The 144,179-nt window shown below is 35.7% G+C and overlaps 1 protein-coding gene across 4 annotated transcripts; it reads left to right on the plus strand.

Moving 5' to 3' along the window:
• Positions 1-34,981: 34,981 nt before the first annotated feature.
• Positions 34,982-99,543, plus strand: Map3k7 (mitogen-activated protein kinase kinase kinase 7). Of its 4 annotated transcripts, XM_026410894.2 has the most exons (17): positions 34,982-35,457; positions 50,123-50,233; positions 53,197-53,262; positions 53,736-53,781; positions 54,532-54,670; positions 58,265-58,389; positions 62,056-62,184; positions 63,905-64,035; positions 65,828-65,909; positions 68,421-68,551; positions 69,534-69,663; positions 72,226-72,306; positions 78,589-78,653; positions 89,424-89,529; positions 93,627-93,688; positions 94,515-94,630; positions 96,278-99,543. In XM_026410894.2, the coding sequence occupies exons 1-17, from the start codon at positions 35,338-35,340 to the stop codon at positions 96,456-96,458; spliced, it is 1,821 nt and encodes a 606-aa protein (XP_026266679.1). In that variant the 5' UTR covers positions 34,982-35,337; the 3' UTR covers positions 96,459-99,543. The 4 variants fall into 4 exon arrangements, with proteins under 4 accessions (XP_026266679.1, XP_026266658.1, XP_026266671.1 ...); XM_026410873.2 differs by lacking the exon at positions 72,226-72,306; XM_026410886.2 differs by lacking the exons at positions 34,982-35,457; positions 72,226-72,306 and adding an exon at positions 50,661-50,694 and having other exon boundaries at positions 50,202-50,233.
• Positions 99,544-144,179: the final 44,636 nt, after the last annotated feature.

The raw sequence follows: 144,179 nt of genomic DNA on the forward strand, positions 1-144,179 counted from the left end.
TATGTGAAATATTTTTGTAATAGATTTGAGAAATCTCTTTCCTATTCTCCCACTAATGTATAAAGTTATTGTGTACTACTGTTATTTGCTGATTTATTACCCTATAAGTCATAGGGCAATAAAAAAATGTATTCTCCAGCCAGAGACAATATATTATCTGTCTTTATTCCCTAGCACCCAGCTCAGAACTTGAAACTTAGTAGGTACTCAATAATTTCATTAAATAAATTAACAATTTAATCATTTCAAGGATTCCTTTAACTTGACATCATAAGAGTATTATTGTTGAATGTTAGCTATTATCCATTTCAGCATTTACAGATTAACAACCTGCAGCCTTTAGAGCAAAAGGCTGAACATTAGAAATAATAATAGTTTGCCATAGATTGAAAACAAATGAACTCATTCTGAGACTAGGCAGTCATTCATAAGCCACTTGAGCTGCCTGCCCTCTTACAGTTTATGACCTCAGTCAAGTCTTTCTAGTGAAATAAAGCCTGTGTTCACTCTGGGGCCATCCATTGTTCTCTCTGTAATTTGTACCAAATTTTAAAGGTTATAAATAATTGTGGTAAAGCCTGGCTGTTGAGCCACATTCATTCATGTATAGGTGCCTTTTCTTATTAACTACAAAACTGGGAACTGGCACTTACTTACTTCATAATAACCTAATCATACATACCTTTGAACTCAGGATGTTCTTCAAATGCCGTGATTTATTATGTCCTCCTTGGTCACAGAACAGTCAACCTTGTCAAATTCAACCAGGCCAGCCTCTTTCTCCTAGGGGTAGTAGCTAGCAATAAAAAGTGAAGAGTTATTTCTCACATGTAACTGTATATACTTGGAATTATTTTTCAAATTCAAAAAAATTCTAATAAGTTATATTGCAAATGACAGTGAAATGAGTGCAAATAAGCACAGTTATATACATAAATTTTTTCTACCATGTCTAAGCCTATTTCCAGCTTATTGCCGTGCTTTTTTTTAATTTCTCTTGAACTAATGTGCCCTCTAATGGCTAAAATAAAAATATAATCAGAACCATAAAATAAGTGCCAACATATTAATTGCAAAGAATATTTCCATTCCCTTGACTTGAACCTATGCCTTTCAGATTAAAATAGATGTCTTTTAATAAATAACAAGAAAGTTATTGTATTTTTGTAACAATTTCTAACAAAAAATTTGGTCATAGTATAAAAACATATGCACAGAAAATACATTTAATTCTGTGTAGAAGAGGAGAATTGAAATCAAAGACAAAGACTTTCTGCCTTGTTTAACCAATTAACTGCCTTGTCAGTAATTTAAATAATTTGCTTTTTATCAAAATAAGATAGTACATCCATAGCATGGAATTTTCAAGTCCTTTCTAATTGTTGATGGGAAGTGGGGAAAAATCACAGCCTTTTCGCTGCCTCAGAAAGTAAAGACATCGTTTCTCTATATACTTGGGATGATTTTCACTGAAGTGAACTTAACTATCAAAACCACACAGTCTCTGATGAAAACAAGATTAGAATTTGGAAGTATTATACAGTTTGCTGATTTGGGCTGGTGCTTTGTATGTACCACAGAGATTGTTATTTTATTAGGAAAAATATCCCCACATTTTCCTGAATTCCATTTCATGTCTTTATCCTTCAGCACTAGTTTTAAAGATGCACAAACTATCTTATAGGTATATGATAGTAATTTTTAAGTGAACACAGAAATATTGAAAAGGCTTCAGGCTTAGAGACAGAAGACCTGGATTCCAGTTCTGTTTGTGCTACCAAGTGACCTTGAACAAAGGCATAAAAAATTCCGATTCTGTTTTCCTCTCCCTACAAAAAAGGCAATTGAATTAGATAACTTCTGAGCTCTCTTATAATTTAAAATTTAAGATTTAAAAACAACGATACACATGGAAAAATATATAATTATTTTGTCTTTATAATCTAAATTATAAGGCATTAATTAGCTTTTTAAGTTATTTATTTTTTATTTTGCATTATTTCATTGTACTTGATCATTTTGCATAATTACATGATAATGTTCAAATAGACTATGATAAAATTAAAATCTCTGGTGAAAGTACTTATAAAATATAATCACTCAGAATTAAGTAATTTCTATTGTCATTTACCATTGTTTATATTGTTTTTATTAGTCTGTTGTTTGGTGTGTATTCCTACCTCTATACTTTAAAGACAGAATTATTTCCTCTATTATTACTTCCCCATGGTACCACTATTCAGTTAAAGGAATCCTCAATGAGACTTACCAACATACTCAAGATTGAATTTGCCAGTTTAATGAATAAATTACAGCTGGGACCCTGGTGAATGAATTATCAATAAAAGAAGTGAATGTGTATGTTCTCATATTGTTAAAGGAAAACATAGATACAATATGCCAAGGAATTTTAAAGTATATTTAGTAAATGTATGTTTGCACCAAAATCTATATTATGATAAACAACTGGAACCAGAGATATCTTGATGATACAGAATATAACCACTTAAAAAAAATCTACAACTCACATTATGTAGAATTAGAACTGGTATTATATTGCTCCCAGATCTCCAATTTCATAACTTCCAACTATGAAGAGACCTGGAAATCAAAGAACAATCAGTCCAATAGTTCCTCTGTGATTTCTCAGTACAGCATTAACCCAGTAGAATCTCTATCGAAGTCTCCAGCAAGTTTAGTAGTAGCCAGGATTGGAGGCTCTACACAAGAAGCCTCTGTGTGCACTGATTAGGAAACCTCCCTGTGTTCCTGTTACCACTGACTTCCTTGCATCCTTTTATTTTCTGGAAGCAAGAGGAATTCTTTTCCTTCTACTGACAAAAACTGAAGTCTAGGTTGTGTATATAGCTCATGTGTAAACTTAATCAATGGTCAGCAACCTCTATTCCTTACCTTTACTCCTCACTCAGAGGTTACTTTTACCTATCTTCTCATCTAGGCTTACCATGTAGTCTTTACTGCTGCTTCCTTAACACCATATGTAAGACCCACACTCAGGAAGCACACTGATGGGCATCCATAACTATAGCATTATTCTTTAATTTCTGATCTCCAATATCAGATGATTTATCCTGGTCCTTATCATGTACTTCACAACCACCTACTCTGGACTTCTAATTATTTATGGTTCCTTCCTAGGATTGCAACTCTTTGAGATCTGCTCAGCCTTCCAAATATTATTGCTTTTTTTTTTTTTTTTTGTACTGGGGTTTGGACCAAGGGCACTATACCTCTGAGCTATATTCCCAGTTTCATTTTGTTTTTGTTTTTTAATTAAGACAGGGTTTTGCTAAACTGCCAAAGTTCTTGTTAAGTTGCTGAGGCTGGCCTCAAATTTGCATTCCTCCTTCCTGAGCCTCCTGAGTCCTGGAATTACAGATGCCATAATGCTCAGCTAAAACATTATTGCTATTTGAAACCTGCCCTTGCAGCCATCGGTGCTAGAGGAATGAGAGGCAAAATTAGGTGCTTGTATAGACATAGACCCTAGCACCAAAATACCTGGGTTTGGATCCCAGATCTTTTACTTTCTAGTTTCATGACTGTGGACAAATAACAATCTCTCAATGTCTCTATTCTTTCTTTATAATATACAGACAAGTGAGCAGCCTCACAAGGTTATTTTGAGGAGTAATCATGGTTCCACAATAAAATGCTCAGAATAATATCTGGTATATAATAAGTAATCAAAATGTGTTGATAAGTAATCAAAAATATTATAAATTATTAAAATGACAAGTTTAACTCTTTCTCTTAGTCATAAAGGCAGAACTCTAAAAAGGCAAAGGAATTATTTTTAATGACTCAACCATCTGGCAATCTTAATTTCTATTTTTTATAGTTAATGTGCTCATAAATCCTAGTTTCCTAGTTTACACCTGTTGTCCTGGGGTGATTATTAATATAGCAATTCCTTTCATTCTCAAACGTGTCCAGGTTTGAACAATAAAGTATGTAATAATTCTAATTATAATATAAAGTGTTTGGTTACTCTCCCATACAATTAGGAGAATGAATTTGGCAGCCTCTAAGTTCATGTAAAGCACAAGAGTTTTATGAAAATACACAGTTATACATAAAAATAAATATTTGAGTGCTTTGTAAATAAAGTCTAAAATCTTATATAAAGTGTTATTAGTTTTGGTGAAGGTGAAATAATTTGATATCTTTATTTAAAAATGGAAATAAATGGAACATGAACTAATGAGCATGTGTAGAACTACATATATTTCACTTGTTTGAAATGTGTGCGTCTCTCTGGAGCCCCTTCCTCACTCCCCATGGCTTGCTCTTCTTCCTTACTTGCTTTCATGCTCCCCTCTTCAAGACTAGAGGTGGGAAAAGGATGAGCAAGACCAGACAGAGGGCTTCTCCCTGCTCCCTAAACTCCACCCACTTTATATCAGCGTTCCCCAAAAAGATGGCCCTTCTCTAAACTAAGCCTAGGGAAAAATCACTCCTAGACAAGTATTAATGGAAGCTCATAAATATAGGAAAGAAAAATATAGATTTATGAGTCCTCTGTCACTGCATGAAATCTACAGAATGACAATATTGAATCTGAGAAGTAATAACATCTTCAATTAGTTTGTTCCTAAATATTTTAAATATGTGAAACAAGAAAGAACTTCTGGATAACAACAAAAATTTTAAAAGATTAAATATATCACATAAGAATTGCTTTCTTTTTCTTTTCTTTTCTTTTTCTTTTTTCTTTTTCTTTTTTTTTTTTTTTTTGTATCAGGGTTTGAACCCAGGGGCCTTAATCACTGAGCCACATCACCAGTCCTCTTATTTTTATTTTGAAACAGGGCCTGGCTAACTTGCTGAGGCTGGCTTTGAGCTGATCCTCCTGCCTCAGCCTCCTAAGCCACAGGGATTACAGATTTCATTTCTTATCTCTTTCCATCATACAGTTTTTCCAATTGGAACATTGTCTTGCCATATTTATGTTCATCTTTAAATTAAATGCATTGCTATAAGTCATTGATTGATAAAATTTGTAAAATTTGAACCAAATACACATCACTTACAAAGCATATATTGCAATCAATGCTACTTACTTTAAAAGTTGATTGATTACATAAACATGATTCACAATTATAGAGATTTTTATGTACCTCAATGGATGTGCAAAAATTTAATCTTAAATATGAATCACACTATAATTGCTTGATTGTTGCAATGAGCTGAAGGAAACAAAAAACAAGGATTCTGTGGGGAACAAGAAGTTGTGAAAGCAATCATAAAGGGAAACAATTGTTACATTTATGATTCTTTCAATTATAGATTATGGAGACAACTGCACCACAACCTCTTCAGTTTCAAGACAGCATGGTGTTTCATATAATAAGCCTCTGAATAAAGGAAGTATTATCAATAGCATTTTCAACTTAATTGGCTACCTTTGAAGCTAAGGATGTCTTTATGCCTTCCAGCTTTGATTCCCACCTGTATTTTAGAACATTGGCATTCTGTCCAGCTGTTTAACCTCCGTTTATGTTCATAGATTCTCCAAAGGATACTGCATATACGTTTGACTTTTCCTGAGCAACATTTTCACAGGGAGGAATAAACAAGCCCAGAATCTTTAAGCGTTCGTAAATTTATGTGTTTATGCAACAACATGCTTACACTGCACCTCTATCCTGTTATAATTACACTTAACATTAAAGGAACCATCATCTCAAACCACAATGTTTATTAAGTCTTCAAACAAAGCTTTCCTCTAAGGCCTGGCCCATTTGCCAGAAACAGTACTAAGAGGCAATTTCTGTTTAATGGTTTTTCTAGAAGAACCTTTGGCCTAGTAAAGGCTGATGTTCTCTAAGGTATCTGCCCCCACAGAAATGCAAGGCAGTAAGAATGGCAGCTTAAGAAATGATAGTTTTACTGCACTGGTTTGGTGTGACCAGGAAGGAGAATGTTTACTAATATACTACTATAAAGAGTGAAGAATGAAAAAAATGTACACATCATGGTTAAAGAATTCTAATAACCTAAATATCCTGGCAGGTAAAATTGGGGGGAAGGAAACACCCATGTCAAACTAATGTCAGTGATCCATCCCTTTGATTTTCCTAAAGTGAATTCTCAGGTATAATAGGAAAGCATTCTCTTTAAACCATGCCATTGAAAAGAAGTCTTTATTTGATGTTTGTTAAGTGTCATTCAATTAGTAATGCCAACATAGAAAGTGTCAAAAGAGAGTGGATTATTAGAGACAACAATATTTAAAGAGCAATACCCTGATTCACAGAGTGAAGTTCCCCACGATGATATTAGCTCAAGTAACTAGCACTATTCATTTTTTTCTGGAGGATCAATGCTTATCTGAAAACACTTGGAAGGAAGCAAAAGCAGTTCAGGGAAGTGAGGTCCCAGTCATGGTTGCCAGTCCTTACAGAGGAAGTCCCTCTATTCTTTATACAGTTCCTTGAGCTGCTGTTCCTACTCCCTGATGGCTTGGAACAAAGGTATATTATGATTTCAGAGATATTGCAAGGTTCCCCAACACCACCCCATGAAATCCAACATTGATAAATTCCTACTTTTATGGCTTTTCCTGTACTTCAAAGAACTGATTCTAGAAAGTTTTTAAAAATACTGCTGGGCATGGTACAGTTCCAACCACTCAGAAGGCTGAAGTAGGAAGTTCACAAGTTTCAGATCAACATGGGCAACTAAGTGACCCTGTATCAAAATAAAAATAAAAGACTAGGGATGTAGCTCAGTAGTATAGTGTTTGCCTAGCATGTGCCAGCCCCTGGGTTCAATCCCCAGAACTATATATAAAAAAAAGTTACTAGAAGAAGAAGACCTAACACTTCATCATCTGCTATGATAGCAACACCAACTTTGTAATTCATAACATCTGATTAAAAAAAGGAATCATGGGCTGGGGTTGTAGCTCAGAGGTAGAGTGCTCAATTAGCATGTGTGAGGTGCTGGGTTCGATCCTCAGCACCACATAAAAATAAAATATTGCATCCACCTATAACTAAGAAATATTTTTTTAAAAATGAATTTAAAAATGTGGTTAGCCTTCATCCATCCAACCAACCAATCAACTATTTAGCTAGGCTAATTGCTGGGAATCTCAAAATACATTTTTTAAATGTCCCACCCTGAAGGGGGTTACTACCTAGTGGGGAAAGTGAACATACATATAAATAATTTATTGCATAAAATAAATGAGCCTTAAGAAGGAATCATTTGATAAGAAGGAACAGAAATTTGTTTGAGCCAGCTAAATAAAAAAGATATTAGCATAATGGGTTAATAATATTTAACAAGCAATCTCAAGAGGGACTCAAACGGGAATTAATAAACCAACAGAAACCAAGACAGTGCCCACTCCTCCTTTTATGCCTTCAAGGACATTTCATATATGCCTTTTCCTGTAATTTTCTCCATTTTCTACCTTTCCTCCAGATGGACTCTTTTGGCTTGCACATATGGCAATATCAGCCCTTAGGACCATAAAACCTTACTTCTCCCACACCCATAGCCAACTAATTTACTCTCAGTATCACCATATCTGTTCTTTGAAATTGAGTCTGACTTAATCACACCTAGTCCAAGGACAGATTTTCTTAAAAGAAAGTGTAATAATGAGGAGGAAATCATTGCCCTCTCCAGTACAGTAATTCCAAGGGAAGTCTTGAAGAGAAGGTAGGCATCTTCCAGAGAAACAAAGGAAAAAGGCAGATCAAGCTCACAGATGTCATGTTCAAAGGTATAGTTGGAGCAAAGCATCCCATATAAAGAAAGACCCACACATATATATTCATTTATCAATTGATAAAGCTAGGAAGATAGCTAGGGTCCAGATGGTGAAATATTTTTTTATGCTCTGCTAAGACACATGGTTGGTTTTTATCCTAGAGTTTATGGGGTGAGGGGGTGGTCAGAATTTGACAAAAGCATACCTGTGTTTTTAAAAGAAAATTCTAACAGCAGAGTGAAGGATGGACAATAAGGAGACTAAACTGAAGGCACTATTATAGAAGGTACTATAGTAACTCAAGTAAGAGATGGTACAGACTCAAAATAAGACCACAGCAAATATGATACACAGGAAAGGGGGGATTCAAGAATATTAATAAAATAAAAAAGCAAAAATTCACAAATTTTATTTGGGAAAAAGAAGGAAAGTTCAAACCAAACTGAAAACAGTGGCAAGGAATGAAACAGATGTGGGGCTAAGAACACACTAGAAATCATGAGTACACAAGATATATTTTTGCCTTCTTTCCAGTCTTTTCAATAGGCTATTCTATGTATGGTCTCTGAATATTTTAACCCACGTAAATAATGGCAGACCCCAGCTCTTTGGGGTATGAGCACAAAGGGCAACAAAATAATTGGTAATTAAGCCTTAATCAAAAGCATACTCCAATTATTCTGTCATTTTATTAAAATATCTGTCAATTCAGCCTGTTACACAAAAGGACAAGAATTCATTCATAGTGAAGACTTAACTTTGTGGATGCTGGGCCCTGTTTCATTATGCCTTTAATTAGAAGTTTTCACAGTGTTGTTTTACTTTCAATTCCAAGAATAAAATGTAAGAAATGAGGAATTCAAACTTCTCAGATGATCCTATGACTTTGAAGCCACATATCTGAATATATGATCTCTTGCTTTTGCATTTAGAAGCCCTGGGGAGCAACATTATCTGACTGATTATGAATGCGTATATTTTCATAAGAATATGCAATCTTAGCCAGCTCAGCACAGGACACTGAAGTGACTAAGTATCAAATTAAAGATTATTCTTTTTTGTATGTGGAATTCACTCCAGCAAGAAATTGAACAAGGGGATTTGAAATCCAAAAACAGTGGACCACCTCCTGAGACGTTATTAATTATTAGTGGGCCATAGTCTTCTAGTTTCTTATCTCCCAATACACCCAATGCTCCCATTGCTTTAAATTATTATCATTATTGGCTAAATGCTTTCAGTATGCTTGGTACCCTAGCAAGCACAGGTACCATATCTGCCCAGGGGGTTTCTACCTAAATTCTACAGAAATAATTTAAATTTGAAAGAGAGTTGTAGTTGTCACTTACAGTCTTTTCAATGGACTTAGAAGCAATAGGAAAAAGCTAAAAGTTTATAGGTTCCTATACTTCTTTCATTTTCCCCCTTGAGTCTTCTTTCTATTCCACAGCATGGTCCACTTACACAAAAAAGAATATCCTGGAAATATGCCACAGGTCAGTAATGAAAGGACATGGATAGTTCAGAGAAAAATTATTAGCACTTAGAAGCAATCATGAGTGTGTGGGCCACCTCTCCCCTGCCCCTGCTTTCTGGTGTGGGGCCTGTGTTCAGAAGTTTAGCAAAGGAATGTTGAGCGGAAAAAATAAATAAATAAAGCCTCGGAATGCCATCCTCTTCTCTAACCTATTCCACCCAGGTCAAGCCTCATCTGGCCAGCAGTGCCCACATCTCTGTCCAAATCTTCACCATTGTCTCAGAGGCCTTGTTCATCCCAGATTTCTCCTACAGTTCCTGTAACAATTGTCTAAGAAGTGAGGTCTGAAACTTCAGAATCTTTGGTTTCAGTCTTTTGCATATGTTGTGAAGCACATCTCATCTAAATATGATTTTGTTTCCATAAAAGGCTAAGCATATAAAGCAAGAAAAACAGGGGTGCCCTCTTACCTATATTTCTTCACCCTACTCCCATCATTGTGAATAAACACAATCCTTTTTAAAAATCAAAAATACCATGTTTGCCTCAAGGTCAGACAAATGATAGGATAAATGAAGTGAGTCAGGGTACTATTCCACAGGACATAGAAAACTACAGACAAAAACCACAAGACACAGGTATGGCCCACTCAACCCAGGGCCAATGAAGAAAACAATCATAAGGGATTGGTTCAAGGGATGGGACACAAGTGACGTCAGGCTCCAGGGAATGACTATGGGTCTGCTTTACCAAAGAGTCTGAATACCTTTGCAACTATCACCAAATCAACCACACCCAAGCCCTGCCCCAGCCTCTGCCAGTGCTTAGTCTGCCAGGGTGTCTCTACCACCAGTGGTTTGTCCTTGGGGCACTCTATTTTCTTGGCCCAACAAGAAGGAGAAGAGGAAGAGTCATTCCTCACTGCATGAAGGGAAAAAATATAGGACACTTAGGAGTTCCACTGCTGAAAGTCACCTCCTGACACAACATTGTTACACCTAGTGATGTAGGTTCAGCTCCTCTTGAGGACCTCTACATATATATACCTTTCTGTGGGCAGATGTTTGAATTACCTAAATTTGAACACAGTTTTTTCTTTGAAATACAGATGTTTCTTAAAGACAAAGATCTTGTCTGACATGAATACAATGAACAGTGCATACGAATACTTTTCCTTTTTTAAATACCTTCATTTTGTTTATTTATTTTTATGTGGTATTGAGGATCAAACCCAGTGCCTCACACGTTCAAGGCAAGCGCTCTACCACTGAGCCACAACCCCATCCCCACGAATACATTTCTGAAAGGCATTTATAATATATTGTATTATTGCCTACTGGCCTTATCTTCTACATTGTTTCACAGGGAGATGGCTCCTCAGTTACTTCACCCCAGCAACATGCCACCAAACATGCCCACTTCTACAATTAACAATGTTCAACTATCCTCTGCCATTTCTATTATTTCCTATCTATATTCAGTTCACCATGAATTCCCTCTCCATTTATGCTTTACTCACATACTAATTATTGATTTCAAGGCTATTTACTAAGTGCGTACTATATACAAGACACTGACTACAAGATATCATTACGTTTGGAGTCCCTGGAATTTCAGTATTCCATTCATGTCTGCTCTAACCCACTAGTTTCTAAAATGTCAACTGGGTCCACTGATGCAATATGAACCTAAGTCCTTATCTTCATATTCCTGACATTTATCTGGAGAGTCTGAATGCATGCATAGTTCTTTTCTTACTTATCCTTTATAGTTTTATTGTTTGACCACAAAAAACCTCACCCATTTCCTCTGAATAAAATTCAGGTTTTCCATCATTAAAATAAATGAAATAGACTTCCATAGCTCAATGAAAGTGTGCTTTGTTGATTGTATAAAATAACCTCAAAGGTTGTTATGTCTGGAATGGGTTTGGGACTTGTCACCAGAAAATATGGAACTGTTGCATGTTTTAAGCTGACGGCATATTTTATGCTGAAAGAATTTGAAAAAACAGCAGAAGCAGGAAGGTTTCCCTGACCTCCCACAACCCTTCTCCCCTGAAGCAAATCATGAAATCTAGGAAGGGTGTTCTGACTTTTCCCTGAAGCAAGTCATAAGACCTTTTGTGATAGAAGCCCTGAAGAAAGAAGTATCCTTATCTTCGAAGATGAAGAAACACAGAAAAGAATCTGAACAAACAAACGTTACTAAGATTCCCACATTTAGCTTGTATATCTCCTTTGTTCTATCATTTTTCTACCCATTGGAACAATCTTCACCAAACTTATTATAAAAAACACTCAAATTTAACTTTTTACTCAGGTCTTAGTTTTCTTATGAAGGCTCCATATCATGTAAAACTTAAATAAACGTTGAGTGCATTTCTCTTGTTAATCTGTTTTTTGTTAAAGGGTTCTCAGCTATGAACCTAGACTGTGTAGAAATAAATATACCTCCTCACACACAAAGTCCAGAAATGACTCTCAAGAGATAAAAGGAGATGAAACTGTTAAAAATTTTAAAATTAAAATAGCTAAAATCCTGAGCATAAGAGGTACAACTGTACCATGCTTTCTTAAAAATACAGATTTTCGGGGAGAAAACTTGGGCAAAGGTGAGTTTTCATTTACTAAAAGATTTACAGTATCATTTTGCAATATGAAAAAGCATGCTTCAATTAGTAAAATAGATTATATATCTTCTCTCTATATATCTATCTAGATGTATATAGAAGATATATAGGTATCTAAAGATAAATATTGATATATAAATATATATTTTGTGGTATACATAGGTATAGCCAATCTCTAGTATCCTTATGCTACTCAATATAAGCTTGTTGAATAATGGATGGTCATTTCTCGAGTTTTAGCTACCAATTTGTGTTCTAAACTTTGCCAAGTATACATGAAAATAAGAATAACCAGGTGGAAAGAATATTTTAAGAACAAGTTAAATGATTTAAAATTGAATCAATCCTTGGCTTTCTCTTAGCTGTCCAGATAAGGCCAATATATGATTGTCAGATCTGGAATCCATAAATATCATAAGCACAAAGCTGGATAATCCATATCAGTATGCAGGGGTGGGTGTGAGGGGTGGAAGAGAGGAGAGACCAGGAGATTTCATTTAAAGAAAACATTTTATAATCATAGTTTATAAATATTGGTTGAAATGTTTAATCTTATTATAATATATTTTTTTCCTAGTTTCTGTACTCCCTAAAGCTTTTCTATCTAAATTACTGCATGGATTTGTCAGAAATTCCCTTTTCTCTATACCTTCTATGGGTCTTTTACTTATGTTTTCCCAGATTTTCTCATCCTTGTCTCTTTCTTTCTTTCATTTTCTATATAATCTGCTCTCCTCTTAATCACGTTAAGATTTTTTTCTTCTTATCTTAAATCTAGTTTGTACCCAATCAGATCTATTGACAACAGTAGTAGCTAACATAGGATGCTAAAAAGTACATAAACAATAGCAACATAATCTTATTTTTTAATTTTTTAAATTAACTTTTTCCCCCTCTCAAGGAGGAGACTACCTTCCTTCCTTTCTTTCTTCTTCTTCTTCTTTTTTTTTTTTTTTTTTTTTTAAGGTGCAAGTATGAATCAACATTTCCAACTAGAGCTCCAACCATAGAGCTAGAAGCCCAGAGAATTCAGGGTCTGTAAAACTTGTCAGTGCCTCTGCTTTGGGAAGGAAATATATTTGGGTCTGGATGAAGTCACCGATGTGCCTCTAAAGAAACAAATGTCAGCGCGACCTATTAAAGTCAACCCTCAGCTAGGTAGCAACAATGAACTGGGGATTAGCATTGACAGCTCCCTTAATGTGATTCTTTTGGACAGGGATTAATTTAATGTGTTGCTGTCAAATGAAACAAAAAACGAGATGGATTTACTAATGACTCTATTCTATACCACACACTTTTCCACTCCTGATCTATGTCAGAATGAATCTGACAGCAAGAGAAAATAATTTTTAAAATGGAAAGGAGAAAGACATTCCCTTCTTGACAAACTTTCAAGAAGGGAGTTTTTGCTGGGCTCCCAAGAGGCAGGATGAGCGTGGGGCACGGGACCCGCATGAAGGAAGATATTGGGACCTGCTGCTCCAAGTACTCACAACGCAGTAGGACGAACCTAGTATCAGGTCCCACGTTGGCACCAAACTTGCAAGAGGGCCTCAACTTTTTCAGGCCTCGGTTACCTCCGATGCTAATGTGAAAGGTTGTATTTTGAGACTTCTAAATTTCTTAACTCTAAATTGCTAATATCTGGAAGAGGGGGCCCCCAAACCCACCAGGGGCACCAGCCTTGTTCCAAAGACAACTCTGCTGAGAGTGTGACAGAGTGGGGGCGAGTCAAAGAGCGAAGGCTGATCTTTAGCAAAACGGTTTGCCAAATCAAATGCTACAGCCTCCTTAAAATAGTTTGGATTCTTCTTTGTTCTCCCTAACAAAGAAACTTTAATTCGCAGTTCTCTGCGAAGAAAGACAATGCAGACAAGCCATTTTCAGGTGAAAGGTGTCTCGTCAATTAATAATCATTGAATAATCACTGAGGATTGGCAGGAGCTATTCATCGAACAGGGTGCTCATAATATGAAAACTGCATCAATTTACCATATAGACTGGGCATTATTTTTCCTTGTGATTGCTTTCTTTTTACCTCCTGTGAGGTACACGCGTTCTTATTCTTGTGTATCTGTGTAATATTCGTGCAAGTTACCAAAAGGTTTGTAAACACCTCCGGCCCGGTCTGGGTCGGCCTCCTTTACAGAGATGCTCCACTGCAGCGCCCCGACTCCGGCTCTGGGAAACGTGGTCCCTGCCCGGCGCCAGAGCCCCGGGGACACGTGCTTGACTCGGCACGGACCGGGTGCAGTCCCTGCCCGCAGGCCTCGGAGTGCGTTCGTGGGTCGGGGAAGAACTGGGAGACTGGACAGGAAAGGGAGCGGCCCGCGATGGCGTGGCTGGAGGACAGGAGTGAGGAGCTGCGAGAAGAGGCTGGGGAAACCAAGGGATAGGGCGCTTCTCCCCTCTCCCAAGCAGACACCTCTTCGCTCTCTCCCCGACCAGACTTGGGGTATGTAGAAGACGCCCCGCTGCCCAACACACACACACACACACACACACACACACACACACACAAAGGATCCCTGAAAAGTGCTCTTGGGGAGGAAAGGGTTCCCCGCCCGGCGGCTTACTCTGCCCTCGGGGGCGTCCTCTCCCGCAGCGGCCGGCGCGCTTTGGGCAGAGCCAGATCCCGGTCGAGGAGAGGTGAGAATCCTGGCTCTGACACTTAGCTTGGTGACCTTGAGCAACTACCTAGCGGCTTAAGGTCGAGGTTTCCCCACCCGTTAAGCGAAACTGAAGATTACGCCTTCTCGAGCTCTGCAAGAGGCTAAAACAGAAGGATGGCTGCCCAGGCTTAAGCTCCTGTTGCCTACTCCGTGTTCGTTGGACTCGGCTTCTTCCCCTACTCCGTCCCGCCCCCCACCCGGCACTTCTATTTTCTGCCTTCTCTGGCTTTTGCTGTCGTTTTTGAATCTTGTTTTCCCTTGGTTTTGTCTCTCCAATCTCTCGCAGATTTTTTTTCCTTCTTCCTTTACTTCTTATCCTCCCATGTTCGGTTACTGTGATCAACAAATTCATCAGATTTGTTTCCAGTCCCCAGACCCTGCTTACTACGAAAACATCTGAAAACACACTTCCCCTCGGCCCCATTCCAACCATTAAATTTCTGCTGTGCAGGACCCGCCTAAGACCACCTCTGCCCAGAAAGCAGGATCCAATAGGACCTCTTTGTCGCTGTGTCTCCAACGCCAAGTCCAGAAACCTATGCAGGGTGTGCCAAATGTAGGCCTGTGACAAGCTGACAGAGTGGGGAAGTTAAGGCTGGTATCCAGTCTTCCGGTTATTTCTCTTGGTTCTTGGTGCAGAGAAAAACAGATTTACATATGATGTTCCATATTCAAATATGATTTTTTTTTACATCTTAAAAAAAACTGAAGGATACAGTGCAAAACAAATAATAGCACAATGTGTACTTAATTGCTTTTTAAAAAACATGTTCTATAATTTTTACCTAAAGAATTGAGGCTTGGATAAAATTCTGAATTATGAAAAAATTGGTTAGAAGGAAGAAAATTAAAACATCACGAAATGTAATTGCCTAAAGATGATGGGTTGCATTTACACTTATTTAGTAAAACATTTTAAAGATGCTTAATAACATATATTTCTTTATATCAACAAAAAAACTTACAATAGTAATGGTTTTTATAATTTTATTTATACTCTTTGTACTATAGTAAGTATAGTACAAAGAGTATAAATAAAATGCCATAAATTATAACCAGAGTTGGTACATGAACTTTAAAAAACAAAAAGCCAAGGCAGGCAGGGTGGGACTCTTAAAGAAAGCTAAGTAGAGAAATTTAGTTGCTTGTAGGTTACCTCAAAACTTTAAGTATCAAGTTTTCCTTTGAAGTTATTTCTCATTTTTATTAGAATCTAATTGAAGATCACCTGTAAAAGGTGGGGGAAGGAAGGCGAGAAAGGGGGAGAAATACCAGTTATGTGCACAGGTTTTTGAAAGAGTAAAAGAACCACAGTACCACCTTGTGGGGAACAGAAATTTATTTCTTCTTTATTATTATGTTTTTAAATTTCTCTTTACTATAGTCACACACACAAACATTAAAAATAAAAATAAATCCATTTAAGACATAGGCAGAAATTTATGTGAACAAACTGTGATACTATGTATTCTTTATTATTTTAAAAAAACTAGCATGTTTATATCAAAACTTTAAAGATTATACTGAGTAAGCAAAACGATATATGGTATTGAGAAATGTTCTTCACAAAGTAATCCCAGAAATCAAATGTTAAGTATGAAACAATAAATATAAAATTATGTGCAAATGCTAAAAGAAAAATCATTCTTAGATCAGATTTCACTACCAAATACAACTTGTGCTTTTAAAAAATGTATTTCTTTCTTCCATTGTTTAAATCTGGAAAAGGCATATTCTTAGATGTTAAAAAAAGCATTTTGTGTTGTTAAAAACTTCTTGTCTCATTACATCTAATAGTACAACAATCATTTATAGGACCTATAAACATTACCTTAACAAAACTGTTACAGTCACTTTCAGGATGTTTAGAGGGCATAGATCATAAAGCTTGGATTTTAAGTCTTCTAATTTTAAAATTAGAAGACTCCAAAGCCACGAAATGCAAAATAAAAATTATTCCTTTTCTATTGTACATCTGGAAATATCTTATATGACACAAATGTTTCCTGTTCTAAATGTGTTTTCTGTAAAGCAAGAGGGAATTCAGGGGTTACCTGTAGGCATTCTTTATTCTTTGTGCTTTAGAATCACAGGGCTGATATATCCCTCTGACCTTCAGGAAGGACTAAATCAAAAGCATCCCGGGAAGAGACCAGTATATTTCAAACTGTGTTCAGCAGAGCCCTAGGGGCTGTCAAAAGATTACGAGGCGAGGGAAACACAGAGAAAGGCCCCTCACTTCCAGCTTCCACCAAGCAACTCTGCTTTCATCATTTTCATATATAGGAATTCTGCCTAAGACTGAATGTAAACAACAGGCTCCATGGCTTTGAAAATGTTAGAAAAGCAGTCTAACAGAAACTATTTTATAAGTCTAGGAAAGAATTGCTATAAGAAATGTCCTGACACGTCCTGCAAGTTTATTAACAAATGCACTTCAAGAGCTATCCAACATGCTTTTACGTACTGCATTTTTTGTTAAAATTTAAAAAATCAGTAATTACAAGATTTATACAGGTTGACTTTTTAAAAAATCAAAATGTATTAAATTAAAAATCTCTATATTACAACCCATCCACTCCCCAGAAATAACACAGCTAACATTTTGGTTTATATCCTTTTAAACTATTTTTCCTGTGTGCACAAGTGCATGCATGCTTGGTGTCCATACATACCCACACCCACAATGTTTGTTTGTTTATTCATTTTGAGAAAACAGGATCATGACTGTGGTTTTCCTCCTCAGTCACACAAGAACATCTTTCAGTTTCAGTAGCTACAGAACCACTTCATTCATTGCAAAGATTCCATGGTATTCAAGATACAGAATATAGTAATTCATTTAATCTCTATTGTTGTTTGGATTTTTGCTGTTAGATCACATACATATTTGCACTTGTTCCTAAAATATATATCCTACACTTTTCATCTGGCCAAACTGCACATGCAAGTTTCATTTTTTAATGTTATTTCTTCAGAGTAACCACACACCAACTTCTAAGACACAACAATTTCAAAATCCAAAACATAATTTCTCAATACAATATTTCTCAATACAATTTTCCTGAAGGAGTCAACTTGTTCTCTTTCTGAGAAAAATACAACAGAACAGATTTTTTAATAGTTACATTATTAATTTCTTCACAAGAAAGTAAATACACCTATGTTTTTTAGATATTTCCAATATCACAAGAATTAGATTTGTACTTTTTTGAAGAGCTATTTGGCTCTATCAGTATTTAAAATATGCATATCTTTAAATCCAACATCAAGTAACTTTTCTATAGAAATATTAACAGGTTATTAATTTATTCAAAATATTTATTGGACGTATCTAAATACTAGTCATTTGGTTAATTTCTCACGGAAACATAGTTAAAAGATAGAAAGAAAACCCACCAGAGACATTATAATATGGTAGGAGAAATCTATAGAGGATAAATAGACAATATATACATCATTTTAAATTGTGATAAGCAGTAATACAAAAATTATAATAAATTATTTTCCCAGTATATCTTCTCAAAGAGCTACAAAAATGACATAATAATCTCTCATTATATTTGAACTGTTAAACCCTTTTTTTTTTGATACTAGGGATTAAACCCAGAGTTGCTAAACCACTGAGCTACTTACCCAAGTCCCCTTTTTAAAAATTAATTTATTTTAATTAGGTATATATGACAGCATTTTGATTCATTGTACACAATTGCAGCACAACTTTACAATTCTATGGTTGTATAAAATGTAGCATCACACAATATGTACAGTCATAATGTACCTCCTGTAATGATGTCCATCTCATTTCACCATCTTTCCTGCACCCATGTACCCTCCATACCCTCCCTCCCCTTTGCCCAAAGTTCTTCCATTTTTCCCATGCCTCCCCACTCCATGTTATGGATCAGCATCCACTTATCAGAGAGAATATTGGCCTTTGTTTTTTTGGGATTGGATTACTTCACTTAGCATGATATTCTCCAGTTCCATCCATTTACATACAAATGTCGTAATTTTACTCTTTCGTTGCTGAATAATATTCCATTGTGTATATATACCAGTTTCTTTATCCACTCATCTATTGAAGGGCATCTAGGTTGCTTCCACAGTTCAGCTATTGTGAATTGAGCTGCTATGAACATTGATGTGGCTGCATTACTATAGTATGCTGATTTTAAGTCCTTTGGGTATAGACCAAGGAGTGGGATAGCTGGGTCAAATGGCCTGGTTCCATTCCAAGTTTTCTAAGGAATCTCCATACTGCTTTCCAGATTGGTTGCACCAATTTGCAGTCCCACCAGCAATGTATGAGTGTGCCTTTCCCCCCACATCCTTGCCAACACTTACTGTTGTCCATATTCTTGATAACTGCCATTCTGACTGATGTGAGATGAAATCTTAAAGTAGTTTTGATTTGCATTTCTCTAATTACTAGAGATGTTATGCTAGGAGCCACAGCAAAAGTATTATGATACATGGTACCTTTGGTTTAGGTGACTGCCAGCTAGCCATTGAGATGATATGATTATGTTAAGCTTTACATTCATATGGAAATTGGACTCCTGCTGTTCACCTAGGCCTGTTACGGGACTCATGTTACTCATGTAATGGGAGAGTTCCCATTGGTTGGGGAAGGATAGTAGGAGGGAATTTCCGGGGGAAGTCCGGCCCCGGTTCCGGGGGACAGACACATGTGCCAACTGGCTTGTTAGCAGGGCGCTCACGGGTACTGGCGGCCTTTTTAAAATAAAAGCTTTGTTTCCTGCTTGAGCGGCTTGTGTTTCTGTGCCCAGCCGGGTTACGACAATGTTAAACATTTTTTGTATATTTGTTGATCAAATGTATATCTTCTTTCTGAAAAGTGTCTGTTCAGCTGCTTATTTGTTGATTGGGTTGTTTGACCAATGGTACAGAATAGAAGACACAGAGACAAACCCACATAGATACAGTTATCTCATATCAGACAAAGGCACTGAAATCATGCAGTGGAGAAAAGATAGCCTCTTGAACTGGAAATCCATATGCAGCAAAATGAAAATATACCCCTATCTCTCACCATGCACAAAACTCAACTCAAAGTGGATCAAGGACCTAGGAGTTAGTCCAGAGATCATGTGACTAGTAGAGGAAAAAGTAGGCCCAAATCTTCATCATGTTGGATTAGGCCCTGACTTCCTTAACAAGACTCTTAAAGTACAAGAAATAAAATCAAGAATTAATAAATGGGATGGACTCAAACTAAAAAGCTTCTTCTCAGCAAAAGAAACAATCAGTGAGGTGAACAGAAAGCCTACATTTTGGGAGCAAATTTTTGCCACACACGCCAGAGAGCACTAATCTCTAGGATATATAAAGAACTCAAAAAACTGAACACCAAAAAAACTAAACAACCCAATCAATAAATAGGCTAAGGAGATGAACAGACACTTCTCAGAAGAAGATATACATTTGATCAACAAATATATGAAAAAATGTTCAACATCCCAGCCCTTTTTTATATTTTGAGACAGGTGTCACTAAGTCACTATGGCTTCCCTAAGTTGCTGAGATTGGCCTTGACAATATCTTGAACCCAATTTTTGATGGTATATTTCTAAAACATTCCAAATATATTCTTTCATTCTTTCTCTCTCTTTTTAATGTACTTTCAACATATGAAAAAACTGCTTGTCTAATGAACCTTTTATTGAGACTGACAAATCACCACTTTCAGCTCGTTTTAGTCTTTGTCCAAAATTTATTATTAGAAATAGTTAGGCCTTTATATCTTAAAAAGCCCTTTTACTTTTCTATTGTAAATTAATTTTAAAATAAATATAAAATATTATATTTTTCAAATATATAAATGAATACTACTGTTTGGATAAAACCAAGAACACAGGTGAAACTTTTTGACTGGCTGTCAATGAAGTCCAGCATTATTTCAAAATTATTGCTGATAAGATGGTGTTCTAGAAACCAAGTTCAGTGTTTAGAAGATTGTTTGGGTGTATCCATATTTAATGTATTAAAGTCAGCATTGAAAAGCTCTGCATGACAAAGTTTAACCTAAAATATAAAGTGCTTGCAATTATATTGTGGGAGTAAGGGCTAGATAAAAGATGTGGCTCTTATCAATGGTTTAGTCTCCAAGGATGCCAGTTATAATAATAGTAAAAGATTATCAAGACTAAGCCAAGCAGTAAAACCACAGAAAATAAACATGCCTGAGTATATCTAGAAGACAAATGAGACTTGGTCACCAAAGTTCCACTCATAAGAGATGAGAAAATAACTCATCTTTAGGTTAACAGAGACTTTCAGAGTATCAATTTGACCTATTGAAGGATAATAAGTGTCAATACAAGAGGGATAATTTTGGCTGTGTTAGCAAACTTAAGTGAGATATGTATAGAGAGCTCCTGAAAATATTGGTAAGAATTTAAGAGACTAGAATGACCTTGGAGTGGGGTAAGGGGTACAGAAGAGATGATATCCAGGAAAATACTGCTTTGATTTTTTTAATGTGACTCTATGACCCTATTTTTTTACTCTATTTCTGGCACACCTTAAAGAAATGCAAATTAGATAATGTAACACAAGGACCTAACTAGAGAAAGTCATTAAGAAGCTGACACTGGCTTTCTTGTGTCAAGTTCTTCTAAGTTCTGGTTGAGTTGGAATTTTGGAAGTGGAGTTCTATTTGAATCATGAGATGAACAGATAACTATTGAAGAAAAATTATATAAGGGCTCATTAATGGCATTAACTGGTATAAATCAGCATCTTGAAAAAATGGTAGAACTGAACAAAAACAAAATAGCCCTGGCCTTGATGGATAGAGATGTGACAAAATAAGTACAGCAAAATGTTAATGATAGATTCTAGGTGTTAGATATTTAAATGTTTATAGTAAAATTATTTCTGGCTTACTATTATGTTTGAAAACTTTCATAATAAAATGCTGGGGGGGGATTAGTTTCTTGAATCTAAGAAGGTTTGAAGTCTAAAATGGACTAGAAAAGGCTAGAGCAAGAACTATTTATACTGCATCTAAAACCGAGAACCAGAATGATGGGAATAAGGTCAGAATGTCAACTCATCTCATTTCCTCTACCTCTGACTCTCCAGGCACCACTGAGTTGGTTATATTGATTCTCCCACCTAGAGGTGTCTTTCCCTGGTATTCTAGTCATCCTATGTGTTATGTGGTTAATATGTAAACACATACTGCCATTTACTATATAACCACCCACAAAAAACACACATTTCAAACAAATAAGCTTAGAAACAAACACGTGCCTATATTCTTAGTCTTATCATTAGCTTTCATGTTGCTGCCTGAGTCTCTTCTGCCCAGTCAGGTTTGGGATTCAGTGCCCCAATGAAGACCAATGGAATTCTGGGATTATCCTGCCCCTTTTAATTCTAGCTCTGGAAAGCTCTAGTTGTAAGGGTAAAGTTTCTGTTTTGGTTCCTGTTATCTCATCAGGTTCCCACAGTCACTTTCCCACTTTGGTGCCTGAGGCACAGACAATTACATAAATAGATGATGACTACTGTATCAGCGTGACCCTTAGCATGGGCAGCTAAAAAGGGCTAGAAAGGGTCTTTGATTTGGAAGGCTTGAGACTGAAAAGTTGGGGGAGGGCTGTTCAGAGAGCTGAGACTACTTCTAAAGAGTCTCAAGTCAAGTCACATAATTATTCAACACTAGGCACTGAGTAATTTGATGGTAAACAAAACAGATATACTCTCTGACTTCACAGAACTTATAGCAGTGGGAGAGGTAGTAAATAAACACACAAAAAAGACAAATATCTATACATATGTATAATAATTCATTATAAATACTATGGAAAATAAGGTTCTTTAAGAGATTACTATTAAGGAGACCCACTTTAGATGGGATGGGTATGGGAGGTCTCTCTGAAGAACTGCCATTTAAACTATGACCATGGAAAGTGAAGTGCAGGGGAGCAGGAGATGGGTGGGAGATTGTTAAGGCAGGGGAGAAGATATAAAAGTTTCTAATATAGATTAATGCTAGGGGAAAGATAAGAATGCTGGTGTGAATGCTTTAAACTGCTATAATCCAGGGGATAGAAGTCCTTGGATAAGGTTTTAGACAAGCAAACGTGTCAGATTTATCATGTGAGCCTGGTAAGTGTGTATTAAGGCCTTTAGGTCTTATTTTAGTACAATGGGAAAACTTGAAAGGTTTCAGGCAGAGGAATGAAGTCTTCATGAGTACCACCTGACCTAGAAATTGCTAGAATTCTGGGAAAGCAGGCCTTCTAGAATAATACAAGGATGTTAGCTCCAGGAGTTCAGGAATTTTTATCTGTATTGGATCACTATTCCATCCTCATGTTAGCAGAAGTTCAGTACACATTCACTGAATGAACAGTGTATCTCTAAGGATAATGAATTCCTTTTCATGATTGGTGTTTTTGTTGTTGTTGTTTGTTTTTTTAAATGTTGAGGATTAAGCCCCAGGGCCTTGTGTACACTAGGCAAGCACTCTAACATTGAGCCACACCCCTGGTCCTTTTTATTTTATTTTTGAGTCTCATTAAATTACCCAAGTTGGCTTCAAATCCTCCTGCTAGAAATCCTTCTGCTTAGGCCTCCCAAGTTTGGGGATTATAGGTATGCACCAAGCCAGGTTGATGCAAGATTTGGATAACAACTCAGTTTGATGGCTTTGCTCTCCTTTGAGCATCTAACTAGATTCAACACCATAGGTAATTTCTTATTGCACCACAGCAAAGGCTCTTAAAATGGAAATCTATTTATTTGGTGTTTTGTCACAAAAGTCTTGAGGAAGGAGAGAGAACAATGAATCCATATAGAATATATAGAGTAACAAGTGGTGGGGAAAAGCAAATTGTGAAGGGGTACTGGGAAAGTGTTAATAGAGCTGCTGAAACTTAATGATTCAAATAAATAAGAATGAAGGAGTGGATCTCCAGGCACCACTGAACCCAGATGCTCAGGCTTTGTCATTAGGATTCTCTTTCCATCCATGCTCTAATTCCCTTTACAAGCTTTGTTCTCAAGCAAGCTCTTCCCAAATGGTCACAAAGATAGCTTCTAGTGTCTTCAAGCAGACAGACTACCAGCCTAGAAATCCTAGCAGAAAGAAAAATAGATTTTCTCCCATAATTTATCCAAAATCTATTGGCTCTGATTGGCCTCATTTGGTTTACATATCCATCCCTGAACCCAGTAACCAAAAGGATGTTGCCAAAGGGATATACCATTCTCCTTGTCCAGATGTTCCTCCTACTAAACGGGGTGCAGTCAATCTCACCTGAAACCCAAGTATTGAGAGGGTTCATTGTCCAAAGGAAAACCAAAATGATAATGCCAAAAGAAAAGTCAACTACAGAGTTAAGCATCATTTCTGTCTGCAAACAATATTAAAGGCAGAAAATGACTAGTAACAATTATTTTTTTCAAGGAATATATGTAATATAAATATATATTTATATATAAATATGTATTAAATATATACTATGAATACATATTTTAATATATGTATATATAAATATTCTGTCATGTTTCTTTAAGGTTACAAGTGAACATTCTAATCCATGAATGCACAGGAATCCAGTGATCATGAGAAAACCATAGCTTTTAATTTATAAATGTTTATGATGACATAGTGCTTTTAAAAATTTGAAAATGTTCTGCATATGTAAAATTAAATATAGCATTATTTCAAATTATATACAACATCCTACACAGAATTAAGAATAATTTGTCTTAGACCACTTATTTACTTTATCAAAATGTATTCAGTTTTGAGCATTTGTATACATAATCAAATGTGTAAAAATCTTAAGAGAACCAAGTATGAAAACTTTGAGACAAATACTAATCTCAGTGAGACATTAGTTGGGCAATGAAATAGAACTTGAAACAAAATTCTACAACAATGAAAAGTCATTCTTAAAAGAAAAGAATGTTTTAAGATAAAGAACAAAGGAGAAAGAAAGAAAAAAGAACAAACTAGTTGAGTAGATATAACATATATGGAGAGGGCAGGGGGTTAGCAACGATGGTGGAATGTGATGAACATCATTATCCAAAGTACATGTATGAAGGCATGAATTGATGTGAACATACGAACAGAGATATGAAAAATTGTGCTCTATATGTATAATAAGAATTATAATACATCCCGCTGCCAGTATTTAAAAAATAAAATCAATTTTAGAAAATAAATAAGCAAGCTACAACCAATATAGAACAGAGTATAACCGAAAAGATACCATCACCACTCTTGTCTGACAGTGCAAGTATATACAACACTGTGAATGCAACAAATAACCTCTTATTAACAACTATTAATATTTGGAAAAGATATTAAGATTTGTAAGAATAACATATATTTACAAGAACAGTAAATAGATATAGCTAAAAACAATAAAATAAGCTCAAATTCAAATTTCCATGAAGGCAGACTTAATACTGCACAGTTAGTCTTGGTCATTGCTGTATTTCTAAAGTTTACTATAGTACCTGGCACACTGTAGATGTTCAATATGTTCTGTTCCATTAAAGAATGATATGTATAATCACCCTATCAGTTATTTCCATTATTTAAAGTTAACAATTTGTAGGATCATTCAGTGACTTCAAAGAGAAACCAATTAATCAAACACAAAATTCAGGTGAATGTAAAATCATACAAACGTGAATGTATAAATACCAGAATTTATGTGATATAAATCTGTACACATTAGCAATGTACTAGTCAAAGGTATAAGTTTTTTAAGACTAAAAAGAAACAAAAAATTTACCCATTACACTATTTGGTAGACTTACACTGTCACAAACAAGATTCCACCTAGACTGTCTGGACAATACAAAGGTCTTAGTTGGGTTTCCCTTCAATATCAAACCCTTAGAAAAGGATTGAGCATACATGGTTTAGTTGGAACAGTGACTCAGAGAAATGGGAACGTGATGTAGAAAAGAAAAATCAGGCAATAAAGGGTGAATTATTAATCCAACTATGCCATTAGAAGGCATGGGGTATTTATACCCCACCTTCTAGCAAAGAGGGTAAAGAAACTGGGTATTTATATCTCTACACCACAGGTCAGCGGGTTAAGGGCCATCACCAGGGAGACATAAATTTCCATGCAATTCCAGCCTGCTCATGTTTCTAGGAAAGTGGGATTTCATAATCAAAAGGTAGCTTCCCCCAAAAGATTTGTTGCTGGCCCTAGGAAGTCAAGTTAACGAGTGAAGAGTTAAGAGAATCTGAGGGCATATGGGTAAGGCACTCACAATGGCTGCTGTATCAGACAAGTAATGGCAATTGTTACATAAGAAAAGGTACCCCAGAATAAAAAGAGAGATTGTGAATATAAAATATAACTCAGGCTAAACAGCTTTTAAGGCTACTATTATATATACTCATTAAATCACCGTAGTAGTTTGATAAAGAAATGAATAAACTGTTCACATACAGATACTCCACATCCCACTTGCTCTGAACTCTGAGTTTTAATTTATTTTCTAAAGTACACTCAGACAACCCAGCCAAGAAGGGATAGTTTTGATGCAGGGCTTTTTCCTTTGTAAGAGATAGACACATTTTTACTGTAAAGAAGCAGAAATAAAAATAATATACTAAACCCTACAATTTTCTTTAATGCAACTATATAGATAATTAAAAGTGTAAAGGAGAAAAGCATCATGAATTGAAGAAACACAGGCATCTTACTTTTTCCTCTCTACACATACTAAATCTCTCACATTCTTTCTCAAGATTTCTCAATGGCATCTCAACGTTAAAATTTTAATGTAGTAGATTTCACATCTTATTATGGCCCTATCATTAAATTTGGTTATTTTCAAAAATAGTTTTAATGCCTGCTCAATATGCTTCAATTGGAAGTGAATTATCAATTCTTATAATATCTATTTCTTTATAAATTAAGCTGAAGACCTAGGATATAATGTATTCTTTGTTTTCCAAAGGGGATCAATCCCAGGCTTATTAAAGTTGATATTGAGTTCTTTAGAAAAAGTTAGAAATCAATTTTGAGCAGGAAAGTTAAGGTAAGCAACATTATATAAAATTAAGACCAAAGATAACTCCATTTTTGCTAGTTTAACAAATACTATATATCAATTAAAATATGCTATTGTTTTTTTTAATGAAGATGGCTTATATTGATTAAGAAACTTGTGAACTGTCTGAATGTATGAAGAGGTATAGAACTTACTCTCATTTAGATTGATCTAGAATTGCTTAATTTGGTCTCAAAATGAAATTTCCCTTTAGGCTGTAAATTTCATCCCATTTGATCAAGATAATGACATACTAACCTTAAGCAACTGTCATTTATCAAGAAAACAGAAGTATTTATTACTACAGTAAGTGCAAGAAATTTAAAGATTTAAAACCCTAACAAAAGCTGAATTATAATATTTGCTATTTTTCATTCTCTCCCAATTACCTATTTCTACCTCACACCATGCAGTGTAACAACACTGATTTGATGCACTCATTACAGTATGGACCACATTCCTAAATATCTCTAAGCATTCATTCCTAGGGATTAATTAAACTCACATTCTTTTTTTAAATTTATTTATTTTGCATTACAATTCTTAATACACCATTATACAATAATTTATCATATCTCTGATTATATATAAGGTATGTTGACACCAAATTCACATCTTCACACATGTATTTTGTATAATGATGAGGGTCTAAACTCACATTCTCTAAAATGTTTTACTCTACTTAAATTTCAAATTTAAACAAAGATTTCAACCAAAGCATCTTTTCACCTTACTCCCCAAGTTTTAAATATAGTTGACCTTAAGTCAGTAGTAAATAATCAGATAAGAAAAGAAAGGGATGTACTATTAGGAAATCCACAGTGATGCAACCTTTAATCACTCAAATAAAAGAACAGAAAAGCCTCATTTTTTTTTTCTCAAAGGATGGTTAGTCAAAAAACATTCTGCCAACAAGTAAGTTTACAATTAGTCATTTGTTTAAGAAACCCGAATATGCCCTAATATGTAAGTTGATCATCTGATAACTTAATTGAAATCTACATCTAGAAATTTAGCTCTAAGCTTTCAGGCAAGTAGGTTTTGGTGAGAATCCTCTAGAGATCATTCAAGTGAAATGTCTTCCTCTGAATATAAATCCAGCTGTTGTCCTATCAAACAGTGAGAAGATCAAGTTGATAAAACAATTTTACAGGATACTAATGTGTTCTCCTATACCTGTATCAATATCTAAACATACCACAGTGTTGTTGTTGTTGTTGGAGGTTTTTGTTTTTTGTTTTTTGTAGCAGAAATTGAACTCATAGGCACTGAGCCACATCCCCTGCCCCTTTTATTTTTTGAGGCAAGTTGCTTAGGTCTTGCTAAATTGCTGAGGCTGGCTCTAAACTTTTGATCCTCCTCCCTCAGCCTCCCCAGCAGCTTATAGTATGTGCCACTGTGCCAAGCCCTATACATACCATTTCCTTCAAGCATCCTTTTGTTTATCTACCTTACTATTCTTCTCCTCAATTTAAATGGTCTCCCTTCTTCCAGTCCCTCACTTAGGACTAGTAAACAATAGGCTCTTTAGTTCATATAGTCACTAGTGGTTTTGGTAAGCAGGAATTAAAAACCTAATCATCCTTTGAAAGAACCAATAAAACCAAATTACTGAACTTACAAAACCTAAGATTATAGCCAAGATCCAAGTGTTCTCACTAAGATCCCATGACCCCATGAACACAACTGGAAATAGTCTTCAAGCTTAATCAATAAAAATGTATTACCAACCAAAAAAGAATCACTAAATGCAACTTTCTTCTTTTAAACAATAAGAAAATGGGCCCCAAATTTAAATGTAATCAAAATTTTTGGTTCTTCAAAATTATTCAAATAAAGACTTATTAAAATAAAAATTGCCACCAATACACCCCCAAGCATTCTTAACTCTGACTGGACTATGAAATAGAAACCAGTTCTGCATTGGTCACATTTGAGACTTACTGGATCAGAATCTGCAAGAGTAATTTTCACTAACTTACCTAAAGGTTATGGCTAACTTTGTTGAATCATTTAATCTATTTCTATTTCTCTATATAGTATTTCATTCTTATTAATACTTTTGAAGGCCATAATTTTCTACATAATTTAATATTTCATTTCATATACACTAAAAAGATTTATAAATGTATTGAAATTTTAACAAAACTGATGATTCAAATTCCTACTAATGATGCCAACAAAACATTTCAATACTGATAGCAATTTAACATAGCTCATTTAGCACAAATCTTAGTATAAGCATTGTTAATTAGGTTTTAAATACTAAAATTTTATCAGATTATTTTTTAATTTAACAATTCAAACTAAAGCTATCAGCATGGGTTTAATAATCTGTGCAGAGCCAGACTTCTGTACTTCAGGTAGGCAATTCCATTAAGTAATAGTTGTCATAATTCCACTTCCTGAATGTCTTCTACTACTTCTAATATTTCTTCAAACATCTGAGCACTAAGTATCAATTTCCCAAACTTATCAAGTGTGAAGAAACAAGTCAATATTGAGGGTCAAACTAAAACACTATTTAGGGATGATTTTCTCATTAGACTATTTCTTTTAACTTTTAAATGCCTTGGCGCATAATTAAAAGACCCTGTTACTTTTCCTGTACTGTGTGTTAAAGTTTAAGTGTGTTATATAATTGAATTGATTAACAATTTTTAGAAGATTAATTAGCATCCCAACAGAAATTTAACAGAACTTTTCATTAATACCTTAATCTTTTTTTTAATACCTTAATCTTGATAGTTCCAATTTCCCTCTCAGAGCATTTTGAATTCCCAGAGATGGCTTCTAAATATGGACCTCTATTTACTTAATGGAGCTTTTCACCACTGAAAGTAGCTCTGTGGGGTGCTGAGGAACTCAGAAAAAGATGTGAAATGGGCTGCTCATGAGCAGGAATGCAAAATAGGCCCTCTCAGCCTTGCAGGTTTTAAGCACAATATCCTTTACCCTGATTGCAACTTCAGCAGAGTGGTTGGTTTGTTGAAATAATGAATAGTAGATGGCATTCATTTTAGTGGAAAGTTTTAATTTGTGATTCCCTGAGGCTGTGTGAAATGAAACACCCCTATTTATTCCTGAAAATGAAGCCAAATTGCTTCTGGAATTTCTTCTGAGAAAGATCATCTAAAAACACCAATTTGATATATTAGTCTGTGAAATAAAACATTTAATGAATACACTTTTGTAGTAAAGAACACTATTTCCACTAAGGTTATTTTTATTTTGAAAGCATATTCTAAACTGAGGCTGGGGTATACCATAATATCTAAGCTTGCCTCAGAAGTTCAGTAAATAAAAATCTAATTTTCCACATTTTTAGTTAAAATACCAATTATTTCTGAAAGCAATCATTAGTGCTACAGTAAAACTTTCCTATTATTTTTCAGCAAGCAAACTATCAAATGGACTATATAGCAGTAGATATTTGGAAGAAGAAAAACTAAAGTTTCCCCTTGGAAAATCTAGGAAGAAAAAGTATCCTAAATATTAGTTATATTAAGATTGGAAAAGAGATTCAAATTGGCGACGAAAACAAAGCAATTTTAAAACACTCAAATACTTTAAAAATCTCCATTACACATAATAAGTATGCTAATTGTATATTAATTTAGCTATTTATTAAAATTTCTCCAAATAATATTACAGAAAATATTTGGTTAACCAAATCCTTATAGCTGAAATGAATTAAATAGCACTTACTTAAAACAGTAGATGCTTATTTACTGCCTAAAAAGTTAAATGTCTACTACATTACAGGTGCTTTTCTAAATCCTGAGGAAACCATAAAAAACACTTACTATTCTTAACCCAGCAGAACTAACAGCCAATTTGCAGGGTTGAGGAGGGAGTAGAAGGGCAGAAAATAAACAAGGGAAAAATAATTAAATAATATGGTATCAAGTAAAGATATAGAAATAAAATAAAAACTGAGTTATGAAGAGAAAGTAAATGGGAAAAAAAGCCAAAGGGAGTATAATATAACTATCCCAGACAGTGACTGAGCTGAGACCTATTTAGGAAATGGCAAACCCAAGTTGGGAATACCTTACCTGTAACTCAATAACACATAGAAATGAAATCAAATACAAAACAGACCTCCTAACTTTTATGGGGCCCAGGACAAGAGTACAAATAAAGGTCTATATACTAAAAGTCTAAATATTTATAAGTTCCAAATGAGATAACAAATGGGTTAAGGAAATACAGTCCCTTCACCAGAAGCAGTGAGATGAGCAAATATGGCCTCCAACTCCGGATTGATCCCCCACCCTCCTATACTGGGCTCAGTCTGTACTACAAAGGGCCTTACACACCTGCATGTGGGCACCCCAACTTACACCTTCAAACTCATTTACACACAAACACACACAAAGAGAAACAAAGGTTAGCCTTCCAGAAGACAGACTCAGAGAAGAAGCTTGCACTTAAAATCTTGAGGCTGTTTTATTAGGTACTTCAGGGTTCTACAAACCCTGGAGCATGATTTCCTTATGCTCTCATCCCATGAGGAATATCATATAGGAGAATCAGAGATGGCTATTTTAAAGTGTAAGGCTAAGAGCAAAAACCCCTCTTGCTAAAATTAGTGGGCAATATAATACATGCAAAGTCCCCAGCAAGTTTCTTCCCCCTTCATTAATTTACTTAAGCCAATCCCCTCCCCAGGATAACAGACTCCTAGTATCTGTTATAGAGAACTGTTTTCCCCATTATCACCTCTCAAAGAAGGAAAAATGGATAAGTAGCAATTATTTCACATTTAATTAATTTCTACGAGCCAGTCACTTTTAATTTGTACCAAAACCTTTGATGTAGGTATTAGGTAGATAAATTAAAGTTGAAAGTTTAAGTAATTTATTCAAGATACATAAAATAATAACTATCATTAGAGTTAAAAACTGTGCTTTAAAGATAAAGCACAGAAATTCTAACTGCAACTGGTTTACCACCCCTCTTCAAAGAAGCAAATTAGAAATGTTTCATAGAAAGGAAAATAAGATAATCAGAGAAACAGAATAGCTTTTGCATAAAGACACCATAAAAACATTAGATTTAAATACAAGGTGTTCATGTCATAATATAGAAAATTTAGAGACAAATTTCATGTCCAACAGAAGACAATTAGATGAATGACCCATTGATATCCTGACGTGTTTCCACTCTTCTCACTTCAAAGACTTACCCCTCCGTTTTTTCCCAATCTCTTAGATCTTTCCCTTGCCCCAAATGGTATCACCTCTAACATAACAAATTCAAACATCTCTCCCTCTAATTGCAACCCCAGGTTCACTCAGTTTGCTCAGAAAACTTTCAAACCTTCTTATGGAGGGGGTGCTGGTACATGCATGGCAAGAACTCTTTAACACTGAGCTACATCCCCAGCCCCTTCATCACACCTGTTCTTCAACCACATCCACCCCGCTGACTTGTCTAACTTTTTTCCAGTCCATTACACTTTTCCATTATCTCTTCAGGTTTGCTTCTATAATCTATCATTTCAACTACACTCTTGCCAAAACCCTAAATTCTCTTACTTCAATGGGGTTTAGTTCATATATCTTTTACCTCCCCTTAATTATCAAATTTCTCCAAAAGTTGTCCATATTATTATCCTCATTTTCCTCACCTTTCATTCACTTCTCAATCCAACTCACCTAGTTTCTGTTCCCATAAGCCCCAGATAAGGTTATGAATGACTTCCGAGTGTCTAAATCCAATAAATATTATTCAAATTTTCTCATACTTAAATTCTTGCAAGTACTGTATTTAACACCAAATCACCCTTTTTATCTTGGCCTCCACATCATAGTTTGGGTTTTTCACAAATTTTATAAACAGTGCCTTCACCTTAACCCACTCTTAACCATTTTATTCCTTAAGGCTGTGTCTTAAGTCCAATTTTTTCCTCACTTATAGACATTTTTCTTCAGTGATCTCATGCATTTTCATGGCTTTAATTATCATCAGGATGTCAGTATCTGCTTTTCTACCTTCATCTTTTTCCCTAGGATGAAGTGTCAATTTAATAACAACAGTTTGGAATAGAAGTATAGTTCAGTGGTATAATGCTTACCCAGCATACAGGAGGTCCTGGGTTCTAAGCCCTAGCACTTCCCAACAACAACCAACACTTAGAAGTTTCTCTGGTACCTGTAGCTCAACATGTCTAAAACTGATTTCTTCATTCATTCCTCTCGCATACTGGTTTGTTTTACTTCCTTCTGTAAAAGGCAACTTTCCTACCCTGAGTCGCACAAGTAAGAAATCTGCAAATTATACTTTCCTTTACCTCCTTCCCCATATCTGCATGTCAGATCTAGCTTTCATCCTTAATTCATGAAAGTTACAGAAATTAAAGGGAATGCAAAGTCAAAATTGAGGTGAACCAAAGGGTTCTAGCTTTTCCATTGTTTTTCTGTGTTTGAACATTATTATTTTGGATGATATTCAAAATCATGTAAACAATTCATTTTGAAATGCATTTAACAACCAAAAAATAGGTTTAAGTATGTCTAGATGGATACATGATAAAGCAAGTATAGTAAAATATTAAAGGAAGAATCTTGGTAGATATATGAGTGTTTACTATGAAATTCTTTCAACTTTTCTGTACATTTGACATTTTTAGTAACAAAAAGTTGGGAAAACTCAAGCAGAAATGCATCTTGGCTGTAGTGATTAACCCTTTTGTTGGAATTCTAGTCCTAGCCTGAAGGTATAGTAAATTCATCTTATATTCCCAAGGAAAAGGAGGATTGATAAAAACTATTCATTTGCCCAAAATATATTACAAAATTTTTATATCCTTATCTCTCACTTGGCAGCATCCACTGTACTAAGACTGAGCTGTTAAAGAGAAATCTGAATGGGCCTGCAAAGTGATAGTTTAAAGTAAGAAGTGACTATCCTAGTTTGGAAACCGAAAAGGAATGATAGGTGAAAATGATTATCCAATTGATTTAACCTAATTATATTTGGTTATTAGTACACATCATTTCATATGCCCTGTTTCTCATTTGGACAACTGACTAGGTGACAACATCCTTGAGTGAAATAGGAAACTCAGAAAGAGGAACACATTTGTGGAGTGACTTTTTAGGTGTTTATGTTATATCTGAATAGAGATATCCAACAGGTCCAGAACTGGGGACAAATCTGAGTACTGAGAAAAGACTGGGGGTCATCATCATCATAAAAATGGTGTAAGAAGCCAAGATCCTGGGTGAGATCATCCAGACAGGCTGTGTATAGTGATAAGAAATTATTCCTTCTTTTATTCTTTTACCCATCTATCAAATTGTCATTGTTACAGGACCTAAATAAAAAGCGACACTATTTTCTAACACATCATAATTTCCGGATTGCCAAATACAATGACCTATTTGCAAGCCCAAATGTGTTTAACTTACTTTCTCACAGCACTTACTTGTTTGGCTACCTTTTCATCGGCAAGCTATCTTATGGTGACATCTCGATCACTATTCCTCTCCCTCCCCCATTTTCATTCACCTCCATTTTAAGTCTCTCATTGAGACTTAGAATTTGACATTTGCAGAAATCCACCCCTGGTCCATTGGCCCTTAAACCCTCATTTCTAACTCCATTTTTCTCACTGGTTTCAGGTCAAACTCACTAAAGTATAATACCTAGCTCAAAACTAAAAAATGTGTTGGTTGTACAATATGGGCAATACTATCCACCTTGGAGAATAGTATTGTTCTAGCTTGTAAGGATCAAATGGTTTAAACTCTCTGAATCTGCCTATCATGTCCTGAAGACAAAATATTGATTTGCAAGCCTATTGATAGCGCTAGTATGGTGCTACACACGCGTAATCCATAACTTTAAATGAACACGACAAATTACGATAAGTGGTACCTTACCCACATGCTCTTGTGTAAAATTTCTAATATCAAAATACTAAATTCTATCCGTGAGCATTCAGCTTCCATAGTGTTACTCAGGTTGCGTGCGCTGACTCGCTTTTAAAGAATCTCTCAAAGGATCGGGGACTAGCTCAAAGTGACAGACAAAACTGCCTCCTTCCACGTATACCAAATTTGGGGAAATACTTGAGAGGTTTCTTTAAAAAAAAAAAAGATTCGGCTGTTTAGGACCGAAACTGAAAAATACGCCACAAAAACATCTGCAAGCGAATCAGAGAAGAGGAAGTTGAAGGATAACATAGTTCACTAAGCACAGACAAAATGGGAGGTTTCATCTTTCCCGCTGGTTCTTAAAAGACCAACCACAAAGACTTTCCGTCCTGCTCCTCTCCACTTCCGCTCGCGCACCTTAATTGCGTCACCATCTCAGATCTCGCGGGATCACCCTGTTGCGGAAGCCCTTTTTAACAAGGGTCTCGCGAAACTTGTTCTACAGGTCCAAGAGCTAGCCTCTCACCCTTGTCCACCCCATCTCTCAACCAGTTCTTCTTTTCTCTTTCCAAGCCACAAATTACTCCCCTCCCCTCATAGTCCTCCTCCTGTTTCCGATTTCGTATCGGAACCGGAAGTGTGGTGGGCGGGGCCCGGCAGCGGAAAACGCAGCGGAGCCGGAGCCGGGACACGGCAGTGGCCGCTGCCTAGTCCACCGCCACGGATCGCGGGGTGGCAGGGCTGTGCGGCCCCAGGCTGAAGGTCGGCCCGGAGGCGGCTGGGTACGGGTCTCACCCGGATTGTCCGGGCGGCACCGTCCCCGGCCCTCCCGGGCGCCGCGAGGGATCATGTCTACAGCCTCCGCCGCCTCCTCCTCCTCCTCGTCTTCGGCCAGTGAGATGATCGAAACCCCTTCCCAGGTCCTTAACTTTGAAGAGATCGACTACAAGGAAATCGAGGTGGAAGAGGTGAGCGAGGCGGGTCACCGAAGTGCAGGTCGTGGCCCGCCCCCGCTTCTGCAGGGTCCCGGCTCTGAAGGCGCCTCCCTGATCCCTTTAATTCTAGGGGTTCACCCGGGAGCCCTCACAGCCTCTCGGAGATGAGGTGTGGAGGACTGAGATTAACTGCTCGTTGGTAGTTTTTCCCCTTTCTTTGACACTCATTACTAAGTTTGAGTTTGATACTCTGGTGCCTGGATTTGGTTCACCTTAAATAGAATGAACTGGTGAGAGTATGGTCCACCACTTCTCACATCTGTAAGTATTGTAAATTCAGCGAAGACCGTGGCCATTGTGGAGTTTCATTTCGCTAGACCTGGTGTTCTTAAGGGCCAAAGATTGTGTTGTGTTGGACTTCTAGTCCAGTGCCTGCTATTTAGGGATGTTCAATAAATATTTCTTAAATTTGTGGATAATCAAGTCTAATAAAATGTTCCCCGCAGTACCAAAATGGTTCTCAGTTTATCCGATACCATAGGGCAATACTAATAATATTAATTAAGTGTTCTTTCTCCAATTAGGCCAATTTTGATGAACTTTACCGTTAGTAACAAACTAGTCTATGATGAAAAAGTGTTTCAGGTAGCATATTCTAAAAGAGATAACTAATGATTATAGTGACAAACAGAATTTTGCATCAGACCAAAAATCGCTGTTAGAAAATTGAATCCATTCTTTATTCTGCACTAATTTATTTTAGAAAAGGTAGTTCATTGTATCTGTAATGTGTTGCCACTTTTCAAATTCACAGAGGGGTATACGGTTCTGAGGATCATAAAGTTTAGAAAAGTTTTTTTAAAATGTAACTTTTTTTAGGGCTGGGATTGTGGCTCAGCGGTAGAGCGCTTTGCCTAGCACGGGTGGGACCCGGGTTAAATAATCCTCAGCACCACATAAAATAAAGGCATTGTGTTGTGTCCATCTACACCTAAAAAATAAATATTTAAAAAAAAACTGTAAAAAATGTAACTATATTTAAATACACTTTAGAATTTGTTAAAACTTTGTGAATAGTTTCATACAGTTACCATTTATTATTTTTAATTTATATTGCAAGTGTCATAGGGCTGGTCCTAGTAAAATAGTATGAACTCTGAGTTATCTTTATTTTAAAAATCTAAAGTTACTTTGCATTAGCAGCAGATTAAAATTAGTAAGCTAATTAGCATTAACAAGTAAATTATTCCCCGTGCATGTTTTGGAAGAATAATGGATTACTGGATTACATATTTTTATCACATAGAATACCTGTAGAGAACATTGTATTCCTTGAGAATATTCTCATCTTACAAGGTAGTTTGGTGAAAAGAGCAAGATTTGGGGCATTAAAGGTAGGTTCAATATATCATAAATGCTGTGCGATTTGGAAGCACGTTTCTTAACTTATTTGAGCTTCTTAATTCCTTAACTGTAGCTTCCTTAACTACAAAATAAGGGTAAAATTTATATTTTGTCTATAGCGGATCTGATTAAACAGTATATGTATCATCCTACACATTGCTTGACACATATTAGAAAACAGTTCCAGTGAGGAACAGTGACCTGCTGTAAGGTTGTGTGACTAAAAGACAACTTGTATTTTGAAGAAAAGAAAATATTTTTTGGTATCTTTTTTTCCTCTCATTGAGGCTATGTTAAATTCCTTTTTCAGAAATGGATTGCTGATCCAGCTTTCATGGCTAACATTCTTTTTTAAGAATAAAAATTCAGTGAGTCAGAATACAAGAATTGCAGTTTTTAAATAAGCATTTACGTCTACTCTGTGGTGAACTACTATGCTTGGAGACTACAAATTGTTATATAATAATAACTTGTGCTTTACCAAGTCATTTTACAAACTTACTTCATTGGCTTATTGAAACCTTAGTTTTTGCACGCTACTTTCTAAAGCTTTTTGTATTCTTGCTTTTTGAAAGTATGTGCTGAAGAGACATTTATCAATTTGATGCTTTTCCTCAAAAGCCACTTCACTTCTGGTTAGGTTTTTGTTTCCAAGACTCTTTTTTTGGTTTTGTGTTTCAACCATCACCACTGCCTCATATATTTTAAGACATTTTGGGAAGAAGAATTTTGTTTTTAGATGAACTTTTTTTTCTATTTTTAGGTAGTTATTTAGAGTTTTTTGGTTTTGTTCTCTTACTTTTTAGTACCAAGTTTACTTTCACATTGCAGATTTATTTCAGATCTTTCTGATGTTGAGACTGTGACATCATTTCTATCCTATTTTTCATTTGCACACATTAAAAGTGTTATATAATCCATGGTGCACCAGGGGTACTCTATTTTTCAACTTTAGATTCTGCTTCTAGGTTAAATCATGAGTAGGAAAACAGATGACTAAAAACAAACAAAAAAAAAAACAAGCAAAATGTTTTGCATTACTTTCAGTATTATATATGTTCAAATGTATCACCTTTAAATTAAAATCATATACTGTATTTCTCAATATATAATTGAATCAGCATTATATCAACATAATTAGAAACTAAAAAATTCCAACCACAGGTCAATTATAATAATTTAGTAGATAAAAATATTTCTAAATCAGCTGCTTTTAATCACTGCATAATATTGTGGCTCAGTAATATATTGGGCATTTTTAAAATTCCGTTCTATCAAATTTATGTAAGTTCTCAACCTCAGGAATTTACCTACTTTTTTTTAAAGTCCATTTTTATCTTCTTAGATTTGAGTGTAGAGAGTGTTAGAATTAATTGTGAACTGTGTACATTGAGGATAAGGTTGCAAGAAGTGATAAAAACAATGTAGTATGGTGAAAGGTTGCTGGACTGGGCATTTAGAAAATTTTGATGCTATAGATTCTGCCATAATATATTTCTGTAACTTTGGGCAAGTTCCCTCATTTTGGGGGCCTGTGATTTCTCTTATAAAGTAAGGGATTGGACAAGATCATTTCATATCTCTTCCAGTTCTCAAATGAAAACATGTTCGTTGTTTCCAGTGTTTATACTTTGTTTCCACAGTAAGCTTAGAAATTCTTTAAAGACAGTGATTATGATATCCCGTGAAATGTACTTGGTGACCAATTAATTTTGGATAGACAGGTCAAATGAAATCCCCATTTTATAGGTATTAACAAGTGGTTATGAAGTTTTATTTGCCAAAAGCCATGTCTGTAAGTAAATGGTAGGACTGAGGATTGAATTTGAGATTTCTTGCTCATGAGTCATATGCTCTTTCCACTGGATTTACAATGTCACTTTAGTTCTTTCTGATGTACTTGATAATGAAACCTTACTATGGGAATAGAAATACATAATACTCATTTCCTTTATAGTAGTTAGTCCCCAGCATTTAACAAGCATTCTCTGTGAACAATACTACTGAGGTTCTGTGGAGCATGAATAGAAGAATCCTAGGATTCTCTTAGAAATATCTGACTCAGTATGAGACTAGAATAAACAGAACTGTTAGTTAAATTTTCAGAACCATGAACTTAAAACTATGAATATGGTGTAAATTGAGCAGATAAACCATAATTTAAAAGTTAATTGCAGAAGCCTCCACTGAGTGGGGACAAGTTTTAAACTAGGGTTTTGAATAAAGTGACCATCATCATGGGTTGAGAAATTCACAAAGAAGTGTCTTTGCATTTGTTCCTGTGCCCAGAGTGAATGTCTTTGTCTCCTCACTATTCAAATGTCCCTTCCTTAGAGAAACACTCCTCCTGCAACTAGATCTTTTCATTTCTGTTATTTTTCATGGCACTTACAGAAACAGAAATTGTGTATCCCTCTTAGCAAAATTCACATTTGTAACCTCAATGCCTAAAATCTAGAAAGTTCTCTTTAAATATTTGTTGAATTAGTAAATAAAATTATCACAGCATAATTATGACAATTAAATGCCTATATGGATCTCTTATATCACATATAATAAAACAAGGGTTAAGATGTGTTATGTGATTTGACTAAGGTAGCATTTACACTGGAAATGAGATCTGGTTCTTATTCCAATGTTGATTCTATTATATTCCATTCTACTTAGCGAATACTTTTGTTTAACAGAGGTAAAAGATGCAGTCAAGGGCCAGGTGCTATGCATAAGCCAAGTATTGGTGGACCTTTACTGAAATACTAAAACCCTATATACAATGGTTGCTTTGTAAAAAGGAGAGATCCAGAATGTGGATCACAAGTATAGTGTATGAGCAAGCATATTGGACACATACAGTCACTAAACATGTTCTTAAGTCTTATGAGAAACACACACAAAAGTTTTGTTTCAAAAGCTAAAACTTACTGGGAAGAGGAAATGTAGAAAGAGCTTGTACAATGATGTAAATTTTATTGGTTTAAATTATAAATGTATGAGCAACTAGAAAAAACCCTCAATCGTGTGTGTGTGTGTGTGTGTGTGTGTGTGTGTGTGTGTTTATATAAATACACACACACACACACACACACATATATATAACAGTGGTCTGAATAAGCTGAGTCTGTAGATTTGTTAGTCACTATTTAATGCTGGATATATAAAATAATCAATAAACTTTACCATGTGAAACTTAGTGAACACTGATTTCAATAGAAATCTGGAATGGTTATTATGGTAAAGAAGTAGCTTACAGAGATAATTTTTGTGTTGTGCATGTGTAGCTTAAAAGGTAACCTGAGCATATTATTTGAAGGAAAGGCCTATTAAACAGGTCAGAAGTTTTATGGCAGGCTTTAAAAGAGTACATGGAAAATTCAAAAGAAAGAATAATCACCCCTTTTATGTTATCAAGTCTGTCTTGTCAGCAGATGGCAGTTCTACTCTGCCAGTTTATTAATAGATATTGAAGTTCTGAAATAGTTGGAGGCCCCAAGTCCTAACTAATAAATGTATGATCTATGCTTGTTCTGTCATGTTCCAGATTTCTAGCCAAAGTCATGACAACATAGCCAGGGGTCCATTCACATAGTCCATATAACAGAGCCAAACCAAACTGACAGCTATAGTCACTGAACTAAAAATAACACAAACTGGGGCAATTAAGATGAATTATTTAATAGCAAATTAAAAGCACAAAGGTATACATCCTTTTCCATTTAGTTTAGTTGATGTCTTTTTAAAAAATCTAATTTCATGAAGGAATGGAGTAATCTTTTATCCTGAAGAAGTCAGTTTTTTAAAAATTGCTTTCTTAAAATAATTCTGATTTTAGTTTTTGTTCCTTACAGTAGTAATTACATTAACATTCTTATACCATCTCTTATATTGCTATTATATTTTTATTAAGAAATTTAAATCTGCTTTTTAAATTTTTAATGAGACTAAAGTTATAAATCCAAAACCAAGAAGACTAAACCATGGCAGGGAGGGGGGAATGCATATCATAAAAGAATTAATCTAAAATATTTTAACTTAGAAGGAAATATTTCTTAAATTGACTTTTATAGTCAACGTCCTCTTTGCACTCCTATATTCTGTTTTTTACAAAGATGAGAGATTGTGAAGAATATCTGAAATGTTTATTTGTAGGTGTACCACTTTGAATGAATAGTGATTTGAATAAACTGAGTCTGTAGATTTATTCAGGATACTTAAAATTTAGATATTTTCTCATTTTTACACTCTTGATAAAATTAATTTTGGGGAAAACCAGTCATTCAAAATAATTGTTACTGGTAATGTTTCAGAAATACATTATATTTATTCAGATAATGAATACAATCCAGAGGTATATTTGATTTGTGAATTTGAATTAGAAATTTAGTTTTAAGTAAAATGTACTTTTTTCAGTATTTTATAATTTGAATATTATGTTTTTCATTGTTTGTCTCAGTTGGCCAATGCTTACTCAGTAGTGACCCTGCTACTCTCTTCTCTTGATCTGTTATGTCAGTAGAAACATTGGATTGCTGTCTGCAGTTTGTAACTTTGACCTATTCCTTCTCTAACAATGTATGTAATTTCCTTACATGTTTCTTGGTATGACATGTCATAGTACAGGCAAGACGATTTCTCTGAATCTGATATTCTCCACCATTTTATATTCTCAATGTAATAAGTAAATATGCTACCAAGCTATTGGTATTTAAATTTTTTTCTTAAAAGTATAGATTTTTAAAAAACAAAATCAATACACTTGTAATGTTTTCCATATCTACAGAGTGCTCTTAGCCCAAGAGGACTAGAATACAGACAATAGTAGACTTTATTCTTCAGTAAATCCTATTACAGTAGTCATTTCCATGGTTTTGGTTATTTCCCAGTAGTAAAGCAAGACACTTACTGTTTTGGGTATGTGTATGAAATATGTATAAGACATGCAAAAATAGATTCAGTATTTTTAAATAATGGGAGATGTAATAACAGCAAAACTTATACTTCCATAATATTGTCTAATTATGTCTCAAGTTACAATAAATATTTTCCAAATACAATCATGCCAGAATATGAGGATTGGCTTGATTAAAATAAGCTAATATGCTAGATGCAGTGACACAGGTTTATAGTTCCAGGCTGAGGCAGTAGGATCACAAGTTCAAGAGCTGACTGGGCCACTGTAAATAAAAAGGCTGGTAATATTGCTTAGTGGTAAAGTGTGCCTGAGTTCAATTCCCTGCAAAAAGAGTTTTTTTGTTTGTTTGTTTGTTTTATAATTTGCAAATCTACTTAATCAAAGTCAAGTGAACTTCTATATGCTAAAAGGAAGGGACAGAAAATGAAGTCAGTATTTGACATGTTAGACTTGAAATACCTATAGAACCTTGGCCTTTCACTTTTAAATATATCTCCATCTTGGGTAAAACTTTTGGATGGGAAGAATATTTAAGAGTGTGAAGTCATGAGATTAGAGAGCACATTAAGAAAAAAAAGGGCCAAAGACTGAGCCCTAGAAAGTATTAGCATGTAAGATTTGGACAGAAGAAGAGGAGTTAGTGAATAATGCTATGATGGAAATATTTCATAATTAGTCTTCTATTGATTATATTGTGGTGGATTCGGTTTTTTTTTTTTGACACTGCAAACTAACATGAACAGTCCTTTCATACCTCTCTGATTATTGCTTAGAATTAATCACAGAAGCACAATTTCTGGGTCAAAATGAATACACTTTTGGTTGTATCTTAACACATATTACTGTAATCTAGGGATTTACTAGGCTAGAGCCTCCAAGATAGTTCACTCTTTTTCTGGCTGAGTGGTGCCAGTATCTGCTGGGAGATCACTTGATTCTCAACCATACACTCAGTTGCCCTCCATGTGACCTATCCTTATCAATTGGGCTTCTTAGATCACATGGCTGGGTTCCAAGAGGAAGGAAATGGAAGCTGCTAGGCTTCCTCAACCCTGGTTTTGAAAGTAAAATATCACTTGAATCACACTACTGATTAAAGTAGTCCTTGGCTAGACTTGATTTAAGGGATTTAACTCCTCAACTGGGAAATTGCAGAGAAAGAAGAGATTGACGGTAGCCATCTTTGGAGATTACCATAAGCCGTTATTTACGCCTTCTCTTAACCCCAAATTGCTTGTTTCTTTAAAAATATGAGGTTTTTAAAAAACCCTTTTCTAAACTATTAAAAGTCTAATTTGAATATAATCTTTTGAAAAGTTGCTTGTTTTTGGTAGTAACATACTTGTGAGTAGCTTTTTCTAATGCTTCCTTTGTATAGGGCACTGGACTGAAGTTTGTGGAGCCTCCATTATTTTGGCTTCATGAGACATATCTGAAAACTGATCGTGGTTTACTGATTCTGTGATATTGAATAGATAACTTCAATTCTTGGAGCCTTGTTTTTCTCCTAAGGTGGAAGTAAAAAATCTAATATATTCATAGGGTTCTGATGAGACTTAAATTCTATCACATTTGTGAGTGCTATATGATGCAATCAAGGTTTGTTTAGCTACTTAAGAGTTCGTTCTTCAGTCATAAATATTTTCCTTTTTTTTTTTTTTGTATCAGGGATTGAACCCCAGGGATGCTTGAACCCACTGAGCCACATCCCCAGCCCTTTTTTTATATTTTATTAGAGACAGGATCTTGCTTTGTTGCTTAGGGCCTCTCTAAGTTGCCATGACTGGGTTCTAGCTTGGGACCCTCCTGCCTCATCCTCCCAAATTGCTGGGATTATAGGCATGCTGGCCCTTCTTTTCCCTTTTTACTGCCCAGCATGATGTCTCGGTGCTTAAGAAAACTTATGTAAATAATACAGCAAGAGAAGGAGGACTCTTTGGTCTATGTGAGGGCTTCCACTGGAATATTGTATTATGCTGTTGATGTTGTAGCCTAATGCATGGTTTACCAAACATCATAATTACCTGGAGGGCTTGGGAAAACACACTGTTGAGCCCTACCTTTAGACTAAGTAATTCTGAGTAGGAGCCTGATAATTTACATTTCTTACAAATTTCTAGGTGATGCTAATGCTTTTGAACCAAAAACTGCCCTTTGAGGGCTACTGGCTTAATGCTTTCATTATTCTTATAGCTACTTTATTCTGAAAACATTTTTTTTTTCCTCTTGGTTTCTGTGACAGTCTTCTGCTTTGCCATCTGGCTGACTGTTCCTTCTTAGTATTTGCTAGTTCCCAGTGTTGTATTCTCAAAGTTGAAATGCTGGCAGGTGCGGTGACACAAGCTTGTAATCAGCGGCTGGGAAGTCTGAGGCAGGAGAACAGAGAGGCGCTAAGCAACTCAGCGAGACCCCTTCTCTAAGTAAAATGCAAAATAGGGCTGGTTTGTGACTCAGTGGTTGAATGCCCCTGAGTTTAATCCCTAGTACCTACCCCCACCCCCCAAGAAGTCGAAATGCTTCAAAGTAACATAGTTCCAAAGACTACAATATCTAAATGTTGGTTTGTTTTTTGCTTTGGTTTTTTTTTTTTTTAAATCTCATCTAGTTGGCTTCATGAGAAATTGACAAGAAATACCCTCACCCTCCGTATGCTGATGACTCCCACATTTGTATTTTTCCCGTACTTCTTCACAGACGCCCTGGCTCATGTTTTTATCTTCTTACTTTAAACTTCTATTTGGATCTCTAGTTGGTATCTTAAACTTTATGTTTAAGACTAAATTGAGTTATTTTTTAAAAACTTGCTTTTCATTCTTATCCTGTAAGAAATCTGGACATTATTCTTGATTCATCTCTTTTCCTATATACCTATCCTGCCTGCATGCAGACCATCAGCAAGCCCTGTTATCTTGGTATCCTCAGGTTTCTGCACTGCCATCACTCCTTTATTATTATTATTATTATTTAGTTATAGGTGGACATAATATCTTTATTATTTTTTTTAATTTTTATATGGTGCTGAGGATGGAACCCAGTGCCTCAAGAATGCAAGGCAAACGCTCTCCCTCTGAGCCAGAATCCCAGCTCCCCATCACTCTTTTCCCTCACAGCTGCTATCTCTTATTTGGGCTGCTGTAATAGGTTCCTAACACATCTATTATATATTCTTTCTTCCCTGTAATGTATTCACGTAAGAGCTAAAATGATTTTTTTAATGGAAATCCTATCACCTCTCATCCCTTAAATTTCTCCACTCCTTCCCACTTACACCTAGACTGAAATCCAAACTCCTTTTTGTATTATATAGGCCACTTAGGATCTAGCCTCTGCCTATCCCTCCAGCCTTGTCTTAAATCACTTTTCTCTTCCCCTGCTAGGCACCAACCACACTAAACACTCTTTAAGCATTTCTCTAGGTCATTAGTAAAATGTCACCTTTCTTCAGTGAGGCCTATCTAAAATTAGTTGAGGGGGAAGTGCATACATATATGTAAACACACAATTATGTTCCTCTTTTTCCTAGCACACTTACTTTCTGAAATTTTGTATACTTTTCTTACATACCTTGCTTCCTATCTATCAGTTTCTTTTCATAAGAATATACAGCAAGAGTAAGGATTATAGTTTGGTTTGTTTGCTGCTATGTCTATAATCCAGAATAGCGCCTAGACCATAGATAGAATTCAAATATTATGAATAAGAAGGGTATTTTCTCTTAGGGACTTTATATTAGTTGTTTCTTCTCCCTCATCTTGGTTGATTCCCTTTATCATTCAAATATCAGGTTAATAACCTCCTCAGATGGGCTCCTGTTCTACCCACTTAGAAGCTGTCACCAGTCTTTGTCATAATGTCCTTGTAGTTTTTTATTGTCTGTGTGGCTTTTTAAAAACAGTCTGGCTTTCTGTTTTTATTCATCCTTTTGTGTTTTAATTGTTCTTTCTCCTCCACTGGCCCCATATATTAGGAATTATATTTCACAGTAGATCAAGGCCTTTGTCTTTACTTCTGTATTTCTGGTATACCAAATAGTAGCTGAATATAGTAGGCCCTCAAAAGGCCCAGTCCTTTTTTATTTTTTATAAAAAGTAAAGAAATGAAGTTCATTTATTCTCTTTTCATAAAGCCTCATTTTCAGGTAGCTGTCACCCATTTCTCCCTGCTTGCTAACTAGGCCTTTTCCTTGACTTTCATTGATCCTCAGGAACTCAGCCTGTTCTCTGCATTAAGCCCCCCCTTTTTTGAGCAGTCTTTCATTCAACAGCCTCTGATATAAGTCCTAACACTCTGCCCTATAATAGCTTCCTTCCCATTGTCAGAAGACTCTTTGTCAGTTACCTTTTTTGTCAGTTTTTCCTGATCACTTCCATGTTCTGGGGCCAGGGGAGCTTGGGGTATAGTCTCCCTCTGTCTTATCTTTTTTGCCACTATTCTTACTCATTTGTATCTTCTTTTGTTTGCAAGACATATTCTGTGAGGCTGCATGCTATTGGGGGTCTAAGTGAGGAGTAGGTGAGGCCAATATAAGTTTTTTCTGCATTTGAATTCCTAAGCCTGTTCTGGAACAGGTCAGATTGGGGATGAAGTCTTTAACCTCCATCATAGACTCTGAGTTTTGGTTCTCTTCAGCTGTTAAGTATTTTAAAAAGAAATACTACTGTTGTTTAGTCTTGAATTTCTTCTGTACCTTCCTTTTATCCCATGAAGATAGTGGTCTCTTGTTTACAAATACTTTTTCTTTTTACCCCAAATATATCTATATTTATACTGTTGGGGGAAAAGAAGTCATTTTTGATACATAGAAATTTAATTCTCAAGCATTGACTTTCTGCTTATAGCCTTACTCCTTTGAATTCATTGCAGTTATTTCTGTCATATCTATGTATGTGTACAGCCTTGGACATCTTGCCTTTCATTATCGTTTTAGATCCTGTTATTTCATTCCGCTTATAAAATATCTTAAAACTATAATGAGAATGGAGTTTTCTTGAAGCCATAGGCTCTCATCATGAATGTGCCTGTTTTATATTTCAGGGTGTTCTGGAAAATTGCTTTCTTGAGCAAAAGGGAAAAATTTATTATGTCCTCATTTGCCCACAGTTTGTTCCCATAATTTTAAGTTGAAAGCTCAGAGTTAGATATCATCTCATCACTAGGTGGCACTTGTGGATCACAAATGGTCATATATACCCTACACAATTTTTTTGAGAGGGGCATGCATGATCCACAGATAGAGGTGATGTTTGAAATCCCTGTGTGAACATTCCTCAGAATAGAAAAATGAAAGGGAGTCCTACTAAGTACCAGTTGCTTTGATATATTGTAATATATGGTTGAAGAATACATTAAATTACTTTATAATCATTAGTTTATAGTTAGACTGGTTTCTATGCATAGCTTCTTAGTCTGATGTGGCCATAAAGTTGAAAAACTTTTAGGCCCTGTTTACTATCCATATTAATTTACTGTGAGAGAAAATTTGAGTACTACAGCTCTGTTCACTGATTCACACCCAACCCTAAGCACTTACTGTTCTTTTGTAGTATTATACAAATGCCTAATTTTCATTTGTGGACCCTATCGTTATATACTGAGAAAATTGTAAGCATCTCTGTTTTACTGTTGAAAACAGAAGCTCAAGGACATTAACTTGCCCAGTATTAAGACCTAATAAATAGAGACTATGTGCAAATTCAAGGCTATTGGGTTCTAGAGCCTGGGCATCCTCTTTTTTTTTTTTTTTTAATATTTTTAGTTGTAGATGGACACAATACCTTTATTTTATTTATTTTTATGTGGTGCTGAGGATCAAACCCTGTGCCTCACACATGCTAGGCAAGCCCTCTACATCTGAGCCGCAACCCCAACCCCAAATATTTTATTTATTTATTATTATGTGGTTCTGAGGATCAAACCCAGTGCCTCATATGTGCTAGGCAGGCACTCTACAACTAAGCTACAACCCCAACCCCTGGGCATGCTCTTTTCATTATTTTAATGGTGCCTGGTAACCACTACCCATTCATTGTAAAGTAACTAGATGACATGCAAATGATTCATGTTAGTTTCTTTCTCTTACTAGAAGTCTGGAAGAGACCAAGTGCCTAAGCAGTTGGAGGACCCTGAGGTCCAGAGTTAGGAAACATAAAAGAGAAAGTTACCAAAGGAAGGACTGGCTACCAGAAATATTGGCCTAATTTGCAATTTTGCCTAGAGGCATCCTTGTTTCCTTAAGGCAAAGTTGCATATAGAGCATGCTGAAAAATATGTGCTCTGTGCTTCAGATCCTGACTTCTGAATACTATGTGACCATCTGATCTTGTAATCATGTGACCTGATTTTCTTACCTTTAAAATGGAGCAGAATGAAACATGTTAGTGCATGTAAAGCACATAGAAGAATATCTGGCACAAGGTAAACATTCAGCAGAGGTTGACCATGTGGGTGGCTTTATACATAAATGATTTATGGAGTATAATTTGAGCCATGACTAGAGTGTCCATACATTCCAGATTACAATTACTGTCCTTGTATAGTTGTTGTTGTTGTTATTATATTCTGTACAGGAATTAAACCCAGGGGTACTCTACCACTAAGCTACATCCCCAGTCCTTTTTTATTTTTTATTTTGTGATAGGGTCTCACTAAAGCTGAAGTGGGCTTCATACTTGCTATCCTTCTGCCTCAGCCAGTCAAGGAGTGACTGGTATTACAGACATGTTCAACTGTTCCTTGTCTGGTATAGTCATTATCAATGCCCCCTACAAAGTGTCCCTATGTAGATAATAAATCATCTGATCATCCTAGCTATAGTCAGCTTTGTTATAGAAGAGTTTTATGTAAGTTTCTCTAAAGTGAAGATTCCTCCAAGAGACGACATAACTGCTGTCTGGCATATGGAGGACATTATGTGTGTTACAAATTAGGATTGCTACCATTCTAGTATTAGACTACCTGGCATTAAACTGCACTGTACCATTTGTTTGCTGCATATCCTTGGGAAGTCAATTTACTTCTTTAAATCTATAAATCTAACTTATTATAAAATCTATAAATCTAATTTAAATCTAATTTCTGTAAAATGAGGATAGCATTAGTACTTGCCTTCAATGGCTGTGTAAATAAGGTGATGTATGAAAGCATGGAGCTCAATGTCTACATAGAAAATATATGCTATATAGAGAGTTGTTCTAACAGGTATAAAAGCTAATTTTTATTTTGTTTTATTCCATTGTTATTTTTATAGTATGGAAAATTTCAGATAAAAATAGAACAACTTGACAAAGTGATGGACCCATGTGATATCTGTTAGTTTCAGACAGTAATAGGATACACAGCTGATCATTTTTAATTTTTAAAAATGAGATATATTTTACATATTATAAAATTCACCCTCTTGAAATGTTACAGTTCAGTGACTTGCAAATTTACCCAGTTGTTCACCATTACAGTAAATCAGTTATAATATTTCATCATCTTTGCAGGATACTTGCTACCCATTTACATTAATTCCAGTTTTCACCTTCAGAACTAAGCAACTACTGATCTACTTTATAACACTATAAATTTTTCTTTCCTGGGCATTGCATACAAATGGAATCTCATATGTGGACTGGCTTTTTTCACTTAGTATAATTTTTTTTTAATACTTATTTTTTAGTTGTAGTTGGACACTTTACTTATTTATTTTTATGTGGTGCTGAGGATCGAACCCAGGGCCTTGCACATGCTAGGCGAGTGCTCTACCACTGAGCCACAACCCCAACTCTTAGTATTTTTTTTTTTTTTAGTAGTATGATATTTTTGAGGTTCATCTGTAGTGTTGTATGTATCAGTAGTTTGTTTCTTTCCTGATGAATAATATTCTGTTGTATAGGTAATACTGCATTTTGTCCATCTTTCAATATTGCATCTTTAATTATATTTTTTATCCTTTCTTTTATTCACTATCCTTACTTAATTACTCAAAGCTATTTTTTGCTTTTAAATACAATAGCTTAAAACATTTATTATAATTATTATGTTTCTGCTTTTTATTTTTCTGAACCATCTTCTGTTCATTCATCTTGCCTATTTCAATTTTTTCTGTAATTAATAGAATGCTTTACATTGTTTATGCCTTCAAATAATGTTTTGGTTTGTTGCTTTTGATTTTATTTGAGAATGAAGGGGTGTCTAGACCATTGAAACAGTACAATCTATTTTACAGATTGAAACAATACATTTTATTATCTCTTTACTTTAATTAAAATCACTTCTTACCCAGTGGCAAATCCAGATATGGATGATTTCTAAAATTTTCTTAATCAGATTTGATTGTCTCCGGTGTTTATTTGAACTGAATCTATTTGCTTCTGATTCTTTTGGGTTTTTCTTTTAATTTAGGTTGTTGGAAGAGGAGCATTTGGAGTAGTTTGCAAAGCTAAGTGGAGAGCAAAAGATGTTGCCATTAAACAAATAGAAAGTGAATCTGAGAGGAAAGCTTTTATTGTAGAGGTAAGAGATTTTATTTCTGTTGTGTAATCCTTCACCTGAGATACTCTGTGAATTTAATATTATCAAAGACATCGTTTTTCAATTGTCATTTCTCTGTGTACATGAACATCAATTTGGTACTAACAAAGATAGTTCCATAGAAATATTTTTTCATTCACACTTTTAATTCTGATTTTAAATTAGGGATAAACTTAAAATTTAAATGAATTCATCCCTGAATTAAAATAGTATGTCATCTATTTTAAGGCATGTTATTTTAATTTTTAAATAGAAAAAAAAATTTTCTCATTAATGAAAATTAAAAGAAATTTATGCATTCATTCCTAATATTTTTAGAAATTCAAATGAGATTATTTTAAGGAAAAATAACTTCAAATTTGTTTTTTTCTGATTTAGCATGAAAATTTACAGTTCTGTTCTTTAACAGATTGGATGATGAAGACAAGTTTGGTAATCATGAGGTCATTATATTATTAGATTTATTCCTTATTATATTAACTTTGTATTGTTTTGTATATAGATCACAATATTTGATTAAATCAGTTCTTTACACTTTTAATCTCATTTGCCAATGGATTAGTGACCTTTACCTTATAAAGCTTCTGAATTTATATCTGTTCTCATTTAATCAGAATTTCAAAATATACTTACTTTTTTTCCTTTTAATGTATAACATGGAAAAATAAGCTTTGTTTCATTTTGTTTGCTTAGGCTGGCCTCATATTTAGCAATTCCCCTGATTCAGGCTCCCTAGTCACTGGGATTATTGTCTTGTACCACCACATGCCTTTAATTTTAAAGAAATTAGAATTTAATTGTGATATGATGAAGTGATTTATAATTGACTGGGTGAATTGAGAAACACCAGTGATTGGTTTAATTATTAAAGGAAGGTGATCTTTAATAGTGTGCTCTAGGAATCTAGACTCAGTTTACCTTAGTCCCAATTTTTTGTTTATAGTTAGATACAGTCATCATATGCTGTTGCATTGACAGTGTCACAAAGATGGATGGGATGCATGTGTGGTTAAATGCTAGGAATCAAAAGTCCAAAAGATCATAATGGCATGGGAAAATTTTTAAATTAACTTGTACACACATGTAATTTAAAGAGTCCAGTTGTTCTCTAAGACTGTATAATAAGAAACTATAATCCCCTATAGCTTCTCCCATCTAAATTTTCTGCTTCCGAGAGACACCCACTTTGGTGTTTAGTGTCTCCTAATCCAGAAGCTATTTGTTGTACTGTTCCTAAAGAATTAGCCTCTAGTCTTCTGTTTGGATGCCCTGAGGTAGTCATTGAGCTATTGGAGGTTAGGGGAGGAAATTGGGGATCTAATTTTCCACGACTTCTTCCCTATCCCCATTTACTGACTCATTTGCATAGGTGTCTGGTACTACCACTCAATCTCTTGGAGGTTTTGTGAAAACAGTCAGTCTGGTTGATTCTTAATGTTTTTCTAATTGCAGTTTTCAGCTCTTTTAGATATATTATGTCTGTTATTGCTAGTCATTAGCTTTCTAGCTTCCAAAATGTGTGCTTCTGTTTTCTCATTTCACATTCTTTCCATCCTTTTGAGTTTATACCTTAAAAAAGACCTTTACCATATTAGGGGGGAAATGGGATAAGTGCTTAAATAATCTGCTGTCTGAATCTTACTAGAATAAAATATAAGTACATATTTATGATAAATATAGTAAAGAGTCATGTTAGTTTTTTAATTAGGACCCCAAATCTGTAAATGTTGACTGTAGAGAGACAAAGCTTTCTAGTAGCATATAGTAAAAAGATTTAGAGACTTCAGTGGACTTAATATAAGCCGTAGCATAAAGTAGATAATAGTGCAGAAGATTAAAGGCAGAATAGAGGCAAATGGAGAAGAGACCAAGAAGCAGTTTTGTGGAAAGGATACATTAACCCATTTTGTCCCATCTTCCTAGATGTGAAACACCTATAGAAACTTAAATATAGTAATAATATATATTATAATGATATTAAATATAGTAACTCTAATATTAAGAGTATATATATGTATGTATGTATATATACACACATGTATGCTCTAGGTTATGATTTTCAACCTACCTTAATGCACATGTGACAACTTCCCTGAAATATTCACAGAATTGAAAACTTGGGACTTGATGGATTTATAGAAGTTTAGATGTGGAACAAAAGAAATGAGTACAGCCAAACCCTCATAAACATCAGTGTGAATTATTGGATCGTGGAAGATTAAAACTGAAAGTAGGGAAACTGGCTAGGAGGTAGCTATAGTAATTACTGCAGCAATTTAGGTTGGAATTACTAAGAGAGTGAGAATGGATAGGAGAGGATTATTTTAAGAGATAAATGGTGGAACTGGAGACGAATGTACAGAAAGAGTACACATTATAAGTCAGATAGACCAAAGTTCAATCTGTAGGATTTCTAGGCCTTCACTTTAAGGTCTTGTCTTTAAAACAGAAATGATATTACTTTCCTTGCAGTGTTGTGATGATTATATAATATCAAATAAAACTGGGCCACATGGGAGTAGGTAGACTCTAAGATCAGCAGTGGCTGCAAAGACAGTGATGACAAAAGTAGAGTGGCCTCTGGCTTGGATAACTCGGCTCACTGCCGTCTCTGAGATGATGTCCTAACATTTCTTGGCAGAATTTGTTTCTTCTGTGTGCTCATGCATTCTTCATAACTCAATTGCACTCTGCACATTGTTTACAAGTATTTGTTTATCTGCCTGTCTTCCCAGCTAAACTACTGGAGTGCCAAACTATTCTGTGCCATTCTAGGTAGGCACTTGGTATTTTCAGTGCCTGAGGCCACAGAGCTTGCTACATGGTAAATAGTAATTGTTGGATGGTTTAAACAAATAGTTTGTATGACCATCACATTTAATAATGTTGTAAAATTAACACCTCAAAAACTATCACTTTTTAAAAATATTCTTAATTTGTTATAGCTTCGGCAGTTATCCCGTGTGAACCATCCTAATATTGTAAAGTTGTATGGAGCCTGCTTGAATCCAGTAAGTTTGTCACTTTTTCATTGTCATCTTGTCTAGAAGAAATGACATGACAGATGTATGCAAATATGTAGTACATGAAATTATTTTGATCTACTCTCTTAGGTATATTTCTGAAAAAAACAGTTGTACTTTATGCATTTGATATGTTTCTAATCTTTTAGCGAAACAGTATATTAGAGGAGTTGTTTTAGGTGGCCTTATCTATTAACCTTATCTACTTATTAGTACTAGAGAAAGTCACCAAAATATTTTGTGATTATATTTTCATATTCATCTCCACTCTTAGAGGACACATAGAAGACAAAGTGTTTAAGTCATAGATATCACCCCTTCATTTCTTAGTTTAGCACACATGATAAAGACCAAAATAATAATTTTTAATATACCTATAAAATCAAGAGGTTGAATTTAGTTTTCCAGGGCTCTAAGATGCTATATAGCTCCAGTTAATTCTTTTGGCATGTTTCCTTTAGGTGTGTCTTGTGATGGAATATGCTGAAGGAGGCTCTTTATATAATGGTGAGTGTCATTAGACCTGTCTTTATCTGGTAGATTAAAATAATTTGAAAACTTGTAATACAAACTAAGTTATTTAATGTTCTTCACAGTTTACCATCACAGTTCCAAAAGTAAGTCATTTAAAAAAACTCTTAAAGATTAAAAATGAAAAGATAAGATGCTACATTAGTATGTGAGATTTAGAATTCTAAGTATACCAATTTTCAAATTGATTGTACTTATAAAACAGTTACATTGATTTTTAAATTAACATTTTATATAAATTTGTACTTTATATTTACTGTCTATGTTTCCTTCATTGTTAATGGATTATCTAGAACTTCATTGTTTTATTTGATTGAAGTACTGGTTTTTAGTTATTATAGACAGTATAATTATAAATATCTTGATATGCCCATCTTAGTTTTGTACTATTTCTGTGCATCTATTTTATTGTAGTGTGACTAACACTGCTTGTCATTTACATTTCTGTGTGACTATTAATTTGAAAAAGTATGTAATGTATATTAATTTGGATGTACAAATAACATTAAATTGAAATCCTATTAAATGTTAGGTATTTATGGCTGTTATCCACTCAAAATTATTACATATTTCCATCTTTTTTATTTAGAAGAAAATTGAGAGCAGGACTAATAAGAACAGGTGTAGAAAAATACCTGATCATGTGTTCTCAAAGAGCTTGCATTCACATTGTGTCTTTTGTTATATGCAATAAAGTTCTTTTTAGTTTGTGCCTTTGTTTTGCAGTGCTTCATGGTGCTGAACCATTGCCATATTACACTGCTGCCCATGCAATGAGTTGGTGTTTACAGTGTTCCCAAGGAGTGGCTTATCTACACAGCATGCAACCCAAAGCTCTAATTCACAGGGACCTGAAACCTCCAAAGTAAGTTCTAATAATGTTAACACTTCCCTCCCTGTCTCTCTCCACTTTTTGCCTATTCCCTAATTCAAGGTAGTTGTTGACCATGAGTTTCTTTTTTCTCTTCCCTTTTAGCAGAGTCAAGAATATTTACTCATTTCTTCATCATTTTGTCATTTCTCTAAGGTTATATTTTAGAATGTTGTCTTTGGGGAGATTTTTGCCTTTAATAAATAACTTCTGCCTTAGATTATCAGACTTCTAGAATCTGTTAGCCTATTGATCTCATTTTGTGTATGCAGTATATAATATTACTCCTAGACATTTTTCAAGAGCAAACACAAATTTGACATATTGTTCCTCTGTATTCCTAACAGTGAGCACAGTGTTCACACACAGTAGACATTTCACAAAAATTTACAGTGGTATTACTTGTCCTTTCAGAGGAATGCAAAAGGAATTTCTGGCATCTGGGTAGAAATTAAAATTATTCCATATTTTTCCATATCAAGAATCTTGGGATTTTGAAAGAATTTGAATAAAATTCCTTAAATAACTTTAAAAGGCTAAAACTTTTGGATTTTTTCATTTGTCTAGATATTCAATTAAAGAAAATATACATGAAATGTATTATTATTTTTTTGTCTTAAGTTTTTTTCCTTCTGTACTCATCTATGAAAGACTAAGAGCATCTCCACATATCTTCTTCCCTCCACATGAAATTTCTCTTAGGAAATCAGTCACAGTGTAACAGTATACTCTTCATTTATTTCATTTTCTTGATACTGGCTTAAAACATTAAAGCATCCCTTCTGTTATAATTCATCACTCTCATGTTTACTCTGATGTACTCTACATAGTTCTAAATCTTGAAATTGTTGTTGGTGCAAGTGTGCCTTCTACTTCCACACTTAAAATGAATTCTGTTTTCCCATATCCCTGGTAAAATAATGTTTAAGCTCTAAATTCATGACATTTTTATTTTTTCATGTGTCTCCCATGTCTTAGTTATCTATCTGTCTTGATCGGTGAAGAAGAAATCACTTAGTCCTTTTTTTCCTTACTGATATTTAGTCCTCCCCCCACCCCCGCTCTATTAACACAGAGTTGAATGCTTAAAAAAGGCTTTTGAGAATCATAGCTCTCACAGTAATACATGACTAATGATTCAAAGGATTTAGGTAAGCATGAAGCACAAAATATTTTTTTTTCCTGGAGGAGCCAGAACCATCAGATGCAATACCCAACAGTGTCCTATTTCATCGCTATTAGGATGTGTTTTGGTTTTGGAATAAATGACTGGTTACTGAATAATATATATAAAGAAATATCTTACACAAGGAAGATATTTACATTTTCTAACATCTTTTTGCATTAATCAAATAGTTTAACCAGTGACCCTAATATCCTTCAACAATATATCCCATAAATTTTAGATTGAAGTAAATCTAAGCCTTATGAAGTAAATTCATAAGCCTGGCATGACTGCCCAGAAATATCCTAATAAAATCCAAAGGATTCTTCTTTTGCTAGTAAATGCCACTAATATTTACAAGAAGTTAGGTCTGGGTCCTTCATTTCCCTCAGCATGATCTTTAGTTGAATTCATCCTATAGTATTATAAATCATCTTTGGGGCACCCAGTATACTAGTCAGACCTTAGAATTAGAATTGATTTCCTATAATATACTAGGGAAAGGGAATTCTGTGGATGGCTACACTTTCATATACAATTGAATGTACACACACCTGCTAAGTCTTATTGTCAGTGGAAAACCAACAGCTTCTCTGATTAAGAACAGTTCCCAGAATAGCACATAAAGAAGGGACCCGATGATTTGGTGAGGAGTTTTACATAGTGTCACGTTGAACTGTGTCCCTCTTTTATTTTATTTATCCTTTGCAAGTTGATTCACATGTACCTCAGAAACTAAAATGTGCTTTCAGTCTTAACTTTGTGACAGTAAGCCCACAAGATTTAAATTCAGATTTCATTGAGCCTTGAATGTCATGTTCAGGATTGGTAGATTGTTGAAGACTTATGAGAAAAGGAGTACAAATTATAAATGTCATTTGTAAAAATTACTTGGATATATTGATTTTTTACCAGGATGAAATAAGGAAACCAGTTACAGAGTATTTGTATTGCCTTGAGTAAAGGGTAATAAGAATTCTAACAAGAACAATAAGTTGGGGAGGTTTTTTTGTTGTTGAATTGAGTATAGAGGTAAATTGCATTAAGCATTTTTTTTTCCATTTGAATTATCATGGGAGTATTTTTGGTGTTATAGAGATGGCTTTCTTAGTCACAATGAAATAAAAAAAAATGATTCTAAATCTCTCCAATTAGAATTTAAGTATAAAATTATATATACAAAGTTTATGAAATTTATAATTAAAATTAGTTCCCATATTCTAATGACTGTTGAATATAAATATAGTATGATTTTTATAAATTATATTACCCATCTCTATTTATTTGTCATCCAAAGCAAAACCTAAGTGCCTCTTCATAATTATAATTGGATAATAATATCACCTAGAGAATCTTAAGTTCTGAAAATTTTCTGGAAACCTTTCAGTAGGTTATTTTAACCATAGTAGATTTGTACTTTTCCCACACACACATATTCTAGACAAAAAAAAAAAAAATAGTTTGAACATTTTTAGAAATATCTTCAAAATGAAAACATTTAAAAGACTATTTTTTTCTTGTATTGGTATATTTTACTTTAATTATATGATGTCATTATTTTTCAAATAATAATACATATTTGCCGGGTTTGTGTTCTCGCGACTAAAAGGCTCAGGGGTCACTCTAGTTAAACTGGGCTAACTGGGCTGCACGAAATAACCATACAAGAGACACAAATACCTTTTTCTTTGGAGTCGCTGTGACGGCTCCTCTGACCTTAAGGGTCCGCAGAAAGAGAGAGAGCGAGAGCACGTGCTGACCCCTTTTATTGAGGAGAAGCTATTCAAATGAGGCAAGGGGTCAGGTTTCAGGGGGCTGAGTCTGTCTTCATGATGTCCACTGTCAGCAGGTTGACTGACATCTGGGTAGGCCACACCCAAGGGCACAGTAATCTTCCATGGAAGATTCTATCCTAAACAGGGCAAGGGGTTATATTACAAAGGAACAGGTGAGCATAGCTTCACCCATGGGGCTGTAGCAAGACACACCCATTTCTGTGACTGAGCACCTCAGCACCCAGCTGGGGAGTGTAACTCAGTCACCCATAAGGTTGGCTTCCCACACATATTATGATTGGACTTCTACTTCCAGACACCATAATGTTGAGCTGCTGGAAGTTTTATAAACCCCTTGCTTTATTTTGGCCAGGGAATATTGAGGTCAGGACAGATTATGGAGCTAGAAATGAGGACATCAAAATGTGAGTCTGTTAGTCTCCCTAAGATAGCATTAGATTATGGTCAGTTAATTTTTACTGATATTCCTCTGAACTCTTTGTGACCAGATAACATTTCACAGAAGTTTAATGATAACATTTATTTTGTTTAACTCCTTTTACCTTTACAAATGTCACTTCTTTTATTGTAGAATCAAATATTGGTCTTATAACTTTTTGTTTTTTGTTTTGTTTTGTTTTTAAACAGCTTGCTGCTGGTTGCAGGGGGGACAGTTCTAAAAATCTGTGATTTTGGTACAGCCTGTGACATTCAGACACACATGACCAATAACAAGGGAAGTGCTGCTTGGATGGCACCTGAAGTTTTTGAAGGTACAATGACAGAAACAAGATATGACTGATAATTTATCTTACTCCATGTGAATTGAATATGTATATATAAATTTTCCCTGTATCTATGGTTTTATTTTTTCATAGTATATAATTTAGGAACAAACAGAAGTCTGAAAAGGGTTTTAAAAATATAGCCTTAGATTCCAATTTTATGGCAAAATTTAAATTGTCTGGCATCTTTCATGCATATTCAAGCACATGTGTAGCTAATCTTCATTGTTCACAGATTTCATAATTACAAAATTGCCTAGTTACTACACTTTACTTGTAACCCCCAGATGAGCACTTGTGGTGGGTGCTGTTTCTGTTATTCATATACCATGTGTATAGCAGTGCACATTTTAAGTCACCCAACATACTTCCCAGTGTAAGTTGAAACTAGATGAAGTTCCACCTTCTTTTTTTTGTTTTCTATGCTTGCTTTATTCTCTTGTCTTAGTATATACAGATTTGCATTTTTTAAAATAATTTTTTATATATGACACCAGATTGCATTACTATTCATATTACACAAATAGAGCACAATTTTTCATATCTCTGGTTGTGTACAAAGTATATTCACACCAATTCGTGTCTTCATACATATACTTTGGATAATAATGTCCATCACATTTCACCATCATTTCTAACCCCTTGCCCTCACCCTTCCCCTCCCACCCCTCTGCCCTATCTAGACTTCCTCTATTCCTCCCATGTTCCCCTTCCCTACACCTCTATGAATCAGCCTCCTTATATCAGAGAAAACATTCGGCATTTGTTTTTGGCGGGATTGGCTAACTTCACTTAGCATTATCTTCTCCAACTCCATCTATTTACCTGCAAATGCCATGATTTTATTCTCTTTATTACTGAGTAAAATTCCATTGGGTACACATGCCACATTTTCTTTATCCATTAATCTATTGAAGGGCATCTAGGTTGGTTCCATAGTTTAGCTATTGTGAATTGTACTGCTATAAACATTGATGTGGCTATGTCACTGTAGTATGCTATTTTTAAGTCCTTTAGGTATAGACTGAGGAGAGGGATAGCTGGGTCAAATGGTGGTTCCATTTCCAATTTTCCAAGGAATCTATACTGCTTTCCCTATTGGCTGAACCAATTTACAGTCCCACCAGCAATGTATGAGTGTACCTTTTTCCCCACATCCTCGCCAACACTTATATTGTTGTTTGTTTTCATAATAGCTGCCATTCTGACAGGAGTGAGATGAAATCTTAAAGAGTTGTTTTGATTTACATTTCCCTAATTGCTAGAGATGGTGAACTTTTTTCATATATTTGTTGATTCATTGTATTATCCTTTTCTGAGAAGTGTCTATTCAAGTCTTTGTCCCATTTGTCAATTAGGTTATTTGTTTTTTTGGTGTATAGCTTTTTGAGTTCTTTATATACCCTAGAGATTCGTGCTCTATCTGATGTGTGAGGGGTAAAAATTTGCTCCCAAGATGTAGGCTCTCTGTTCACCTCACAGATTGTTTCTTTTGTTGAGAAGAAACTTTTTAGTTTGAATCCATCCCATTTATTGATTCTTGATTTTCTATCTATTAAGAGCCACATTTTCCCCACTTAGATGATTTTATTGGTGATTTTTGCTATTAAAAATGGTTTCCAATTTTAATGATGCCCAGGTATAAGAAGGCTGTGAATTTGTAAGACAATACCTGAAAATGCATGTGTTAGTTAGATAGCATTCATTTGGACATGATTCACAGTTAAAGAGTTCAATTTTAGTAAATCAGTGTTACGTGTTAATAAGGTTCTTTAAATAAGCAAACTTAGCACAGAAAGTTGTTTAAGTTGTTTATCGATTAGTTTATAAATTTTGTGATAAGACACATCAGGGAACCTTAACCCTATATTTTCTGTAAAAGTAGTGATTCAGTGTTAAGTCAGTGTTCGCAGATACTTTAGAGAATAGAAGTGCTGGGAAAAATGATAATCAACTGTACTTTGGTCTAGAGATTAAAAATTAACAGCTAAAAGTTTCAAAGAGCATGTCTTTAAAAAATGCAAATAACTGGGTAGAGAAATCTGATACTAAGAACTAAAAATAAAGGGTGTTTATGTTTACTTTCAAGTTCTAAAAGAGTAGTTCAGACTTTATATACTAATTTTCTTTTTCTTTTTCTTTTTTTTTTTTTGGTACCAGGGATTGAACCCAGGGTTGCTTAAGCACTGAGCCACATTCTCAGCCCGTTTTTGTATTTTATTTAGAGACAAATTCTTCCTGAGTTGCTTAGGGCCTAAGCCTCCTGAGTTGCTAGGTTTGCAGGCATGCGCCACTGCACCTGGCTATTACTAATTTTCTATATAAAAACATTTAAATTATCTTTTAAATGAGAGAAGTTGAACTTAAGCTATCTGGTTTATGTGTTAGAAAGTATGAATGCCCATAAAATTTGCATTAAGTAATCTCATTCTGGCTATAGTTTATTTCTTTTATTTTTGCTAAGATTTTGTTTCTTTGTTTTTTAGCCACCCCAGAGAAAGAAAAAATGCTATGTAGCTTTTACTTGAGTGGAGCTGTTTGTGGACAAACAAGTATCGAATTACATAAAATTAAATAATATCTTCTGGTTCATACACAGAATGGATATTATTTGGCATTTTTAAAAAAATACGTATTTAATAACTTTCTATAATGTTAAAAAGGAACAGTGTTACTGTAATAAGGAGAGCCAAAATATTTGTTCATATAGAAGAGTAATAGTTAACATTAATTGTTTAGGAAAACAAAACTTAGTCTATTAGACTGTAAAATTTCTATATTTCTGAAAGATGTATCATCTGGCAGCACCTGTACTCCAAATAAGATTGTGACACAATTGCAGTACTACATTGTAGCCTACTAATTAGCATGAAAATCTATCAGTATAATAATGTTTCATCCTAATAACAAGTTGTTTTTGTGGGTATTTGTTTTGGTTTGGTTTTAGGTATGTTTTTTGGCTATTTATTGTGCAGATTCATATTCCATAGTGGTTCTGTAAATTTTGGTTTATAATCTGTTCCTGTAAATAGGTTAGCCATAATTTCCATTACTTACAACTTATTTTTAAGTTTACAAATTAAGAGTTTTATCTCATCATATATTGAGAAAAGAACACTAAATTTAAAATGTCTTGCTCTGATAACATGCAGTGTAGTGTAGCCCATTAGAGAATAGGGGGAAATTTTAAGATTAAAAAATTACAGGGGTCGGGGTATAGTTGATTGGTAGAACACATGTTTTGTACTTACAAGGCCCTGGAGATTCAATCCCCAGTACCACAAAAAAAAAAAAAAAAAAAAAAAAGAAAGAAAGAAAAATTACAGAAAGGAATTTACAAATATTTCTTACTCTGCCCCAGAGAAATTATCAGTCTGTATATATAAAAAAAACTTGGCCTCTTGATAAAAAGATAGAAAATAACTTTCCAAAGTAGATTGTTTAGTGTATGGTTGATCCTTAATTTATTAAAAAATATAGTTGTTGAACAAATTTAAGGTACTTATGAAAGAATAATTGTTTGGCTGTACATGTGGCAGCCTCTTGTTTTGGTTTTGTATTGAGGTACCCAAAAAATTCTGAAAGTGGTTATTTCTATATTTCATGTGGAAAAAGTTTCAAGATTATATATATATATATTTTTTTTTTTTCTAGGTAGCAATTACAGTGAAAAATGTGATGTCTTCAGCTGGGGTATTATTCTTTGGGAAGTGATAACACGTCGGAAACCTTTTGATGAGATTGGTGGCCCAGCTTTCCGAATTATGTGGGCTGTTCATAACGGTTCGTGAAAAGAAAATTTTCTTTAATTTACTTTTTCTATTTTCTACTTAGAAGATTATTCTTGTTAAAAAGAAATAGTGTTACTGTAATAAGGAGAGCCAAAAGAGCCAAATAAAAATATTTTTCCCTAACATTAAAATGTGCAATTTTTTGTTACTAGACTGCTTTCTTATTACCAGTCTCTATTCTCAACCCCAGATTCTAGTGGGGCAGTGCAGAAATCAATCTTGTCTTCCTCATGGAGCTGAGGATGTTTGCTAGTGTACTGATTTGGGAAGGACCATCACTGCACAGCTAGAGCCTGTTGTCTCTCTCCGGGGGATGGAAAATTATCAGACTAGACTCTGAAAAGAAAAAAAATTACATAAATAAATGTTAATTTATTAAATTACAAAGATCTCATCTCACATGGTTATGATAAATGAAAAAGTATATCCTTTTTCTCCTGGGGAGGCAAGGGTTTTACCAAGAAGAAGCAAGAACATATAATAAGAGATTTTACTTAGGCACAAACAAGCAAAACACAAAGCACTTCACATACCCTTTTTTTTTATGTTCTCACCCATTCTTATTTTATAAATTAGCAAACTGAGACCTAAAGAGGTCAAATAACTTGCCTAACATCACAAGATTAGTAAGTGGTAGAGCAGGAATTCAAATCCAGATCTCTCTGACTCCAATGCTTATATTTTTGAGTCATGTTAACTTATGGACTCAGCGTTCTTGTAACCCTTTGATTCTTTTATATTTCTAATGATGTTTCTCTCCCCATATGATGTTATAATGCATCTTATTCATTAATGAAGTTACTTTGCATTTGCCTTGAGAAATAAACTAAGAAGGAAAATTATTTAACCTTCCTAACTTTAGCATCACTGTTATTTCAATCACTTGATTATAACCATTCTAATTAATTCATTTTTATTCATTGCTCCACAAGTGATAAAACCAAATGTCTGCCTGTTTAGGTCATTTATAGACTGTCACATTGTACCACCATTGCACTATTTTTAGCCGTTTAATCAGTTTCCTGGAGCATCTTTAGTGTTGTTACTTTTATTGTCATTGTAGAGAATGCTAGAACATTGACCAAGAGAGTTTATTTTCTCTTCCTCACCATTAGTTGTCAGTAAATGATTGAACATTAGTGAAATAAACTAACTTGCTAATTGGCTAAGTTACAACGATTGCATATTTGAGGCCTTCTTTAAGTGTAAACCTTAGTAATAAAATTACAGGCTTGATAATTTTAAAAATTTGGCAGTTTTCAACTTGTGAAATAATTGATTCATAGTAGTCAAAAGGTCTGCTTCCCACAAAAGGCTTATTAGGAAGCAGTGAGTATAACACCATAGGTGACCACTTTTTGAATATGGAAGATGATTTTCTAAACACATTTGAAATTTTTTAAGCCTTAGTTATTTGTTAAAAGAATGTTTATAACAAATCAAATATTGTTAATTCTCAGTCTTAGAATTGCCATAATTTGTTGTAAACAATCTATTTCACCTTTTTAAAGGCATAGTTTCCTATTATGAAAATATACATAGATAGACTAAATGCTAACCTGAAGGCCCAACAAATACTTTTCATTAATTCAAAATACAGCCCTTAAATTACAAGATCTGTAAAATAAATACTGTTTTAGAATATGTATAAAAAGCTGGCTCCATTCTGTTGATAAATATGTTCTTTTCCCACCTCTTATTTTCAATTATAGGTACTCGACCACCACTGATCAAAAATTTACCTAAGCCTATTGAAAGCCTGATGACTCGTTGTTGGTCTAAAGATCCTTCTCAGCGCCCTTCCATGGAGGAAATTGTGAAAATAATGACTCACTTGATGCGGGTATAATCCTTCTTTTGAGGGGCTTTGGGTTGGGAGAATTTAATATATACTCAGTTTTAATGGATTTTTAAAGTAAAGAGCACAATTATTTTATGTATTTTCCATGTTAGGGGAGATATTACTCATATAATCAGAAAAGGAAACATTAATTTAGAAAAAAAGTTTAGTTCTTTATAACAAAAAATGGCTACGTGAGGTTTCTGGACTTGCTTCATAGTGCTTACATTAGTGGACAGTATGTTTGTTTCTAGGCCTGTTGCCTCATCTGTAATGTGAGAGAAGCTGAATTAAATGATATTTAAAGCCTTCACAAGATTTAGGTATATTATGACTCTTAATTACATGCCTACCTACATTTTAAATTTTCGATACAGAGTTTCACAAAAATATTAATCATTTATACAGGGCACTAGAGAGGTTGTACTCTCCAGGCATATTTATTTGAGTGGTTTTTACTGTTTGTTTTTGGTTGCATATCTTCAGGTTTTCGCATGCCAGTAAAAAATTAAGCTTTTTTTCTAGAATTTATGGAATGTTTTAGTTTAGAAGAACCCTTGTAAAATGATGATCAAATTTTCATAGTCTGCAAACTGAATACTTTAGAATTATTTGATATATTTTAGGCTTTTAGATTTTGGAACACTAACAGAAACCTTCAAGTAGTACTTTAATTTTTATAAGCTAATGTACTGCTGGGCATAGAGGCACACACCTGTAATCCCAGCTTCTTACGAGGCTGAAACAGGCGGATCCAAGTCTGAGGCCAGCCTGGGAAAATTAGATTTTGTCTCAAAATAAAAAGGGCTGGAGTTATATCTCAGTTGTAGTGCACTCCTGGGTTCAATCCCAAATACTAAATAAATAAATGAAATAAATTTTCATATGCTTTATGAAAGTGTATGGATTTCAGAGCACTTTCTTTGTTCAGCAGGATGATTGTGCAGTTTCCTTAAATACAAATTAAGTGATTTTTTTCTAAGTGGTGAAAGAAAGATTGAATTAATTTCTTCTTTTGAAAATAACTTAGGCAAGGAAGCTTGAATTAATTCATCATATGAACTAATTGGTTAAAATTTGCCTGTAGAAACCTCGGCCCTCAAGATATGTGTATAAGAAAGCAACTTAGTCTTTGTGGTTACTTGAGTAACCACAACTTGAGTCAAATAAGTTTTTTAAATTGTGGTTGTGCTCATATGTGATTTGTCTAATTTGAGAATACTTTTCTCTTTTTTCCCCTAAATTCTATTTTTTTTGGTCCAGTGAATAATTTCAGTATCATATCTCAAATTCATAAAAAGATATCTAAGCCTATCTTATTGATATTTAAAATATTCTGATAATTATTCTATGTCATATCAGTCTCACTTGTCAAACTATTAGTCATTGCAACAATTTGGAAGTTTACATCATTGGTAAATATGTAAGGAACATAAATGTGTTTCATGTAATTATGAGAAATAATACTATTCTATTCCATATGTTCCTCTAGAGAAATATTTATTATTATTTCTTTCAAGACTGTCTAGACTTCATATAAACTAGAGGCTTAGGTAGGTGCATGGCATTGTCCAGAGTTGACATTTTGAAGGGAGAAGATTATACTATCATCATCTTTGTCAAATCAGAAACTTAGGCCTCTCCAAATTCAGTATGCCTTAGGGAAAGTAAAGCAGCATCTATGCTACAGTCAGATCTCACAAGATAATTCAGATATACTCTTTAACAGAATTTAATTTGTGTTAAGGAAATTTTAAATTGTGAATTTTTTTTTTTGTTTGTTTGGTATATATAGTACTTTCCAGGAGCAGATGAGCCATTACAGTATCCTTGTCAGTATTCAGATGAAGGACAGAGCAACTCTGCCACTAGTACAGGTAAATGGATAGATTGGAAGAATAATATCCTGATTTTTTTTCTATCTTTTCCCCATGAATTATAATCAAGAAAGAATGAATGATGCATTTGCATTTTAATTCCTTCATTTCATATGATCAGCTGCAATTTGAGATTCCAGGTGCATCATTCTTCATGAAGGTATCTAGATTAAACCTGCTTCCAAGTCTTGGAATTCTTACATAATTTAAAGATTGACTATTATATTGCTGTGAATATCATTCTTAATTTGAAAAAATAGTTTTTACAAAGATATTGCTAGATCAAATAGTATTAGAAATTATTGTAAATGTATACAACATGTTTCTTCTTTATGAATGCCCTACTTTTGGGTTTTTGCTAAGAGTCTCTTATTTAAGAAGCTGTGCTTTAGTTGAAAGTTCCTCATTTTCTAAAATATGAAGTAGTAATAAGAAATGGTAGTTTGTGGTAATCAAAAAATAGTAGAGGGCTGGGGTTGTGGCTCAGTGTAGAGTACTTGCCTAGCATGTGTGAGGCACTGGGTTCGATTCTCAGCACCATATATAAATAAATGAGTGAAATAAGGTCCATCAATAGCATGCATGTATATATATATATATATATATATATATGGAAATAGCATTCTAACTTAGAAATATTATACTTCTCAAAATATTTTGCATTTTTGTTACCATATTACATCTACAAGGTAAGTATATACATGTACACATGTTTACCCTACTCTTAAATTTCATTTTTACTGAAATATTTTTAATGTTTTTTTCCCATGCTCAAGAATAGTTTTATTTATTTTAAGTTTCTTTACTGATTGGCTAATTATTCTCAAAGTCTAATTTTATTGAAAATTTATTGGGTTGCTCTGAATTCTGAAGTGAACTTCTCTAGAATTCTGTCATTACCTTCTCCCTTTACTCCCAAACCCTCTCCTCCTTTCCATATTGTGACCTTGAGTCCTTTGATCCTCCCACCTTTTCACTGACCTTCAGACCTCTTAGGTTCTTTTTTTCCTTCATACCTCCACTTAATTCTAGTAAACTCTGATATTCCCTTGGAAATTTACTCTTGGGTGGTGAAATCAGCCTGATTAAATATGACACTTAGCTACTTCTTGCCTATGCCAGTGCAGCTGAAGGTGACTGGAGATAGCACATATTTATAGTCCTCAAGTGCATATGTAGCACTGCTGTACAATTGTACAATTATTAGTCCATACTTTGACCTCTTTCCTCAAACTTCAAACACTTCCTCTCCACATCTCACTCTCAGCTAACCTTGTTTGCTATTTCTTTGAGGAAACTGGAATAATCAGAAGAAAGCTTATACAGGCTCCCCCAGTATTCACCTACTTAACCTGCATCTGTACCTATATGTATTCTGTGTTTTCTCCCATTACTGTGGCTGAACTATCCAAGTTTCTAGCCAAAGGCAAACCTTTCTGCTCAAGCCCTATATCCTATCTGCCCTTCCCCAAAATTCTCTCTGTTGTATTATCAATTTTAGCCTTTCTACTAGGATCATTTCCAGAGTAAATATGGTCTATATTTGAAATTCCTAGCTTTTTTCATCCCATTTTATCTAACAGCAATGCCAATCAGATTTCAGTTATACCACTGTTTCAGAACTGTTCTTGTTAAGGTGACCAGTTATTTCTATTACTAAATTTAATGATTTAATGAGTGATTTTTCATTTGATATACTTTATTTATTATCTCCTTTTTCCTCTTTTTTTTTTTTTTTTTTTTTTTTTTGGTACTAGGGTTTGAACCCAGGTGTGCTTAACCGCTGAGCCACATCCCCAGCCCTTTTTATATTTTATTTAGAGACAGGGTCTTGCTGAGTTGCTTAGGGCCTTGCTAAATTGCTGAGGCTGGCTTTGAACTCTTGATCCTCCTGCCTCATCCTTCTGAGTTGATAGGATTACAGGCATGCACCATCTTCTTCTTACCATCACTTTCTTCATTTATTTTCTCCAAGACATTACATTAGCCTGAGTTTCATTTTAGGTCTCTCGCCATTTTGTTCTGTTTTCTTTGCTTTTTATTCCTATCTCCTCAACCTACAAATGTCATCATATTAAGGCCTCTAATCAATTTAGTTATGTACATTTCCTTGATAACCTCTTCTAATACCAGGGCTTTATATACCATCAACTTACTGATGTTTTTCTTTATTCCATACTTGAAATTCATATTCATATATTCAGTTAATATATCTAATAAGAATTCAAATTTAACATTTTCGAAACTGAGTTCCTGTTACTTCATTTAAACTTACTCACCTTCTTGTTTTTTCCATCTCGGTTAATAGCCCTTAGTTATACTAACTTAGAGTGTAAACCTTAACTTATGACTACTAGATTATTAGGCATTTTGACTCACTTTTTTGTACTATCCTTAAGTGTTATTTCTATTCATGTCTTGCCACTCGAGAAAAGTACTTTGGTTGCATGCTATTGAATGAAGCACTTGTGGTATTCTCAACCTGTGGTCATAATGTTTCTGCTTTCCTAGGCTCATTCATGGACATTGCTTCTACAAATACTAGTAATAAAAGTGACACTAATATGGAGCAAGTTCCTGCCACAAATGATACTATTAAACGCTTAGAATCAAAATTATTGAAAAATCAAGCAAAGCAACAGGTTTGTTACATTTTTAAAAGTAAACTTATAGTAACCTTGCCAGTTGTCATAACATTAAACTAACTGAAATTAATTATTTGTCATCTTCTATTATATAAATACTGATTCTTCTTTTATTGGAGGGGGTGTGGGTAGCAGGGATTGAATTCAGGACACTCAGCCACTGAGCCACATCCCAGCCCTGTTTTGTATTTTATTTAGAGACAGGGTCTCACTGAGTTGCTCAGCACCTTACTTTTGCTGAGACTGGCTTTGAATTCACAATCCTCCTGCCTCAGCCTCCCCAACTGCTGGGATTACAGATGTGTGCCACCATGCCTAGCATGACTCTTCTTCTTGAAGCAGACAAATGAGCTTAAGAAGAGAGATATAATGAGTTTCTCCTGCCATTTACTACCAAACAAGTTGTTTTTCCTTGATGACTGCTGTCTCTGCCAAGTCAACAACCCCATCTCTGTGATGACCCCCTCACTTTATTGATTGGTGCTTAAAAATGTATAGTGGACAGATTTAGGCTGCACCATCCACTTAAAGGAGTTGTCCTAAATGTGTCTTCATGCTGTTCATGTTTATTACATTGTTGACTTGAAAATATTTTTTTAGGAGCAATTTTTGTTCTTGTTTGCAGCATTTAACTAATAATGGGCATTTAACTCCTAACTCTAGTGACTGCCCTTTCATAAAGATAGTATCTCAGCTTGCTTTTCCTTCTTCTGTTGCTCCCTGTTTCTTCAAATTTCCCTCCTTCAGAAAAGTAGAGGATCCTTAAGAATTCCACTTGGCAATCTTCCTCCTTCTATGCTGCCCAAGATTTCTAAATCTAAACAACTTAAGTAATTCAAAATGACCTATAATTTTAACAGAGTGAATCTGGACGTTTAAGCCTGGGCGCTCAACTTGGCAATCTTCCTCCTTCTATGCTGCCCAAGATTTCTAAATCTAAACAACTTAAGTAATTCAAAATGACCTATAATTTTAACAGAGTGAATCTGGACGTTTAAGCCTGGGCGCCTCCCGTGGGAGCAGTGTGGAGAGTTTGCCCCCAACCTCCGAGGGCAAGAGGATGAGTGCTGACATGTCTGAAATAGAAGCCAGGATTGCTGCCACCACAGGTAAAAAGGAACCACAAGTCCAAAGAGGAGTGAAATATATATAATCCTTTTTGGCATAGTAATTGCAGTTGTTTTAGTGGGGTTGTCAGAGTTTGTTTGTTTGTTTGTTTTTTTCCCTAAGCAATAACTTATATATTTACGTCAAATTCCAAATGAGGAAAGTATGACTTATAAGTTTTTTTGGATTATAAAATCTGTCTTCCCATTACAAATTTTATTAAAGATAATTCTTTCTGTTCAAACATGAGCTGACAGTCTTAAGTGATAAATTGAAATATAGCCAACTCCAGAATGTTTATAGGGATTTTGAGTGATTTTACTAGATATTTGTGTTGAACTTAGATAATAGCAAGTATGAAGTTAGTTAAAAAATATATTCCGGATCTGGCTATGATTCAGCCTTACTATGTGCTTCTCCTTCCTTCTAGTGGGAAAAATAGCTAAGTTGGTTGTGGTTAATTCATTTAATCATAAAATAAAAAGAGAGTAATAATTGTATTGGATCTTGGAAAAACTAGCATTTAAATTCCATTTTGTCAGTTATTAAAATTATTAACCACAGAAGAACTAGTCAGCCCAAACTAATTATGTATTTTATTACCCAAGTAAACTGACAACTTTCTTTTCTAACCAGGTCTCATTTTACTACTGCTTATTTAATTTGGGATTTTTTGGTTTTGTTTTGTTTTCTCCTGATTTTTCCCATGGTAGAGGGGAGCTGATTACAAAAAGTAAACACATTTTTTTGTGGAGAATATGAAAATGTAAACAAAAACCTATATAATTATCCTATTAAGAAATAAACACTTAATATTTTTGTGTAGTTACCTCTAGTCTTTTAACTTAGAATACATATAACTGTGTGTTTTCCATGTATTTTTACATATATATTTTTTAACTTAGCTAACTAGGTTTTATTTTTTTAGGTCTTTTCATTTTTTTTTTTTCTGAATAGAATATTCTCATTTTATGTAAAGCTCTTCTCAGAAAGAAGTAGTCCAGATGAACCATCGTACTATATACTTATCTTCAATTCATCATGATAACTGATTTAATCAGTCAATACTAGACTCCATTAGATATACAACAGAGTATCCAAAATAATAGTGTCCATAATACATAAGCCTTGTTTTTCATACATAAACAAGTTTAGAGGTAGTCTCTGTGATTATCAGGAAGCTGGTCTTCCTTTCTCTCTCTGTTATAAGCCTGTTATATAGCTTCTGTTCTCAAGATTACCTTATGGTCCAAAATGGTTATTATAGTTTCAGTCATCACTTCTACATTCCAGACAGCAGGAAGGAAGAATCAGGGAAGGATGAAAGGGCAGCCAACCTTTTTAAAGGAGCTTTCTAGAACAATTTTCACAAAGATGTCATTGGCCAGAGTAACATAGTGGTCCAATGCTCACACATAGCTTCTAGTGAAGAAGGGATCTGGGGTCATTTATCTGGGAATATTGCATCTTAATTAAAGTCAGAGCTCTGTTGCCAAGAAAGAAGGAAAAAGAGAGATTGGCAGGGAACTAACAGTCTTTGTAGAAACAATCAAGCTGAGTTTAGGTCACCAACCACTGACAAGCCATAAGTCAAAAGTATTTTTGTGGAGTGGGCTTGATGAACTCTGCCCACAGAGACATACCCCCACATTTTGGGGGAACCTTTTTCAGTTCAGGGATTGTCAAGATATATTCACCCAGTATTGATTATACCTTAAAACAGAAAGTAGTGTTGTCATAATAGTTTCATGCTGGTGTTATTTTTCTAGTCAAGAATTGGAATATAATTATTCATAGAAATGATATTTCACTAGGTTAAGGGTAACCATGTACTTTAAAATTACCCTATCCTACCTGCCTAAATGTAGGACAAATACTATTGTACATCCTTTGAATTTTACATAATTTAAAATTTTTAGTGAATTGTCTTAGTTTGAAGGTTTATACTACAACTTCTTACAACCTTCATGTTTAGCAGGAATAGATTCTAAACTTTGGAAATCGTAGTTTCAGTTTATTAGATATATGTGTAAGTATTTATAATTACGAAAGCATGTACATTGCATACTTTGATTCTATATTTATTGTTTAATTACTGAATTTTACTTTATAGTGCACATCAGGAAAACACCTAATTTGAAACTATATTTCTGTGTTTGTGTAATTAAAACAAATATGGTAGCTTATTTCTTATTAACTCCTTTTTTCCTTCCTACCTTCCCTCCCCTGCCCTCATCGCATATCATTGGTTTCATATAGATAGATTATTTCTATGAACACATTTGAAATTTAGTTTCCTCATTACCCTGCAGCTTTGTCTGTGTCTCTTTTTTTTCCCTTGCTAATTAAAACCAGTGTGTGAAACTTCTTGTATTGTTAGTTGTTTGCTCTGTAATCATGCCTTTTCTAAGCATGGATGAATAGTTAGATAGTTCTGCATGCCAACATGCATGAAATGTTATTAACATAATTATATGAGAATTATTCTGTTTTTGTAGTTAATCATTTTCTGTGTTACTATTTGTGGTTGTTTGCATGTATACTGTGTATATGTGTTTTTGCAGCCTATTCCAAGCCCAAACGGGGCCACCGTAAAACCGCTTCATTTGGCAACATTCTGGATGTCCCTGAGATCGTCATATCAGGTATCATAGACCACCTGAGTTGGTCTAATAGCTATGGAACCGGAATAATGATCCTGGTACTTTTTAAATGCTTCTTGCTCCAATTTTTAGGACATGAAAATTGATACCTTGCATGCAGTAATTAGGAAGACAGATTCAAAACTACACAATTGTACTGAAACGGGCAAAGCCCCCACCTCTCATATAGCCAGGATAAAATAAAAGGGAAAGTAAATCTTTTCACAGAATGGAGAACACCAACCAAGAATTCTGCCAACTTCCTCTCATTTGGGAAATGAATATATGAACTCAACTCAGACCTTTTTTGCACCCAGCAGAAAAGGAAACAACTGTTTGAATTTTTTGTTGTCCTGGGTTCCTTTCCTCCTCAAGTTACTACTTTTGAGGCTACCTCTAGTCTTTCTGTTCCAGCCCCTTTTTGTTGGCAACAAATTAATATGAAGTTGAGAGAAGAGAGTTGCCAGAAACAAAGTAAAACAAAGGAAGATTTGCTGTTCTGCAGAGTATCTTGCCCCCCCCAAAAAAAAGTAAAACAAAGGCTAGTTCTGGTTCTTTAATCAGGAAGACCTTACAAATTACCTGTTTTTGTACCTAATTTATGTCAGATTGGTAAAATACTTTAATATCTTGTAGTCATTTCATAGAGAAATATGAATTACCATTTCTAATACAAGCTTAAATGGCATATTGACCTTCAGTATTGACTAACATATATGTTAATTTTATCAAAATTATCCTTTACCCCTCTACTATAGGCTTTTCTTTCACCTTTCTCCCTGAATTTTGATAAAGAGTTGCACAGTATTCCTTACAGTATTATGTATGTGACTGCATGAAAGCACTCTGTACTTTGCCTGTGATTGTGCTTTCAGCAAAAGTGCTTATATTGTAGTTGTAGTGATTTATTTTACCTCTGAACTGAAAACTCTGTAAGGATAGAGACTGAGTCTCTGTTGTTATCAATTATATCAGTAATAGTTGGCTCACTTCTTCAAATATTGAACATAGTGTTTAAATAAATAGGTGTTTATTAGATAAAGAAAGAAACCATTATTGATCATGTCCAGAAACTAGGAACTAGGTTACAAAAATATAAATTATACAATTAGGGGGCCATTTTGTCTATATAAAATTATTTTATATTTTCACTAGTTACAAAAGCAGTTTCTTATTTTACAACATTATCACTATTTGTTGTTCAAAGAAAAGCATTAATTCATGTCTTACATAATAATTTTTCATTGAATCAGGAATGCTTTATAATTAAAGTATTTGTGATCATTTTACTTACATGCTGAAAGATATATTTATGAAGGAATAATACTATGATGAAAGAAGGGGTGCATTTAAACATACGTACTACCGAGCTGTGATTACCTTAAATGTGTAAGAAAATAAAACATTTAGACAAACAGCAATACAATCAATTAGGTTTTATGGATAAGCATTAAGAACTGTGTGTGTGTGTGTGTGTTTGTTTAGTAATGCAACTATTACTATACAAGATTAGGGAAGATGGAAGAGAAAAGAATAATAGCTTATGTTTTAGTCAGCTTTTTCGCTACTGTGACCAAATGGCCCCACCAGCACAACTGTAGAGGAGGAAGAGTTTATTTGAGGGCTCATGGTTTCAGAGGTCTCAATTCATAGACAGCTGACTCAATTCCTCAGGGCTCCAGGTGAGACAGGAACAACATGGAAGAAGAGTATGGCAGAGGAAAGTGGTACATGGTGATCAGGAAGCACAGAGAGTCCACTCACCAGATACAAACATATACCCAAAGCCACACCCACCCCAATTCCCATCTCCTCCAGTCACACCCTACCATTTCAGTTATTCCCTGTCAGGAGATTAAATCACTGATTGGGTTGACTCTTACAATTCAATTGTTTCTCCTTTGAACCTTCTTGCATTGTCTCATAGGTGAACTTTTGGAGAATGCCTCACATCCAAACCATAACAGTTGACAACTGGCAAAAGTTACTGGCTTTTAAGTAATAGAGGCCAGGGATGCTTACTAAACATCCTATAACATACCACACAGGTCCCACAACAAAGAATTAGCCAGTTTGAAAAATTAACAGTGCTGAAACTGAGAAACCTTGGTTAGATGCTCTTTGTGATGTACAAAGTAGTTTAAAGTGCATCATATTAATTGACCTTCATTTAGCCTTATTAGCAGTGAAGTTAGCAGGTAAATTTATAGCCATTTTTCAAAGAACTTAGATCTAATGATGGTTTTCCCAGAGTTACACAGCAGCTAGGACCCCAGCCCTCATGTTCCCACCACTTGCATTTTCACTCCTACTCTAATATTAAATTTGTTACACATAGTTTATACAAGCTTGACTGCTATTACAAAATTAAATTCTAAAATATGATTCACAAAAGTAAAACTTTCCAAATACTGAAATTATAATTATAAGAATGAATATGTGAAAGTTTTTGAGTCTATGTTGGAGAATACCTCACATCCAAACCATAACAGTTGAAGTATATAAAATATTTTGCCTGGTTCCCTAAAAAGCCTGAATTTAATTGTTATTTATTGTTTACAGTATCATTCTTAGAAATGAAAAGAAATTTTAGATTATGATTTCAGTTGGATTTAGATCTCTTAACCTAAACAGATTTAATGAATGTTTACTTTCAATTTCAGGTAAGGACATTTGGCTATCCTCTTTGTTTGTTTGTTTTTAATAGACAGTGAGATAAAGTAGTAAAGTGAAGTAAGTAGAATATGAAAAGACTGAAACATATTTAACAGAAGAGTGGATGAGTAGTTAGGTTTCTGATGCTTTTATACTGTTGCTTTTCTCTGGGAGTTTCAAATATTTTAGGTATTGGCAAACCGATTGACTTACTTTGTAGAGTACCGGTTAGAGGTAGGCAGATACTCTTCAGGGGCACACCTAGACATTATTTTGCTTGCTTTACCAAGATGAGAATATAACCTTTCTAAAACTAAATTTGATTGAAGAAATAATGGATATTAGTGTTTGTAAACATTCTTTTTAACTGGATAAATTATTAAATATATCCTTCTAAATAATGTAGCACTAATATAAAGAGATAGTTGAATACAAAGAATTGAGTTTTTCTAAATCTGGCATATTCATACAAGGTATCTGCAAGCACAGATAAGTGTCATTAATTATTGTAAAGATAGTGTCATTAGCAAATATAAACCTTTGATTAGGGATGCTGGGGCCCAAGAGGAACTAAGATATCTATGCCTATTTCTGTCACTTATTCCCACCATACTTTTAAAGTATTTTTGTGTATTGTGACTAATAAAGAAGTTAATTTTACATTGAATATTTAGGAGTCCACCATATTGTAGTCTACCAAGATTATTTTTTATAATATTAAAAAAAATTAGCATAATAAATCTGGTTTATTAGAAGGCACAATTCAGCAGGAAGTAATAATTGCTCTCATTTGATAGGAGAATTTAAGAATTTAAAATTTAAAAACAAAACTGAAAAACCTACCTGAAAGGTCTAAAGGAAGAGGCAGAATTTGCTAAAAGTGGTTTAAGAATATGAAATTTGTGGTAGCCTAAATAAGAATACATTTTAAATTACATATTCAGTTTACCATGAAACAGGAATTTAATACTGCAATATAAGATGCTATATAAAATTTTTAATCATTTTACACATGAGAATAACATCCTATAATTTTTAATATTCTAATTTAAGAACCTTAAATTTCCTCAAATTTTGGTTAAGAGAAGTCTTTACGCAAGTACAGTATTGTTTTTTAAGTGAAGAGGGTCATCAGGAACTTTGAAAAAAAATGAGTATAGTTAAAGGGATGGAAATCTGTGAACATATTTAAACCAGTAAGAAAAACTACAGAAGTGGTCTGCCTAGGACTTAAGCTGGCAGTCTCCAGAAGAATTCTAGGATGACTTGCTTAGGAAAGCAATTGTATTTAAAAGAGAAACTTCTTCGAAGAGGTGGATTTTGACTTAAAAACATAACTTTGAAAACAACTGACCTATAAACTGCTTATTGTTTATAGCTGCCTCCCTTTTGATTTGAGGATGGGGAGTAGGCAAAGGTATGTAGCATGAGTTGGCCTCGTGATGTACTCCTTCTGTTGCTCTTACTTAGGAAAAGTCATTCTAAAATATGTATATAGTTTTTCTCTATCATAAGTAAAGAAAGTTTCAGAATTGATCACAGAATGAAATACTCCCATCATATGTGGATTTTAGATTCCTTAATCGAGTGTCTGTTTATATCATGTTGCTCATTTCTTCTACTTTTTTTTTGTTTGCAACATTTGTAATACAGGTGTGCACATATCAAAAAACTATAGAAAAATGTACTACGAGTGCATTTCTGAATCATTCAGTTGCAAAATATTCAGAATCCAAATGTTCTGCAAACACATGCAGTGATTTTCATTTGCAGTACTATGAGATTGATTTTTATATTCATATTTCTAAATTATGACTTAAACTTAATATTGGAGCAACAAGTATTTGTTGATTGCAATCCTTTTTTGCTTTGTCTGAACTATTTGCCAGGTGGTTTCTGCCATGCTTATGCTAATTAAAATGCATCATCTGATATTGCTTGCTTTAACTCATGCTGTAGCTTGGAGGATTTCTCATTTAATGGTATTTGTTACTGTCTGCTCTTCTTTCCCCTGCTTCCTTAAGTTTTTACTCCTTTTCCTCCTACCCCCCACATAGACTCCAGTTCATTTTTGTTGTTATTGCAGTGATGGTGATGTAATAGTTTATAGACAACATGTGCAGGATGGTTCCTCAGATTCACAAATGTTGCTGATCTGAAAAGAGAATTCCAGACACTTTTACAAGCTTGTCTCATCTATTGCTAATTTTAGAATGAGTGTGTTGAATGAAATGTGCCTAAAATTGCTTATTAGTCATCATGATGGGACTCCTTCTTGTCTTTGGGAAACAGGGATAGTTAAAAGTATTCATAAAAGTATCTTAGTATGCATGGTTCAATAAATACACAGTTCGTTGTTTTAATTTGTAGTGGAAAGTTGGGACTTCTGTGAATAAATTGAAATTTGAAGTAAATTTGAATTCATATTATGCAAAGAAGTCTAAAATGTAAGAAAGAAATGATTTAGACTTTCAGAAGTTGCTATAAATTTTTTTATAGTTTTTATATTCACTACACATATTATTGCATTAAACATTCTTATTCCATCGTAAGGTCCATTTGATTTATATGCAAAACAATAATGAGGTCACATGGCTTAAGCTGTCAAATTATGTTGATTAGTTTAAGAGGATTTTTTAAACTCAGAATCATAAAAATATGAATTTTTTTGCTAATTGGGTCACAGCTATTAGAGTGCATGTTATGAGAACTGCCCACTAGTTGAAAAATTACATAATATAGCTGTCAGAGTCAAAAGAATTTTGAGTATTGTGTCAGCTGTTATGCATGGTATTTTGGTGTTTCCTTTTAGACAGCTGATTTCTCATCTTAGAAGATACTGTATAAACAACCCTGTTCCCAAATAAAAGTGCTGAGTGACACTATTGCTCAATTCATTCCATTTTGCTAAAGACTTAAATTTGTAGCATTCTTTTTTATTTTTATTAAATAAAGCAGGATATATATATATATACACACACACACATATTGCAGCACATTTCAACAATATATATTTGAGAGTGAAATGAGAAGTAAATTTATCTCCAGGAGGAAATTGAGTTGATATTCACAAATAACAAATTACTGGATTCTGACAAACACTAATAGGATTAAGTGTGACTCGGTATAATAAATTTAAGCCTAAGCATCCATTTAGGCCCTGAAACAAGGTACCGCTGCCCATTAAAGTCAGTTGTGTTGTGTCTTACAACATGCTAGCTGTCTTGCTGTAAAAAACTGTAACGTAAGGACCTTGAAATAGATGCCGTCATCAGCTGCAGCCCCCTGGCGTTCATCTATTTAAACACATGACAAAAGATGGTGGAAGAGAGTTCAGCAGCTATTCATGTGGTCGGAATGGTTATTGTATTAGGACATATTCTGTTGTAAGCCAGCAACTTTTGAGTTAAAACACTGCAGCTGTTTCTCTTCCTTTCCTTACATATCCATCTATCTCCCTCTCTCCCTCTTTCTCTCTCTCACACACAATAAACTCACTTTTCTTTTTTCCCCATAAACATTTTGTTTAGATCCAAGGAGCAACAGATGGAAACTTCCTGCTATAGCAGTTATACCCTTATTACCTATTTGAATAGCTTCCATTATTTTACTTTTTTTATTTTTTAAAAGGCAACGGGCAACCAAGACGTAGATCCATCCAAGACTTGACTGTTACTGGAACAGAGCCTGGTCAGGTAAGACTTAACATTCAAATTCTTTGTCTTTGAAAAATAATAGGCAGAAATCAAGCATTAACTATAATATACTCTTCAAAAGTGGTTTTGTGAATTGACCCAAAATTGTGGTTCAGAAGTTCATTGACAATGAACTTAAATATTCAAAAAGCATTGATTCTGTTGTTAATTTAACTGGAAGGATAACTTTCGAAAGTAAGTTTAAACTGCATGAGAAAGTAAATTGCTCGGTATTTCTCTATGTGTATGATTTTTATATACATTTTAATAAAGAAATATTCAATTGTATAATTAATAATTTGTCATTATCATAATACTCTAAAGTGAATCACCAGTGTTACCTCCTTTTTATCAATGAGAGGAGTAAGTAGTTCCCCAGTAAGATGCCTTTCTTCTGGGGTCACACAGGACATTGGCATGTGTTTTAATGTAGCATACCCACTGCACTTATATTTTTGTGAAATATCCTTAAGACAAATATTTAGCAAGCAGTTGGATACACTCCAGAAAGGCATTTATTCCAGTTGTCAAGGTTTTTATTTATATTTCTAGATGTTTTTCTAACCACCCATAATCTTGTTATCACTGCTTCTTTGTAGATAGTCCAGAAAGTGCTATTATTAAACCATTACTGACTAATATAGTGTCTTAACCAACCAGGTATATATAAAAGTAGATCAATCATTAGTTTTTTTGTTATTCAGGTTAATGTATCTAACATATATAATTTGTATAACATTCTCTAAAATGATTGAGAACTGATGAGATGTGTTGTTGTTTTGTTTTCATTTATACTGAAATAAATTTTGTAAGTACAGCATGCATGTGAAGTAGTAAAACTATCACATCATGGTCCTTATTCATGTAAAATTTTAGCATTCTATATTATAAAGAATGTGATTTAATTTGTGATAATTTATATTAGTATTTTATATCCTGAAAAGTTACTTTATTTCATTTTTATGAAAGACTATAAATTTTAGAGATTCTGTGTATTCATTTGTAAAATTTGAAAGCCCTGTATTACCATCATCTTAACTAACTTAACAAAAAATAATTTGAGATATTTAATAAGTATCTTTGATTCTCATTTATCTGGAAATATTTTTATTATACAACTCATTGACTACATGCACATGTACACATATGTTCTTAAAGTACACAGACACTTTTACTTTATGTTTTATGATATTAGTAACTCTAGATCTTTATTCCTCTTATTCAACAGTAAATTTTTCAGTAAATTTTTTTTTTGTGAGGCCCTGGAACTTTTGACTAAAATTTTCCCTTTTTCTTGCCCTCAAATACTTAAAAGCTTTAGTAACAGAGAGTTTGACATCTGGTACTTGCTTTGATTCTGGAGAAGCTTGATGAGCTCGGCCTTTTAAGTTCTGTTTACTATTGCTATTGATATTCCAGTTATGAGAACCTCTAGCCAAGTGCTCTCCCTTTGACTAGGAATGAGAAGCCTGCTCTAAGAGACATGAGCAGTGGCTGCTAGTGTGCATGCTTTTCTGTGGACTCTGGAGAAAGGGCATTGCTTTAATTCAGGAATGTTCTCTTTACACCAAGTCTTATCATTTTCTCATAAGTCCTATATATCTTATAATCGTGATTATTAACCCTTTAATTTACAATGATGCTTTCAGGAACTAAGGCAGACTGATTGTGGGACAGTCATTTGCTTGATTTGTCATAGACTATTCTAAAAGATTTGGGTAAGGGAAAGTTTTATATGACTGTAACTTCTGTTCTAAAACAGTTGGTGTGCAACCATTATACAGCCAGTTTCTAAAACTGATCCATTCTTTCAAAATTACTTAAGCATTATAACCTTAAAATGCCTAATGTCCCTTTTGGAATAAACTGACAAAGAGTAACCCTAATATATTATGAAAACATTTTCCCCTGAAAAGTATGTGATAAATGACCACTAAATTGAACTTTAAAAAATTACTGGTAAATACTCATTATTTGAAGGACAAAAGTATTCATAATGTGGATTCCTAATACTTTGAAGGTATAGTTCTTTCCTGATAAAGCAGTGATAAGCTGGTTTTTCTGTTTTAGTTTTTGCTTGTTTTTTTCTGGTCATGGAAATTGATAAACAGCATGAAGAAAAGAATTTTGTCTAGCAAGTACATCATCAGAGAGAAAGAATTTACTGATAAAAGTTAACATTACATGTCATTAAAGAAAGTGAACCAACCAAAGTTATTTACTTTGGCTCTTGACTTGATACAATCTCAATAAAATGACTTACACTTTTCACCTGTAAACTGGAATTGGTTGTGAGACAAATAGTGAGCAAAAAAAACTTCTTAACTAAAGGTAGCAAGTAAGCATATGTGTTATATGTGTTAAAGGTTGTCTCTTCGCAGTGTACAACTTACTTTTAACCATGGTTTGCAGTTAATTCAGGACATTTATTAAACACTTACAATGGGTATGGCCCTCCTAGAGGCTTTGAGAAAGACAAAAGAAACACTAGATATCCAAGAACTGATCTGACACTGAGGTGTCAGTATTGTTAGAAGTTGTTCCGACTCTCACAGTTGTCTATATTATTACGTACGAGACATCATCTTCTAGACCCCAACATCAAACATGGCTATGCTGAGACCATGGTAAAATGAGACAAAACAAGCCCAGTTTATAATGCTGTCTAAACACAGACAAAAAAAAATTCGATACCACCCACAAAATACCAAACATTGCCCTCTTCCACCTAATATGAGTGCTACTTTACTATTTTACTTCATTCTGGTCTGCCTTCCTTATAGAATTGGCACTCCTGTTGATAGCAGCCATTCTACAGTGAACCTCAACTTCCTTAGAGCCTCCCCAAAATCACTCACCTAAAGGCTAAATTCTATAAAAGTTTCTTTGTAAAACCCTCTTACTGACTGACACACACCATTGTACCATATGATGAGTCATCTTCACAGCAACAAATATTAGACCCAACTCTTAACACAGCAGATCAGTTTCTGGTCGTCTTTGGCTGGGGTACACTGACAATACCAATAAAGCCCAGTCCTCGGGGAGCTTTTAGGGCACATCAAACTTATCTGATCAATTCTCTTATGAAAAAAACTATAGTAATAATAGCTTCCCTTTGTTATACACTAACTTTGAACCAGGCAAGCCCTTATAAAAGGCTTAAGATCAATCTCAATAAAATGACTTTTCACCTGTAAACTGGAGTTATATATTATAATAAGTATATATTATCTAAATCTTAACCCTATATAGAGTAGATATTTTTTTTATTGCTTGATTTGCAGGTAGCTAAACTAAGGATTGGAGAAACTTAGAACCTAAGTCTCAATCTTGCTGCTGTTAACTTGTTACAACCAGGTGTTAATGCAAATTTGATTCATGGCCCAAAAACTCTGCTCTTGATCATTCTATCTTTCATATAAAACTGGATGTAATTTGTGTTAGAGTAATCTTAGTAAATGTTAAAAATTTTGGTTTCTGATAGTCTGCATCATCATTATTTAAATAGTTTTCAGTGATGAGTTCTAACTATCATACATTGAGCAAGGCTAAACTGTAATATTTGTTATGATAATAAGTTTGAACAGAAGACTGCGTAAATTTATTTTTTATACATTTGTGTGAGCCTTTCTGTTCTTGAGAATGCCTACATGCCCCATTTGGAATTCTATACATTGTAGATCTATATTAGAGATTTCTCTTGGAGAGGCTTCAGTCAGTGAAAATTACAACTTCAAACTGATGCAATTATGATAAACTAGTGAACTGGACAGTCTAAATAGTAGCATTGGGCATAAGTTCTTGCCTTAATGAAAATATTTTTCCAGACTTTTAGGTAAGAAATAAAAAGCCAAGCTTTTTTTTTTTTCTTTTTTCAGTATTATAACTTTTAATTCCTTTTTATAAACATAAAATTCTGGTCAAAGGCCAATTCTGGTTCATGTCTACTGATGGTAATTTTCCCCTTCAGTTTAAATTTGGCTTAGTGTTTTTTTGCTGCCTTAAATTGCTCTGTAGCATTTCTGTATACTCATGAACACTTTGCTATCCAATCCTGTAATAAATTATGTTCATATATAATATATATATATATCTCAAACTTTTCAGGTTATATGAGAATAAAATAAAGTAATTGCATATGTCTTGAAGGGAGGAACAAAATGTGTTTTAATAGTTTGATAGTATATGTAGCCATCAGAATTTTTCTAGTGATTAAAAGAAAAAAAGCTACTACATAACCTTCACAGTAGGTTGCAAGCAATAACATAAATTTAACCAGAAATTCGTTAAAATATACATTCCTTGACATATAAAGACTTTAGATCATTTATACATATAAATTTAATTCCATATGGCTTTTCTTATAGCTTTAAAGAAAGTTTTGAAACTTAAACTAAGAATATTAGCTTTATTTCTTAGTTTTGTAGCTATAGAAATCTATACAAGTATAACAAGTGTGTCAAATACCTGAAATGCCAAGAGCTTGGGAAAAGGTGAAAAGAAACAAGTAAAAAAAAGAATTCTCTTGAGAAAGATTTAAATTTCAGGAGTCCTATTCATATTAGGTCCAGATAGCCTTATTTGTTTTAATATTACAAGTGTTCTATGGCCCTTTTTTCCATGTACTAAATCTATTCTTATATTTTGAAGACCTGATTCTTACTTGTACTGTGTCTTGTTTACTCATAACTAATATTGATTATCCTATGTTGCAGTCACATTTACTTTTCCTTTTAAAAATGTTAAAATTTTAGCATAAAATTATACTGACTGGAACCCAGTCTGCCAACACTTTAAAGAAACACTACACTCAATTTACAATAGAGGGCTGAGAGTATAGATGAGGCCATGGGTTCAATCCCCAACACTGCAAAAGATTGAAAAAGAATAAATGATTTACAATATAAATTATAATTATGAGCAAAGCAGTCTACGCTTCTGAAGTCAAGGCTTGCTTTCAGTCAAAGAAAATTAAAAGAACTCAGTGATAATTTCATAATATACTTGATTTATCAAGGCTAACAGTATCTGAAAAGTACTATTTATATACATATAATTACTTTGGTGTATGTTTATTCTTCTTGTATACCAAAGGTAAATAAGTTTAAGCATCCATTTTGTATGTGAATTCCAAAAGCTCATGTTGACATTTTATTCATTGAGTACTTATGTGGATGTTACATAGTTAACTACTTTCTAAAGCCCAGGTAGTATAATATAAAAATATATATGTCCTCTAAAGAAATTAAAGTACTTTTGAAGAATCAAAAACTTTTGAGAATAGCCTGGAGTGGTGACACACACCTATAATCCCAGTAGCTTGGGAAGCTGAGGGAGGAAGAGTACTAGTTCAAGGCCAATCAGAAAATGAAACCCTGTCCATAAATGAAAACAGCTGGTGATGTAGCTTACTGCTAGAGTGCCTTTGAGTTCCCCAATACTCACTCCCACTTATCCCCCCTCAAAAAATTAGAGTAATATAAAGCATCTCAGGCCCAAGTTTATGTAGAAAGTTTTTATAAACATAACCAAAATTCAAAGAAGGAAATATGTCCTTGTAATAGGGTTTAGTCATTTATATGCTTTATAAAAGAACTAATGTTTAAACTAGGAAAGGAATTGTTAAGTGCTACAAGTTTACTCTTATGCCCATCTTGTTTTTACAGCCAGCTTATCCAACATTTAATGAGCATTGTTTTTGTGTCAAGATCTTTAGTGTACATTATTTTATTTGATTTTTACAACTTGATGATATATGTCATACTGATTTCATTTACTTTTAACTTATTTGATTCCATTGAGTTTAGACATTACAGAATTTATCTAAAGTTGAACTACTTATAATTGGCAGAGCAGAAATTCAAACTCTAGGTTTTCTTTGTCTCCAAAGCCAATTTCTTATCTATAACTTCTTCTCATCCACACTTTATAAATGAGGAAGGCTCAAAGAGGTTGAGTTACATATACAAGTTTCTACAGCCAAAAATACCCAAACAGATTTAAACCCAGGTATGCATAGTATTAGACTGAACCTTCTGAAATTCTGGTACAAAAATAGCAGTTTTATGTTGTTCAGTTTCATACATGTGCTGGCCACTTACCCTTGAATGAATTTGGAGTCAGGATGAAAAGCTGGGAGGAAAACAATGGCAGAAAAAATTGTGAGAGGGGAGAGAATCTAGATGGATACTATATACCTGCTGATCAAGAGTCACAAATGCTTGAGAATATCAGAATTGATCCAATAGCAACCAGTAAGTGAATGGTTTGCATTTGATACACTGCTAGGCATTTCATCCTTAAACATAGGGTCTGATTTGGTTCACAGAGAAGCAGAACAGTAACAAAAATGACCACATAATGTTGAAAGAGATCTGAGCTGGACCTTACAGGATCAGGAGGAACAGAATGATGATTGTGATATACAGAACACCTATGTAGAGTGGTATGAATGAAACTGAGGTTTTGGAATGACCAATCTGATTATGGAGTTAAAAATTGCTTATGGTATAGAAAAGCTTTGGAGAATTTCTGAAGAAATTTCAACAGTACCCAATTTTATCAGTTTTTCTTCAAAATTGTTTTATGACTTTTATCCTTGAAATGATTTTAAAAGTTTCTTTTACTATCTAGTATCTAATTCACTGTGCTTTTTCAAGACTTAAAATCATAGAATTTTGACACTGTGTGGAATATTAGAAGCCATCACATTCTTAGCCCAGCCCTATCTCTACAGATAAAGTTAGCAAGTTATTGAAGTGCTAAAGTACCATTTCTTAAGCTGGTTGTGGGTTCATGAGTTTCACTTGTCAGGCTTCATAACTAACAAATTATAATTATATTCTCGTCCGTGTGTGTGCTCGCACACGCACATACATGTGTATGTATTGAAATTATCAAAGATAAAAAAAACTAAAATGGATTTCCTAAGGATTTTTTTAAGCACCTTTTTCTAGTATTACTAGAAGGTTTGCTAGTAATTTTTCTTTTTATACTGTCCTTATTTAGTGATCAGGTTTTACTGCCTTCACAGGATGAATCAGAAAATATTTCTTCTTTTTCTATTTCTTATAGTAAGTTTTTTAAGACTGGGAAAGTCTGTTTCTTGAGTGTTTGATAGAACTTAACTATAAAACTTTTCAAGCCAGTCATGGTGGCACATGCCAGCTCCCAGGGGAGCTAAGGCAGGAGGATCACAAGACGGAGGCCAACCTGGGCAATTTAGCAAGACACTGTCTCAAAATAAAATAAGGACTGGAGATGTAGCTCAGTGATAGACACCTACTATAACAACTCTATGGGTTTTAGTATTTTCTGTGATGAATGGTCATTTTGGTAACTTGTTTATTTTTTAGAGATTTGTGTATTTAACTGCTAATTTGTAAAAATTGACTAGGCACAGTATTTGTTCTATTTTTAAAATATTTTATACTTTTTTTTTTCAGTCCTGAGTATTGAACCCAGAAGCACTTTACTGCTGAGCCACATCCCCAGTCCTTTATTTATTCTTTATTTTGAGACAGGATTTCACTGAGTTCCTTAGGGCCTTGCTATGTTGGTGAGACTAGCCCTGAACTTGCAGTCCACATCTCAAGTCACTAGATCCCAGGCAGGCACCACCACACCCAGCTTACTATTTTTCTTTTAGGGAGGCTTACAGTTCAGTACTCTATCTCACTTTGTAAGTTAGATCCCTGCCTTGCAAACTGTCAGTGCTTCTAGGATTTTTCATATAAATATATGGAATTAAAAATTTTGCTGTATGTTCCTCTTTTAGCTGCATTAAGTTTTTAGTTATGTTTAAATTTAGTTTGAATATTTTCTAGTACTCATTTTGTTTTCTTTAACAAGTGAGTTAGTTAAAAATGTTTTTAAATTAATAAATATAGGATTTTTAAAGTTAGTTTTGAAGTCAGTACAAAAGATAATTGCATTTTGTTTAATATGATCATTTTTTTCTAACTTGGGAGCTTATAATATAAACAGTTTTACAAATGTAGTTCAGGTTTTCTTCTGTAATGTATTTGGGGTTTTGGTCTCTTTATGTATCATATATAGAAGAATATTAAGATTTCTCACTATGATGATAGATGGGTCCCTTTCTCCTTGAAGTTTACTTTATTTATCTGAACTATATATAGGTACAACATATAAATTTTGAATTGTTATAAATTCAAAAATTATAAATTGAACCACTGACTGCTTTGTCTCTTTTTCTAATATTTTTTTTCCTAAAATGTATTCTAATATTATTTTAGGTACTTCATTTTGGGTAGTTTTTTTCTGGTTATCTTTCTTCATTCTTTAACTTTCTGTTGTCCTTTCTGTCTTTCTCTTTCTGAATTAGGTATGTCTCTGTTAAACAGCATTTAATTAATCCTGATAATCTGATTTGGTTTTTGTTTCCCTTTTTCTTTTCAATGTCTTAACTGTAAAATTTAGCCCATTTACACCTGTTAACTTTTACTGGTAAGTTTTGTGCTTCCTCTTATTTCTCTTTTTCTCATTTCTTACCTTCTTTTGGATTGAATAAATATGTTTTTCATCTCATACTTTTTCTTTCTGGTTTGAGAGTTGAATTTTACTACTTCTTTTTAAAAAATTGTACATCTCAGTTATACAGAGCAGTGGGTTTCATTGTGGCATATTTATGCTTACATAAAAACACATTTTGACTGATTTCTGTCCCCAGTGTCTCCCCAACCCTCCTCCTTCCTCCCATTTCCTGCCTCTTTTACTCATCCTGAATGAGGATTTTTAAATCCGTTCTCTTCTTGCTTATGCTGTTGTTGTACATAAATTTATTACTATATTGTTTATTTGTTTGGTATTTCTATTAATTAGTCACTGTTCTGGTCACTTAATATTTTTAGTATGTGGACTGGTACCCTTGTTTATCAGTATTCCTACTTGCATTGTGGGCCTTTCATCCAAGAAAAATTTTTCTTGCTAAGTACATGCTCAGGAATTCCTGTGGTATGAGTCTAGATGATTACATCAGTTTTTGTTCATCTGAAAATGTTATTTGACCTCATTCTTCACATTTTTTTGTTGTTGTTGTTGTTGACTAAACAGTTCTAGACTGGTAGTTTTCAATTCTCACTTTATGGATATTTCACCTTTTTTCTGGCATCTCTTATTGCTGTTGAGATTTTGTAGATAAAGTATTCCTTATAAATGTGTGGGATCAATTGTGTTTCAGATTTAAAACTTTTTTAAGATTTTGGAATATTTTTATATATATAATGAAATATCTTGTGAATGAAACCCAAATCAAACAAAATTCTTTTATGTTTCATATATGCCTTATACATGTAGTCTGAAAATAGTTTTTTAAGCCAAAAAGTGCCTTTTTGTTTTTACATTTTAGTTTTAGATGGACACATGCCTTTGTTTTATTTATTAATTTTAAGTAGTGCTGAGGATTGAACCCAGTGCCTCACACATGCTAGGCAAGTGTTCCACCACTGAGCCACAACCCCAGCCCCTAAAAGTAGTTTTATACAATATTTTTAGTACTCATGTTATGACTGTAACCTGTCACATGAGGTCAGATGTGGAGTTTTCTACTTCTTGGCATTATGACAGCATTCAAAAAGTTTTGGGTTTCAGAGCACTTCTAATTTCAAGTCTTTGGATTAGGAATGTTCAACCTATGAATCGGTCTTTTTTCTCTGGCTGTTTTGTCTATCTTCTATTTGTCTGTTTTCTAGAAGTTGCCTGTATATGTCCCATGTTGATTAAATTCAGGATATGGCTTTTCTCTTATTTTTTTATACTTGAGATTTGTTGTGGTTGGGATTTGTTATATTTTCCACTGATTCTGGAAAATTTTTTTATGGATACACAGTGGAAACATTTTTCTCCCCCCTCCCCAACATCATCCCATACAGAGCCACCACAGAGTCAGGTTGATTTCCTATCACCATTTTGTCAGTAGATTATTCTTTTCCTAGTTTACTCTTTCTCTGAGAAGGACACCTGCCCTAAGTTTTAGGTTTAAACATAAGTTCCTCCAGGCTCACCCATCCTACAAAAGGCTAAGGTTTAATTTTCTGGTGCAACAGGCAGTCAACACAAAACCTCTAGACCATTGGTGTTGTACGATACCCAAGTTTCAGGCCCATTTACCTTTCCTGCTCTCTTGGTCTTGCTTGCTTCAGTCTTGAGTGTTTCTCTTACATTCTTGAAGCTCATTGGTTTAGAGGTGTAATATGTATGCATGAGTACATATAAATTTATATATATATATATATATATATATATATATATATATATATACACATACACACACACACACACATACACACATATGTATATATAATGTCTTTAGGAGTTTTTGTTTGATTTGGTGAGGGCAGTGATTAGGATCGAACTCTACTAGGCAAGCCCTCTACCACTAAGGTACATCCCCAGCCCCTAGTTTATTTTTTCAAGAGTGTTTTAGGACCTCTATGAGTAGAGGTCTGTTTTTTGCCTTTTAAAGGAAATAGTCTCTTGCTGCTCTTTTTTTTATTGTTTATTTTATTTTATTGTTTTTCAGTACTGGGGATGGAACCAGGGGTGCTCTTACCACTAAAGTACATCTCCAGTCCTTTGTTAATTTTATTTATTTATTGAGACAAGATCCTACCAAGTTGCCCAGGTGGGCCTGAAACTTGCAACACTCCTGCTTGGGATTATAGCCATGTGCCAGTGCACCTAGCTTTGACATTGTTTTTTTAATGAAAAATCACATTTTGTTTTTTCTGTCACTATTTCCTACAGGTGAGCAGTAGGTCATCCAGTCCTAGTGTCAGAATGATCACTACCTCAGGACCAACCTCAGAAAAGCCAACTCGAAGTCATCCATGGACCCCTGATGATTCCACAGGTGACCAGTCTAGTTCCACCTTATAATAAGAAATTGAATTCATCTTACTTACATTCATTTAGTACTGTTATTAATTTTTACAAACACAAGCATTATTTGGCAGTTTAGATGTTCATATTAATAAAATGACTATTTACCAATAAATTTTAAAATATCTTTAAATTCTGTGACAAAGACTGCCTTGACCTCTGCATTGTTTTCTCCTTGATACTAAACACATATTTTGAAGATAGTTGTTTTAGTTTTTTCTAGTTAGGAAGCATATTGTATGCTTGATACTTCGGTCTATGGTTTTCCTAATGTGATCCATCCAACTAGATGATAGTAGTAAAGTCATTAATTTTGACATAACTAAAATTCATAGAATGGTTAAAATATCCATCCGTTATCTTCATCTCAGTCTTTTGTTTTAAGGATATAAATATAACACTTAGTGAAAAAAAATTCCTGATTATTTGCCTGATGGGGAGACTTTATTCAGTTACTTGGACCTTTAAAATTTAATTTAAAGGTGCTGGGGATATAGCTCTGTTGGTAGAGTGCTTGCCTAGAGTGCACAAGGCCCTGAATTCAATCCCCAGTAACACATACACACACACACACACACACAAAAAAAAAAAAAAAAAAAAAAAAACAATTCAGAGTTAAGCTAGGCACATGGTGGCACATGCCTGTAATCCCAGAGACTCAGAAGGCTAAAGAAGGAAGACCACAAGTTCAAAGACAGCCTCAGCAACTTTGGTGAGATCCTAAGCAATTTGGAAAGAGACCCTGTCTCAAACTAAAATATAAAAAGGTCTGGGGATGTGGCTCAGTGGTTATGCACTCCGGGTTTTATCCCTGATTAAAAAAAGAGAGTGAGTTATTAAAACTCACCAACATGGATAGCTAACTTGCCACAATATCAGTATTTTAGTATTCTGAAGGTATAGGGATGGAATAGTTTCATTTGGGGCAAGCAAGAAATTATGTGCTATAGTAGAATTAACTTTTGCCCTAACATTAAGAGAATACCTAACTAAAGACTCAGCAAATATACTTAAATGAAAATTTTTATTTATAAGTCAGAGAGGGAAAGATGATCTCTTAGACCTTAGAAAATTAAACCATTTGGGATTTCACATAAGATCAACTATGTTGTTATTAATAGTGGCAATTATAATTAAAATTTAACAGTCAGCTTTCTGTCACAAACTAAAATATGACAGGTATTTATATCTATTTGGCATGGTTTAGTCAAGTTTATAATTTAATTTAAAAAGTAATCGAGTGGCTTTTCTCTGTGTTATGTAAGATAAGACTATGTTTAGCAAGGGGTGTATCCTCTAGTTTTAGTAAGTTTAAATATAGTGTAAATAAAACTCCTAAATTTTATTCCTAGTACAGCTCATCACTACTCAGAATTTATCATAGTCCTGTTTTTGCCCCCAAGTGGTAGACAGGGAAATGTTCCTGTCAGATTTTATCATTAACATTGAGGTAATGTTAGCAGTTTTTGGTTCCTGAACCACAGGAGTGCTTTCTCTGACATTCTGGCTGTGCCCAGGTCTGTCTCTTGGCTGGGCAGAGCTTCCAAATTTCAGCCTACACTGATCTGAATAGACATAAATCAACAATGTGGCATTTTCTTTTCAGTAGCTCTCATAACTGTATTTCCCTGTCTCTCTCTTTTTCTTTTCCAGTACCTATAAGTGCCACAAGTACCAGAAGTTTCTGTGTGTTTTCAAAGAACATAATAATTTAATAATCAGCAGATAATGAGTGCTTTTCAGTTCCTATTTATAATATAATGGGTCTAAAGAAATACATACCAAGGACCGAGTAGAGGGAGCTGCAGAAAGAGAAACTCACTAAAGAATTTCTTCTGTGCTTAGTACTTTGCAAAGATAGACATTTAAGATGTGGCCTTTCCTTGTAATCATGACTAAAGTCATGATACACATTAACAGTAAATTCATCATGCTGTATAAAACTACTAAATTTAATAGTACAAGCTAAGCATTTTAACAGTTGAGTGAAATCAATTAAATGTGAGTCCTAGCAGAGTCCATAATTTTTTTGTACTCTTCAATCCTAAAGCAAAAAGGAGAAGGCAGCATTCCAGGCAGAGACTGCATACTTAAATAATATGAGTAGTAATAAGTATTGCGCAGGAGGAACCAGAAAAGAGATTTTGCCCAATTTAATCAAACCAGTGTGAATCTTGACACTGAGAAAAGGAGGTAAATTTGATTAATTGTTGAAACATTAAAATAATAAACTGGAGTAACCTTGCCATTTGCTTTCATAGAGTAATCTCGTTACCAATTCTTGGTATTAGAAACTGGAAGCTCAATTTCAATTTAGATATAAATGAGAAAGTGAAATCCTTCTTAGTTTTAGAAAAAAGGTGAAATTCAATTAAGAACCTTACATGGAACAGCTTTAGTCATTTGAAAAACATAATGCTTGAACTTTTTCCCACACCCACTGTACTGAGAAATGTTAATTCTAAAATTATATCAGACACAGAAATCTGATAAAATAGGATATATATAAGGTATCAATGTTTTAAATAAGAATAACAGGAGTGGAAATACTAAATATTCACAATATTCAAATATTAAATATTCAGGAAGCTTTTTCAAGACAATTTTTCCTATTAAGTCAGGGATATATCATTTTTAGGCAGTTTTAGTTTTATACAATGCAGCATTTGAGTGGGAGCATAATTGAAACTACTGTTGGGAGTGCGGAGAAAGTCGGTGAGAGAAATAACAAAGTGTTTTCTTGTTTAGCACTTTTTGAAAACATTTATATTATGATTTTAGGATAAGAGCCTTAAGGCTCTACTGGGCTGTATTCTCTGTGGAATCCCAGTATTTAACAGACATTACTTTAAAAAAAAATTTACTTTTTCAATGAAATATAAGCTTGACTATTTAAAATTGCACTTCATTTCTAATTCTCCATTTACTATCAATAGTAATAATAATTACCACCACCTTGTGTTGAGTGCTTAGTTTGTACAAGCATTGTGGGAGGGTTCCTTTCAGACATACCTCATTTGGTCTGATTTAGCTTATTAGCTTTAGTAGTAACTTGTGAGCACATTCTTAATGGCTTAAAAAGAAGAAACCTAAAGGTTAGAGGCATAGTTAGTGGTGAGGCCCTGAGTTCAATCCCTAGCACTAAAGGAAAAAATAAATAAAAGATAATCTTATAAATTAAGAGGCTACTGAACCATCAAACTTCCTTAGTTTTTTATTGGTTTGAATACAGCACCTCCTTGTCATCCTGGCCTTGCCTTTACCCATACCACTCCGTCAAGTTGTATGGCAGTTTTACCTGCTTTGAAACAGAAACAAAAGTATATGTAGCTCAGTGGTAGAGTGCTTGCCTAGCATGCTAGAGGCCCTAGGTTTTATCCCCAGCATTGGGTGTCAGGTCAGGGGCAGGGAATAGGAAGCTGCCTGTTTAAATAGTTTGATAGAATTGGTTGTTGGAATTAACCAATTTAACTGTTTGTGGGCCTGACATTGAGGCACACTTCTAAATTTTTGTTTGTTTGTTTGTTTCCATATCGTTTGTATGGATAATGTACTCACATCAGTAATATCTCTTCTTTCTTCTCATTCTCATTGAGAGGGACAAGTTGAGAGGTTCACATTAGAATCTGTGTAAGTTGAAAATGATCTACTGGAAAAGAATGCTTGCTTCTCCCTTTACCTATTTACCCTGGTGTTGACAGAGTTGACCCAGCCATAATTGTAAACATGGCATGATAAAGAGATTTGGGGTTTGATTAGGTAGGGTCAGGGCTGAATATAAAGGTTTCATATCATTATTTTTGTTTTAATTAAGAAAAGGCTCATAAGCTTTAACATTGTGTTATGTTTTGTTTATAATGAGCTTAAATCACAGAATGTGATTGTACTTTAATATATATAATCAGATGTGCTCTCTTTACCTTTAGAAATCAAAATCACCCTTTGCATTACCAATAGCAGTAACTTTTGTTTGGTATACTACTTACTTTATGTAGATAAACAATATTTTGTGCATACTTTCTTATTGTTTATAACAGAAAATAAATAAAATATATGCTTGAATTCCAGATACCAATGGATCAGATAACTCCATCCCAATGGCTTATCTTACACTGGATCACCAACTACAGGTAAAGGAGCACTTTCTCAATGGAAGTTTACTTTTTTCTTCTTAGGGAGATTGTCTTTGAAGCTGACTATTATGTTTTTATTCATCCTTGTATATTCATTTATATGCTTATAGCATAAATAAACTTTAAAATCAAATTAAAATAAAAGATTTTTAGTTAATTTATTCAGATTTAAGATTGGCAGAATCATATGTTCTTATCGTAACAGTCGTTTTAAAATAGTTCCATATCTTTGTTCAAGACTGCCAAGCATAGCATTTTTGCTAATTTTAGTGCATTAAAATATAAAACTCATAAACTCATCCCTATTTAATACATTTTGTGATGCATTCTTATGTTCATAATGACCAAGAATGTAAGTAATATACTTTGGTACTTCCTCACAAGTATGAGAGCTAAATATCTCTTAGGAGCTGGACTCTGTGGCACACACCTTATACCCACCTATTTAGGAGATTGAGGCAGAAGGATTGAAAGCTTAAGGCCAGCCTGGGCAAGACCCTGTCTGGAAAAAAAAAAAAAAAAAAAAAGACTTTTAGTGTAATACAGTTTGGCAGCCTGAAATGTCATACCAGAAGCTGCAAGTACTCTAGTCATATTTCTCTAGAACATGAAAGTGTTAAAACAGCAAGTATCAATTTAAGTTCTGAGTTAACTCTGTCAAAAAGACATGAACATTTTCTAGGGCATGATTTAACACTTATTTTTAAAAGATTGTTGCTTTAGTGCTATAAAAATATATCACAGTCTCTGTCTTAATTCTCGTCTTAGCTAAAAACTGAGATTTGATTTTAATTATGTTTTAACATTCCTGATTTATTTTCAGCCTCTAGCACCATGTCCAAACTCCAAAGAATCCATGGCAGTGTTTGAACAGCATTGTAAAATGGCACAAGAATATATGAAAGTTCAAACAGAAATTGCATTGTTATTACAGAGAAAGTAAGTCTTAAGTTTTAAGTGCCCTTTGACTATTTTTTATGCAAAACTCACCCTTTTGACTATATTATATTTGTACTAAGGAGAATAAACTAGTGCTATATATACAAGTGTTATATGTTCTCAGAGTTTCAAAGTTGGTCATAATTTGGGTTACCAACATTCAGGTGTGCTTCATCTTACAAACAGTTTTGTACACATATTCTTTCAGATCTTTGTTTATGAGAATGGAAGTACTTGTTACAGGGCTTTATTTCATATCATTGAGTATTTTTCTGAGGAATTTTACACCTATATGTGTTTTTCTGAGAATTACAGAAACTGCCTTCCTCCCATTTTTTAAGAAATCAAAGAGCTAGGAATTTAACTTAGCAGTAGAGCACTTGCTTAGTATGTTCAGGGTCCTGGATTCAATTCCTAGTACTAGCAGAAAGAAAAGAAATCCAAACCAGTTTCCACACTATTCTATGCTCAGTTCTTTAATTAAAAAAAAAAAACCCTAAGCATGACCCCCGCATATAATTTTATGAAGCTGATTTATAAGTGGAAACAAAAATCAAATGCTGTAAGGAAAAAAATGGTAATAAGATTCCTTCTATTAATTTTTCTCTACATAAAATTCTTGTTTTCCAAAATAATGCATGAGACGTTTGTGATTTTACTTCAAAATAAGAATTTTATCACAATTTTTCATACAGTAATCTAACCGAAATCGACATGGTATCGTAAAGGTAAGCCTGAGAAAGAAATTAAATATTATAGTCTAGAAATTGTAAATGTTATTGTAGAACTGCTGGCACTTGATGTTGGTTTGAAAAAAAAATCCACATTTCTTTTTTTCACATATTTAATCAGTGCTCTTTGAAAGAAGAGTTTTGTTCAGAAAAAATAATGGTGGATATAGGGGAATGTGAAAACTATGGCAGTTTTAATCAATTTTAAGTATTTAAATGAGAAATATTGGGAAGTTATTTTGTTTGAAGATTTTTTTATTAGTTATTTATTTATATCTAGTAACCTCACTTTCGGAGCTAATACTCTATCCTTAAGTAAAAGGGGCTGAAAGAAGTTTGACTAAAAACTCTTGAGAGTCTTTCCTAAAACTGTCTGCAAATGTAAGTGGTTTAAGTGTGGTTTATATTGTTCTGTTTTAAAATAGGAAAGAGATGTAAGTTGGATAACATCTCTTTTAACTAGCTTACAAATGTTCTATTAGCTACCACTCAGCACTGTAAATAGGATTGTGACATCAGAATATGAATATGAGTACATGAGTATAAAAGTAGAATATGAATTTTTAAAACTTCGGTGTTATTTTCCTGTAATGGGATAGAGCCCTTTTTTTCCTTCCTTCACAAAAAGAAGATAGCAAATGAAAAATTCTCTGAAGTTTTTATTTGACCACATAATCTTAATTCATTGATTGTCCAAAGACAGTTCCCTATGAAAGGATTGTTATTTGTATGGTGATACCATAAGAGTGGGCGATAGTTTCCATTGTGGCCCATACTTTTATTTGACTCATGTACTTAAGATACAAAAGATAGACTCAAAATAAAAATTCTCATTAATTGAGCTTCTAGCATCAGCTAGTTAAGGAATCAATTTTTGTATCCTTGGTGATATTTATTATGTGGTATTTCCTTTTAGGCAAGAACTAGTTGCAGAATTGGACCAGGATGAAAAGGACCAGCAAAATACGTCTCGCCTGGTACAGGAACATAAAAAGCTTTTAGATGAAAACAAAAGCCTTTCTACTTACTACCAGCAATGCAAAAAACAACTAGAGGTCATCAGAAGTCAACAGCAAAAACGACAAGGCACTTCATGATTCTCTGAGACTTTAAATTTTAAAATATGCAAAGAAAAACTTTTTTTAAAAAAAAAAAGAAAAACCCTATGACAATTCATGAGTATTAGCTTTTTGGCGTGTTCTGAATGCCACCTGCCTATATTTGCTGCATTTGTTACGTCATTTATTTTCTTCTCATGGTGGATATGGATATGCAGTTCCAATGTCTCGTTGAATTTCATGATGGCCTCTATGACTTGGATAAGCAGCAGTTCTCAGCTTCAGAACAGATGCAGTGAACTGTGGGTATATATGCATGCTCATTGTGTGAAGGGTAGCCGAACAGAATGTGGGTTTTCAAACTAGCTGCTATGTGCAAACATCGACCTTTTTTCTATTTCAGAAGTAGAACCTTGAGAATGAGTTTGTTCTTATGTCTCATCTCAAAAAACTAATAATTTTTTCCCAAAAGATGGTATACACCAAGTTAAAGACAGGGTATTATAAATTTAGAATAATTGGTGGTACATTACAGAAATATAGAACCTTTAGGATTAGTTTACGGTAATGGCTTTGATGCCACCTTGGATCAGTACTGAACACAGTTCCATCTGTAAAATATTTAAAGGTAAGTGATGGCTGCTGTATTAATGGAAGCAATTTTGTTAGTTTTCATCAAACTAAAACTTGTTCATGATACAGTGAACAAAAGGAAGCTCTTTTTTTTTAAGGCATAAAAACTTTGAATTCTGTGTGTATGTGTGTTGAAACTATAAAGCTTTTATGACTCAAACATTAATTTCTCTTAAATGAAATTAAAGGCAAAATAATATGGTCTAGCTTAAATGATCATTCCTTCCTGCAATGATTAATTGGATTGTTTTACCATATATTTTTAAAAGCTAAAGAGAAAATAGTGGAAAATGGAAATAATTTTGTAAGCTAAAAGGCCTCTACTTAGATTTCTTTTGATAATACCAAATGAGGAATAAACCAGGAAAATCAGAAGTTAGTACGTAAGTTAAAATAGTCAGAATAAACTCATCAGATATCCTACTTACCTTCAAAATTGAAATAATTGATTTTCCTTGCAAGCCCATCTTGGAATGTCTGCTGCCTTTTCAACACTTCCAAGACAATTTCAACACTTATAAAGAGAATATTTATATTGTTAACAGTAACTTTGCTACCAGCCTTCAAAATAAGAGTAATAAAATGTCATTGAAGTAATAATCTACACAAGGTCTATTTTTTCAGTTGGTATTAAAACAAATCACATTTTGATACCAATACAAGAGCATCTTTTAAATATGAATGTCATCAGTTTCGTTTTTATAGCTCGGTGTTTAGAAGATAAAATTAAAAAATGAAAGCATAATTGCTCTGTTCATTAGAATTCTGTCATGATTGTATTGCTGTGTTTGGTCTGTTTCAGATAAACAACCGGATCTAAGAAGTTACCAAAACTGCTGGGCATGGTGGCGCATGCCTGTAATCCCAGCGACTCGGGAAGCTGAGACAGGAGGATTGCAAGTTTGAGGCCAGCCTCAGCAACTTAGTGAGGCTCTAAGCAACTTAGCAAGACCCTGTCTCAAAATAAAAAGGGCTGGGATGTAGCTCAGTGGTAAAGCACTCCTGGTTCCACTCCAAGTACTCCCCCCAAAATTATAATAAGTTATAAAAGCTGTTCTTAAAAATGTAAAACTTTTTCTTCCATTATTTTTTCTTCCTCCCACTGAGTTTTATAATCTCATGTGTATACAAGCAATAAATGTAAAGGACAGTTCATACTAAACCGTGTCATTTTTAGTTTCTTAAGAATCTGTTATTAGAAAGCTTTTAGGAATTTAATATCTTCTATCACTTGATTTAAATAAAAGGAGGGTTATCAATCCCATATAATTTAACTATTAATCTGAAATTAATATTGGGCTCAACATAATAATAGTAAAATAAAATTGGCACAGAAAATAACTGTAGACTAAAGGAAAGCATAATTCAATCATAGCAATTGTACTTGTGTGTACATCTGAAGAGTCACTGTTAAGCAGCCTTTCTAATTATCTCAGAGCATGAGATATCCAAGTGTAAATGCTAGGGCTTGACTTTCCATAAGGATTTAGCATTAGAGAGTTCAGATTTCATTTCTAGACACTGATGTGTTTTGCTATGTTTTAAAAGACTTAAAGGGAAAATTTATTATTATTTTTGTTATTATCATTATTACATGAAGATACTTCAAAAAAATATCAACATGGTAAATGGAAAAAAAATAGTAGGTTTAGTCATGGTTTCAAATGCAAAAGGCTGTTGAGAAGTTGCTGTTTGTTTACAATGAATTCCTTGGGATTTTCAGTTTTGTAGTTGTCCTGGACATTGAGAGCAATTCAGCCTTATTCTGTTTGCTGATCTATTATCCCTAAAAATGGGGGAAAGTGGGTACTGTGGAGAATTAAAATCCATGGCCAGTAATTCTGGTTTTAAATTTATTCTGACCATCATTTTTGGGGTGGAAATAGCAAACAGGGAAATAAGATTGAAAATTATTCTAGTCTAAGAAATTCAAAAACAATCACTGAACAAATAAATCCTAATTTTATTTTATTCTTCCCTCCAGGGAAAGAAAGCAAAGCTTTTATCTTATCTAGAGGGATATATTCCTCGGCAATAGAAAAATGTTTGAATAAAAATCAGTTATAGCAACAGCATATTGAAAAGATTTGTTTAAAAATTATTTACAGATGTTTGACTTTTCTTTACTGAAGTATTTTTAAGCATTGAATTTTTTTTTCTTCAAGTTACTCCCATGTGCCTAATTTCAGTTCCTGCTGTAGCCCAAAATCACAGCTCTTCCCTGTGAGACTATTGTTTCTCTGTAAATGTGTGTGGTTTTCACTGTTTCTCTCTTCAAATGGTAGTAAGTTCTACTTCAACTTCTGTCATTCAGAACATGTGTAAAATGATGTAATACAGAAATTCTTGTGCATACTGTGTAATTGAAGGAAGCTTTTTAGATTTATTTTTTGTTTTTAATAAAATTCAGATTATTATTCTAAACTGGTATATAAAATGGTAAATGGCTTATGTCAGCAAATGAGCTGTTGTGTTCACTCTAGCAGTGTATTTGCCTAACACAGAATCTAATAAAAACTGAAACATCAGTATTTTTATAATATTCAACAATGTTAATACCATAATCTTTAAGAAGTCTAAGTGATTGGCCAGTTAACGCATTATCTTCTGCATTTCAGAATTTTGAGTTAAATGGCTGCTTTTCATAATTTCTTGAGTCTTAATTTGTATGAAGCATGACATTACATATACGTGACTCTTTTTTTAATATTTCTTTTTTAGTTGTAGTTGTCAATTCCTTTATTTTTATTTATTTACTTTTATGTAGTGCTAAGGATCAAACCCAGGACCTTGCAGGTGCAGGCAAGCATTCTACCGATGAGCCACAACCCGAGCCCCTGTGACTCAACATACTAATTAGAAATCTTGATTTTTAATAGTTTTTCAAAGGCATATGAACTATTTCAATTTTTTTTACTATTGCCCAGCCTACAGATATGCACATTTTTATCATCCCAACCTTCATTTTTGTAAATTCATACATTAATTTTCTCATGTCTTCAGTATTTATTGATCACCTGTTAACAATCTGAGCTGCTGTTATTGATGCCAAATTGTGGCCCATCTCAGTCACACAGCAGTTAGGTAGTATTCTCATCTTTCAGATGGGAAACTGGGCTACTAAAGGTTAAAACTTTTATGTGGGTGTGGTTTTCCATCATTGTCTCTTGTTTTAGGCAGTATCTCATTCTTGAGGATTCTGGTCACTGTCTGCCCATGATGTGAAGAAGAACATAGGAAATATTTTAAATTGAATGGCAAAGGAAGAAGAACTTAAGTAATTCCCAACTAGCAGGCCCAGAGGCTTTGTGACCACTCTGTTGGAGCCATAAAGCCAATATTAAGGTCTACATGTGTCTTTTAAACTGAAATCTTTGCTCTAAACAACTTTGTGACCAAGTTCTGAAGTATTTCAAGCTTTCACATTTAAATATTTGGCAGGTGGAGTGTCTTCATCTTTCTACTTATTTCACCTCAAAGAAATGTGCCCTCAAAATGAAAATAAAATAACCATATTATGAGTCTGCTCTAGATAAAAGACTTTTCTTTCCAGTCTACTGGAAAGTAAAGCATAGCCTGGATTTTTTCACTAAGAGACCTAAGACAACCACTGATCTGCTTCCCAGTAATGTAGATGAGTTTGCATTTTCTACAATTTTACATGAATGAAATCATACAGAGTTGACTCTTTACTTCTTAAGTGTTTAATCTCCCACTTGGATAGTTTTGTGATTCCTTTGAGAGGAATTTTTAATTAAACCTTTTCTAGTAATACTTGAAAATGAGTTCTTAGTCTTTGAGGGAAAACTAAGAAGACTGTAGATATATTGTTCAGTTTGATCATCTTTACTGCAATGTCATCATCAAGATTATAGACTAACCCAGGGCCCTTTACATGCTAGGTAAGCACTCTACCACTGAGCTGTATCCCCCAAGCCTTTTTTTTAGAACTTTTATTTTGAAAAAGGGTCCCCTTCAATTGTAGGCTGGCCTTAAACTTGAAAGTTTCCAGCCTCAGCCTACCAGGTAGCTGGGATTACAGGTGTACACCACAACACCCAGCTCCACGAGAATCTTAACAGATGCTATTTCTTTTGAGGATTGGAAACATCTTCATTATCTAAGTTGCATAGAAAGTGAATGACTTACATGCTTCTAAGACATCTACTTCTGTACATTGTGGACATGATACTGTTAATACATGCTTAGTCAAACTCATGTCTGATTAAGTAATTCTATCTCCCCATTCATGATTCCAAGTTTTACATGTGGGAAGACTGAAGAAGTACAGATTTCCTTGGCTTAAGATGCAAATTTCTTCCCCTTTTACTTTCTTTTTTCATCCATATAAGAAAACCCCTTATTTTTATAAATAATTATAAAAAGAAAAACTTATAAGTATCTCCCTATAGTCATTAGAACATAAGTTTGGCTGCTGCCCAAAATAATAACTTAAACAAGACAGCAAGTTCTGGGCATGTTCAGCTCCTCCACAGGCAGAGGCAGCAAAATCACTTGATCCCAGGAGTTTTGAGGCCCACCTGGGCAACATAGTAAAATCCCGTCTTTGAAAAAATAAAAAGATAGCAGTTCTTTCTCTCATAGAAAGGCTAAAGTAATAGGTAATGGCCAAGCCAAAGAGAAGAGGAAGATGCAAGAGCATCACCTCCTTTGGCCATAACTTAAGCACATGGCCACCTCTAACTGCAGAGAGACTGGGAAACATCTTTATATAAGGGAGCCCTGTGCTTACCTTTTTGAAATTCAAAAATGGAAAGGATACAGAGGATAGTGAGTAGGAAGGTAGGCACTACTTATTACCACTTCCTTTATTCTGCCCACAAAAGGGAGCAGGAAAAGCTAGCCTCTCACTAGAATGTCCAAGTAATTTGCATTTCTATTGATGTAAAAATGACCAATATGTACACATTCTTTGGGCAATTTTCCTGTATTTGTAATTGAAGCAGCTTGGAAATATAAAGTGAAACTTCAAAATGTGTTTTAAATTGCAACACCCTCGTTGGAAACCAAACTTGAAATAACTTAAGGTCAATATCATACAGTGCTCATTTAGGGAAGAAACTGGTTTTTAAAAAAAGTTACAGATGCGGTGGTGCACACCTGTAATCCCAGCATCTTAGGAGGCTGAGGCAGGAGGATTGCAAGTTCAAAGCCACCCTCAGCAATTTAGTGACACTCTGTCTCTAAATAAAATACAAAAAAGGGCTGGGGATGTGACTCACTGGTTGAGTGCTCCTGAGTTCAATCCTCAGTACCAAAAAACAAAACAAAATTGTGATAAGAAATTATTTTAAAATTAACTTTAAAGTAAAGTAACAAACTTGTCATTGATGAATAGAATTGAAAGAATAGGAACTAACATTTGTGAAGTGTATATTATGTTTCAGACATTTCTTATGTTAGCCCTACTTTAGAAAGGTAAACAATAGCTCAAAGGAGTTTGAAAATTCACCAATCCTTTAAATGATGAGTTCTAGGTCAAACCTAGGTCTTCAGACTGTTGGAGCCTCTGGAAATCTGTTTTAATAGATTTAGAACTGGGAGTGTGTTTTCTTGTTTACTTAATAAAGTGGAAGAGACCTAACTCCATTCACAAGAGTCCTTAATGGAAATAAAACAGTGCAATGTATGGGAACATTTCAACAAAGACTGTGAGAAAGTAAAGCAGTTAATGTCTTCAGATGTTACTGTGATGATTTTTCCCTTTTAAAAATTCTTTCCTTTGGGGGCTGGGGCTGTAGCTCAGTGGTGGAGCGCCTGCCTTGCACGTGTGAGGCACTTGTTTCAATCCTCCTTCCTTTCAAATTGTGTCTTGTGCACTAAAAATAAAAGCCAGGAAAAGAGAAAACTTCAGACAACACATTGGCCATGTTTCATTGGCAAGGGGCATTCCACAGGACAACCCAACAGCTAGCTGTTGAACTGGAGTTCCTTTGTGAGAGACAGAATTGGCATGACATGCATCCTACAAGGCTGGGAACTTCCCTTCCCATTACTGGCCCCAACCTGGTAGAGGAGGATTTAATAGAAGGGCAAAGATCCCATGGATCCTATGGGGTGCATGCAACACAGTTCCCACAAGAGAAGTGAGCTGAGTGAGAATTTCAGTGGCTGTAAAAGTAAAAAAAAAATAAATACATATTCTGGAGAAATGTTGCTTCAGAATGGGAGGGTAGGACCCAAGCATATAGCTTTTTTCCATATGCCTAAGTGATTCTGTTGCACTAAAGATAAGTAAAAGGGTACTATGTAAAATTTCAAGATCTTAACCCATCTAGTCCTGTGAAAACTGAGAGGATGTCAAAGAGAGATGAAATCTTAAAAAAAAAAAGTGCTGAAATTTGCCATATATCTGAGATTCACAGAAGATGTGGAGGTGAGGCTAAAATCATGAAAGAGGCAGAGACAGCTTTCAAACACTAAGGGAAGGCAACTGAGAATGTTTTTAGATAAGTGGAGCCCTGAGGAGCAGGGGAAGTACTTGCCTTTCTATAAGGAAGAAAATGTAAAAGTACAAAAATCAAAGTTTTGAATATTTGAACATTGTCTTTTCCACTTTTTCCGTGCCTATGGAGGAAGCATACAAGGTAAAGGTGAAAATAAAAGTTTTAAATACATACTACATTACAGTCATATGAAAAAAAGAAAAACGGAGTGGGGATGTCAAGTAAATGCCTAGCATCAGTTAGACCCTGGGTTTAACTCCATGAAAAGAAAAGGAAAAAGTACTATTGTATTTATCACAGCACTGAATAAAGAAAGAAAACTACAATCTGAATAGTCATTAATCACAGTTAAAGTATAGTAGAGCTATACCATATAATACTATATAGTCATTAGAAAGTATAATAGTAGTTCTATAATTTGCATATAAATCTGTCCTCAAAATATTAAATTGACACCAGAAAATAGGGTTTATAACAAGAATGTAATATCTTTTAAAAATATATTGGTTGTTCATTATGTAAATAATTCATAGGAGAGGAATTGTATAGTTGTATCAAAAATGCCCAAAGGACATTTGACAATATTCACAAAGGATTAAATGTACTTTCCCAAACTTTATCAAGTTTTTAATCAAGACTACTTACAAAAAACCAAACAGCATATTAAAGGGTAGATCCTATGAATGTCATTTTAATTAAGTCTGAATTAAAGATATGAAGCAAAGGTAAGGCACACTTTGTATCATCATCCAACATTGAAATATTTGCTAAGTGAAAAAAGAACCCCCAAACTGAATAATTTATGTAAACATTGGAAATTAAAATAGTATAGAAAGTTCATGAGACCCTACTTAAATAACTATTTAATAAGAATTTGATCATGTGGCTGTATCTGATGAATATAAAAATCAGCAACTTTTCTCTGTATAATCAAGAAGTACATTCTTATAAATAAATAAATAAATATATATATATATATATATATATTTTTTTTTTTTTTTTTTTTTTTTTTGGTGGAGGGGTATCAGGGATTGAACTCAGGGGCATTAGACCACTGAGCCACATGTCCAGCCCTATTTTGTATTATTTAGCGACAGGGTCTCACTGAGTTGCTTAGTGCATCACCATTGCTGAAGCTATCTTTGAACTCGAGATCCTCCTGTCTCAGACTCCGGTGTCCCTGGGATTACAGGTATGCGCCACCACACCTGGCCATTCTTATAAATTTTAACTGACAATAATAATGAAGTTATAAAAGACCAAGAAAAAATATTTAACAGGAAACAACAAAGGCAAAAAAAAAAAAATCAGTCTTTTTTTAATGGTACAAATAATTGAATCAGGGCCCTTGTGAATACTACACATGTGCTCCATTGAGCCATACTCCCAATCCAGAAAATTAATCTTCATAAATAATATGTCTTAAACTTAACATTTTCTTAAATTAGTAAATAATGTTAAAAAAAATTTTGTGTATGTATACATGCATGTATTTTCTTTAAGTTAATTGAAGTCTAATAGAGTTGGAAGTGGGTTTCTTTCAGACAAAAAGATTTTGAAATTGTAGTATAATTTACATACAAATTGTACATATTTAAAGTATAACATTTGTTAAGTTTTAATAAGATGTAAATACAATCAAGATCCTGAGCACTTCCCTAACCCCACAAATTTCCTGGTACCAGTTAAGTAAAACATCAATTTTCTACCCTTATTCTTAGGCAGTAACTGGTCTGGTTTTTATAACTATTTTGTATTTTCTAGAATTTAATCCTATGAGATGTAGTCATTTTTGGCTTAATTTTTCACTCAGTGTGATTTTGAGATTCATCCAGGTTGTTGCATATTTTAATAATTTCTTTGTTGTTTTATACCAGAATTCCATTGTATAGCTAGAATAAATTTCCTTTATCTACTCATTTACAGGTGAATATTTTGGGTTTTGTTTTATTTTTTGGCTCTTATACATAAAGCTGCTATGAACATTTGTGTAGAAAATTTTACTTAAGACATGTGTTTTCATTTCTTTTGACTCAATAACAAACTTTTCCAAAGTAGTTGTACAATTATATATTCCCACCACCAAGGTATGAGAGTTCCAGTTGCTCTAACATCCTGTCAATCTTATGTTATGGTCAGTCGTGTTAATTTTAGCATTCTAATCCTTCTGTAATACTATCTTACTAGGATTTTAATCTGCTTTTCCCTAATGGCTAATCATTTTTAATATTTTGTCATGTGCTTACTGGCCTTTCATGTAATTTGTGAAATTTTGTTCTTTGCCCATTTTTAAAATTTTTTCCCCATTATTATTGAGTTGTAAATTTTGTGGTTTACCACCCCTCCACCATTTTTTTCTTTTTCTTTTTTCTTTTTTCATTCTGGGGATTGAACTCAGGGCATTTTCTCACTGAACTACATTCCCAGCCCTTTTTATTTTTTTTATTTTGAGACAGGATATTGTTAACTTGCTGAAGCTAGCCTTTAACTTGTGAGCCTCTCAAGTTGCTGGGATTATAGGCATGAGCCACTGTACCTGGCTCCTTTTTATTTTCTTAATGATATTTTTCGAAAAGAAAAACTTTTTAGTCTTAACAAAATCCAAAATATCAGTTCTCAAGTTTGTTTCATGTTCTGTGCCTTCTGTGTTTAAAAAAAAAAAAATCCTAACCCAGTACAAAGATTTTTCCCTCTGATTCTTATAGAATCTAATTTACTTTTTACATTCAGATCTGTGATCCATTTCAAGAGTAATTTTTATGTCTGGTATAAAGTAAGGATCAATGTTCACGTTTTTTCTCACAATTATGCAGTTGTGTTCCAGCAATTTTATTGAAAGACATTAATTTCCCCCGATTGATTTCACCTTTATTAAAATCAGTGGACCATATATGTGAATCTATTGTAGATTCAGTCTATTCCATTGATACATGCCAAATTGTAGCTTAATAGCAAATCTTAAAATCAATAATCTAAATCCTCCAATGGTGGTCTTTTATGAAATTGGCTTAGCAATTTTCATATCAATTTGTTAATTTCTTTTTCTTTTCTTTTTTCTTTTTTTGGTACCAGATTGAAATCAGGGGCACTCAACCGCTGAGCCACATCCCCAGCCCTATTTTGTATTTTATTTAGAGACAGGGTCTCACTGAGTTGCTTAATGTCTCACTTTTGCTGAGGCTATCTTTGAACTCGTGATCTTCCTGCCTCAGCAAAATCTGAGCCTCTGGGATTACAGGCGTGTGCCACTATGCCAGCCTCAATTTGTTAATTTCTATATTAAAAAAAAAAAATCTGTTTGGAGTTTGAGACTGCCTTAAATTTATAGAACAAATTGAGAGGAGTTGATGTCTTGACAATATTGAATTTGCCAGTTATGAGTTTGGGATTTTCTCTATTTAGTCATTTCTGATTTTTTTTTTTTCCGGGGCGGGGGGGCGGTGGTAGAGGATATTGAACTCAGGGGCACTCAACCACTGAGCCACATGCCCAACCCTATTTTGTATTTTATTTAGACACAGGGTCTCACTGAGTTGCTTAGCACCTCACATTTTGCTGAGGCTGGTTTTGAACTTGCAATCCTACTGCTTCAGCCTCCTGAGCCACTAGGATTACAGGCATGTGCCACAACGCTTGACTCATTTCTGATTTAAATCAACAATACTTTGTAGTTTTTAGTGTAGATATTTTGGACTTTATTCTTGCTATATTTATGACAAATTTCTATTAAAAGTTCCACTTTGAGGAATTTGTAGGATTAAGAGTACCTGTACATAAAGACATAGATACCAAAAAGTAACTTGAAACAAGCCCCTCCTCCCATTTTTTAATTTAAAAAATGTGTTATCTTTTTGTTGCCATAACCAAAATACCTGAACAACTTAGAGAAGGAAAAGTTTATTTTGTCTGATAGTTTCAGAGGTTCAGTCCATTGTTGGCTGACTCCATTGCTCTGGACTCAAGGTGCCGCAGATTATCATGATAGAAAGCCCAGGTAGAGGAGTGCTGCTCTGTTCATAGTTGCTAGGAAGCAAGGGAGAGGGGGGTGGGAGGGAGGTGGTCACAGGGAAAATGAACCCTTCCAGAGTAGGCACCCACAAGTGACCCACCTTCTCCAGCCATGCCCCACCTACCTACAGTTACCACCACAGACCATTCAAACTAGGATAGACAGATCAGGTTACAGGTCTTATAATCTAATCATTTTACCTCCGAATATTCTTTTTGGAGGAACCTTATATCCAAACCATAACAATAACAAATTCCTAAGTCACAAAATTGCCTATTAATTGAGAAAAGATTGAATTCATTTTAGTAAATTACATAGATTTTTAAAGAAATGAGTTCTGTATCTGTTGATCTGTGATCTATTAATTACATGAAAATAGGACATTTAGGAACAAGTATAATACCATTTGGGCCCAAAAATATAATATGAGAAATAGTGGAGAAGGGATAGTAATACAGAAATAGTGGAGAAGGGATTCTCATAAGTGGTTATCCCAGGGCAGGTGATTGGTAGTGGAGAGATTACTCATTTTCCTGTTTCGTATGTTTCTGACTTGTTACGAAATGCATTTTGTTGACAATATAACATATACACACATGCACACACCCAACCCTGAAATAGGCTTTCTAAGATAATTTTTAAAAATAATTAAAAATATTCTTTTTAGTTGACCTCATGATTACCAGTTTGTGAATAGTGTTTCAAAGGTCTAATACTTGAGAAGGGAAGAAGACACAAAAAACCAGCACAAAGAATCTGTCTTTAGCCATCTTAAGAAGACAAGTCATGGCCAGCAGTTTTTCAGAAGACTTTTACAATAATGACCAGCCACACATATAAATTGATCTCCGTGCATGATAGAATTTGTGATCTGAAGCATATGAGGAAAAGCTTCAAAAAGTTGTATTGTCTTTTGGGGAGAAAAGAAATGGAGGCAAATTCACTAATAATCTCTTAAGGAATCTATCTCAATTTTTACCTGCCCTTGAGACACTAAGCTTATAGAGGTGTGAACAGACTTATTAACCAAACACACATGTGGACAGAAGATCTGTGCAGACAAATGCACTGCTGTGCCTGAGTGAACCCACAGTGAGACAGTGAAACTAGAGACCCAAGGAGTGAGTCATGCTCACATTCTTTACAAGCAATGCAATGGCCTTTAACTGTGCTTACTCATTCATTTAAGTAGATAAAGGGGAAGTGTCCTGCTGTGCTTCTGTTCAAGCTCTACCAACAGATGGTAACCAATGGGGGACATGTCAAAAGACTGTAAAGATACTGTGGAGAGATACCTTAGTCATATAAACCAGCTTATTCTCTCACTTAGGAGGCATCAGGTGAATCTTTTCTAATATTAGCCACACCAGCTATCGCCAGCTGCATACAGCTAGCTTAAATGACTTTGCCTTAAAGTCAACAAAAATTGCATACTCTTTGGATGGTCTAGAAATCAAAATATACAGGGACTGTGCATTTCCATTTCTTGCCTAAAGACACTCCTCCTACCTGAGCCAGCTTCCTGAAATGTTTAAGCCTCCTTGTTATCATTGTTCCTTAGAGCTTCACTAAGGATCTCAGCAACCTGCCATTCTCTGTAAATAACAACCTGTCATAATGACAAGTGCAGAGTGGATGGTCCCAGATGCAAAGTATGCAGATAAGCTGTGTTTCAGCAGACTGTTCCCTGGATAAGCAAGAATTCCTCAAAATGAAACAAATTTACCCCTAGTCAGAGACAATGCTTTGGTTATTTGGAGAAGGGGGCATATCTAAGGACTAATGGAACTTAAAAGTATTAAATATTTCTTACTCAAAAAATTTCTTGTACTATCTTTGTTCCAAATTATCTTACACTGTTAGTAACAGGGAGTTTTATTATCCATTAAAATGTGACATTTCATCTCACAAGACTGTCTTTAAACTGATTTTGAGAGCATATGGCTATTCTCTTTTTAAATTTTCTCTTGGTGAATATTTATTTATTTATTTTTGTTAGTGATGTGTATATGTGTATAAAGAAAGAGAGAAAGTGAAAAAGGAAAGAACCATAGTACTGGGGACAAGATGAGACTATGCACTGACACAACAATCTCCAGTTTTTAAGATTTGTAATTCCAAGACAGGCATGCCAACTAACAAGTGTGTTTCTGCTTTCTCTTACATCAGCATTCATAAAATTGCTCCAGGATGCAGGGAAAGAACAGCAGTCATCAAATGAGTTTTGCTTATAAGTCTGAAAGCAAACGGATCGTAGCTGACTGTGTGAAGGAACAACAAAGACCTGGCAACCAGATCAGTTCTGGCCCTAGCTGGTTACCACCTCCCAGTTTGATTCTGTCATGAATCCAGCCCCAGTTTCCACATCAGGTAAACTCAAATGGCCTAGATCTAGTAGTAAATGCCTATAATCTAATTGTTAATGTTACCTTCATTCTCCACTAAGGCAAATTCATTTCCTCTGTGGGGTATGCCTCAGTTTTGGTGGTAAGAATGTAGCAAAATGTTAGGGGAGGGGTAGAATTAATGTGGATGTTGATTCCTCTTTCAGAAAAGATTCTAAATCCTCTCACAAATACAAAAATGTCAACATAAATTCCGCACGGTTCTTTTGAAAGTATTATCTTTATTTAGAATCCGTGAGAGTCTTTGAAGCAAGTTACTGCTGCTGTTAGTCAGGGATGTGTTTGCAAGACCAGCACAATAAAGTCTCCTGGATAATGTCGTGAAGGCAATCCCAGGTACAGCATAGGACCCATTCTGTTTTACAGTATTAAACCTGAGGGACGCTGAGAGAAACAGCTGCCTGAAAACGTAAGTGGAAATTGAACTTAATACTAATCACCATAAATTGTAGTGATTAGTTGTATAAAACCATAAATGTACACTATGACTAAATGGGTCATTTACAGAATATCCTCTCAGTTAACTTGGCATAAATTCTAATCCCTGAAGATTAAATTGAACACTAATCACTTTGAACAAGCAAGGACCTTTTGTAATACTGATTTCGTATTTACATATGGTAATTTCCCCCATGGTAGCCAAGCAGGGCTGATCACTGCTATGTAAGCAATAATATAGGACAAGGCATGTTATAACAAGGATGGTGTTTTCATCTCTTCTCCCAAACCTCCCCCTCCTTCACTCTCAATTTGAGCTTAATTAAAACTGTTTAGAACTTGGTTGTTTAACAAGAGGAAAAAACAAGCCCTGTAATACTCCTCCCCTCCTGCCTGCTGGGTCAGCTCATTAAGGGTTATGATTTTATAGCGTATCCATAGTGGGCTGACCACAGGTTGGGGGCAGGCTCTAACCAAGAAGCAGAATGCATCTCAGCAAGTAAATCAATTTGCCTTTTAAAGTGTTCTAAAGAGGAATTTTAATTTCTTAAGTAATTCATAGACTTAGTTTTTGGTTTTTGTGGGGTTTTTTGGAGGGGGGGCATGTTTGGTACTATCCATTGAACCCACGGACGCTTAACCACTGAGCCACAGCCCCACCCCTTTTTTATACTGTATTTAGAGACAGAGTCTCTCTAAGTTGCTTTGGGCCTTGCTAAATTGCTGAGGATGGCTCTGAACTCACGATCCTCCTGCCTCCGGAAACTCTGGGAATACAGGCATGAGCCACCACACCCATCTTGTCAACTCAGTTTTTAAATCAGATTTGCTTTGTACAAAATGAGCTGCTGCCATTCTGCTCTCTATACATTTCCTCTCTTTATCTCACATTGTAAATATTGGGTTTATACTGCCATTTATTAATTTTTCAATTGTAGATACCAAATTTTTACTATCATAGCACTGGAGGGTTTACCTAGTTTACACACACTTCTCCCATTTCCTTTATCATTTATCCAAATATAGCTAGGTCACAATTTTGAGTTAAATTAAACAATGACTCATTATTATGGTTATATAATATTCACTGTTAATCAAGTAATATATCACTATAATTGCTATGGTCTGAAGGTTTGTTTTTTCGAAAAATTCATCAATTAAAATCTTCACCCTGCAAGGTGATGGTATTAGGAGGTGAGACCTTAGGAAGGTGATTTAGGTCATGAGAGTGGACCTCTCATAAATGGCTTTCGTGTCCTTATAAAAAGAGATCCTGCTATAATACTCGAATTAAAAAGACAGAAAACAAGACCTGGAGATCTCCAGTGCCCTTTCTGCTGCATTAAGACACAGGGACAAGACAGCATCTCCAAATCAGGAAGCAAGCCCTCACTTGGTTGTACCACCAGAACTCCAAGAAACAAGTTTCTATTCTTTTGTAGCCATATAGTCTATGGTAGTTTGTATAGCAGCGGAAATAGACTCAGTAATTGTATCACTTTTCTCTTTAAAATATATTTTGTTCTACTATTTACCTTTTTTCATTTGTTTTTAGGTTTATTGTCTTAAAATAAGAGAGCCAACAGATTTATCATCCGCACATATTGATAATTTTTCATGTTCTCAAACAGTTCGAGACTCCCTCTCAGATCCATTTCTCCCCTGGAGATGTCATTCTATGGCTGCCCAGTGCATCTCTCCAGTTCTCAGGTAGCAACTCAGGTTTTTAGCTGAAAGCATGCCTAACTGATGTCAGGAGTCAGGCAGAGCCTTAGTACTACCACTGCCCCTGCCATGATTGTCCATGTGTCTTGGCTCATTCTCCTCCACAGATGTGGGATGTAGGCCACTCAGGGACTCAACATCATGTTTCCTTTCCTGCTCATCAGGTCTGGAATTTTTGCCCTTATATGGTATAGCCCTTTAGGGTTGAAGTCCTGCCTTGATCTTGCCCTTTGCTGGTCCTAATCCCACCAAGGCCTATCATGGAATCTGGAATCTTGTACACTTCATCCATCTGTTAGGGACCCTGTTAGCAGCTGTCCCACACTTTAAGCTGACTGATTCCCTGCTTATCTGGACATCTAAATATGGTCTGTCCCCAGATGAACCATCCAGCTTATGAGACCCCACCACCTTCTACTGAGCACCTTGTTCCCAGACACCAGGCTCCACATGCCTGGCTGGCCTTCAGTTGAGTGTGTTGGCCTTTCCTCCCCTGCCTTTATCCACCCCCAGAGAAATGTCTGACTCTGGCTTGTCCCCAAATAATGTTACATATACCACACAGATGGCATCTGGGCCAACTACATCCCTTATGTGGTTTCTAGTTTGCATTAAATCCTTCATTCTATTACCTATTGTAAGGTCAGGCACCTGTGACCAAAAGGAGGCAGATTAAAAGCTGCTGAACAACGCTTTATTGAGAATTGCTCCCTAGTGAGTGAGACCCTCCAGTCCAACGGGGGTGGGGATGGGGGTGGGGGGGTGGGGGGGGCGTCCAGGGGAGTCGCACTTAGGCTCAGCCAGATTGGAATTTTATTGGGTTTAGGACAGGAAGGGAGGGCTTGGGACAGGAAATGGAAGTTTTTAAGGTCCCTTGTCCTCCTGTGGTTGATCAAGGGATCTTGCTTCGCTCCATGTTCTTCCAGGATCAGTCAGGAGACCCCCATGATTAATAGGTGATTATCACTGCTTGTCTGTCGGTGCCTGATTGGGTTGTCTTTCCCGTACTTAGGTTGCCTGGTGCTTTGTTCCCTTAGCCACCTTAAACCAACCTAACACCTATTATGTTTAATTGCTTCTACTTTTTGAAATAAGCAGGGAATAAATGCTCAGTAAACTATAGGTTAATAGAAAGTTAATAAAAATTTTAAAAAATGACTCTACCCTGTAATTTTTGCTTAAAGAACAAAATTATCTCCAAAGAAATATTATCTATTTCTAGGTATTCCTAAACTATCCCAGACTTTAGCTTTTTCATGTGAATTAAATACTTAATTGACATGAAAACCAGTTAAAACTATAATTTCAGGGAAGGTTCTTTCTCTTTCCCTTTCTTCCAGTAGACAGTGATTTTTTTTTTTTCAAACAAACTAGGGAATTAAAAGAATATCTTTTATCAGTCCCATAAATAGTGTGGCCATAAAAACCAGACCAAGGTTCTTAAGGACATTTTGACTTGAGAAGTATGTTTTGCTTCCAGGCATGCTCCTGGAGTATGCTTCTCAGGTGGCAGCATAGATTCCCTGGGTGAGACATAGGCCCTACCTGTCCTTTCTCTGCAGATTAAGGAGCAGGAGGGCACCTGCAAGCAGGAGATCCCAGCAGCCTTAGCTTGTACCCTTCTCAGATGCAAATACCAGCCACTCTTCTGCGTGCATTACAATTATTAGCTTAGTCAGTGATCACAAAAACTTTTTTGAGGTAAGTATTGTTATAAATAAGTACATTCATAAATAAGAACACTTAACAAGACTCAGAACATGCTACCACAAATATGGCATCTTAGCATACTACATATCTTAAACTGAGGAAAACAGAAAAACCAGGTCCTCTCTGACTTTCCCTTACCCCTTCCCCTCTGCAGTAGTCTTAGGACCTTGTGGAACTTCCCCTGAATATAGCTCATAAGACCCTTTCCATAAGGGCCCTCCCTCCCTCTACCTGGAAGAAAGAATTTAAGACACAGAAACAGGGAAGAATCTGAGCCAGCAGGCCTTGCTAAGTTCCCCCACTTTATTACCATTAGATCCTAGCCTTTTGTCCTCTAGTCCTACGTACTTCCACATGACTGCCCGCAAAAATACGCAGGTTTCCCAGTTTCTTAGGGTCTTCATTTCTGAAGGCTTCCATGGCATGTAAAACTGATATTAAATAAAGGAGTATGGTTTTCTCTTGTGACTGTTTCTTGCTATAAGGATCTCAGTCATGGACCTCATGATGGTTGAGGAAAAAATACTACTTATTCTCCTCCACGATACACAGGCAGAAAGAGGAGGAAAAATTTTCCTAAGGATCCTCGGAAAGTCAGTTGCAGAGGCAGATCAATGCAGGCAGCTCAGCTGTGGGCTCCTTAACATCATGCTCAAGTCTGAACACCATCCAGGGTAGGTAAGAGGTGAGGGTTTTGAGAAAATGGATAAAGCCCTTAGATACTCTGCCTACTTTTTTATGTCCAATCCTTTTCCCCCAAAAGGAAAAAAGTTGACTAGCAACCTGTAATTTGAGCATTAGATGTCCATTAGAATTACAATATCTTTACTTAGCCAGGCACAGTAGCACATGCCTGTAATTCCAGCTACTTGAAAGTTGAGGCAAGAGGATCACCAGTTCTAGGCCAGCCTTGCCAACTTTAGCAAGGCCCTGTCTCAAAATAAAAAGTAAAAAGGACTTGGGATGTAGCTCAGTGGTAAAGTGCCTGTGGGTTCAATCCCCAGTATCTGAAAAATAAATAACAATGTCTTTATTTAAAAGTCAGTTATTTATGAACTGACAGTTTTAAAATTAAAGAGCTGGAAATGTGATCATGAAAGAGGAAGGAAATTTCCTACTCAACATTTTTTACATTCTCCATTTCATGCTGTTTACAAACTAAAGCAATGCCAGGAGACTTGTTCACCACTGAGCAGTTTGGAGAACTAAAATGTGATTAATATTTTATAAGGATGGAGATTTTTTTGAAAAGTGAGAAAACACAAGCATTTGGACGAGGAGCAGTGTCTGTGGGAAGATAGAAATAAATATTTTCGGGATAAAAAAGAAAAGGTGTCCAGGGCTAGAGTTGTAGCTCAGTGGTAGAGCACTTGCCTTGCAAGTGTGAGGCACTGGGTTCGATCTTAGCACCACATAAAAATAAATAAAGGCATTGAGTCCCTATACAACTTAAAACAAAAATTAAAAAAAAAAAAAAAAAGAAAAGGTGTCCAAGGACAACACAAGGGAAAATCTAGAAGCACCACCTTGAGTTCTGACTCATTTCTTGAAAGAATTCATTCTCTTGCTCAGGTAGTGTACTGGGGACACCAGGACAAATGAATTCCTGCCTTAAGGAATCCATGTGGTAATAGAGAAAACCAAAGGGAGATAAAGCAGGCAATGGCTGCCCACTATCATAGGCATCATTATAGATTTAGGCTCAAAGTGTTGGAGGAAGGTTTGGAGACCTGTGCTATCAGAGCCTGCCACGAAAACATATCTGGAAAGAAGCAATGCCTTAGCTGAAGGCTCAAGCTTGGAGAGAAATGGGCCAGACAAATATTATGAAGAAACATTCCAGAAGAGGAGAGTGTCCAAAGTCCTAAGGCACAAGCATTCACCCCTTGAACCCAAAGGTCTAAAGATACTTCCTGGAGCAGTGAGCAAGGGAGAGAGAAGCCAGGAGAACGAGAAGAAACTAGGTCTAGATATGCTTTGCTATCTTCTACAGGAATGTAGATTAAATGAATAACCCCAGGGAGCCTTGGTCAAAGTCATCTTGACTTTCACTTGAGTTGTCTTGGCATATCCTGACTGCATCCTTACTCTGCTCTCACCCTTGCCCTCTGCCATCCATTCCACAGAGCAACAAGAGGAAGTCAGAACATGTAGATCTTATCATAACTGTCCCCTGCTTAATACCCACCAGTAGATTTCCCATGGTATTAGGGTAAGATTATGGATAATTCATGTGGCATGGTGCCTTACTTCCTCTGGCCACTGTATTTCCCCTTGAACTTTTTTCACACTCCCTTCCTCTTGCCAGTGGCACCATCCTTACAGCCTTTCCCCGGTGAACTTTGCTCTTCCTTTAGGGTTCAAACTAAATAGTGATTTCTCAGAGAAATCTTTCTTGATCTCCAATTTAAATTTGGCCCACTTGTCATGCTTTTTTTTAACATAATTGTGGTGAAATTCACATAACAGAAAATCAGCCATATAAAATTATACGATTCAGTGGCATTTAGTACACTCGTTCCCTATTTCACCCTGCCTCAGCCCCTGCAAATCACTAATCTTTCTGTGTCTATGGATTTAACTATGCTGGATATTTCTTTTTTCTTTATTTTTTTTAAGAGAGAGAGAGAGAGAGAGAGAATTTTAATATTTATTTTTTAGTTTTTAGGCAGACAAAACATCTTTGTTTGTATGTGGTGCTGAGGATCGAACCCGGGCTGCACATATGCCAGGTGAGCACGCTACCACTTGAGCCACATCCCCAGCCCCAATGCTGGATATTTCTTCAAAAAATCATATAAAATGGAAACCTTAGTATCTAGCTTCTTTCACTTAGCACATTTTTCAAGTTCATCTATGTTATAGCATTTACCAAGCACTTCATTTCCTTAATATGACTCAATAACTTTCTATAGTAAAAATGTACTACCTATTGCCTACCATTCACTGTTGATGGGCATCTATGCTGATTCTATCTTTTGGCTGTTGTCAAGTGAGTTGCTATGAATAATCACATGCAAGTGTTAGAGTACCTATTTCTGCTTTCTTTGGGTATGCACCTAGAAGTGGGACCACTAAGTTATTTGGTAATTTTATGCTTTAAAAAATTATATAATTTATATATAAAAATGAATATATATATAAAATGAATGTGTGTGTAAGTGTATGTGTGTATTCACATTGCCACAATGAAGACAGTCATGGCTCCTGTCTCATAGGGTTCCTGTGAGGAATAAAAGAAATAAATCTGGCAGGGTTCTGGGCACAGGGCATTTATGACAGGTATTCTCTAAATGGTTTCATGTACTCTTTCTTTTAAATATTTTTTTTAGTTGTCAATGAACCTTTATTTTATTAATTATATGAGGTCCTAAGAATCAAACTGAGGGCCTCATATATGCTAGGCAAGCGCTGTACCATTGAGCCACAACCCCAGCCCTCATATACTCTTTTATGATTTAGCAGATAAAATTAGAATGAATGGGGCTAAATTAAAGGGTCAAGAATTCAGCCTATGGAAGAAAGCATTCTAATGTAAACTTTATGAAAATAGGAGCACATCCATCTTGTTCCCTTGGTATCACCAACACCTGTTACAGTGTCAAAACAAACTGTTTATTGAATGAATGTTTAGTGAGACTGTTTCACAGTGAAATGGGGGCTGGGAATGCAGCTCAGTGGTATCTGTGAGGCCCTGGGTTCCATCCCTAATACCATACACACCAAAAACAAACAAACAAAAAAACAGTGGAATGGTAACCATGAAGCAGAGGGCTACTATCACCAGCTGGCCGGGCTGGCAGTATGAACTGGGTTCAAAGGGGCTGGCTGTATCAATAACTAATAAAACGGCAAAGAAACCATGCAGCACACGAACATAAGTTTCTAAGGCAGCATGGCTCAGCTCGGCTCAGTGACCCCAAGGGTCAGCGCTACCACTGGAAGGAGCAAGAGAGAGAGAGAGAGCACACCTGAAACCTTCTATTTATTGGAGGGAAAGATATTCGAGAAAGTTCCACCCAAATAAGGCAAGGGATTGGGTTTCAGGGTGTTGTTTGGTGATGTCTTGTGGTCAGCAGATTGACTGACATCTTGGAAAGACACACTCATCTCAGGTGCTGTGTGGGAACACAGGCAGAGAGAGAGGAAAGGGCACATATGTGTCCCATAGCCCCAAAGAGCATGCAAGGACAGAACAGTCCTCCTATACACTCAAATGCGCATAGCTCACACACAGCCCATGGATGGCTTGTGACAGGCTACTCACCCCTGGAAGTGATTCTGTAAAGATTCAGAGTCCATTGGTTCAAGATGCTAGAAAGGACCCAGGTGAGACTGTGGACAAAGTTTGTCACAGAAATTCCCTACACTTCTAAATGGTTAGTGCTCTTTGAGCCCTCTTGTGAGACACACAACTCCTCTAGGGCAAGAATTAGAAACAAAAAATACAAAAATGTCTCTAGAGATAGGGACTACTGAACATACTATGTTTTAAATCTCTCATGAGAAAAGGAAAGAATGCATTTGGATTTCTTCAAAATTGAAGAAGGAAACAAATTTGGGATTTTCTTGGGTGTGTAAATTTAAGAAGAAAGGAAATTTTCATAAAAAGCTAAGAGCTTACTTTAATTTTCTGTAGCATTTTTTCCAATTGGAAAATTCTGGACATCATTTTATTGTGGTAAAACATAAAAAATTTGCCAGTTTACCATTTTTAAATGTATAGTTAGTAGCATATTCACAGTGTTGTTCAGTCATCACCATCACTATACAACTCCAGGACAATTTTGCCATTCAATCTAAATATTATTTTTATTTTATTTTTTTAAATATTATTTTTAAATATTAACATATTACCTAGGAACTCTGTTCAAAAGTTAAAGGTAAGTTACTGATAATCAATTAGCTTTTAAAAAGAAAAAGGAAAACCAATGGAAATTTATGTTTGAAATATAATCAGAGGAAACTTCTGTTTGATTAAAAGTAGCTAAATTTCCTGACTAGAAAAGGGTTTGGGCATATTTTTCATGTTTATAAACTGGGGTTTAAATATCCCTTGTTTGAGGATCTTGAGATTAAAAATGATACAGATTTCATGTATCTCAATCACCTTGGTCAATAAAAACTCCCCAAACCTTCTATTACACTACCCAGTAAATCCAACTTTACAAGTATAGATGCCACTTGATGAATGAAAATTATCAGCCTCAGGTAATTTTGTTACTTGCTTTATTTGCACCCATTTGAACTATAGTTATTTTCACAGCAGGAGTATAATCAATTCCACATATCCAAATCCAGATCTCATAGATAAGATTTGAAATCCTCTAACAAGGAGTCATTTTTGACAACTCAGCTGCTGTCTATGTCTTCTCTATCTGACCTCATGACACATCTCCAAGCCGCCCAACTTTGTGTGCTAGGCTCCATGGTGCCAGTACAGTGGTGAACCTGTGCAATGCAGATCATATGGTCACCCAGCAGTGTGCACCATGGCAGCCCCATATGGGACCTAGCAAGAGTGTACCATGGGCCCAATAGGGCAATCAGCATCATATTGTTTTATTTAATTCCTACATCGAACAGAAACCAAATCACCAAATTCAAAAGATTACTAGGCAGCAAAGGTGAATGAAGCACAGCTGATATCAGACAGAGTTTCAAAAGCAACTATCTGGATAAGCCTTTAATAGAATTTTCTAGTTTACAACTCTGAAGATGAAGGCCAGTTTCCATGGTAACAGACCATCTCTTTAAAGAGCCAGAGGTCCCTCTCTAAGTCTCATTTCTTTTACAGTAGTACGAAGAGGAAAGTAGGAAAAGGCAGGCCAAGGATCTGGTACCAGAACAATGAAAAGTTTTCTTCCCAGCATTAAAATTTCACCCGTGAAATCTGCCGGAGCTTCAGCTCAAAACAATTTCACTTTTGACAGTACTATTACAAAAGTTCAAGTTAACTATTCTGAGCTATTTAAACAAAATGACATTTTATTGATAATTTCCTTAAATTTTTTTTCTTTATTCGATTAGTGACACATGAGACCCTCCAGTACGATGGTATAAAAGGCAAAGAGGAGTTGCTTTTCCTGGTCTTCCACCCCAACACATACCCTCTGAGGTCACAGTCTGTTTTTTTCTGTACCTCTAATTTCTTTAAATATACATTAAAATAATACATACTTTTTTTCATCCATTCATCTACTGAAGGACATCTAGGTTGGCTCCACAATTTAGCTATTGTGAATTGTGCTGCTATAAACATTAATGTGGCTGTGTCCCTGCAGTATGCTGTTTTTAAGTCCTTTGGGTATAATCTGAGAAGAGGAATAGCTGGGTCAAATGGTGGTTCCATTCCCAGCTTTCCAAGGAATCTCCATACTGCTTTCCATATTGGCTGCACCAATTTGCAGTCCCCAAGCAGTGTATGAGTGTAACCTCCCCCCCCACCCCCCACATACTCGTTAGCACTTGTTGTTTGTTTTCATCATGGCTGCCATTCTTACTGGAATGAGATGGTATTTTAGAGTAGTTTTATTTTGAATTTCTCTGATTGCTAGAGATGATGAGTATTTTTTCGTATATTTGTTGACTGATTGTATATCCTCTTCTGAGAAATGTCTGTTCAGGTCCTTGGCCCATTTATTGATTGGATTATTTGGTTTTTTGGTGCTTATCTTGTTGAGTTCTTTATCTACTCTAGAGATTAGAGCTCTATCTGATGTGTGAGGGGTAAAAATTTGTTCCCAGGATGTAGGCTCTCTGTTCACCTCACAGATTATTTCTTTTGCTAAGAAAAAAACTTTTTAGTTTTAATCCATCCCATTTGTTGATTCTTGGTTTTAATTCTTATGCTATAAGCATCTTATTAAGGAAGTTGGGGCCTAGCCCCACATGATGGAGATTAGGGCCTACTTTTTCTTCTATTAGACGCAGAGTCTCTGGTTTAATTCCTAGATCCTTAATCCATTTGAGTTAACTTTTGTTATACACAATGGAATATTACTCAGCAATAAAAAAGAATAGGATCACGGTATTTGCAGGGAAATGGATGGCATTAGAGAAGACTATTCTAAGTCAAGTTAGCCAGTCCCAAAAAAACCAAATGCTGAATGTCTTCTCTGATATAAGGAGGGTGACACAAAATGGGGTTGGGAGGGAGAGCAAGGGAGGAAGATTACCTCTAGATAGGGAATAGGGGTGGGAGGGAAAGGGAGGGAGAAAGGGAATAGCATGGATGGTGGAAGGAGACCCTCATCATTATACAAAATACATGTATGAAGATGTGAATTTGGTGTCAACATACCTTATATACAAACAGAGATATGATAAATTGTGGTACAAAGGTGTATTAAGAATTGTAATGCAAAAAAAATAATAAGAGAGCTCATGTATAATGGCATAATTTGGCGTGAACATACTTTATATAGAGAGTTACGAAAAATTGTACTGTGAATGGATAATTATGATTGTAATGCATTCCACTATTATCATGTATTTAAGAAATAAAAATAAATTTAAAAATAATACATACAAACAAAAAACAACAACCTCATTTTATGGGCAAAGAAAGGCACAATGGTGCACACCTGTAGTCCCAGCAACTTGAAAGGCTTCCAAGAGGATTACTTGAGTTCAAAACCAGCCTGGGTCAGTGAAGCTCCTATCTCAAAAGAAAAAAACAAACACGCAAAGGAATTGGATAGATATTTCTCCAAAGAAGATACACAAATGGCTAATAAGCACATGAAAAGATATTCGACATCACTAATCATTATGAAAGTACAAATAAAAATGAAATATCACAATGAGGTACTACTTTACACCCACTATAATGGGTGAGTGATATATATATATATATATATATATATATATATATATATATATATATATATAAATAAACAAGTACAAGTGTTGGAGAGAATGAGAAGAAATTGGCCCCTTTGTGCCCAGCTGATAAGAATGTAAAATGGCACAGACACTATGGGAAGCAGTTTCTTAAAAAATTTAAAAAAAGAATTACCATGTGCATGTGATCTAGAGATTCTACCTCTGGATACGTATCCTGAAAGAATTGAAAACAGACTCACACACCCACTTCTGCATCTATGCTCATAGCAGTCAAGAGGTAGAAATCTAATAACCATTGATGGATGAATGGATGAATAACATGAGGTATATAAATATATTGGGATATTATTCAGCCTTTAAGATGGAGGCAATTCTGACACCTGTTACAATAAGGATAAACCTTTAAAACATTGAACTGTGTTAAATAAGTCAGTCACAAAAGGACAAATGTTATAAGTTTTCTCTTAGATGAGGTTCCTAGAATAGTCAAATTCATAGACAAAGAAAGTAAAAAGGTGGGCACCACAGGTTGGAGGAAGACACGTTGAAGATTCTTATTTAGTGAGTACAGAGTTGCAGTCTGGAAAGATGGGGACAATTCTGGAGATGAATGGTAGTGATGGTTGGTAAACAATGTGAATGTTCTTACTGTACAGATCCGTGCAGTTACAAATAGAGTTAACATTATGTATGTTTTAACACAATAAAACTTTTAATTAAAATATACATAAAATAAAATACACATAGACACAGATATTCAGGGGTTTTGCTTTTGTTTGTTTGGTTTAACTACAAGAGAATTAGACTATACACGTATTCCTGTGTATCAAACCCCAAACCATAGTGATATAAAGCAGCCATTTAATTGAACATAGAATGAGAAACTGTGGGTCAGGAATTTGAACAAGGTGCAGAAGGGACAACTATTTCTTCCTTCTTTCTTTTTCCTTTTTTATAGCAGAAGAAAAGTTTATTTGGTGCTCATGGTTTTAGCGGCTCAGTCCATTGATGGCTAAAACTATTGTCTTACGCCTGTGGTGAAGCAGAACATCAAGGCAGAAGTGTGTGTGACAGAGGAAAGCAACTCAGGTCATGACAATCAGGAAGCAGAGACAGATCACTCTCTACCAGGAATAAAATACAAATCCCAAAGACATGATCCCAGGTACATACCTTCTCCAGCCACACCCTACAGTTACCACCCAGTTAATCAACTCAAGTGTGTTAATGCATTTTTAAAAACTGATTAGTTTAAGGTTCTCATAACCCAATTATTACCCCTCTAAACTGTTTTGCATTGTCTCTCACATCAGCTTTTGGAGATATCTCATATCTAAAGCATAACATTCCTTTCCTGGCCACAAAAGCTCATGCTTATCTCAGAATGTAAAACACATTTAGTCCATTTCAAAGAATTACCACAGTCTTAAGAGTTTTAGCATTGCCCCAAAGTTCACATTCAAAGTCTTCACTGAGGCTCAAGGCAAACTCTCCATGAGAGCTCCTATAAAAATCAAAAGTTACATATATCCAATATGTAAAGGCTCAGAGTAAACATTTCCATTCCACAAAGTAGATATAGGGGCATAGAATGAAGGGTTGGAACCAAAGCAAGATTGAAATCCAGCTGGGCAAACAAGTCCTGTAGCTCTGTCTCTAGCATTTCAGGCACATGACATCATGATATTCTCTCCAAAGGGCTTGTGTAGCTCCACCCCCGTGGCCTTGCTGGTTGCAATCCATGTGGCCTCTGTCTTGGCTTTTTTCTGCTTGATTCTTGCAGCTTTCCTTGGCAGACATCCTGTGCTACTGGCATGTCTTAAATCGTTAGGGTCTCCACCACAGCTTGGACTTCTATCTCATATCTCAAAGCATCACCTTGTCAGGAGTAGCCCACAGGAGCTCTGACCCTGCTATACTTTTCCTAGCCTCCCAGGCCTTCCTTTGAAATCTCAATGGAAGTCTTCACGACCCTGTAACTCCAGCATTCTCTATTCTTGCAGAACCAGCACCACATGGTTGATGCCAAGGTCTGCCAGCATCTTGAGCAGTAGCCAAGCCTCCAGGGTCCCTGGCTGCAGTGGCCTTTGATGCCTAGGTGGCTGCACTTGATGAAATAAATGCCTAGGTCCCCCTGTGCAAGCTGGGTGCCCCACTGGTCTCTTCTCAAAGGAAGTATTACTTTTATACCCTTGAATCTGAGATGGGTATGTTCTTGCCAATTCCTGAGATGCTCTCAAGCCATCTCTCCTATTGTTTCTGGGTAAAGTTATTCGCATTTTTTTAGTGGCTGTAATGTCTTTAACAACCACAACTTCCTCAGTCCCAGTTTTACTTGAAGTTTTCTGGCCAAACTTCAAGTTTTTCAACTCTTTCTGCTATGCTTTCTGCTCCTGATTATCACAGAAAATTTGGCTAAAAACCACCAGCAATTCCCATGCCACCCACTCAATGTTATGCTGTGTAGAAATTTCTTCCACCCGGGGCTGGAGTGGTGGCTCAGTGGTAGAGTGCACGCCTAGCATGTACAAGGCACTGGGTTCAAACTTCAGCACCGCATAAAAACAAACTAATATATCCACCTAAAAAAACTAAAGATACATAAATAAACAAATATTTTTTTAAAAAAATTTCTTCCACCAGATTAAGAAGGCAATCACCTTTAAATTCAGGATCACAGAAAGTTTCAGGACATGGGCAAAACGTAGACAACTTTTTAGCAGCATAACTTGAATGATCACTAATCCAATTTCTAATAGAATCCTCCTTCTGCTCCGAAATCTCTTGAGCCCAATCTTTATTGTCCACAGTTCTATCAGCATTCTGGTCTTTTGCGCATCCACCAGAATTGCTCTTTAAGCTCTTCTTATGATAATATAAAGCTTTAGATTGCATTTCTAAACTTTTCAAAGTTTATCCCCACACAAACCAGCTGTAAGTGCTTCTGAACCACATGGCCAGGTTAGTCACAGCAATGACCCCACTTCTTGGTTCCAATTTTCATTTTAGTCACTTTTTTTTTTTTTTTACTACTGTGATCAAAAGATCTGACAATACCAATTTTAGAGGAAGAAAAGTCTATTTGGCACTCACTTCTTCAGAGGTCTTAGTCCATAGACAGTGGACTCCATTGCTTTGGGCCCAAGGTGAGGCAGAACATCAGGATGGAAGGATATGGTAGAGGAAAGTTGTTTGGGACATGGCACTAGGAAGCAAAGAGAGTGATTTCTGCTATTTTTGCTCATGGTGTCTGAGACCTCTTCTGGGAAAACTCAAAGATCAGAGATGACTAATTGGTTGGAAGCCTGTATCATCTGGAGACTTCTGTACATATATGTCTGGGTCCTCACCTAGACTCTCAACCACAACACCTGCATGTGGTCTTTTCTCATGGGCTGCTTCTTTACACTTCTTTATACTATAGCAACCACATCAAAGGGCCATGCGCTGAGACAGCAAAGTAGAAGGATACAGCATTTTTGCAATCTAGTGAAAAAAAGAAACCTTAGACAAAATAAGTTTAACGGAGTTCATTTGAGCAAAGAATCACTAGAAAGAACTGGGCAACCTTCAGAACCTTTTCATAGACAGAAAAAGGCTAAAGAAAGAAGAAATAAGGGCCAAACAGTGAACCAATCATTTCAAAGTTACTTTCTTTGTAAAAATTAAAGCAGAGGTGACTTCCTTATTGGACCAGTTAAAATTGACCTTTCTGGGGATTTGACTATTTTCTTTCCCTCCTGACTTATCAGGTCAGATTAAACTAGATTGTGCTTGATAGAACTTTAGCATAAGTGACTCCATTTTGATTGGGTTTGGTAGGGATTAGTGCAGGAGCTCAGACTGGATCAAAGGTTTATGTTAGTCAGCTTTGTGTTCCCGTGATCAAAATGCCTGACAAGAACAACTTAGAGGAGGAAAGGTTTATTTTGGCTCATAGTGTCAGAGGTTTAGTCCATGGTCAGCTGAGTCTAGTGCTCTGGGCCCAATGTGAGACAGAACATCATTGGGGAAGGGTGTGGCAGTGGGAAGCAGAGAGAGAGAAGGCAAGAAGTGACCATAGAGATGGTGCACCTCCCTAGGTTATGCCCCCAGTGACCCACCCCTTCCTGACATGACCCCATTCGCCTACAGTTACCACTCAGTCTATTCCAACTAAGATGGATGGATTAGGTTACAGCTCTCATAACTCAATCATTACACCTCCAAATCTTCCTGCATTACTACAGGAGCTTTTCTGGGACACCTCATATCCAAACCATAAGAGGACTTCTATAATTTTTATTTAACACTAGCCTCAAAAGTCACATCATGTGAATTTGTTGAGGCAGTTACAAAGGTTTGCCCAGGCTCAGCAGAAGGAGCTCATGGAAAGCATGCTGAGGTCACAAGATACAAGGAGCCTGTGGAAGGGGCAATATTGTTGTAATCTCCTTTGGAAAATACAATCTGCGATAATTCCTTAGTTGTGGATTTGTTTAATATTTCAATACATCTCTAGAAGCCAGTAAAGGTATATTTCCTCAATTTTTCTCATTTGTGAAAATTACTTAAAATTCTGACAGTAATATAAATACATAAAAAATATTTGGAAAACAAAAGAAAATCCACACCCTTCTTAATCCAATCACAGCACTTGTCACTGTTTCTAGTCTTAACCCTGTGATTTCCTCATAATGTTCATAGTATTTGTTTTTATTTCTCAACACATAAGCCCCCAATTTCATATCTCAATATAAATGACCTTTTAAATGCCTTCTTGCGTGGACAAAGCAAAAATAAAAGTAGTGTACGACTCCCAAAATAAAGTTCTCAGCTTAAAACTTTTGCTCCTTCTAACCCTAGCAAAAACCCACTAGGAAAAACCATATCCAGGCTTTCTTGGTGCACCATCTCCTCCCTCTGGTGAACATACGTCAGAGTTATAGCATGCTGACCCTAGAAAAGTCAAGTCATGAGTGAGCAGTGTACTTCAGGGCTGTGCAGCAGCATCAGGTGACTGCCCTGCCTGTGAAATGCCAGCAGATGAGATTTAAGTCACCTTTCTTTCTTTCTTTTTTTTGGGGGGAGGGTGGTGGTATGGAGGGTTGAACCCGGGGCCAAGCTACCCAGTGACACCCCCAACCTTTTTTTTTTTTTTTTTTTAAAGAGAGAGTGAGAGAGGAGAGAGAGAGAGAGAGAGAGAGAGAGAGAGAGAGAGAGAGAGAATTTTTAACATTTATTTTTTTTAGTTCTCGGCAGACACAACATCTTTGTTGGTATGTGGTGCTGAGGATCGAACCCGGGTCGCACGCATGCCAGGCGAGCGCGCTACCGCTGAGCCACATCTCCAGCCCCCCAACCTTTTTTATTTTATTTTGAGACATGGCCTCACTAAGTTGCTGAAGCTGGCCTTGAGCTTGTGATCTTTCCTGTCTCAGCCTCCTAAGTCCCTGGGATCGCAGGTGTGTGCCACCACGTCTGGCTCTTAACACACTTTTCTGTGACAAAAACCTCTGGGGGTTTCAACAAAAATCCATGAACCTAGCATATGAAAGATCATCAGTGTCAGAGGTTCCAAAACTTTTGGGACTTAAACTATTGCTGGTTTTCGTTGATCTGCAATGAAAGAAAAAAAAATACTATAATGCAGTGAGCTTTTCATAAAGCTTAATATATTCCATTTTAAACAAACTGACATTTATCTTCATTTTTGGTGTAGAATATTTTGTTATGACATGATTCTGATCATAGATTTTTTTTTGCATTCTTAATTAGCAAGATAAAAAGACGGCCATTCTACCTTCATCTCTTCACTTAGTATATTTAGTTTGTCTTTTACATTCATCTCTGCATTTTGAAAATTTTAATCATCTGGGATGTTCCAAAGTCAAGGAATTGCTTTCAAATGACCTTCTTATGAAGAGTCTTTGGGTTCAATGTACAATGTGTGAAAAAAGGGATTAAACTCTTAAATAGGAACAAATTGCTTGTTAGGAGAGGAGGATCCCAAAATCTGAATTCTGCATGTGACAGTTCAATTGCATGGAATTGAGCAAGTCATTTATTCTCAGGGTCTCTTACCTCTGCCAGTGAATAGGTCAGTAATGTGGAATTTCACCCCTGCAAGGCTAGGAGAGGAAGAATGCTTAATTGTTACAAGAGTAGAGCACCATGTAAGTGCTGTGTGTCTTTACTGTGCTGCGTCCTAGGAGCTTTCCTATAAAAAGACTTCTCAGCATGTCCCGTAATAGCTGGAGGAAAAATGTGAGGAGGGATACTCCATCGTCTCTAGTATTTCCCTGGGAGTTCCTCATTTCGATGAGAAGACTATTCTCTAATTAAAATGCCACTACATTTTTTTTTAAACAAATTGCCATCTAATTTCCCTTTGATCTGTTTTTTCCACTTGGGTTGCAAGGTTTTACAGAAATTTCCCAAATGCTTTGAGTCTGCAGTAATTTTATTTCATTCTAATTAAGCTTCAAATGATGAAACGAAAAGCCATCATAACACGCTAAGCCTTTTTCTACTTAAACAATAAACATTTTCAGGGCATCCACCATGTGCCTGACACTGTGCTGGGTGTTGGAGTTAAAGAGACGAAGAAACACAACACAATCCTTCCCTCTACTGAGTTTACTGTTTCCAGGAGGTGAACAAAATTACACACAGAACACTGATACGGTGCTAACAAATGCCATCCACAGCCATATAACAGGGGGCTTTATGGAAGCAATATGGAGGCTGTGGCTGAGCTGACGCTTCCAATGAAGCTTAAAGGATAACTAATATTTAGCCAAAGACATCAAGACAGCAAGAAGGATATCCCAGGCAGAAAAGAGAATATAAGTTGAGATCCTAGGGTTTGGGGGAATGGCACAGCCTCTGTGTAGGTGTGTGCACACTTGGCACATGTGTGTACAATAGTGTTTCCTAATAAGAGAGGGTCAGCATGGGTGTGGCTTGGGGGACTTTACTAAATGACGTAGGTACAGGCCAGCTAACCTGAAGCAAGAATGTTAGGTCTTGGGGTTCAGGAACTACTTTAACCATCTAGAAAGAAAAAAAAATATTCCTGCACGAATAACTTCGACTTTAATGTGTGTTTTGAACACATGCCCCCCACTCCCACTCAACCAGAGGATCTTCAGACACCTATACCGAGCCCTTGAGAAAGAATAGGGTCATCTGCAGTTTTCCAGTGCTGATACTTAGTGCCCTCTTGCCCTCTGGTGGCCTGGTTAAAGGTTCTTAAGATTTGATGTCTGTAGGAACCACTGGTGATCTTGTTAAGATGCAGACTCTATTCAGTGGCTCAAGATTCTTAATTTCTCATAAGTTCCAAGATGAAGCCTCTGACCAAACTTTGAGGACTGAGATCTAATCTACTTGCTTACACTCTAGTCTTGAGAGACACCATAGTAGACTCACCACTCAAATCAGTAGACAACAGTGTGCCAAGGCTGCCAGAGAAGGATCATGCCCAGATCCTCCCTGCACCTGAAGCACAGGGTACTACATCCAGCAGGTATAGTACCCCTCAGGGGCTGGCAGAGAGCTGACTAACGTGATCTGGGCCAAAGATGCAGAATTGGAGAGTGGAAGTGTGAAGAAAGGAGGTAGAGACTGTGGGATGGGGCTGGCACTCGTTCAGAAAAATGGGCCCAGATATCTGAGTGATAGGAGTTTAAGTGCAATATTACGGTGCATGAGAAGCAGCACACCTGAGCCTGAGCAAGGGCAGAGACTCTGAGTCATGGCACTGAATAGTGACTGTGTGCCAGGGACTACATTCATGTTTTGCTTAGATGCCACATTTCATCCTCACCTAAAGTTCTTGCAAAACAGACTTTAAAGTCCCTGCCAACAGATGAGAGGAGACTGATATGCAGTTCAGTATATGGCCCAATATCCCAGTGGCTCATAGTGAAATCATAGTTCATACCCAGATCTCCATGATCTGAAAGCCCAGCCCTTCCAGGTACCAGGCCCCCACCATCCTCTGTCCTTTCTAAAGATAAATGTGATAAGGCTCTGCATCTATGCTCAGGTGCCCCAGGGTAGGACCTTTTGATATCTGGATCCGAAAGCAAGTGATACCAGCTGTGAACAAAAAATTCATGAGACCAAGAGGAAGCATGTCATGAGAACTTGGCATCTGAAGGAAACTTGTACATCTGGAATTGGACCACCCTTGTACAAAGTGACAAGAGGGGATCTGCCTCCATGCAGGCCAGCCAGCAGTCCATGGCATCCTCATGGTCTTGTCATGTACAGAGGTAGACAAACTGATTCATGGACATCTTGGGGCCATCTTGAATAGATATTTTGTCAGAAATGGAATGTTTGCCTAAGGAAAAAGGAAGAGAAAGAACTAAATGGAAAGGATCAACATATGGCAAAGTGTTTAGAACATAGTAAGCAATGAGTAATTGGTCAGTGCTATTTACAATTGTTGTTGATGAAGGTAACAATGATGCCGATGCATGTTATCCCAAAATACAGCATCCCAGCATTTGACAACCAGAGGCAATAGGTTCTCTTTGACCTTCTCACACTGTTCTTACTATAATTTTTTTCTGGCCATTCTCTAAAGTGTGGCCAGAGGGATGTATTAAAGTCTATGCCCACTGGAAGGGAGCTGAAGACTGAGAGACATGGAGGAGAAGAATCTGAACTATGACATATGCCATGCCAGGACCCCCCAGCTCACTCCCATTAGCTCTCACCCCCTTCATCCATTCATGCTTCTTAATCAGACCTAAGCATAAAAACATATTGATTTCCCTATTTGAGGGGGTAAAGACTCCCCTGTCACATAAAATTTATATTTAATTTGTATGCTTTTTTCTTGTTAATTTGTCTTTTGTTATAGGAGTCCCAGCCATGAACCTTGCAAGGGTTCCACCATTGTTGGGTAGTGTTGCTATGCATTACCAGAGAATCAGTCAGCAATATGCTAGAAACGTGCTCAGGCATAACTAGATATGAAATATTCAAAGGAACCTAGGAACCTAAGTCTAAGTGAGTGCATCCAGATGGCCAGACAAACCAGCCTCACCTGCATCGTGTTTGGTAGAGAGAACCTCCGACTGGAGTTGAAAGACTCACTCTGCTCTTCGATAACACTCTCAGAATCTCCTGTCTGAAAAATAGAGACAGTTAATGCCTGGGCTGCCCACCTAGCACCACTGTTGTTAATACCATGCAGGACGACGTATGTGCAAGAAGGTAGAAAAACTGCAAGCCCAACACACAGAAACACCGAACATGACTGCAGATGTCTTGCCATTCTGCTCTAATTCAGAAACTAGTTTTTATTAAAATTGTATTACTATACTCTCTGTGTTTCCTCTAAACTGCCTCAGATACTTGTGGAACCAGCTAGCATTTACTTACATACACCCACAACCCAAAGATCTACATGGAACCGAAAAGCAAAATGAATACATATATTACATAACATGTATATGTGTATACATATATATAGGTAAATATACATACATGTACATTTTTTCTCTACAAAACTCAAAGGACTACTTGTTAAAACAGGCAAGACGTCTAGATCATCAGTTTAAAAGATTATTATTTAAAAACAGAAATTGCCTGGAGCAGATGACTGGAAATCATTCCTCACTGCAGCAGATTCAAATGGAGAATGCCATCTAATTCTTGGAAATTTAGACACTCTTCTAGTAATTTAGCACAAAAACGGGCCTGGCTCAATCTGCTCTTCACATTTTGGTAATTTAAAAGGACATAACGGAATTTTATTTTAATGGTAATTGCAAACTCATGCAGAAAATGTAAATGCACATTTCATGATTAGCTTGCAGCATAAACTATGGCTTCTATTAATGTATTCCAATTTGTAATTCTTTTCACAGTATGAGATTTGAAAGCTGTGATTAAAATTAATTAGGTTAAGTAAAGTTTATCCCCCCTGAGCACTGCTATTGGGAACAAGCAGAGGAAAATGCGAACTACATCTGGCTCTGCAGGAAGCTGTGTCTTCACTAGAAGCCGGCTGACTTCTTTTCTCCCCACAGAGGTCGCATGCTGCTTATTTGGCATATCTCAAGCACTGCGTGTCTCCTCAAGGAGCTAATTGAACCATTAAACCATTCTTCGCTGGCTCACAAAACTTCATAGGCTGTGACTACATCATCTTCAAACAGGGATATTATGAGGATCCATCAATTCCTAAAACACAATAAGTTCTGGGTGGGGGGAGGTGAGGGGGGCACACACATCTGGTAACCCCCAGGTAATGGCGACCACCCAGCATTTGGTACCATAGTTGCTATGGAAGAGGTACCAAGTGAGGAAATAATATCAAAGATGATAACTGACACCTGTCCAGAGCTCCCATCTTTGCACATGACTGTCTTGAATATTATCTCACTTGATCCCCATCAACAATTCTGAATAGGAGGTCTTAGCATAGTCCCATTTCACAGATGAGGGTACTGATGTGATGTTAAGTAAAGCACCCACCAGGATCAAGAGTGCTGGAGATTAGACCTGGGTTTTCTGATTTTATCCTACTGTCATTCTACAGCTCTACAGCTACTGGTACAGAACCAAACATTTTCTTTTCTTTCTTTCTTTTTTAAGTTGTAGTTTGACACAATAACTTTATTCCATTCATTCATTCTTTTTTTCAATGTGGTGCTGAGGATTGAACCCAGGGTCCCGCATGTGCTAGGTGAGTACTCTATCACTGAGCCACAACCTCAACCCCAAACCCAAACTTTTAACCCATGCCTGGTCTGTTTTCACAATGGGTTGAAAGTCATTTTCAAGTCTCATATGATGGGAACTAAGGCAGAATTTAATCTCCAGAATGGGATCATGTACCCCAGTAAATGGAGCATAAATTTGGAGTACCAGGACCAGACAGACTGAAGAGGGACATCCTACTTCTCATCAAAGGTCTTGGTCAGAGTTCTCTAGTAGTTATCCCTAAGAATCCCTTTCCTTGTTATCTGCTGCTTGTGCTGCTACTGGCTCCTCTTATTTACTCTGACACAATGAGGTCTTAAGGGTTCCGGAAATACAGATGTGGATGAAACCTGCACACCTTTGGGCTTGCCTGACCCATGCTCTTAATTATGGCAGACCTGGTTTTCTTTGATTCATCTTTCTTGGCTCTCCACACTGCCTGACCCGGCATTTCCCAGAGAGGACTGGATGGTCTTATCTAATAACCTGTAAGGATGTATAGCTACATGTTATTGAGAAACCTTTGCCTAGGCATTTTAAATGGTGCCTCTTTCAGTGTAGTGGAGAGTAGATTTCAAGTATGGAAAGTTGCATTTCATTCATAGTTCTGCCATGGGTCCCGTGTTATTGTGGAGTAGCCAGCAGGTAAGCTTTCAGCAGGGGGAGTCTTGCTCCTCAGTGTGGCAGGGCTCTTGCAGCAAACAGGTTGATTGGCATTTTGGCAAGCCACACCCACTCCAAGAGCCTGGTGGCTCCAGTGGGTCACCCTATCTGCAATGCTGTGCTGAAATTAGACAGAACTGGGTAGGAAGCCACAATGAATCAAGCATTCTCAAACCAGCAGGATTGCCACTGGGAGAGCTGGAACCCAAGCTTTTCTGCCCAATGGCTTCCACATTGATTTTAGTTCTTGCACAGTTCATGGATGGTTCCCAGCACCATATGAGGCATTGAGTTCTTGTTTGTTTTGTCTGCCAGCACTGTCTGATAGAAATTCCTGTGAGGGTGTGTACATTCTACTTCTGCACTATTAAATAGGATATCTACTAGCCATATGTGACTTGAAATATGGCTAGTGTGATAGAGGAACAAAATTTTAAAATTTTCATTAGATTTTAATTTGCTTAAATTTGAATAGCCATGTGAAACAAGTAGTTACTATATTGGATAAAACAGGCAAATTATTTCTTAAGCCTCTTTCATTACAGTTCAATATAGAATAAAAGCTAGTGGTGGGAACCTCTAGTTCACTGATAAGTTTGTGGGCAGATGGGGTAGTAGATGGGACTGAGTGATGACACTCATATCCAGTCTCCTTGAAGACCCCAGGTCTGGGAAACTAAATTCAGGATAAATTCCTGTTTTTACAGCAGATGAAAGTATAAAAAGAGTTCTTCTCTATTTGCAATAGTAGTTGGGCAAGAAAGCCTAGTTATGTGCCAGCATGGCCAGTTCCCAATGCCCTGCTATTATAATGTGGGCATTTCCCTAAAGCACCCCCAAATTAGCAGCAACTCATCACCAGAAAATTTTGCTTGCACAGACTCCCAGACGTAAATACCTCTGGGCTTGCCTGATCCATGCTCTTAATTGCAGCAGACCAGTATTCTTGCATTTTCCTTCCCCTGCCTGTCAGTGAAGATTTGATGGGATCCTGTAACTTCTGCCCATCTACAAAGTATAAATTAAATGGAACTATATCTTAGCTTTTCTGGGGAATAACCTTCTCTTGGAGCAGTCCAGCAATGGATACATGCAATAAACTTGTGAATTCTTCCTTAGTAAAAATTCTTCAATTCAACAAACATGCATAGTATGTATAGATGTGAGGGATTTATCTAGAGGGCGTGTAAGAATTCATTATTGATTAGAGGAGAGTTTATAAACAGGCTTAGATTTTTATTTGATAAATATTACCCTTGTGAGCATATATAACTCTTGAAAAGTTTAATAATTCACTAAAAGTCATGTTTATAAGACTATTAACTCTTAGGAAGGATTTTGAAGTTATCACTTCAATACAACTACCAAATGGGACTCAGGAATTTGGCCCATTCTGAGAGCAAAACTCTGGTTTAATTGTCATATCCAGGAGAAAACCACCCACAGAGAACAAGGCCACATATTGTTTGATATTCTTAAGGCAGATGAATCAAGGGAACAAGCCCATACTCTGAAATCAAAGAGTCTCCAGAGATAAAGAATATTTCCCTAAAATTCAGGAATAAATGTAGCAATTTTACAAAATTCATTTGTTTATTTATTTATTTTTGGGAGTGCTGGGGATTGAACCCAGGGCCTTGTGTATTTATGCAAGACAAACACTCTACCAACTGAACTATATGCCCAGCCCCAAAATGTAGGATTTTAAAATATGATAGTTAAAGAGAAAAACAGCATGTGCTTAGAAGTAAGAAAACACTGGGCCAAGGAAGCAGGATGTTAGAAAGGGAAGAAAAAGTGATGTCACCTTCAGACCTCTCACCACTAATTAGTAGAGACAATGGATTCTTTAGTTTTTAGTTTGTTTTGTTTTGCAATGCTGAGAGTCAAACCCAAGGATGGTGCATACTAGGCAAGCATTATACTGAGTCACACCCCTGGCCCTAAGTTTTGTTAATTTCCATTTGTTCTTTGAGAAAACAGAAGCTTTAACCCCGTTTCCAAAGTTAGTGACTCAAATGAGCCTTCAGACTCCTAGACTGGTACTCTTAACCGGATCTTGACTCAGAGACTTCTTAATGCTTCGAGGGATGATGATACTAAATTAGGAAATTAGCGTGAAAAAATGGTTAAAATGTTCATTTTATAATTTCCTGAGGAAGATATTGGTTCTTGGTCAAAACTAAAGTTAGGTCTGACCAGGACTTTCCAAGATCGAACATTGCTCCTTATACCACTAGGTGGCAGTACAACCACAGCCTTCCACAGGCCTCTTATCAACAACTGCCCAAGGCAGTTTTAGGTGAGGTTTGCCAACCAGGCCAGGATTAGTCATCTCACAACTCCAGTGTAGTGGTGTCGGTTTCAGTGTGTTTAGTTATCTGGAGTTTTCCCTGTGCTCATCAGACTTACCAGAGTCTGCAGTCTTGCTGGGGAGATACCAGCTATGGGTACCTCTATTGAACTAGGTGCAGTGAATGAGGAAAAAGCTTAACGGGACTTCCCACCCTTTGAATGCCAATTCAGCATCATACTTAAGAATAAGCATGGCCAAGAGGATCCAGAAGGAGACATTGCAGGTTTCCCCTGCTGCAGAACCCAGTCCTCTGTCACAATATCTGGTCACTTTCTTGTTGTGACCAGCTTCATCTTATATCCTGTTAAAAAGAAATCAGAGACTTAGAGATGGGGATTTGCTGACAGCAAATTTCTCCCAAAACAGATGTGTAGCATTCTCATCCCAAAGCAGGGCATCTTTTGGGGTGACCCAGCCTGCCAGCCTCTAGGAAGAAGTATCCTGAACCAAAGTTTTATTATTAATATTAGATAACATCTATAGCACACACAGTAAGTGCTATTATGTAATTTATACAAAGACCTCAATTTAATCTCACAATAACTATCAAAAGTAGGTGTTGTGGTTATCCCAAATTTCAAATGAGGAGACTGAGGAATACAGAGGTGAAGTGAATCTGTCTAAGTCCTAGAATTTGAATTGAGTTCTGATTGAAAGCTAAAATCTGTCTTTAAAAATTGGTGTTAAGCACATTTTTAACAGTGCATGGTGTTTCACCTCACCCACCTCTGCCACAAAAGGACCCATGCCCTGTGTTCTACTTCAGAATTCTTTGGTGAGGTTGAGCAAGGTGCCAAGATGTGCTGGCCCTCACCCCCAGGCATGTAGTTCCCATAGCCTGGCTCAGCCTGGTACAACCACATGGGCCCATTCCTAAACCAAGAAGCTCAGCAATTGTCAGTTTGATCCTGACTAATGAATGGGGAGGCTGTGGTGGTCCAGATGAAGAGGTGGTGCTCAACAACAGGGCCCGCACAGGTGCAGATATTCCTGTGTGCTCACCTGAATCGCCTCAGTCAGTTTTATCAAATCCAGGTTCTACCGAACGGCAATCCTTGCTTCTCCTTTGTGCCTCGTGACTGAACCCTACTTAGTGTAAGTCTTTAGAGTCATTTTGTAGTTTAGATAGTATAAGCCCAAAGATGTTAATTTCACCCATGGAAACACAATCCAGAATTGCAAATCTCTCTCTAGGTTTAGTTCCCAAATGCTTGCTCGTGATGTTTCTTCACTGGTCTGCATCATAATGAGAACAAAAGTACAATATGATGAGCTTTTCACAAAGCTACATGTATAAGATTTGGAAAATAATCTTTTACTTTGTGAGTCTTTCCTTTTTCCTTTATGGTTAAAATAGTTCTCCTATGGAGCTATTGAAATTAATTTATACCTTAATGATATTCCATGAAGAAAAACAAAGTGGAAAGCACATGCTACCCTTTTTCTTTCTTTTTTTATTAATTTTACAGATCAAAATCTGAGAACCTCAGGTCTACGAGGTCCTCAAATTTTCTTCTCAGGAGCACATCTAGAAGTGTTTTATATACTGCCATCTAGTGGTGATTATAGTTCACTCTTGCTGATTTTTCCTTAGGAGAACACAAATTGTCAGACACTGTGTTTGTGTGTGTACATTCTAGTTAGGTGCTGACAGCAGAAATGTGTAACCATGAAAAGATGCAGGGTTTAAAAAATTGTCTAGAAGTATTTGAAGTGAATAAACCCACTCCAAACCCATGTGAGCAGAATTGAAAGCAGGTGTGTGGGATTAGCACTCTATTTTTTTCCTGCATCCACCATCCAAAGGGCAAGGCACAGACACATTCATGCTCAGGAGTGCTATCAGTTAATTGAACATGAGAAGTTGTAAAGAAAAAGCCTTCAGTACTGCACTTGAGCCAAATGTGTTCGCAATTCAACAACAGAGAACATTCCTTCAACCTGGGAGGACCTGTCAACATTTAAAACGTGGGTAAGTATATATTTCTGAAAGACCCTGGTGTCCTTGTTTGGGTGGCAGGTTGCAAATATCAGATGGACCCTGCCTTTTGATTGACCTTCATGTAGACATGACCTGCCCACCAGCAGGTAGGACCCCCAACTGCCCTATACATAGTGGCTGCTGAAGACTCTGGGGCTCTCTCATTCTCCCATCCACTTCCTCCTTCAAGCTGACTTCTTACCACCAAAAGGGACTCTATTTCTGAATGCTTAAAAACAGAGGGAGAAAGAGAAAGAGAAAGGAGAAAGGGGGGAAAATGCAAAAAGCCCCAAGGCCCAGGTAGATGGGAGCCTAGTGGCTGACTCCTTAGAGGCCTGCATTGGTAGAGCCCTTCTGAAATCCAGAAGATCCTGTGTAAAAGGAACTTAAACCCTACAGGGTTTGGTAACTCACCTGAGTCATCCTGAATTGAGTCATGGAAATTCAGTTTCTGGACGTTGGTGCACAAGCAAGAAGTCTGTAACTTACTAAGAGTTGTGTTCTGAAAGGCCAAGTTATATCGGTGCTATTTGAAATCTGAAACACATTTATGCATAAAACCAATGAGCTACTTGAGTTCTTGGGCTGCTAGGCTAGCTTGGGAAATCTACTTAACCTATTCTGAATTTTTGGACTGAAGTTCTGACCTTCTTCAAAGTATCTGAACTTACTCTGAGTTAGGCAGAGGGTAAGGATGGGGAGGTTTCACAGAAACTTAATAACTGGTTCATCTAGTGATGTTTATTAGAAACCTTTTGTACATAAGAAAAGTACCTTGGGGAGAGGGGAACTAGAAACAAATCAATCTAAATATAATTAATCTCATTTTCCAAGGGGATGTGTTCCAAAAATTCTCAGAGATGGCAGCAGCCAGCAATTAAAGTCCAAAGGTGCAAACACAATTGCTCTCCTGGGATCTTGGATGCCCAAGGCTCACTTTTGCTCATCTCAGTTTTCTCCATGACTGTCTGCTCATCAGCCTGTGTCCTCCAGAGCATCTCTGCACCTTTGGGTCTGGCTCACAGATGGTTTCAATAAGCATTTGAAACTGAACTGCCAAGATCAGGCATAATCTATTTTTTCCACTCATTCTATATGTTTTGATTACATACCTATTACTTTATATGTGTGCACTAAGTACTGGAATCAGCAGTGAGAAAGGTGGATTGGGTCCCGGCTTTTATAGCTTGTCATAGGCTAAACAATAGGCTCTCTAAAGATGTTTACATCCTCATCCCTGGAACCTGAAAATATGTTAGCTTACATGGCAAAAGGGTTTTGCAAATGTGATTAAGTTAAGGATATTGAGATGGAGAGATTATCCTGGATTATCTAGGTGGGCCCTGAGAAATTACAAAGGTTCCCATGAGAGGGAGGCAGGAGAATGGTTTAGTGATGCAGGTCACAAGCCAAGGATCATGGGCAGCCTTTAGAAGCTAGAAAAGGAAAGGAAACTGATTCTCCCCTGGAGCTTCCTAAAGGAACACCACTTGCTGACACCTTGATGATAGCCTAGTGAAGCTGATTTTGGAATTCCGACTTCCACAACCGTAGGATAATGAATTGTGTTGTGCTTAAAGCCACTAAATTTATGGTAATTTGTTACAGTGGCAATAGGAAATGAATACAAGCTGAATATAGCTGTAGTTTATTAAACATTTTGCATAATGTTTAACAGACATTTAAAAAGCAATCCCAAGGAGATGTGATAAAAGAGGAAGTATAGAGTTATGATTAGCTCATTCACTTTATTATCTCTTTACAGATTGGTTTAATAATTCATTCTTCTCTTTGCTAATCACAACACCTACCTGCCTGAGGTTGTAACTCCTTAGGAGAGCAGGAATTCAATTTGTAATTCCTGGTGTCATGTCCTGAGGGTTCAAATGCTGATAGATGGCATTTAGATCATGAATCCCTCCACATAAAGACAACTTGTACTTAGGAGGAATACTGTTTCTTCATTGACAATCAAGTTCAAGTTGGTTTTCTGATCACAGAACATTTTCAAAAATAGGAGACCTTATTTGCATCCTTTTGCTCCCATGGGGAAACTGAGGTACAGATCTGGTCAAGTTTGCTTTGCCATCCAAGAGTAAGAATATGAGCTCAGCTCTTTTGACACTTAGATCAAGAGTGTTCCCTTGGCCTTTGCATACTGTTTCCTGAGGAAGAGAGAAAGGTACTAAGCGTAGGAGGGAAATTCTAATCAGATTATCTAAGGGAGAAGAGAGGAATTCTGGAGGAAGACAAAGAGTCAAAACTTTGTGGAACAAGATAGTCTCCCATTTTTTAAAATTAAACCTTAGGGGAAATTTTGACAATTGGATGAGTTTCATCTTGAAACTCATTTAACCCTAAAAGTCAAAATGAAACTCCTACGGTTCAAACCCACAACAATCAAAATAAAAACAAGTTTTCACAAGCCTGCTGCAGAGCTAAATATAGATCTACTTAATTCCAAATTCATGACTTTTTAGAACTATATCAAACACTAGTTTTAAAAAGAATTTCAAACAAAAGAAAAAGAGTTTTGCGTGGGAGATGGAATGAAGGCTGGGCGTGTGTATATTTGTGTGGGTGTTTTGTTTTGACCCCCTCAAACCATCAGGATATTTTAAAATGCCACTGTGGTCACCTGCACTGGTAATATATTCTATTGTGGTCAAAAGAAGCTGACTAAAGATTCATGTGTTTGCTCCAGAAGGAAACAGCTGTCACATGCCCAGGCCCTAGTATGCCTGTGCCTTTTGTCATCATAGTTATGACCTGCTTTGCTAGTGCATGTTTGTGAACCTCTCTGTTCTAACATGATGAAAAGTATAAATAAATTTGGAAACCTAAGGCCTCTGACTGCAGCAAGAAACGCTGTGGTCCCTGCCTGCTATTTATCTCGCTTCATGGCTACACTTAGGAGAAGGAAGATGGAGGGTCTTTAAAAGACCCTGTGCCCTAGTGAAGCCTGTTTGTGACCTGAGGGTTCCCCAATTGATGGCCTCCCAGGTTCCTGGGGCGGGGGGAAGGGCTTTGAACCCAGTCGTTTGAACTGCTGAGCAATTTCTTACTTATTAAGGCATGAACAGAGTCAGCTGGGGTTTTAGGCTTTTATTTGTGGTGGGCTGTTTTCCTGCCACGGTTGTTGTGGTTTACCGTCTACCCAAGTATTCAAAACTGCTTTGCAAAATCCAGTGGCTTTGTTTCAGATCAGAAACCTCTCCCTTGCCTGCTCCGCCTGACCCCTATGACACAATGCTGCACTGTCTTCTGCCAGCCTTGCTGTGCTTCCATCGGGTAAGTTAGCATGGGGTAAGGAGAACCATGAAGGGAACAGGCATTCACACCAGCTCTTTAGCAGAGTGTGCCTTTCCAGAAATGGTAAGTTGGAGAAAACAAAGATGGGTCTGGTGTTAGCATGTTTTACATCACAATAATGAAATCGTAGAGGCAGTAGATGGAGAAAAGAGGCTGTTGGAGGCTGAAGTCCAAACACCATGGCACAGGCTCAGGTGAGTCCCCAGCCCTCAGCTGCCATCACCTCATGGCAGACAGCAATGGTAGGAGGAAGAGATCACATCTCACACCAGGAAGCCAGAGAGCTGGGTGGGGCCTGGGCTCAGATTTTCATAACAATCCTCTCTCTCTTTTTTAATTTAATTTAATTTTTTTAGTTGTAGATGGACACGATACCTTTGTTTTATTTATTATTTTTCATATATGGTGCAGAGGATTGAACCCAATGCCTTACACATGCTGGGTGAGAACTCTACCACTGAGCCATAAAACCCAGTCCTGACAATCCTCTCTTGAGCACTATCAAGGAGTCCCAGGTGAACTCCTTTAAACCTTTCCAAGGGCATGCCCCTGTACCTCGGGACCTCCCACTAGGCCCCACCTCTTAGAGATTTTGTGAGCTCCCACCATCACCCTGGGACCAAGTTCCAACACCTGACCTTTGGAGGGACACACAATCTCCAAACCATAGCAGGTCCCTAGAATGCTGAGCAAAAATGGTCTCACAAAACAGGTAACAAAAATCAATCCTAAAATCCTGCTGTCCAAAGAAGAAATTGTGAAATGAAAAGCCCTAGAATTTTGCAAACTGCTTTCAGAGGTTTATGCTGAGGAAATAATCATGAATATGTTAAAAAAAAACATTCAATAACAGTCACAGGGTGTTGATTAGAAGCCTGTCCCTAATAACAAAAGAAAGAAAGAAAGAAAGAAAAAAAAAAAACCCTGAATAGACAATAGGCTCAATAAATTGTTATAACCATTTTATTGTCATGATAGCTAGTATTTAATGATTGCTTATTAGGTATTGTATTAATTATTTTATGTGTATTATTATCACATTTAACCCTCAAAACACTCTATGTAAGTTACACTCCGAATATAAAATACTCAAAGAGATAAAGATGTTTGCCCATGAACATTGTGTTCATCGCAGTAGGATAAACAGTGACCCCCACCCCCCAAATTCATGTCCACTCAGAACTTTAGAATGTGACCTTATTTGGAAATAGAGTCTTTGCAGACAATTAAAGATCTTGAGATGACATTATCCTAGATTTAGGGTGGGTCTTCCATCCAATGACTGGTGTCATATGAGAAAGGAGAGAGTAACGTGAGACACACAGAGACTGAGGCTAGAACAACTAGAAGACGGAGGCAGACATTGCAGTCATTCGTTTGCAAGTCAAGCGATGCCAAAGGTTGCTGGCAGCCACCAGAAGCCATGAGAGAGAGGCATGGCACTCATTCACCCTCAGAGCCTCCAGAAGCAACCAACCCTGCCAACACTTGGATTTCAGACTTCTGGCCCCCCAGAACTACGATAGAATAAATTCCTGTTGTTTCAAGCTTCATCCTTTTGCAGTAATTAATTATGGCAATTCCAGGAAAAGAATACAAGTAGTGAGTAGTATACCCCAGATCTGAACCCAGGCTGACTCCAGCACCAAGCTCTCCCACCAGTGTCTGCTGCCTCCAGCAGCAGGGCTCAAAACAGTATGTAATAATATCACATTTGTGTAAAGCATTTGAATATATGCATGGGAAAGAACTGGAAGAATATACAGCAAGATGTTTATTTCTGGGTGGTGAGATTCCAGATGGATTTTAATTACCTTCTTTTTTCTTATCTGCTTTTTCTTTTTTCAGCATTGCAGTGCAAAACTTTTCATAGTAAGATACACCCTGAAATATGTAGAGGTAAAGGGGAATCACGCTGCAACTTACTCTAAAATAGTTAAGGCAAAAAAAAAAATCCAAAAAACCCACTAATAATATGTGCATACTGAGAGAGAAAATGTAGAACAAACGTGGGGGATCTTAACTATAGGAGAATCTACATAAAGGCTATGCGGGAATTCTTTTTATTATTGCAGCTTTTCAGTAATTTGAGTCATGGGTTACTCTTTCCCCGAGGATGGTGGTCAATGAGAATTAAATAGATTACATTTAAAAAATAATATAGAGACAAGCCAAAGAAGGTTTTATGGCCTTTTGAAAATGCAAATCTATTATCAGACCACTTGATATTTTTATTTTAGTAGGGCAGAGATTCTAATTATATGCCAATTTTAAAGCTTGCTTCCAACCTACATGTCTAGTTTACCATCTGGGAAAATATAAGAAACAGTATGTCCATAATTTAGATTTATCCAAAGGGGAAAGAAGACCCATTACTAAACAGTGTTATTTCAGGTGGCCCATTTCTCAATCACCGATTTGTATTAAAATCTGTGGCCATTACAAAAAACTAACTCAAGGTTGTTGGCATCGTTTGACTTGTGTACAGATCTTGTGCAACTGAGCTCCCATTTGAAGGAACTGCTTGTACCTTTCAGTCCAAGGTTGATGAGGCCAGGGATGGTGCTAAATGATCTTGCTCAGGAATAGTCCAACCCCCACTCTCAAATAACATAGATAAATACATGGTATGTGATGTATTTATGTATTTATACATGGAAAAAAATTGAATGTTTTATGTGCACTTAATTGGATCAAAGACAAATAGGGCCCCATTTTTATTCCCTTCTCAAGTTGTTTCACCTTCAGCATTCCTTCGTCACAAAGGTTGGCTAATTGTTCCAATTTGTAGGGCCAAGTAATTTGTGCCTAGTAATTCTATGGGTGTTTGCATTTCTGGATTCCCACAAGCAATTCTCCTTCACAATGCCTCTAAGTAGCCATTTGTAAGGGAACAATCCCACAAAGATCATGAGTAGAGCCACTATTTGGTCCTGTCCTCTTGTGTGTGTGTGTGTGTGTGTGTATTCTGTATGTCCCTGGAGAGACAGCGAGTAGCACAATGGTGTACCATACCGGCTGCACAGGATACCACCCACGGACTATTCAAATAGGACTGCCAGCCAGAGGGAGTGTGTCTGGGTGGGAGGTTTGTTGTGTGTATATTTCTTCGTGTACTTAAAACTAGTTAGAAGTACAAATAGGAAGATCCTTTTTAGCCTGACTTTATATGGAAAGAAGAGCAGCTTCTTGGTACGATTCCAGGCCACCAGCCACACCTCCACTTTAAGCTCTTTCAAACCCCTTTCTACCAGTTTTATTAACACTTCCTCATGGAAGACAAAGGGTGTTTCCCTTGAAGTCCTAAATCTTTCCAGAGTGAAAACTCTTCCCAAAGCCTATGATCCCATGACATTTTGGAGTTTTGTTCTTTTTGAGGGGCTGGGGCAGGGATAACAGTCATCATGCTTACAGACTCATGCATGAAGCATGACCTACTAATTATAATGAATCCTCAGTCAAAAATGTTTAATGTTTTCATGATCTTGGCTGAGACTATTTTCACA

The sequence above is a fragment of the Urocitellus parryii genome, chromosome 8 (assembly GCF_045843805.1).
Source record: "Urocitellus parryii isolate mUroPar1 chromosome 8, mUroPar1.hap1, whole genome shotgun sequence".
Classification (NCBI taxonomy): domain Eukaryota; kingdom Metazoa; phylum Chordata; class Mammalia; order Rodentia; family Sciuridae; genus Urocitellus; species Urocitellus parryii.

Coding starts and splice junctions, on each gene's coding strand:
- Map3k7 (XM_026410894.2), top strand. CDS start 35,338: ATGTCTACAGCCTCCGCCGCCTCCTCCTCCTCCTCGTCTTCGGCCAGT. Junction 50,234..53,196: donor GGAAAGCTTTTATTGTAGAG/GTAAGAGATTTT, acceptor AATTTGTTATAG/CTTCGGCAGTTATCCCGTGT. Junction 54,671..58,264: donor AGGGACCTGAAACCTCCAAA/GTAAGTTCTAAT, acceptor GTTTTTAAACAG/CTTGCTGCTGGTTGCAGGGG.